This window comes from Electrophorus electricus, chromosome 2 (assembly GCF_041902795.1).
Source record: "Electrophorus electricus isolate QZ-2024a chromosome 2, ASM4190279v1, whole genome shotgun sequence".
NCBI lineage: Eukaryota > Metazoa > Chordata > Actinopteri > Gymnotiformes > Gymnotidae > Electrophorus > Electrophorus electricus.
In genome coordinates, this window is record NC_137498.1 from 2,756,270 (window position 1) to 2,900,448 (window position 144,179).

A 144,179-nucleotide genomic window follows, 5' to 3' on the forward strand; every position below is an offset into this window, starting at 1 on the left:
TAGTGTGTGTCTGGTACTTGATTCGGTTTTTTTCTGTTCTCAATCTCCTTATTCTGCATTTTATCATTAAAACCTACAAACACCTATATAACTATCCTTCCTGGCTGGGTTTCAGTGACAAAAGACCTTTCTGAACATGGGTACAGCTGAATGGTTGGAGGAAACTGAGAGTTATGTCACTCTGCAAGCCATATCAGATCAGGACAGACTCCCGAATTAGCCTTACTGCCGTTTAACTGAGCCTGGGACTGCCATGAAAACTTCTATGGCTTCCCTGCGTAAGTTATCTACTTTCATCACTGAGATATTGCCATGTTTACAGGTACAGCCCCACCTCCAGCTTCTGGGTATGCTGTGGCTGCACCTAGTTAACCCTAACCCTAGTTTTATGGCAACATAACACAAACTATTATCATTAGCTAGCTATATCTAAGGCTACAAATGTATTTATTTTAGCTGCTTGTCCTTACAATGTAGCACCTTCCACAGCTAAGCACACTTACATCACTAGTTGACACGAAGCAAAGGATTATTCTGCATATTTGTCTCTGCTAAATAATTTAAGTTTGTTGTTTTTTATATTTTCCATTAGCACTATTTAAATGTTTAAATAGTGCATTTCCAGTCATATATCCTGAACTAGCCCAGACATTAATCCATGGGTTTTACCCTAATTCATTGTTGCCTGGGGTACCAACAACGCCTGTTGCCATGGAGTCCCAGCCAGGCAGACACCCCAGCAGTAATTGGTTCTGTAAGGGTGAGGAGGTGTGGCAGGTGATGCAAGGTCATCTCCAGCAGGACATGTGCCATCACAAACATCGTCACTGTTGCAGCGATTACACGTCGCTTGTCTCTTGCTACCTGGTCTTTCCCTTTGGATTTGTTTCTCCGGATTCCATCATTAAAACCTAAAAACTTTCATGATCACCTCTCCCTGGCATTGGGGTTCCCATGGCAACACCTTATATTTTGTTATCTTCCTGGTTCTGTTTCCATGTGCTTCCTTGTTTTGGTGTTGGTTTTCTCTGCTCCTCTTGTTTAATTCTCCACCTGTTAGTGGTTCCACCTGTGTCTGGTTATTCCCTCATTAGTTTGTGTATTTAAGCCCTGTGTTTCGTTATCCATGTTGCCGGTTATTTTGTATGTTCGGTTTTCTTTGGGTGTGGTTTGCGTGTGCCATTGTTCTTGTTTGTTAATATTCGCCCTTCTCTCGTTTGTGTTTAAGTTTTCTAGTCTACCTCCCCAGGGTTTCGTATTGCCTTGTGTTTGTTTTATACCATTTTGGTTTTGTTTGTACTTGTTAATTAATAAGATCCCTCCTCGCATTTACATCCTGCTTCTCGCCTCGTTTCATCGTTACAGAAACACTACCCAAACACTACGTCACTGTCTCTTTCCTGCTTCAGTCTCCGTAACATAGTGCAGGCTCTTTTCTGTAAATCATTAGCAATCTAGTTATATTCATGGACCGATGCTACAGAAACAGTTATTCATAGATTCACTCTGTACTAAAACTTTAGATTAAATGCTGCTGATTGCAGACCACAGCGGCAGTGCCGAGTTTCCACAGGAGCACCAGACACATCAGCTCAGAGCAGCTCTAGACCAAGCCAGCAGAGGGTAGGATTTTATGGAAACCAGTATATCTAAACACCAAATGAAGTGCAGTTGCATACAAATTAATTTGTCTGGCTTTGTATATTAGCTAAGTGAAGAGAACAGTGTACCACTGTTACACAGCTGCTGTTATGGTGTAACTATACCATTAATTATCTCAGTAATATAGGCTACTGAGTAACCATCTGCAACAATACTCTCCTCACATAATGGCAAACAGTATTGATGTGCACAGAGAAAGTACTGAGAGAGTCCTTACACTATTAATGTGTTGTTACAATTGTTAGTATATTAAATTGTAGTTAATTATTTAATCTGTAACAGTGGTGGTGTAATGTTAAGTGTTACTGAAGACAAATCACGGTAGTCATGGTAGACCTGTGTGATGGATGGTGTGGAATAGATCTCCAGGGCTTGACAGCTTGTTTGCATTTCTCTGCTTTTTACAAAGCAGGGATGTGTAGACCAGGAAGGCATGCGTATTTGGAGACGTTCACGTCTTTTAGATGTGGCAGTTATAAAAAGGTTTGTGTGGAAAGGCTGACAGCATTACAATATTTTAGTCTCGTACTAAGAGGGCACCAATACACTCCCTGTCTCACACAAAAATAAAATCTCTTACACTCTCTTTCTTTCTCAAACATACACTTAAACATACACTTATATACAAACTAACACACACACACAGGCTCTCTCTCTCTGAATGTTATTGTCAGTATGAACTAGTGCTCATCTGTGAATGTAAATTTTAATATCACAGGTTTGTATATGATATATAAATATTTGACCACATCAAAATTTCACAAATGCCTGCAACAGTGATGGATTAAACTTTCAGAGCAGTTATTGTTAGCTTTTATATTCTTTTTGATATTCAAAAGAATAACTTTGCTCTATGCATGCATTGCAGTGACTGTGGGACAATATTGTATGCTGTGTTCACAGTCACTCACAGAAGAGTGTCTTTCAGCAGAGTAAAGTACACACAAACACACTGGCTATGATATGCTCCTACAGTAACACACTCTTGCCATAACACACACATACACAAGAACCTGCAGCAGATAGACAGACAAACACCCTCAGGACAGACACGCAAACACACACACACACACTCCTGATGTTCTTTGGCTGGCCTGCAACCCTCTCTGGAGACCACACCAAATGCCAAGCGGTGTGTTACCATGACAACAGAACAAAAGGCACCTGGAACCACAGCCTAACATCCACTATAAACTTGGCTTATTTACCATTTGACTGACACATAGACGTAATCACCTACCTGGATCAATATGTGGTCATGGCACCTTTACTGGGTCAAGTACATAAGGATTTATTTCAGTCCACTTCGCTTATCTAGATTTTTTTGTCCTTTCTTCCTTGCAGAATTACTCTGTTAAAGAGCAATTTTTAAATCTTGGCAGATTGAAGTGTAGGCTTTAACTTGGCCACCCTAATCCATTGGGGTTCTTGCTTTTGAACCACTCCTGTGTAACTTTGGCAGTACGCTTACCGTCATTGTCTTGTTAGAGGGTGAAGCTCTATTCTAGTCTGAGGTATTGTCACTCTTGGCCCTTCCCTGGCATTGCGGTACCCACAGCAGTGCCTTGTCTCCCGCTGTTCTTAATTTCTTCTTCTTATGTTTTGTATTTAATTCCTGGTTTTCCTGTACTACGTTGCTGGTCATTGTACATAGCCTCTGTTCATATAGCCTGTGTTCTGTACCTGTTCGTATTGCTCTCTGACTCTGGACTGTTCGACCAAACCTGATCATGGATTTGTCCTTAATAATTCTCGCTCCACTCAGGGATTGCCTCTGCCTACTCATCGTGTCACAGGTATCTTGCAGATTGGTACAGGTATCTTGCAGACTGGTACAGCTGTTCTTCAAGGAATGCCCTATATTCACCTCCATCTGTTTTGCCTTCAACTCTGACTGTGGGGGTGGTATTCTCAGGGTGATGAGCAGTGTTTGGATGGTACCATACTTCATTGTGGGGGTGATGTTCTAAGGGTGATCAGTGTTTGGATTGTATCATTCTTCACAGTGGGGTTGGTGTACCCAGGGTGATGGGCAGTGTATTGGATTGTATCATATATAGCATTTCACAACAAGGCCAAAAAGTTCAGTTTTGATCTTTTTTTTTCCAAACGTTTGCAGAGTATCAAACATGTCATTTGGGAAACTACAAAAGTGATTTCAAAAGGCTTTTTTCAAAGTAAGGCTTTTTCCTTGACACTCTAGACTAGCTTTGTGGAGTCTCCAGGTGATGGTTGTCCTGTGTATTGATTTTTACATCTCAGCGGGGGTTGTTCAAGTTGTATTCAGTCATAATTGTGAGTTACTTTGGATCAAAGCTTCAGCTAAATGCTAAAAATGTAAATGGTACTGACACTGTGGGAGGGGTTTACAGGAGGTGACCAATGAACATTCAGAATGAAGAGCTTTTTTGTGAGCAGTGCCTACCTAAAGAAATGTCACCATAACTGAATACAGTTTGAAGAAAACTGATTTCCTGATTTTAGTGTTTTGCCTTGTAATTTGCATCACTGTTGAACTTAATGAATGCTTTGATTTTGATGTTTGGTTTTCAGTTACTCTGCAGATTTAAGCCAATAAAATAACAGATATGTGAAAGACAAACTTGCTATATGTCCTTGAACACTTCTCTGTTATGCATAACAAAATCCTCACACCACAGTAGAAGTTGGCCAGAATTTCACCCCATTCTCTCAGAGAAGCCCCACCCATGCCTCATAGCCCCTCCCCCAACACCTCAGCTCCTCTTCCTCCCCATCAGCCCATCCCTCCTCTACACCGGCCCGTCCACCCTCCGCTGCATCCTCCTCCCTCATAGCCCCTCCTCCCCCCTCATAGCCCCTCCTCCCCCCTCATAGCCCCCACCTCTTTCGCAACCAACCCAATCTGGTGGCAGTGGTGAGGATGTACTTTTAGTCCTCTCTCCAAGAGCATCTAGCCATGATGACAACTGAATTAGGCGAAGCGCCGCTAATTAAAGTCTAATATATTTCTTTCTCTCTCTCTATCCTTCCATCCCTCTCTTTCTCAGGCTGATGACACAGTGCCTCCTGTCTTAGCATGTGTTCCACTGCTAATGAACATTTGCTCAGTATAATCAACTTCACACCAAACCTGTAATGCTTTTAATAAAGCAGTTAATTGGTCATTTCTTTTATGGCAGAAAATGTCTTAATTTGGTAGATTCAAAATTCATTTAGATTAAATGAGGGACAATGAAAGCATAAAGGAAAACTGCAGATGTGACCAGAACTGCACAAGGGCTATGTTCAGCATTCAGGTATTACATGTTCGGTATTCGGACATTACACATTCAGCATCCAGGCATTACACATTCAGCATTCGGGCATTACACATTCAGTGGTGTGGTGGTAGAGTTCAGGTCTCCCATCCTAGGTTTTTTGAGCAGAGACTGAGTCAAATTCAGGTACCATACTTCATTGTGGGGGTGATGTTCTAAGGGTGATAAGTGTTTGGATTGTACCATTCTTCACAGTGGGGATGTTGTTCCTGGGATGATGAGCAGTGATTAAATTATCTGTGGGGTTGGTGTACCCAGGGTGATGGGCAGTGTTTGGATTGTACCATATATAGCACTTTACAACAAGGCCAAAAAGTTCAGTTTTGATCTTTTAAGATCAAAGAACCTTTTTTCCAAACGTTTGCAGAGTGTCAAACAGAGTATCAAACAGTGGTGTGGTGGTAGAGTTCAGGTCTTCCATCCTAGGTTTTTTGAGCAGAGACTGAGTGGAATTCAGGTAAAACAGATTTAATAATGAAAAGCAGCAATCCAAAGGCATAGTCAAAACACAAGCAGAGGTAATATCCAGCAAACAGGTGATGAGCAAAGAAGAAGCAGGCAAAAGAGTAAATCCAGCAGGCATAAAAAGTATAAACCAGAATAGCAGACAAAGAATACCAATGCTAAGAATCATAAGGCAGGCAGACAAGACTTTGCAATGAAAGACTGGATGAACTGAGTTTATATATTTGAACACATGAGAGATAACTAGATACTGATGTGGTTAATAGTCAGGTGATCTGGATCGAACTAGGGGCTAATCGGTAGTGTAGTCTGTATTGGGCTGTATCTGAGTAGTAGACGTGACTCTTCTGAGTTACATGTCAAAGTTCTATTTTATTGCTCATACAACACACTCTCTGGGCAAAATAGGTAAGGGGTTAATTATGGTCTCTGAACGAATCACTTCATGGATCCGAGAAAGGGCCTCTGCCTTGGTATTCAGAGATCCAGGTCTGAAAGTGATCTGAAAATTAAATTGGTTAAAGAAGAGCGACCATCGGGCTTGATGAGGAGTGAGACGCTTGGCATGTTTAATGTATTCTAGGTTCTTGTGATCTGTCCAGACAACAAATGGGTGTTTAGCCCCCTCTCACTAATGTCTCCATTCTTCCAAGGCTATCTTAACAACTAGAGGTTCCCTGTTCATAGTTTCTTTCAGCAGGAGATGGTTTATTTGAATAGTAGGCAGTAGGATGAGGTCTTTAGGGGCTTATCAACAAGTTGTGATAGAATGGCTCCAACTTCTGTATTTGAGACGTCTACCTCAACCACGAAGGGTTCCTCTGGATCTGGGTGTTCAGTAACATTGGAGCCTCAGTGAAAGCTTTCTTTAAAGCCTGAAAAGCCTGCTCAGCACTTGGGTTCCATTGCAGCATTTTAGGATTTCCCTTTAACAGGGAGGTGAGGGGGCAACAATAGTACTGAAGTTTCATATAACACACCGGTAGAAGTTGGAAAAACCCAAGACCTGTTGAAGGTTTTTAGGAGTCTGGGTATCTGGCCAGTTCATGATTGCTTCCTTCTTATCTTCCATGGTAACCCTGCTATCACTGATGTATCCCAATAAAGAGGTCTTCTGGAGGTGGAAGGCAAATTTCTCTCTTTTAACATGCAGATTGTTTTTAACAATCTCTTTAAAAACTCTCTTACATGAACAACATGCTCAGGGAGTGTGGGGGAGTAAACCAAAATGTAATTTATATAAGCCACTACGAACCTTGCTATCATGTCCCTTAGTACATCATTTATGAAGGCCTGGAAAACAGAAGGGTCATTAGCAAGGCCAAAAAGCATAACCTGATACTTTTAGTGTCCAGAGTTAGTAACAAAGGCCATCTTCCATTCATCCCCTTCCTTTATTCAGACAAGGTTACAGCTGCTCCTCAAATCCAGGGAGCTCACTTTGAATACAGGGGACAGTATAATGGTGTTGACCTATGATCCAGTCAGTCAATGCTGGAAAGATACTGAGACAGTTTCCTTGGAGTATTTCCATCTCTATTACCAGTTTTTGTTTTTGAGGAAATGAGAAAGACCAACTGCTCACCGCCTTGGTGTGCTAGGTGTCCACGACGTGCCTCTTGTGTGTGCCCAGTCCGCTTCTATGGGGGCACATAGTCATATTACCCCCATTTCACCCATTATTCTATTTCGGTTTCTTCCTGTTGCTGTGTGTTCATGATCAAGAGATGATGTCTCACATGATGTCCCTCATCTTGATGCTACAGTATGTTCATTTAGAACTACAGTATTTATTTAATGTAGAACTACAATGCACAAGTTATCAGTGGAAATAATAGAGATAGCTACAGAGTAAATAAACAATATTTTTTATAAGTCTATGAATCTGTGAAGTAAACCAGGAAGATGCAGTCTTTAAGCCTTTGCCTGCCTCCAATAATGCCAGTCAGGAAGCTAACAGCAGTAAAGCTGTTGGGGCACCATTATGAGTTCTTTCCTGGCGTGAGGCTACACTGCAGTAGCACTGTATACCACACGGGTGAACCACACTGGGGTAAGAGACAGTGGGGAAAACCACACTAGGGTAAACCATACTGTTTTAAACCAAGCTGTGGTAAACCACATTGGGATAAACCATACTAGGGTAAGAACACTGGGGTAAACCCTACTGGGGTAACAGACATTAGGGGAATTCACATTGTGGTAAATCATACTGGGTAAACCATACTGGGGTAAGACACACTGGAGTAAACCATACCGGAGTAAATTATACTGGGGTAAAATATACTGGGGTTAGCCACACTGGGTTGTATTGTGAGAAGGGTGTTGAGAGAGCGTTACTATCAGAGAGTTACTTTTAGATTCAGTCTAACAGTGGGACATTTTGCAGAGCTCACAATGACTAAAGTGTCTGACATAGAAGTAAAGTGAATCGATTACTTATGTCAGTTGTTTGCTTAAGTTCTACAGTGCAACATTCCATAAATAAAATTTCAAAAACCTTGGGATTTTCTTTTGGTACTTTGACTTCTCCCTACAATTTCGTTTCAGTGCTTAGGAGAAAAGTGTAAGCAACACACTGCTGCTGTTTCAGTCTTCAGTTTCTGATTAAAATATAGTTGACAATCAGGTTCTATTTACTTTATTTGCCTTCTAAAAGTAAATCAGAAGTTTAAAACACAGAGAGGGCATGACCAGACTGCTGTTTGTGTCTCTGATTGGATGATGAGTGGTACAGACTGACTCGATTGTCTTCAAATTATATCCTAGCATGTCTTCCTCTAGTCTTCAGAGGGGAAAAGGAAGGACCAGGAGAACCAATGACAGAAATGTGTGAAAGCCGTCTGCATATTAAATGACCATATGTAGAACACTGTAACATACACAGGTGGAATATGCATCAAATACTATATGTGAAATGGTGGAACTCCTAAAAAAAGACAACTGATTTTGTTCTTTTGTTAAAGAAGTAATCCAAAGAAATCACTTGCATAATACACAAAATACTTTGTCTGTCACTGATATGGGTATTTGTGTTGCTATTTTCATGTTATGGGGTTTCAAGTGCATAATGTAGTTGTGCAGTACACCATGTTCTGAGAAATAAGTTTGTCGTGAGGTTGAACATGTATAATGTAACCTAACACACTAAATGATCAAGGGACACTTCCAGTCCTCCCATGGAACTGATAGGATTTGGGGGTTGTGACCCGTCATTGTACTACAGTCGTCATAGCGACACTAAGTCTGTTTGGAACCCTACTGCATTAGCTGGAGCACTTGGAGCTGTTGTGTCTGTGCTCCTGGACCTCTCCGCCCACTTCCTGGATCTCCTCACACGTGATCTTCTGCCACCTCATGTTTTACAGATTAATCACTGGCCACAAAAACTTAAAAGTAGGAGGCTTTGAAAAACTGAGATTCTTTATGAGATGCTTTAATGGGCAGTTTCACATGGCAATAAAGTTCAATATTGGAGAGATTAAAAGAGGAGAAAGATTTTTCAGCCTTGAATGATTTGAGGCTTAGATGAGAAATCTACACTATTCTAGTCAGGTACACATACATTGTAAATTGTGACTGACAACAAGGTCATATAGTTCTCATTAAAAAAGAAATGACTGATTGTACAGAAAATCATTTTCTATAAAAATGACCAAAATATGACCACCAATTAACAAGAGTATTTGATTTGACAGCCTCAGAGGGGAAATGCACAGTAGTATTTAGTGCTTTAGTTTTGGATGGCTGCTGGAGTCTGGATCAAGACTTTCATTTCCTGTAGATGTCCCATAACACTGTTATACTCTTCCTGCCACACGGCGTCTGAGAGAGACGATGGATCAATCTCCAGGAACGCATAGGCATCCTTGGATTGTATTTTGAATATTTCAGCAGCTTTACCACAGGAACAACCAAACATTGACCAAATCTGTAAAAGAGATACAAAAACCATTTGGACAACTGTTCTGACTTACATAATGAACAATAGATTCCACACTATACTTATCAAGCATTTCTCTAATGTGCAGTGTTTTTGAATTTTAAAAAATGTCATTGTATATTGTAATTTGACTTTACTGTAACTGTTTCAAATATCAGTTACCTCTGAAGGCTTTTGGATTGAATTCACAAATTCTTCTTTACGTTCAGGTTCATCAACAAGATCTTCATTAACAAATGTCTTTTTCTGCACGACACCCAACATACTGTGCACCTTTTGCCAGAAGTTTTTGATCTGAATCACAATGTTCTGGATTTTAGTCAGATATTGCTGGACCTCGTTCAGGTGGACAGGGCTGGGTATAGAGCCTGGTACACACAAATAGAAACAGACTGCTTATTTAAACCAACAATGAGTACAGGACAGGAAAATTGTGCAGTGTTTTGCTATGGAAGTGTTTTCAGAGCTCTGTACTTTTGTATTCTTAAAATAGATTGTTTACAGTCTCATTTACTAATGTACATGTGTGGAGATGAACTGGTCCAGTAACACTACACACAGAAACCATGAGTTTATTTAAAAAACTGTTAACAGACAGACAAGCATACATAAGCAAAAACAGTCATCCAGCAGACATCACCAATAATCACTCACCCTTGTCGATTTTTACTTTGGCCAGTTTCATCTGTAAGTCAATCTGCTGGACCTCAATGCTCCACTCTTGGTTCATCAGAGCTGTCTTTTGAGAGGTGAGCTGATTCAGCCGGTTTTCAAGAGCTTTGATTTTTGCAGCAGCAGCGGGGGATGTTGCGGCATCGTAAATGGACTTGACGATTGGCCCAATGAACGGCACAATCGCAGCGAAGATTCCGAGGCCTGAGCTTTTGCTTGTCACGTCCCTTACATAACTCTCAAGTTCCAGGTTTTTGGCATCTATCTTCCTTTTGGTGTCTTCAAGCTCGTTCCTAACTCCGGCAAGCTTTTCTTCAAGGGTCTTTATAGCTCCCTCCATTTCCTGAACTTCCTGGGAAAGCTGCTCAGACTTGGCCTCAGTGTTTGCCTTTTCAGTGATGATGTCACTGGTAGTTGTAGCCACGTCTCCGTTGTGTTGAACATAGCTAAATATTAAAAGTGTGAAAATAGTCAACATTCATTTACTTTGTGTGTCTGTAGGTTGAGAAGATTCCAGCTATTTGTTATCAGTCTATGTCATTGTGTCACTAAAGCTGCACTAGGTAACATTTGTTTGTTAAAATTGAAAGAAGTCACATTACTAAGCCAAGAGGAAAAACCTTCTGCTAAAATATAGTGTCTTTCTGCAAGCCACCCTATAAAGCATGAAATATTCAATCAGATTCAGAACTGTTGGGGCGGATTTGGCAAGAGTTTTCTGAACCACATCAGATGTTTTTATGAATTAACGAATCACACGCACAGGATCAAAAACAAGGTCCAGCTCGATTGGCTGGTTCCCTGACTAATGTTACAGGGGGCGTGGCTCACAGTTCTGATATACCTGTGCATGTGTACAGTGCTGAAAGTCAGTGAATTGAAGGATAGAGATACTGCCTCATATGGAGACATCAGAACGGCAACCCCAGTCATCCTCTGCAGCATTACCCGCATGTGACTCCTACACATTGTGTTGACTTTTCAGGGGTGGCAACAGCCTGCAGGGGTTCAGGAATGTTGGTCTATTTTTGATTGCTGAACAGGTACATTATGTTGGTGGTTTGCTAGCTAGCTAGCAAGCAAACAAGCAATTTATTATTGATTTGGAATTTAATGTTATCTTGTGTATTGTACAAGGTAAATGTTAAGCTGTTTTAGCTATGTAGCCAATGTTAGCTGGCAAATTCGTTAATATTATTATATAATCACTTTGCTGACAGTGTCTTTTTTGTTTCAGAGTTTGTCCTCTTATGTCTGAACAAGGAAAGCCTTTAATCTCTCAGACTATTTCCTGTGCTACCATCTCTCTCATTTCATGTATGCAACGATAACTTTAAATGAAACTTGGCTAACATTTCACCTGTGCTACCAGGCTGTCGCGTACCTGCTAGATGATTACAAGAGTAAGTTAGATAATGCACTTACATCCTGACAGAGCATTAAACAGACCAGTGTTGGTTTGTTTTTTTCAATAGCATGTATCAGCATTGGAAACAGTGATGAAACCAGGCTCTGACTGGTGCCCATACACTGGTGGAAGGAATAACATAAGATATGCAGAATGTAATTTAACATTTACCTCCCCCCTTATATGACCTTTGCTGCTGCTGTTCCTCCATGTGATGGACTTATTGGCTACAACCCAGTTACTGAGCTCATTAAGGATTCAGAGACATTTATGGTGATGTGATTACAAACATCTCACCTCCTGCTTTTCAAATTGGTTCTGTCATACTTGAGCAGGTCTGATTACTGAAGATCATCATGGTTTCTGTTCTGGAGCGTCAGTTACTGAGGCAGTAGAGTAGCAGCTTGTATTATATCTCTCTTGTAAAACATTTTAACTTGAGGTGGACTGTGAATCACTGAGGTGCATAGTTTATTAAAGTGGTGAAATAATTTGATTATACTGATTGGTTAAACCTTTTTCCTTAATGTACTCTGACAATGTGTGACCTTGTAGCTGTAGTAATTTTAACTCTTTGTCTAGATTGATCATATAAGAATAAATACACAGCAGATCACATCAATCTCCTAATAACATGAAGAATTTACATGGAACCATCAACCCCATCTGCCTCACCTAATGAGGTGGGGATTATCACTCCACCTGTTATGATAATCAGCCCCAAGAGGAAGGAGTTTATAGACTTTTGACCAAGGCAGAGGGTCTGTCTCATCTTACACCACTCTTTCTCCTGATTTGTAAAAGCAGACTTCCAGCTAACAGAGAACATGCTCTGATTACATGCTCTTCAAATATAGAAACAGATGCTATTATGTTACAAAACCTCTACTACTGAACATCTGTCAAATTTGTGATCTTCATTTATTTTGTTTTTCTTCCATTGATAACACTTTTAAAATAAACTGTCAGTTTAAGGATTTTTATTTCAATCTGTAATTACATTTTTTTTCCTAAATGAGAAGGCCATAATTTTATTTAATGTGTCATTATGGCAATGAGAAAGTCCTTTTGAAATAATTAAAATTTGTTCTATGGAGCAAAAGAGATTGTACAAAATAAATCGATTGTACAAAATGGACAGGTTGATTCCAGAGTTCTGACTCTATTTTGTTATTCTGAAAATGTAACGCTCTACTAATAAGAATGCTTTCAATTTGTAATATTTCTCTTCTAAGGCTAATGTTAATTACGGTGGCATGTAGTTTTGAATATCGCTTTATATTTATTTGCAAAAGAATTTATCAACACATTTTCTAATAAGAAAACCTAAAACTTTCAGTTTGATATGTTTTTGCTATGTCTGATATTTTAAGGTGAAGTGTTGCTGTAAGTTGACTAGAATATCCATTCTGTTCTTCAAATCTGTTATTATAACTTTGGATTCCAGTGTTTTACACAATACAGTCATTAATTGTTATTAATTCATTATAAATTATTTTCTTCCTTACAGACAGAAACGACCACCAGAGATCTCACCCTACACTTACACCATATCTTCAGCAGAAGAGCTTCAGAGGATCCAAAGAGAAGTTGTGTTTCCACAGCACGCTTCCTGAGGAGCCTCTCCAAGTTTGGAAACTTAGCCAGACACAGGTAAGAGATGTGGTACAGCAGGGATATCTGCTTAGAAGTTGGGAGGAGCTCCTCTGTGAATCCTGGACTCCATACGGAGTTGGTTGGCACAAGTTCTGTGAATCGGTTAAAACATATTTGAATGAACCATGTGGTCAACCACCCATGCTGGTATAATGTCTAAAACTTCTCATGTCCTAAAGAATTGGAAAAAGTACAATCAATCACTCTGAAAAAAATAATAAATTAAAACTTGCCTTTGCTGTTAGCCATTGTATGTAAGACCAGGTAAGACTTGTAAACTGTGTTATCCTATAATTCAGTAAAAGAGATTAGAATGACATCATCAAACAGAACAACTGGACTATGTTTTGGTTCGTGAACCTAAAATAAAAAATGTGCAAATACTAAGAAGGGAACCTTACCTGTAACTCTTTGTACGTCTTGCTGGTTGAGTGTGTTGAGGTCTCACTGGAGAACCTTTATACCACGCACACCCCGCCTCTTACACAGAAAGAAATTGCTGTCAAAGGTCTGAGGAAATCCAAGACAAGGTGATGAAAGATAAAGAAAAAGGAAGTTTCCCTATAAAACTCTACTTTCTCCAAACTTCTGTACATTTGCATTACATTTCTGTACTTGGAAAAGGCACATCTTTGTCTGAATAGTTAATTGGAATGTTGATAATGCTCATATTGAATGACTGATTGCATAATCAATGTTGTTGGGTAGGTGTCATTCCTATCTGAAGACATAAAGCCAAGGTAGAACTTTTTGCCTTAAATGAAAAGCATTTTTTTATTTTAATAATGTGTAATATTGTGTTATTTGCCTTTAGGTTAATATAGGAAATACACCAGAAATTTAATCCCCCCTCCCCATAAAGTCCTGTGCATTATTTAAACAAAACCTTTTGCAGGCTTGCCACAATGACCTACTTCAGATATCATATTGTTACAAAAGTGAGGAGGTCCAGTCTAACTAGAAAATAGAGGCGACACCTTCTGCACCTCGTTTGTCAACAGGTTCGCTGGAAGACATGCTGAGGGATGCATTTCTTACATTTTTTCTATCAAGTCCTATAGATAATTCAAATATGAAGTTGTGCTGGACTGCCACAAACCGCCTATTTCAGATTTGTCACGTTATATATTTATTTGTTTATTTGCTTCGTTCTTAATAAATTTAATCCATTTAGTATATATAATACAATCATCCACTTTGCACCATTGTAGATTCTATGACATTACTGACTTTCCACATTCAGCTGAAAATGGTCAATTGTGAAGTTTATAAATGTGTATCCCACAAACTCCTGAAGGACAAAGCCTTGTGTCTGAAGATGTTTACTATACAAAGACATATACAGGACACTCATTAACACAGGACACAGGTCTTTTTATCTCATGGATATGCGTGGGAGGAATATGATGCAATTTAATTTATGTTTAAGGAGTGTTTGCCATTGCAACTTTTTCACAATCACACAGTTAGATGGGAGTGATAAAATGGAACTGCGAATTTAATGCAATTTGTAAGAGGCGGTGTGTGCATGGTATAAAGGTTCTGCAGTGAGACCTCAACACACTGTACCAACAAGAAGTACAAAGATTTACAGGTAAGGTTCACTTCTTAGTATTTACACATTTTTTATTTTAGGTTCACGAACCAAAACGTAGTCCAGTTTTTCTGTTTGACGTCGTCATTCTAATCTCTTTTACTGAATTATAGGATAACACTGATTACAAGTCTTCCCTGGTCTTACAAAGAATGGCTAACAGCAAAGGGAAGTTTTGATTTATTATCTTTTCAGAGTGATTGATTGTACTTTGTCCAATTCTTTAGGACATGAGAAGGTTTAAACATTATATCAGCATAGGTGGTTGACCACATGTTTCATTCAAATATGTTTTAACCAATTAACAGAACTTGTGCCAACCAACTCCGTATGGAGTCCAGGATTCACAGAGGAGCTTCTACCAACTTCTAAGCAGATATCCCTGCTGTACCACATCTCCTACCTGTGTCTGGCTAAGTTTCCAAAAATGGAGAGGCTCCTCAAGAAGCGTGCTGTGGAAACCCAACTTCTCTTTGGATCCTCTGAAGCTCTTCTGCTGAAGGTATGGTGTCAGTGTAGGGTGAGATCTCTGGTCGTTTCTGTCTGTCAGGAAGAAAATAATTTATAATGAATTAATAACAATCAATGACCGTATTGTGTAAAACACTGGAATCCAAAGTTATAATGATAGATTGGATATTCTAGTGAATTTACAGCAACACTTCACCTTAAAATATCAGACATAGCAAAAAAAAAATCAAACTGATAGTTTAAAGTTTTCTAGAAAATGTGTTGATAAATTATTTTGCAAATTATAAAACTACATGCCACCATAATTAACATTAGCCTTATAAGAGAAATATAACCAATTGAAAGCATTCTTATTAGTAGAACGCTACATTTTCGGAATAACAAAATAGAGTCAGAACTCTGGAATCAACATGTCCTGGTACTGAATCAGTGTCCTCTAAAACACTAAAGAAAAATGTAATGAAATATCCAATAGATTTAAATAGCTGATTAACTAAATATATAAAATGAGCAAACCATATATTAAAAATACAAAATGATTTATTTTGTACAATCTCTTTTGTTCCATAGAACAAATGTGATCATTTCAAAAGGATTTTCTGATTGGCATAATGACACATTAAGTAAAATTATGGCCTTCTCATTTGGGGAAAAAAAAAATGTAATTCTAGATTAAAATCCAAATCCTTAAATTGACGAACAGTTTATTTTAAAAGTGTTATCAATGGAAGAAAAACAAAGTAAATGAAGAACAAAATTTTGACAGATGTAACATAATAGCATCTGGTTTTGTAACATAATAGCATCTGTTTCTATATTTGAAGAGCATGTAATCAGAGCATGTTCTCTGTTAGCTGGAAGTCTGCTTTTACAATTCAGGAGAAAGAGTGGTGTAAGATGAGACAGACCCTCTGCCTTGGTCAAAAGTCTATAAACTCCTTCCTCTTGGGGCTGATTATCATAACAGGTGGGGTGATAATCCCCACCTCATTAGGTGAGGCGGGTGGGGTTGATGGTTCCGTGTAAATTCTTCATGTTATTAGGAGATTGATGTGATCTGCTGTGTATTTATTCTTATATGATCAATCTAGACAAAGAGTTAAAATTACTACAGTTACAAGGTCACACAGTGTTAGAGTACATTAAGGAAAAAGGTTTAACCAATCAGTATGATCAAATTATTTCACCACTTTAATAAACTATGCACCTCAGTGCTTCACAGTCCATATCAAGTTAAAATGTTTTACAAGAGAGACATAATAAAAGCTGCTACTCTACTGCCTCAGTAACTGACGCTCCAGAACAGAAACTGTGATGATCTTCAGTAATCAGACCTGCTCAAGTACCACAGAACCAATTTGAAAGGCAGGAGGCGAGATGTTTGTAATCACATCACCATAAATGTCTCTGAATCCTTAATGAGCTCAGTAACTGGGTTGTAGCCAATATGTCCATCACATGGAGGAACAGCAGCAGCAAAGGTCATATAAGGTGGGAGGTAAATGCTAAATTACATTCTGCATATCTTATGTTATTCCTTCCACCACAGTGTATGGGCACCAGTCATACCCTGGTTTCATCACTGTTTCCAATGCTGATACATGCTATTGAAAAAAACAAACCAACACTGGCGGTAAGGTACCTGGAAAAAGCAAGAACCTGGATTGGTGAACTTATTGCAGATGTGGACAAGATGGTGCAAAGGTAACAACATGTATTTTTTGCAGCCTAGATCACCATGATGTATAGAAATGGTGTGAAGCAGTGCTGTTCTGTTAGTAGAGAAATGCATGTCAGATTAATAGTTTGAAAGTTAAATAATTATTAGCTTTTAGAGTTCTTCAATTTCAGTTTTATTCTGGTGTCTGTGACGCCTGTGCTGATGTGAAGATTGATATGTAGTACTTTAAAGCTGCACTATGTAGATTTTTAGAATTGGCGACCACTCTGGTGGAAGTATGCAACCGCATGAATCATGAACATTTTGTAAAGTGGGTTGTGCTGCCTTCCATTTCCCCAAGTGAATTTATCTAATGATTGCAAGAGTATTCATGTTAAAGGAGTGTTCACAGAGAATTTGATCAGATCTCTCTGGAATGCTCTGTCAGGATGTAAGTGCATTATCTAACTTACTCTTGTAATCATCCAGCAGGTACGCGACAGCCTGGTAGCACAGGTGAAATGTTAGCCAAGTTTCATTTAAAGTTATCGTTGCATACATGAAATGAGAGAGATGGTAGCACTGGAAATAATCTGAGAGTTTAAAGGCTTTCTTTGTTCAGACATAAGAGGACAAACTCTGAAACAAAAAAGACACTGTCAGCAAAGTGATTATATCATAACATTAGCGAATTTGCCAGCTAACATTGGCTACATAGCTAAAACAGCTTAACATTTACCTTGTACAATACACAAGATAACATTAAATTCCAAATCAATAATAAATTGCTTGTTTGCTTGCTAGCTAGCAAACCACCAACATAATGTACCTGTACAGCAATCAAAAATAAACGAACATTCCTGAACCCCTGCAGGCTGTTGCCACCCCTGAAAAGTCAACACAATGTGTAGGAGTCACATGCGGGTAATGCTGCAGAGGATGACTGGGGTTGCCGTTCTGATGTCTCCATATGAGGCAGTATCTCTATCCTTCAATTCACTGACTTTCAGCACTGTACACATGCACAGGTATATCAGAACTGTGAGCCACGCCCCCTGTAACATTACTCAGGGAAACGGCCAATCGAGCTGGACCTTGTTTTTGATCCTGTGCGTGTGATTCGTTAATTCATAAAGACATCTGATGTGGTTCAGAAAACTCTTGCCAAATCTGATCCAACAGTTCTGAATCTGAATGAATATTTCATGCTTTATAGGGTGACTTGCAGAAAGACACTATATTTTAGCAGAAGGTTTTTCCTCTTGGCTTAGTAATGTGACTTCTTTCAATTTTAACAAACAAATGTTACCTAGTGCAGCTTTAATGACACAGTGACATAGACTGATAACAAATAGCTGGAATCTTCTCAACCTACAGACACACAAAGTAAATGAATGTTGACTATTTTCACACTTTTAATATTTAGCTATGTTCAACACAACGGAGACGTGGCCACAACTACCAGTGACATCATCACTGAAAAGGCAAACACTGAGGCCAAGTCTGAGCAGCTTTCCAAGGAAGTTCAGGAAATGGAGGGAGCTATAAAGACCCTTGAAGAAAAGCTTGCCGGAGTTAGGAACGAGCTTGAAGACACCAAAAGGAAGATAGATGCCAAAAACCTGGAACTTGAGAGTTATGTAAGGGACGTGACAAGCAAAAGCTCAGGCCTCGGAATCTTCGCTGCGATTGTGCCGTTCATTGGGCCAATCGTCAAGTCCATTTACGATGCCGCAACATCCCCCGCTGCTGCTGCAAAAATCAAAGCTCTTGAAAACCAGCTGAATCAGCTCACCTCTCAAAAGACGGCTCTGATGAACCAACAGTGGAGCATTGAGGTCCAGCAGATTGACTTACAGATGAAACTGGCCAAAGTAAAAATCGACAAGGGTGAGTGATGATTGGGTGATGTCTGCTGGATGACTGTTTTTGGTTATGTATGCTTGTCTGTCTGTTAACAGTTTTTTGAATAAGCTCATGGGTTCTGTGTGTAGTGTTACTGGACCAGTTCATCTCCACACATGTACATTAGTAAATGAGACTGTAAACAATCTATTTTTAAGAATACAAAAGTACACAGAGCTCTGAAAACACTTCCATAGCAAAACACTGCACAATTTTCCTGTCCTGTACTCATTGTTGGTTTAAATAAGCAGTCTGTTTCTGTTTGTGTGTACCAGGCTCTATACCCAGCCCTGTCCACCTGAACGAGGTCCAGCGATATCTGACAACTTCTGTTCTTAAAGACTCAAGGTAATCTTTCACTGATATGGGTATTTTGTGTTATTTTCATGTTATGTGGCTTCATGTGACCTGTCGTACTACAGTCGTCATAGCAACACTAGGTCTGTTTACAACACTACTACATTAGTTGGAGCACTTGGAGCTGTTGCGTCTATATGCTCCTGGATCTCCTCCCACATGATCTACTGCCACCTCATGATTTACACAAGCGCTGGCCACAAAGAAGTAGGTGGCTCTGAAAAACAGATTCATTGAGCTGCTGTAATGGCCAGTTTCACATGTCAGTAAAGTTAATTATGGGAGATTAAAAGAGGAGAAAGATTTTTTTTTTCAGCCTTGAATGATTTGAGGCTTAGATGAGAAAGCTACGCTATTTTAATCAGGTACACATACATTGTAAATTGTGTATGACTGACTACAATGTCATATAGTTCTGATTAAAAAAGGAATGACTGATTGTACCTAAATACAGAAAATCAATATTATCTATAAAAATTACCAAAATATAACCACCAATTAACAGGATTTGATTTGACAGCCTCAGAGGGGAAATGCCAAGTAGCATTTAGTATATTAGTGTTGGATGGTTGCTGAAGTCTGGTCCAAAACTTTAATTTTCCTTAGCTGTTCCATAAAACTGTCAGACTCTTTCTGCCACACGGCGTCTGAGGGATGATGGATTGATCTCCCAGAACTTTTCACTGAATTTTGAATATTTTAGCGACTTTATAACAGAAACCACCAAAAGCTGACCAAATCTATAAAAAAGATATAAAAAACATTCAAACCACTGTTTAGACTTATAGAACGAATAAGAGTGGATTTAGAATGGATTCCACACAATTCCTGTCACATATTTGTTACGGAAAGATGGATGTGTGTGTGTGCTCCAGATCCACTGCCAGGATTTCCACCCTGATTGAGACTCCGCCCCTTTCCTTGCCGGCTTTCCCAGCCAACTGTGTTGGCTATTTAAAGGCCCCTCCCAGTAGAGAGAGAGAGAGAGAGAGAGAGAGAGAGAGAGAGAGAGAGAGAGAGAGAGATTGAATGAGTGAGTGAGTGAGTGAGTGAGTGAGTGAGTGAGTGAGAGTGAATGAATGAATGAATGAATGAGTGAGTGAGTGAGTGAGTGAGAGTGAATGAATGAATGAATGAGTGAGTGAGTGTTTCCTCATTTTTGGACTTCGTCTTTGGCTTCGCCCTTCCTGCTTCAGCAGTTGTGTATATATACATATATACATATATTTAGATTGTGTAAATATCGTTTGTTTGGTATTTTGGTGTTGGACACTGGTGGTAGGGAGTGACTGCTATTTTTGTTGGGCGTTTGTTTGGTTTCTGTTTTTGTGTTAGGGAGTTGTGTTGTTATGATTAGTTAGTGTGTAGTTTTATTTAATTAGTCTGGGTTTTGTTTGCTATTTTGGCTTGCATCACTCCTGAAGACAGTTGCACCAGTATGATTGTTTGTTTATGAATGATAAGCTCTGTAAAATACACTGAAAACCCCTTCCATTTGTGCTTCTGTTTGTTTTGCTGCTGCTCACTTTTTCACAACTTCCATTACATTAGCCATTTGTACTTCTTTTTCCTTGTTACGGCCTCACAGCCTCACAAAATGTTTTTGCATTTTATAAGGTCATTAAAGGTCAACTCTTTTTTCTGCTCCTTGGATTTGTTTGCTCATCACCTGTTTGCTGGAGTTGACAACGGTTCACCTGCCCCCATGGCAAAAGTTCCAAACCTAATATTGCCCTTAATGATAAATGGCTAGATAACAACAAGTTAAACATTGGTAGCAATAGCTTTTCTTTTTCCTCAAGTGAAGAAAAGCGGTTTTCCGCGTTATTTAAGGTATGTCACTCGCTTAATAGCCAAAGTTTGATATGAGTTTGAGTTCCCAGTGTTTCAATCAATAAATTACTATGCATAAGTATTTTTTATATGTTCTTCAAAACCAAGAATTCTAAGCCGTTTAGATGACCTAATTTGCTTTTAAGAAACAAAACGACAAACACTTAGGTGAACACTTTAGACAAACCCAATCAACTACATTTAACATTTATCTCTTTGTGTGCTTTTGCCTTTTTACTCTGAGCTCTTTTGTCTGTATCTCTCTCTGAGCAGTTGTTCATCTCATAGTTGTATGTTTTTTATCAAGCTGGTGTTTGCTATTACTTTTTAAAATTTTTATAGGATGGCTTTTTCATAGTTATTTGTCATACAGATTTTTTTCACACAATCATTTAAGTTTGCATAAGGTCTCACTTTCATTTTTGTTACTCCTTTTAATTGTTTTTATAACGTTAACAATCTATTCTCATTCACCAACACTCAGTCTGCACTTTCTATGATCCCGAGACCCAACCACTACAAAACTCTCTGAACAAAAGTCTGAAATTTTCAACTATGCAGACCTTTTAAAAGGCATCATCTTACCTTCAAAACGTGCGCTTCTGTCAATTTCAGCCATCACACACAGAACAATGCAGTTTTTAGGTCATTTGTCAGTTTGTGCTGATAACAGTGTGGGTCCACAGACAAAGTTCCCGTAGTACGGGCCACCGATAAATGTCGTTCCTAAATCCCCAGTCAGCTAGTTTTAAAATTAAACATTCAAATAGAAAATGATGATGCAGACTTCAGAATTAATAGAAGAGAACTGCTGGTCAATCCTTTATTGCAGGTTAACGTTAACAAGAATTACCGAGTCACCATCCGGAGTCATTCTGGTTGAAAAGATCAGTGGAGTCCTAGATGAGACAGGAGACCTCATCACAGAGACAGTGAAAGCCGTCTGGACAGTGCGTGGTGCTCTGTGTTCTCAGCTGTGCAGCGCTACAGAAGATTCAGAATATTCAAACAACGCGTGCATGTTTGAGGGACCTGCTAATCTAACCTAGTGTCTGGCTCATACTGGGACTTCTTCACAGCTGTATGCTTTCACTGCACATGGACATCAGCATTACACTAGTGGCTGTTAGAGACACAGTCTCTTTGTCTGAATATCCTTTACCTTTGTCTTTTAGTTTGGTCTTTGCTCTATCTGATGGAAGTACACCTACCTCTCTCTCATTCACACACATCTTTCACACACTCTCTTTGTGTGTTGTGTTCTGTGTCTGTGTGTGTCTGTCTGTGTGTGTGTGTGTCTCTCTCTCTCTCTCTCGCTCTCTCTCTCTCTCTCTCTCTCTCTCTCCCCCCCCCCCAGCTCTTCTCCACTCCTCCTTCTTTTTCCACTCTATATCCCTGTAGAGTTTAGAAAAGGACCTCACGTCTGTTTTTGAGTAAAGCCTGTTTCTCTGGTCTGGGGAATCCCTGCAGTTCTGCTGCTGCTCCACCAGAGAGCGAACTTGCAGCAGTCTCAGAGGTGCTCGCGCTGAGCGCTAACTTCACCTAGCTTCACATGCTCTCTCTCTCGTGCATATTATATAGACCTGTGGAACACTTTACCTTGTTTGTGAGTTACTTTGAGTAAGTATTACAACACATCAGTCAAATCATGTTTTTCACTTCCTGCACTTAACTATTAAATCAAATTTATTTATATAGCACTTTTTACAACAGATGTCACAAAGCAGCTTTACAAATGTCCAAGTCCAAACCCCCAGTCAGCAAACCAAGGGTGACAGTGACAATTAAAAACTCCCTAGAGCAGGAGGAAGAAACCTTGAGAGGAATCAAGATTCAAAGGGGGAGGAACCAAACACACTAAATCTATCCTCCTCTGACTGCTATCTGTTAATAAACTCTTAGAAAGCTTAGATCAGCCCTGGATGGCCTACCAAACATTAAAACACCAAAATAGGCTTCATAGTATTTCATACCCAAAAGTAACTTACATTGAAGTAGGTATAATGTAATAAGTGCAATAAGTGTCACTCATTTGTGGGGCGATCCAGATCCAGAACTTCCCATTCTCAGGAATGCAGGCTGCTCTCACGTCTCAGATCCAGAACTCTGCGTGGGTGTGTGAGTGGTGCAGGGGTGCTTCCTCTCCACTGGTCTGTGTCTGGACCTCTGCGTGGGTGTGTGAGTGGTGCAGGGGTGCTTCCTCTCCACTGGTCTGTGTCTGGACCTCTGCGTGGGTGTGTGAGTGGTGCAGGGGTGCTTCCTCTCCACTGGTCTGTGTCTGGACCTCTGTGTGGGTGTGTGAGTGGCACAGGGGTGCTTCCTCTCCACTGGTCTGTGTCTGGGCCTCTGTGTGGGTGTGTGAGTGAGGCAGGGGTGTGTGAGTGGTGCAGGGGTGCTTCCTCTCCACTGGTCTGGGTTGAGGTCTGTGTCTGGGCCTCTGTGTGGGTGTGTGAGTGGCACAGGGGTGCTTCCCTCTCCACTGGTCTGTGTCTGGGCCTCTGTGTGGGTGTGTGAGTGGCACAGGGGTGCTTCCCTCTCCACTGGTCTGTGTCTGGGCCTCTGCGTGGGTGTGTGAGTGGTGCAGGGGTGCTTGCTCTTCACTGGTCTGTGTGTGGACCTGCAGAACAGCTGGTGTGCTGCCTCACGTGGGTTTTGAAGTACAGACATCTCCACCTCCACTAAGACAAAAATGGATATGGACACACAATTTCTTTACATTACCCCTCTCTCTCTCTCTCTCTCTCTCTCTCTCTCTCTCTCTCTCTCTCTCTCTCTCTCTCTCTCTCTCTCTCTCAGTAGAACATAGTTAAAGACTATTGAAGCAGACCGAGATCTTTAATTTGTGGACACTCAAACCTACAATATGACATGTGCTGACTATTAAACAGCTTGTATTCAGTTTTAATCACTTGGGTGACATTTAGCCAAGGCTGTGCTAGCCATTACTAAAACCATTTTCCTCCCATAGTAGTTTGGTAAAAGTACAGACTTACTACTACTCTTACTACTACTATACACACACACACACACACACACACATACACACGTACACACACACGTTAAAATAAGTGTTGATGTGTTGCGTTTGGTACCTTCCTGGAGGTTCCATCTCAGGTGAGCAATCACCAGCAGAAAAAGAAGAGTCACAGGTAGAAAAACTCCACCACAGAGGAACCAGGCCGGTACGTGTTTCAGGAGCACAGCCAGCGATGACAAGGCTCATCCCACAGCTGAAATGCTCTCTCTCACTCTGTGTGTGTGTGTTGTGAACTTTGGGCTCCATGTGAGTAACCTGTGATGACCTGCATAGATTTAGTGTTTGGTTAACCTCACTCAGCCCTTTGCCCTACAAGACTGCACTAACATGGCAGTAACAGCTTGGCCAAATTGCAATAAAATTTGTTCTGTCAGTTCATTAGAGTACTCCCTGAATTAATCAGCCTTTAGTTTATATGTACCCACATTTATTTAGTGTATAGAGATTTAGTGGGACAGTCAGTTTATCCCGAATCTCGAATTCCACACATTATTTTAACACCCTATATATCAACAATTATATCTAAGGAAGGCAACTACAATAGTAAAACATATTGTACATATGAATGGACATTCGGTCTCTCAGAATATCCAGTGAAATCATATAATGTATTCCACCATTGCACATATGGTATTTGATGCATATTCCATCTGTGATTGCTACACTGTTCTACATTTGGTCATTTAATACATGGAGGGCTTTTACTCTTTTCTGTCATTGTGTCTCCTGGTTCTTCCTTTCATGCATCTGGCTTGTGTCTTAACTCCACCCTCTGAGGACTAGAGAGAGACATGCAAGGATATAATTTGAGGACAATCGTGTCAGTCTGTACCACTCATCAGCCCATCAGAGAAACAAACGGCAGTCTGATCATGTCCTCTTTGTGTTTTAAGTAAATAGAATCGGAAACTGAAGACTGAAACAGCAGCAGTGTGTTTGCTTACACCTTTCTCCTAAGCACTGAAAGGAAATTGTAGGGAGAAGTCAAAGTACAAAAAGAAATCCCAAGGTTGTTGGAATTTTGTTTATGAAATACTGACTGTAATACGGTTGTCAGCCTGTTTGGTGCAGCTGTTGGGTAGGGCAGCCTGACAAAGTGATCACACTGTGTGTGTTTTCATGGCTTTACATTGGTTACTACAATATCTCCTGGGTCAAAGGTCAAACATACTGCTGGGCATTGGAAAATATAGATGTTTCTTTTTGTTTCATTTTAGAGGGTTTTATTATTTTTAATTTAAACTTAAACAGTGTGTTGATCAAGTTAGTCAAAGAGTCCTTTAATTCAACTTGCCTCAAGTTTCTGTGTTCACATACTTAATTGTTAGATGATAAAACATGACAAGACACCTTTGTGATATAAGACGTATTCAGTGACAATGAGAACTGACCAAAAAACTATATATATAAGCGAAACTGTAAGAGTTATTTAGATTGAGTAAAAACAACAGTGGGTAATGGTAGCCCAGCGGTTATGGTACTTGACTTGTAATCAGAAGGTTGCTGGTTCAAGCTCCACCACTGTTGGGCTCCTGAGCAAGACTCTTAACCCTCAATTGCTCAAGTTGTATTTAGTCATAATTGTAAGTTGCTTTGGATAAAATAGTCAGATAAATGTAAACAGTCAAAGAATAAAATTTAGGACGTAACTAATAGAGTAATAAACTGATTCCAATGAAATAATTTTCACATTTAATATTATGCAGTGTTCAAGGTCAAAGAATTGGGGTTTTTTATGGTATTAACATGGATGTAAGAAAATGTGTTTGTTTCTCTGTTAGGAAGCCCATGAGTCAAACATTCGATCTCTTGAAGTTTAGAGAACATCCCTGCCCACTGTGGAAGATCTTTGTGATCTGTTGTTTTTAAACAAGCAAGCGGTTTACTTTGGGTTTATCACCTGCACCAGGTATCGCTCTGCTATTATATTTGTAGTGTGGTGTCCTTCATTTCGGAAATGTTTCTAATTCTATTTCACATAGGACTTATGTGAAATACAAACACAGAACAAAAAACTAATCTAAACACTATGAAAGGGCCACATTCCATCCCTTACTAGGTTACCTGTCCTGTCGTACTTTACATCTATTAGCACTTCTGTTTTCTGCATCTTATCCACCATCACAAGGCCTGCTTGTTTCGCCACTACTTCCTTACTTAGTCTGGATCAGGTTCAGCAGGAGTTTAGCCTTGTCCTATCTAGCTTTGACAGGTGACTTGCGTCATGAGTTACAGAGTGATGTATGGATTCTACAGAAGGCAGGAAGTCTGGTATAACTAGATAGTAGAATGAGCAAACTCTCACCTGCATCTAGATTGTATCAGGTTCACTGGAAAGACATGTTGTTTCATCAGAGGTGTGCTTTTCTTCCCCAGAAGAGAAATGCATACATCCCTGCTATTCACAGTTAAACTGCCACCTGGACATTAAGGCTAACTAGGCCTATAAGAGGTAGACTAGCCTGACTTCACTGCCCACTATGAATCAAGGAAATATAGTTGCAATGTAGAAATCATAATAGACACTTTGATTTTTAAATGAAGAACATAGTTTATGCACAAAAAGGTGTGACTTCAGCCAAAGGTGTGACTTTTCCCAGCATAGACATTTGGAGGAAGTAGAGTTTTGTTCAAAACATGTCTTTTGTTTTTTCTTGCCTCATCTTGACATTTTGACAGAACCTTGCCAGGAATTTCTTTCCGTGTCAATCCATCATCCCTAAGATGCCGTGTGGCAGAAAGAGTCTGACAGTTTTATGGAACAGCTAAGGAAAATTAAAGTTTTGGACCAGACTTCAGCAACCATCCAACACCAATACACTAAATGCTACTTTGCATTTCCCCTGTGAGGCTGTCAAATCAAATAAACTGTTTTGGTGGTGGACATGATCAGTCAAGACATTAAAGTTTAACTTGGACACATTCTATCAACACAACAAAATTTATGAGGGTTCAAATAAATGAATACTGCTCTCTGATAAATATTGTTCTACCCAACATCAGCCCATAGAGAGAGAGAGAGATGGCAAAGACCCATGATGCCATGCACCAACCCACAGACTGTAATTAAGTTTACATACCATGTTAAATGTATTGTTTTGGTTATGTGGATGTGTTTGGTTTGTTTAGCTTAGCCTGTCTCCACACATCACTGCCGTTTTAGCACTTTAGATTAGTTACCTCCCATGTGAAGTGCTATATTTTAGTCATTTTCCCTCATTATTCTATTTCTGTTTTGCCTGTTGCTGTGTGTTCATGATCAAGAGATGATGTCACACACTATGTCCTTCATCTTGATGCTACGGTATGTTTCTTTTGAACTACGGTATTTATTTAATGTAGAAATACAATGCACCACATGTCAATGAAAATAATAGAGATAGTTACAGAGTAAATAAACTTTTTTTTTTACATGCCTGTGCATCTGTGAAGTAAAGCATGAAGATGCTGTCTTTATTGTGGACTTGATTGTCCTTGATTTACAGCTCTGGAAGAAAATGATCAGTTTTTCTAGTTTTACAATTGATGGATATGTGTTTGACCAGGCTGAGCAGTTTTATTTTATTCTATAAACTACTGGCAACATTTCTTCCAAATTCCAGATAAAAATATTGTATTTTAGAGCGTGTTTTTATGAAAATGACTAAGAATCAAAATAACAAAACAGTTACAGAAATTTCAGACCACAAATAATGCAAAGAAAACAAGCTCATAATCATTTATAAACAACACAGTACTAATATTTCAACTTAGGATGAGTCAACAAATCAATATTTGGTGGAATAACCCTGATTTTTAATCACCGCTTTCATGTGTCTTGGCATGCTTTCCAGCAGTGTTTCACATTGCTGTTGGGTAACTTTATACCACTCATGGCACAGAAATTCAAGGAGCTCAGCTTTGTTTGATGGCTTGTGATCATCATTCTTCCTCTTGATCACATTCCAGAGGTTTTCATTAGGGTTCAGGTCTGGAGATTGGGCTGGCCATGATAGGATCTTGATTTGGTGGTCCCTCATCCACACTTTGATTGGCCTGGCTGTGTGACATGGAGCATTGTCTTGTTGAAAAAAACAACCATTAGAGTTGGGGAACATTGTCAGAGCAGAAGGAAGCAAGTTTTCTTCCTGCACAGTTTTGTAAGTGGCTTGATTCATGCGTCCTTCACAAAGACAAAGCTGCCCGATTCCAGCCTGGCTGAAACACCTCCAGATCATCACCAATCCTGCACCAAATTTCACAGTGGGTGTGAGATACTCTGGCTTGTAGGCCTCTCCAGGTCTCCGTCTAACCATTACACGACCAGGTGTTGGATAAAGCTTAAAATTGCACTCATCGGAGAAGATGACCATACTCCAGTCCTCTACGGTCCAGTCGTAATGGTCTTTTACTAACTTCAGTCAGGTTCTTCTTTGCTTCTCATTGATGAAGGGCTTTTTTCTAGCTTTGCACAACTTCAGCCCTGCCTCCAGAAACCTGTTTCGCACCGTCCTCGCTGTGCAATTCACCCCAGCTGTTGCATGCCATTTTTTGTAGGTCACTTGACATCATTAAGTGACATTTGAATGAGGTGGCGATCATCACAGTCGGTAGATAGTCGAGGCTGCAAGTGCGGGTTAGGAAAGTGTTCTATTCGGCGCGAACAGACACAGGAAAAGAGCAGCGGTGCAGCAGTTAGTGATTCGGGTGTTTTCTTTTTAACGTGACCCGATCCCGGGGCTGGTATGGAGTCGTGTTTGTTTAAGGTGCTGATGTATTTGTTTTATAGGCAACTTGGGAGCAGGTTGCGTCCTGAATGAAAGGAGGGCGGTGGGAAAAGTAAAAACGTTTTGAGCTGGTGAACGCAATTTTGGTAAACATGGAGTATGATGTAATGTGTTTGTTGATTTTGTGCTTACTTTGTCGTGATGTGGGATAATCTGTTGTGTATTTTGTGTGCAGGGGGCTGAGTCACGTTTTTGTTCCCGCTATGAGTTTTTCCTGATTCTGAGTTTTTCAGTAATGTAAGGTTTTATTGGGTGTGGTGTGGAAATATTTATCAGGAATTGTACTGATGAAGTGATTCATGTACGTGTGATGGTGACCACGTTAAAAGTCAGTGAATCCATTTGTGCTTAAACTCAGAACCAGATTTTCCACTCATTGTGTGTTTCAGTGTTATGTGTTTTTAAATTGTATTAAACTTGTCTGACCTGGTACTGGTGGTGTTGCTTTAAAAAAAAAAAAGGTGATACCTGTTGCACATACACAGATGGAATTTGCATAAAATACTGTGTAATGGTGGAACTCTCCCAAAAAGGCAACTTCTGTTCTTAAAGACTCAAGATAATCTTTCACTGATATGGGTATTTTGTGTTATTTTCATGTTATGTGGCTTCATGTGACCTGTCGTACTACAGTCGTCATAGCAACACCAGGTCTGTTTACAACACTACTACATTAGTTGGAGCACTTGGAGCTGTTGTGTCTGTATGCTCCTGGATCTCCTCCCACATGATCTACTGCCACCTCATGATTTACACATTAAGCACTGGCCACAAAGATTTGGAAGTAGGTGGCTTTGAAAAACAGATTCTTTGAGATGCTTTAATGGACAGTTTCACATGGCAGTAAAGTTCATTATGGGAGATTAAAAGAGGAGAAAGATTTTTTTTTTCAGCCTTGAATGATTTGAGGCTTAGATGAGAAAGCTACGCTATTCTAATCAGGTACACATACATTGTAAATTGTGTATGACTGACTACAAGGTCATATAGTTCTGAATAAAAAAGGAATGACTGATTGTACCTAAAAGCAGAAAATCAATATTATCTATAAAAATTACCAAAATATGACCACCACTTAACAGAGTATTTGATTTGACAGCCTCAAAGGGGAAATGCACAGTAGTATTTAATGCTTTAGTTTTGGATGGCTGCTGGAGTCTGGTTCAAGACTTTCATTTCCTGTAGCTGTCCCATCATACTGTTATACTCTTCCTGCCGCACGGCGTCTGAGAGAGACGATGGATCAATCTCCAGGAACGCATAGGCATCCTTGGACTGTATTTTGAATATTTTAGCAGCTTTAACACAGGAACCACCAAAATTTGACCAAATCTGTAAAAGAGATACAAAACCATTTGGACAACTGTTCTGACTTACATAATGAACAATAGATTCCACATTATTCTTATCAGGCATTACTCTAATGTTCAGTGTTTTTGAATTTTAAAAAAATGTCATTGTATATTGTAATTTGACTTTACTGTAACTGTTTCAAATATCAGTTACCTCTGAAGCCTTTTGGATTGAATTCACAAATTCTTCTTTAAGTTCAGGTTCATCAACAAGATCTTCATTAACAAATGTCTTTTTCTGCATGACACCCAAAATACTGTGCACCTTTTCCCAGAAGTTTTTCATCTGAATCAGAATGTTCTGGATTTTAGTCAGATATCGCTGGACCTCGTTCAGGTGGACAGGGCTGGGTATAGAGCCTGGTACACACAAACAGAAACACAGACTGCTTATTTAAACCAACAATGAGTACAGGACAGCAAAATTGTGCAGTGTTTTGCTATGGAAGTGTTTTCAGAGCTCTGTGTCCTTTTGTATTCTTAAAATAGATTCTTTACAGTCTCATTTACTAATGTACATGTGTGGAGATGAACTGGTCCAGTAACACTACACACAGAACCCATGAGCTTATTCAAAAAACTGTTAACAGACAGACAAGCATACATAACCAAAAACAGTCATCCAGCAGACATCACCAATCATCACTCACCATTGTCGATTTTTACTTTGGCCAGTTTCATCTGTAAGTCAATCTGTTGGACCTCAATGTTCCACTGTTGGTTCATCAGAGCCGTCTTTTGAGAGGTGAGCTGATTCAGCTGGTTTTCAAGAGCTTTGATTTTTGCAGCAGCAGCGGGGGATGTTGCGGCATGGTAAATGGACTTGACGATTGGCCCAATGAACGGCACAATCGCAGGGAAGATTCCGAGGCCTGAGCTTTTGCTTGTCACGTCCCTTACATAACTCTCAAGTTCCAGGTTTTTGGCATCTATCTTCCTTTTGGTGTCTTCAAGCTCGTTCCTAACTCTGGCAATCTTTTTTTCAAGGGTCTTTATAGCTCCCTCCACTTCCTGAACTTCCTTGGAAAGCTTCTCAGACTTGGCCTCAGTGTTTGCCTTTTCAGTGATGATGTCACTGGTAGTTGTGGCCACGTGTTTGTTGTGTTTAACATAGCTAAATATAAAAAATGTGAAAATAGTCAACATTCATTTATTTTGTGTGTCTGTAGGTTGAGTAGATTCCAGCTATTTGTTATCAGTCTATGTCACTGTGTCATTAAAGCTGCACTAGGTAACATTTGTTTGTTAAAATTGAAAGAATTCACATTACTAAGCCAAGAGGAAAAACCTTCTGCTAAAATATAGTGTCTTTCTGCGAGTCACACTATAAAGCATGAAATATTCATTCAGATTCAAAACTGTTGGATCAGATTTGGCAAGAGTTTTCTGAACTACATCAGATGTCTTTATGGATTAACGAATCACATGCACAGGATCAAAAACAAGGTCCAGCTCGATTGGCTGTTTCCCTGAGTAATGTTACAGGGGGCGTGGCTCACAGTTCTGAAAGTGCTGAAAGTCAGTGAATTGAAGGATAGAGATACTGCCTCATATGGAGGCATCAGAACGGCAACCCCAGTCATCCTCTGCAGCATTACCCGCATGTGACTCCTACACATTGTGTTGACTTTTCAGGGGTGGCAACAGCCTGCAGGGGTTCAGGAATGTTGGTCTATTTTTGATTGCTGAACAGGTACATTATGTTGGTGGTTTGCTAGCTAGCAAGCAAACAAGCAATTTGTTATTGATTTGGAATTTAATGTTATCTTGTGTATTGTACAAGGTAAATGTTAAGCTGTTTTAGCTATGTAGCCAATGTTAGCTGGCAAATTCGCTAATATTATGATATAATCACTTTGCTGAGAGTGTCTTTTTTGTTTCAGAGTTTGTCCTCTCATGTCTGAACAAGGAAAGCCTTTAATCTCTCAGATTATTTCCCTCCTTTCCCTCCTTTCATGTATGCAACTATAGCTTTAAATTAAACTTGGCTAACATTATGCCTGTGCTACCAGGCTGTAGCGTATCTGCTGGATGATTAGAAGAGTAAGTTAGATAATGCACCTACATCCTGAGAGAGCATTCCAGAGAGATCTGATCAAATTCTCTGTGAAAACTCCTTCAACATGAATGCACTCGCAATCATCAGATAAATTCACTTGGGGAAATGGAAGGCAGCACAACCCACTTTACAAAATGTTCATGATTCATGCGGTTGCATACTTCCACCAGAGTGGTCGCCAATTCTAAAAATCTACATAGTGTAGCTTTAAAGTACAACATATGAATCTTCACATCAGCACAGGCGTCACAGACACCCGAATAAAACTGAAATTGAAGAACTCTAAAAGCTAATAATTATTTAACTTTCAAACTATTAATCTGACATGCATTTCTCTACTAACAGAACAGCACTGCTTCACACCATTTCTATACATCATGGTGATCTAGGCTGCAAAAAATATATGTTGTTACCTTTGCACCATCTTGTCCACATCTGCAATAAGTTCACCAATCCAGGTTCTTGCTTTTTCCAGGTACTTTACCGCCAGTGTTGGTTTGTTTTTTTCAATAGCTTGTATCAGCATTGGAAACAGTGATGAAACCAGGCTATGACTGGTGCCCATACACTGTGGTGGAAGGAATAACATAAGATATGCAGAATGTAATTTAGCTTTTACCTCCCACCTTATATGACCTTTGCTGCTGCTGTTCCTCCATGTGATGGACATATTGGCTACAATCCAGTTACTGAGCTCATTAAGGATTCAGAGACATTTATGGTGATGTGATTACAAACATCTCGCCTCCTGCCTTTCAAATTGGTTCTGTGGTACTTGAGCAGGTCTGATTACAGGTCTGTACTCTGACACTGTGTGACCTTGTAGCTGTAGTACTTTTAACTCTTTGTCTAGATTGATCATATAAGAATAAGTACACAGCAGATCACATCAATCTCCAATTATTAATCTCCATCAATAATCAGCCCCAAGAGGAAGGAGTTTATAGAGTTTTGACCAAGGCAGAGGGTCTGTCTCATCTTACCCAACTCTTTCTCCTGATATGTAAAAGCAGATTTCCAGCTAACAGAGAACATGCTCTGATTACATGCTCTTCAAATATAGAAACAGATGCTATTATGTTACAAAACCTCTAGTACTGAACATCTGTCAAAATTGTGATCTTCATTTACTTTGTTTTTCTTCCATTGATAACACTTTTAAAATAAACTGTTTGTCAGTTTAAGGATTTGGATTTTAATCTGGAATTACATTTTTTTTCCCAAATGAGAAGGCCATAATTTTACTTAATGTGTCATTATGCCAATCAGAAAGTCCTTTTGAAATGATCAAATTTGTTCTATGGAACAAAAGAGATTGTACAAAATAAATCATTTTGTATTTTTAATATATGGTTTCTCATTTTATATATTTAGTTAATCAGCTATTTAAATCTACTGGATATTTCATTACATTTTTCTTTAGTGTTTTAGAGGACACTGATTCAGTACCTGGACAGGTTGATTCCAAAGATCTGACTCAATTTTGTTATCCCGAAAATGTAGCGTTCTACTAATAAGAATGCTTTCAGTTGGTTATATTTCTCTTATAAGGCTAATGTTAATTATGGTGGCATGTAGTTTTGAATATCGCTTTATATTAATTTGCAAAATAATTTATCAACACATTTTCTAGAAAACTTTAAACTATCAGTTTGATTTTTTTTTTTTGCTATGTCTGATATTTTAAGGTGAAGTGTTGCTGTAAATTCACTAGAATATCCAATCTGTCATTATACCTTTGGATTCCAGTGTTTTACACAATACGGTCATTGATTGTTATTAATTCATTATAAATTATTTTCTTCCTGACAGACAGAAACGACCAGAGATCTCACCCTACACTGACACCATACCTTCAGCAGAAGAGCTTCAGAGGATCCAAAGAGAAGTTGGGTTTCCCCAGCACGCTTCCTGAGGAGCCTCTCCAAGTTTGGAAACTTAGCCAGACACAGGTAGGAGATGTGGTACAGCAGGGATATCTGCTTAGAAGCTGGGAGAAGCTCCTCTGTGAATCCTGGACTCCATACGGAGTTGGTTGGCACAAGTTCTGTGATTCAGTTAAAATATATTTGAATGAAACATGTGGTCAAACAACCATGCTGGTATAATGTCTAAAACTTCTCATGTCCTAAAGAAAAAAAAAAAGTAGAATCAATCACTGAAAAAAATAATAACTTAAAGCTTGCCTTTGCTCTTAGCCATTGTATGTAAGACCAGGGAAGACTTGTAATCAGTGTTATCCTATAATTCAGTAAAAGATATTAGAATGACATCATCAAACCGAAAAACTTTTCTACGTTTTGGTTCATGAACCTAAAATAAAAAATGTGCAAATATTAAGAAGTGAAACTTACCTGTAAATCTTCGTACTTCTTGGTGGTACGGTGTGTTGAGGTCTCACTGGAGAACCTTTATACCATGCCCACGCCACCTTTTATACGGAAAGAAATTCCTGTCAAAGTTCTGAGCAAAAACTGTACTACGTTTTGGTTCCTGAATCTAAAGTAAAAAATGTACAAATACTAAGAAGTGAACCTTGTAATCAGGAAATAGACTTGGCAGACGCTAAAAGTCTCTGTTAAAGTCCTTATCAGATAATGTTCTGAAGAAAACCAAGACAAAGCAAAGGCAGCCTGCTTATTGAAGTTTGACTAGTCTCAGATGCACTTGTTACTGTCAAAGTAGCATCAAAAGAAACCATTTTGAAGAGTTTTGCTTGTGTAGTTAGTGTTGGGCTGTCGAGCTGATGCTGGGGTTTCTCATGAGCAGGTCGTCTGAAGCACAAAAACAATTTACGCTGTACATTTTCTCAGGATTCTTTAACAATTCCTCTGGTTTGGTCTTAAACTGGCTCTCTTTGTGCATAAATTCTGCTCTTCATTTAAAAATCAAAGTGTCTATTATGATTTCTACATTGCAACTATATTTCCTTGATTCATAGTGGGCAGTGAAGTCAGGCCAGTCTACCTTTTATAGGCCTAGTTAGCCTTAATGTCCAGGTGGCAGTTTAACTGTGAAGAGAATGTACCTGACTTCACTGACAGTTTAAGACCAAACCAGATGAAGAATGTTATAGCATCCTGATGTACAAACCTAGAAGCCATCTTGTGGGAGAAAATGGACAGCGTAAACTGTTCTTGTGCTTCAGATGACCTGCTCATGAGAAACCAATGCATCAGCTCGACAGCCCAACACTAACTGCACAAGCAAAAATGTTTTCCTTTGCTGTTACGTACCAATGAGACAATATTTCAAAATATGGATGGTGTAAGAGAGGTGTTGGCACAAGCGAGTTCCTGTTTTGTGGAGGGGGATTGCAAAGGCAGGATGTTGAGCAGTTCATGTGCATGTCAAATACTCCGCTGTGGCAAACCATTCTGCCCTGTGTGTGGGTGTTTTTAGCTCCCTTATACCCTGAGTTACAGTGGTCAAGATTGGGCAAAATGAAAGCAGGTCTTTAGGAGAGAGAAAGGAATATAACTGAGCTATTGCCTGTAACTGGAAAAAGCATGACTTCACAACAGTGCTAATTTGCTTATCAAATTTCACTGGACTATCAAAAATAAAGCTAAGATAAAAAGTTAAAGTTACAAAGGCAGTTGTCATCGCATGGTTGTAGTGGAAGATACAAATGTGTATCATGTGCATAAATGTGGTTTGAAGGTGAGATATGACTGTGCATTGTCCCCAAAGAATACAGACACACACAATTTTTTATGTTTTATGGATTTTGGAACTAGCCATACTTTATTGCAAGCATTTACTGTGGAAATGATGGGATTTTCTGCCTATTCAAGTGATTCCACACAGCACCGATGAACACGATATGAGTCACTGAATCCAGCAGCAGCAGAAGCTGAGACACTGGGAGAACCTTGGTGTGAAACTTTCTCAGTCTCTGTGTTTCACCACTGGGAGAACCTTCGTATGAACCTTCCACAGTCTCTGTGTTTCACCACTGGGAGAACCTTGGTATGAACCTTCCACAGTCTCTGTGTTTCATCACTGGGAGAACCTTGGTGTGACCCTTCCACAGTCTCTGTGTTTCACCACTGGGAGAACCTTGGTGTGAACCTTCCACAATCTCTGTGTTTCACCACTGGGCGAACCTTGGTATGAACCTTCCACAGTCTCTGTGTTTCACCATTGGGAGAATCTTGGTATGAACCTTCCTCAGTCTCTCAGTGAGACAGTTAACTAGATAGTAGATTGAGCAAGTTCTCACCTTCTGTATCTAGATTGTTATCAGGTTCACTGGAAAGACATGCTGTTTCAACAGAGGTGTGCTTTTCTTCTCCCAAAGAAAAATGTGCACAATGCTGATATTCACAGTTAAACTGCATTTCCAAATTCTGTGGGTTATTGCACTTCTAACCTGACCTGGCTCTGCATTCTCTAACTTGGATACTGGTCTGAGGAACAGAAACAAAGAATCAATTTTCCTCTTTCCAAGTCTGACCCCTTTGCAGGCAGCACCATGCGCTCTTACTGGTCACCTCTGGAGGATTCGATCCACCATTCAAGTTAGCCAACTCACAAAAACGGTTTATTGTCTTCGTTACCATCATGCATGTATTCCTTCTTTCTCTTCTCCGACAGGTTGGTTGCCTGGCTTTTATATGTTGGTTCTCCCACCGTTTCTCTGAGGTTGAATCCAATAACAACAACTGTGCAAACATTAAAATCTCTCTATCGCAATTATACATTTAAACAGTATTGTAACATTTCAGAAATTTTTCTAATTCTATTTCATATAGGCATTATTTAAAATGCAAACACAGAACAAAAAACTATTCTAAACACTATGAAAGGGCCACATTCCATCCCCTACTAGGTTACCTGTCCTGTAATACTTTACATCTATTAGCACTGCGGTTTTCTGCATCTTATCCACTCTCACAAGACCTGCTTGTTTCGCCACTACTTCCTTATTAGTCTGGATCGGGTTCAGCAGGAGTTTAGCCTTGTCCTATCTAGTTTTGACAGGTGAGTTGCGTCATGAGTTACAGAGTGATGTATGGATTCTACAGATGGGAGGATGTCAGTTATAACTAGGTAGTAGAATGAGCAACCTCTCACCTGCATCTAGATTGTATCAAGTTCACTGGAAAGACATGTTGTTTCATCAGAGGTGTGCTTTTCTTCCCCAGAAGAGAAATGCATACATCCCTGTTATTCACAGTTAACCTGCCACCTGGACATTAAGGTTAACTAGGCCTATAAAAGGTAGACTGGACTGACTTCACTGCCCACTATGAATCAAGGAAATATAGTTGCAATGTAGAAATCATAATAGACACTTTGATTTTTAAATGAAGAGCAGAATTTATGCACAAAGAGAGCCAATTTAAGACCAAACCAGATTAATTGTTAAAGAATCCTGAGAAAATGCACAACGTAAACTGTTCTTGTGCTTCAGATGACCTGCTCATGAGAAACCCCTGCATCAGCTCGACAGCCCAACACTAACTGCACAAGCAAAACTGTTCAAAATGGTTTCTTTTAAAAAAAGACCTGTGTCCTGTGTTAATGAGTGTGCTGTATATGACTTTGCATAGTAAACATCTTCAGACACAAGGCTTTGTCCTTCAGGAGTTTGTGGGATACACAGATATAAACTTCTCAATTCACCATTTTCAGCTGAATGTGGAAAGTCAGTAATGTCATAGAATCTACAATGGTGCAAAGTGGATGATTGTATTATATTTACTAAATGGATTAAAGTTATTAAGAACGAAGCAAATAAACAAATAAATATATAACGTGACAAATCTGAAATAGGCGGTTTGTGGCAGTCCAGCACAACTTCATATTTGAATTATCTATAGGACTTGATAGAAAAAATGTAAGAAATGCATCCCTCAGCATGTCTTCCAGTGAACCTGTTGACAAACGAGGTGCAGAAGGTGTCGCCTCTATTTTCTAGTTAGACTGGTCCTCCTCACTTTTGTAACAATATGATATCTGAAATAGGTCATTGTGGCAAGCCTGCAAAAGGTTTTGTTTAAATAATGCATAGGACTTTATGGGGAGGGGGGATTAAATTTCTGGTGTATTTCCTATATTAACCTAAAGGCAAATAACACAATATTACACATTATTAAAATAAAAAATGCTTTTCGTTTATGGCAAAAAGTTCTACCTTGGCTTTATCTAGAAATCATAATAGACACTTTGATTTTTAAATGAAGAGCAGAATTTATGCACAAAGAGAGCCAGTTTAAGACCAAACCAGATTAATTGTTAAAGAATCCTGAGAAAATGCACAACGTAAACTGTTCTTGTGCTTCAGATGACCTGCTCATGAGAAACCCCTGCATCAGCTCGACAGCCCAACACTAACTGCACAAGCAAAACTGTTCAAAATGGTTTCTTTTAAAAAAAGACCTGTGTCCTGTGTTAATGAGTGTGCTGTATATGACTTTGCATAGTAAACATCTTCAGACACAAGGCTTTGTCCTTCAGGAGTTTGTGGGATACACAGATATAAACTTCTCAATTCACCATTTTCAGCTGAATGTGGAAAGTCAGTAATGTCATAGAATCTACAATGGTGCAAAGTGGATGATTGTATTATATTTACTAAATGGATTAAAGTTATTAAGAACGAAGCAAATAAACAAATAAATATATAACGTGACAAATCTGAAATAGGCGGTTTGTGGCAGTCCAGCACAACTTCATATTTGAATTATCTATAGGACTTGATAGAAAAAATGTAAGAAATGCATCCCTCAGCATGTCTTCCAGCGAACCTGTTGACAAACGAGGTGCAGAAGGTGTCGCCTCTATTTTCTAGTTAGACTGGTCCTCCTCACTTTTGTAACAATATGATATCTGAAATAGGTCATTGTGGCAAGCCTGCAAAAGGTTTTGTTTAAATAATGCATAGGACTTTATGGGGAGGGCGGATTAAATTTCTGGTGTATTTCCTATATTAACCTAAAGGCAAATAACACAATATTACACATTATTAAAATAAAAAATGCTTTTCGTTTATGGCAAAAAGTTCTACCTTGGCTTTATCTAGAAATCATAATAGACACTTTGATTTTTAAATGAAGAGCAGAATTTATGCACAAAGAGAGCCAGTTTAAGACCAAACCAGATTAATTGTTAAAGAATCCTGAGAAAATGCACAACGTAAACTGTTCTTGTGCTTCAGATGACCTGCTCATGAGAAACCCCTGCATCAGCTCCACAGCCCAACACTAACTGCACAAGCAAAACTGTTCAAAATGGTTTCTTTTGATGCCACTGTGACAGTAACAAGTGCATCTGAGACTAATCAAACTTCAAAGACCAGGTGGCCTTTCTTCAGAACTTCTTTCAGAACTTCTGGTTTTCTTCAGATCTTTAACTGATAAGAACTTTAACAGAGACTTTTAGCATCTAAAAGGGCTCTTCTTGCCATCACATTATTACTTTCATGATATCATTTATGATATTCTGTTTTTGTACAAATTGCATTAAATTTGCAGTTCCATTTTATCACTCCCATCTTACTGTGTGATTGTGAAAAAGACACAATGGCAAACACTCCTTAAACGTAAATTAAATTGCATCATATTCCTCCCACGCATATCCATGAGATAAAAAGACCTGTTTCCTGTGTTAATGAGTGTCCTGAATGAGTGAATGAGTGTCCTGTAGATGTCTTTGTATAGTAAACATCTTCAGACACAAGGCTTTGTCCTTCAGGAGTTTGTGGGATACACAGATATAAACTTCACAATTGACCATTTTCAGCTGATTGTGGAAAGTCAGTAATGTCATAGAATCTACAATGGTGCAAAGTGGATGATTGTATTATATTTACTAAATGGATTAAATTTATTAAGAACGAAGCAAATAAACAAATAAATATATAACGTGACAAATCTGAAATAGGCGGTTTGTGGCAGTCCAGCACAACTTCATATTTGAATTATCTATAGGACTTGATAGAAAAAATGTAAGAAATGCATCCCTCAGCATGTCTTCCAGCGAACCTGTTGACAAACGAGGTGCAGAAGGTGTCGCCTCTATTTTCTAGTTAGACTGGTCCTCCTCACTTTTGTAACAATACGATATCTGAAATAGGTAATTGTGGCAAGCCTGCAAAAGGTTTTGTTTAAATAATGCACAGGACTTTATGGGGAGGGGGGATTAAATTTCTGGTGTATTTCCTATATTAACCTAAAGGCAAATAACACAATATTACACATTATTAAAATAAAAAATGCTTTTCATTTATGTCAAAAAGTTCTACCTAGGCTTTATCTAGAAATCATAATAGACACTTTGATTTTTTAATGAAGAGCAGAATTTATGCACAAAGAGAGCCAGTTTAAGAGCAAACCAGATTGATTGTTAAAGAATCCTGAGAAAATACACAACGTAAACTGTTCTTGTGCTTCAGATGACCTGCTCATGAGAAACCCCTGCATCATCTCGACAGCCCAACACTAACTGCACAAGCAAAACTGTTCAAAATGGTTTCTTTTGATGCCACTGTGACAGTAACAAGTGCATCTAAGACTAATCAAACTTCAAAGACCAGGTGGCCTTTCTTCAGAACTTCTTTCAGAACTTCTAGTTTTCTTCAGACCTTTAACTGATAAGAAATTTAACAGAGACTTTTAGCATCTAAAAGGGCTGTTCTTGCCATCACATTATTACTTTCATGATATCATTTATGATATTCTGTTTTTGTACAAATTGCATTAAATTTGCAGTTCAATTTTATCACTCCCATCTTACTGTGTGATTGTGAAAAAGACACAATGGCAAACACTCCTTAAACGTAAATTAAATTGCATCATATTCCTCCCACGCTTATCCATGAGATAAAAAGACCTGTTTCCTGTGTTAATGAGTGTCCTGAATGAGTGAATGAGTGTCCTGTAGATGTCTTTGTATAGTAAACATCTTCAGACACAAGGCTTTGTCCTTCAGGAGTTTGTGGGATACACAGATATAAACTTCACAATTGACCATTTTCAGCTGATTGTGGAAAGTCAGTAATGTCATAGAATCTACAATGGTGCAAAGTGGATGATTGTATTATATTTACTAAATGGATTAAATTTATTAAGAACGAAGCAAATAAACAAATAAATATATAACGTGACAAATCTGAAATAGGCGGTTTGTGGCAGTCCAGCACAACTTCATATTTGAATTATCTATAGGACTTGATAGAAAAAATGTAAGAAATGCATCCCTCAGCATGTCTTCCAGCGAACCTGTTGACAAACGAGGTGCAGAAGGTGTCGCCTCTATTTTCTAGTTAGACTGGTCCTCCTCACTTTTGTAACAATACGATATCTGAAATAGGTAATTGTGGCAAGCCTGCAAAAGGTTTTGTTTAAATAATGCACAGGACTTTATGGGGAGGGGGGATTAAATTTCTGGTGTATTTCCTATATTAACCTAAAGGCAAATAACACAATATTACACATTATTAAAATAAAAAATGCTTTTCATTTATGGCAAAAAGTTCTACCTAGGCTTTATCTAGAAATCATAATAGACACTTTGATTTTTTAATGAAGAGCAGAATTTATGCACAAAGAGAGCCAGTTTAAGAGCAAACCAGATTGATTGTTAAAGAATCCTGAGAAAATACACAACGTAAACTGTTCTTGTGCTTCAGATGACCTGCTCATGAGAAACCCCTGCATCATCTCGACAGCCCAACACTAACTGCACAAGCAAAACTGTTCAAAATGGTTTCTTTTGATGCCACTGTGACAGTAACAAGTGCATCTAAGACTAATCAAACTTCAAAGACCAGGTGGCCTTTCTTCAGAACTTCTTTCAGAACTTCTAGTTTTCTTCAGACCTTTAACTGATAAGAAATTTAACAGAGACTTTTAGCATCTAAAAGGGCTGTTCTTGCCATCACATTATTACTTTCATGATATCATTTATGATATTCTGTTTTTGTACAAATTGCATTAAATTTGCAGTTCAATTTTATCACTCCCATCTTACTGTGTGATTGTGAAAAAGACACAATGGCAAACACTCCTTAAACGTAAATTAAATTGCATCATATTCCTCCCACGCTTATCCATGAGATAAAAAGACCTGTTTCCTGTGTTAATGAGTGTCCTGAATGAGTGAATGAGTGTCCTGTAGATGTCTTTGTATAGTAAACATCTTCAGACACAAGGCTTTGTCCTTCAGGAGTTTGTGGGATACACAGATATAAACTTCACAATTGACCATTTTCAGCTGATTGTGGAAAGTCAGTAATGTCATAGAATCTACAATGGTGCAAAGTGGATGATTGTATTATATTTACTAAATGGATTAAATTTATTAAGAACGAAGCAAATAAACAAATAAATATATAACGTGACAAATCTGAAATAGGCGGTTTGTGGCAGTCCAGCACAACTTCATATTTGAATTATCTATAGGACTTGATAGAAAAAATGTAAGAAATGCATCCCTCAGCATGTCTTCCAGCGAACCTGTTGACAAACGAGGTGCAGAAGGTGTCGCCTCTATTTTCTAGTTAGACTGGTCCTCCTCACTTTTGTAACAATACGATATCTGAAATAGGTAATTGTGGCAAGCCTGCAAAAGGTTTTGTTTAAATAATGCACAGGACTTTATGGGGAGGGGGGATTAAATTTCTGGTGTATTTCCTATATTAACCTAAAGGCAAATAACACAATATTACACATTATTAAAATAAAAAATGCTTTTCATTTATGTCAAAAAGTTCTACCTAGGCTTTATCTAGAAATCATAATAGACACTTTGATTTTTTAATGAAGAGCAGAATTTATGCACAAAGAGAGCCAGTTTAAGAGCAAACCAGATTGATTGTTAAAGAATCCTGAGAAAATACACAACGTAAACTGTTCTTGTGCTTCAGATGACCTGCTCATGAGAAACCCCTGCATCAGCTCCACAGCCCAACACTAACTGCACAAGCAAAACTGTTCAAAATGGTTTCTTTTGATGCCACTGTGACAGTAACAAGTGCATCTGAGACTAATCAAACTTCAAAGACCAGGTGGACTTTCTTCAGAACTTCTTTCAGAACTTCTGGTTTTCTTCAGACCTTTAACTGATAAGAACTTTAACAGAGACTTTTAGCATCTAAAAGGGCTGTTCTTGCCATCACATTATTACTTTCATGATATCATTTATGATATTCTGTTTTTGTACAAATTGCATTAAATTTGCAGTTCCATTTTATCACTCCCATCTTACTGTGTGATTGTGAAAAAGACACAATGGCAAACACTCCTTAAACGTAAATTAAATTGCATCATATTCCTCCCACGCATATCCATGAGATAAAAAGACCTGTTTCCTGTGTTAATGAGTGTCCTGAATGAGTGAATGAGTGTCCTGTAGATGTCTTTGTATAGTAAACATCTTCAGACACAAGGCTTTGTCCTTCAGGAGTTTGTGGGATACACAGATATAAACTTCACAATTGACCATTTTCAGCTGATTGTGGAAAGTCAGTAATGTCATAGAATCTACAATGGTGCAAAGTGGATGATTGTATTATATTTACTAAATGGATTAAATTTATTAAGAACGAAGCAAATAAACAAATAAATATATAACGTGACAAATCTGAAATAGGCGGTTTGTGGCAGTCCAGCACAACTTCATATTTGAATTATCTATAGGACTTGATAGAAAAAATGTAAGAAATGCATCCCTCAGCATGTCTTCCAGCGAACCTGTTGACAAACGAGGTGCAGAAGGTGTCGCCTCTATTTTCTAGTTAGACTGGTCCTCCTCACTTTTGTAACAATACGATATCTGAAATAGGTAATTGTGGCAAGCCTGCAAAAGGTTTTGTTTAAATAATGCACAGGACTTTATGGGGAGGGGGGATTAAATTTCTGGTGTATTTCCTATATTAACCTAAAGGCAAATAACACAATATTACACATTATTAAAATAAAAAATGCTTTTCATTTATGTCAAAAAGTTCTACCTAGGCTTTATCTAGAAATCATAATAGACACTTTGATTTTTTAATGAAGAGCAGAATTTATGCACAAAGAGAGCCAGTTTAAGAGCAAACCAGATTGATTGTTAAAGAATCCTGAGAAAATACACAACGTAAACTGTTCTTGTGCTTCAGATGACCTGCTCATGAGAAACCCCTGCATCAGCTCCACAGCCCAACACTAACTGCACAAGCAAAACTGTTCAAAATGGTTTCTTTTGATGCCACTGTGACAGTAACAAGTGCATCTGAGACTAATCAAACTTCAAAGACCAGGTGGACTTTCTTCAGAACTTCTTTCAGAACTTCTGGTTTTCTTCAGACCTTTAACTGATAAGAACTTTAACAGAGACTTTTAGCATCTAAAAGGGCTGTTCTTGCCATCACATTATTACTTTCATGATATCATTTATGATATTCTGTTTTTGTACAAATTGCATTAAATTTGCAGTTCCATTTTATCACTCCCATCTTACTGTGTGATTGTGAAAAAGACACAATGGCAAACACTCCTTAAACGTAAATTAAATTGCATCATATTCCTCCCACGCATATCCATGAGATAAAAAGACCTGTTTCCTGTGTTAATGAGTGTCCTGAATGAGTGAATGAGTGTCCTGTAGATGTCTTTGTATAGTAAACATCTTCAGACACAAGGCTTTGTCCTTCAGGAGTTTGTGGGATACACAGATATAAACTTCACAATTGACCATTTTCAGCTGATTGTGGAAAGTCAGTAATGTCATAGAATCTACAATGGTGCAAAGTGGATGATTGTATTATATTTACTAAATGGATTAAATTTATTAAGAACGAAGCAAATAAACAAATAAATATATAACGTGACAAATCTGAAATAGGCGGTTTGTGGCAGTCCAGCACAACTTCATATTTGAATTATCTATAGGACTTGATAGAAAAAATGTAAGAAATGCATCCCTCAGCATGTCTTCCAGCAAACCTGTTGACAAACGAGGTGCAGAAGGTGTCGCCTCTATTTTCTAGTTAGACTGGTCCTCCTCACTTTTGTAACAATATGATATCTGAAATAGGTCATTGTGGCAAGCCTGCAAAAGGTTTTGTTTAAATAATACACAGGACTTTATGGGGAGGGGGGATTAAATTTCTGGTGTATTTCCTATATTAACCTAAAGGCAAATAACACAATATTACACATTATTAAAATAAAAAATGCTTTTCGTTTATGGCAAAAAGTTCAACCTAGGCTTTATCTAGAAATCATAATAGACACTTTGATTTTTAAATGAAGAGCAGAATTTATGCACAAAGAGAGCCAGTTTAAGACCAAACCAGATTAATTGTGAAAGAATCCTGAGAAAATGCACAACGTAAACTGTTCTTGTGCTTCAGATGACCTGCTCATGAGAAACCCCTGCATCAGCTCGACAGCCCAACACTAACTGCACAAGCAAAACTGTTCAAAATGGTTTCTTTTGATGCCACTGTGACAGTAACAAGTGCATCTGAGACTAATCAAACTTCAAAGACCAGGTGGCCTTTCTTCAGAACTTCTTTCAGAACTTCTGGTTTTCTTCAGACCTTTAACTGATAAGAACTTTAACAGAGACTTTTAGCATCTAAAAGGGCTGTTCTTGCCATCACATTATTACTTTCATGATATCATTTATGATATTCTGTTTTTGTACAAATTGCATTAAATTTGCAGTTCCATTTTATCACTCCCATCTTACTGTGTGATTGTGAAAAAGACACAATGGCAAACACTCCTTAAACGTAAATTAAATTGCATCATATTCCTCCCACGCATATCCATGAGATAAAAAGACCTGTTTCCTGTGTTAATGAGTGTCCTGAATGAGTGAATGAGTGTCCTGTAGATGTCTTTGTATAGTAAACATCTTCAGACACAAGGCTTTGTCCTTCAGGAGTTTGTGGGATACACAGATATAAACTTCACAATTGACCATTTTCAGCTGATTGTGGAAAGTCAGTAATGTCATAGAATCTACAATGGTGCAAAGTGGATGATTGTATTATATTTACTAAATGGATTAAATTTATTAAGAACGAAGCAAATAAACAAATAAATATATAACGTGACAAATCTGAAATAGGCGGTTTGTGGCAGTCCAGCACAACTTCATATTTGAATTATCTATAGGACTTGATAGAAAAAATGTAAGAAATGCATCCCTCAGCATGTCTTCCAGCGAACCTGTTGACAAACGAGGTGCAGAAGGTGTCACCTCTATTTTATAGTTAGACTGGTCCTCCTCACTTTTGTAACAATATGATATCTGAAATAGGTCATTGTGGCAAGCCTGCAAAAGGTTTTGTTTAAATAATACACAGGACTTTATGGGGAGGGGGGATTAAATTTCTGGTGTATTTCCTATATTAACCTAAAGGCAAATAACACAATATTACACATTATTAAAATAAAAAATGCTTTTCATTTATGGTAAAAAGTTCAACCTAGGCTTTATCTAGAAATCATAATAGACACTTTGATTTTTAAATGAAGAGCAGAATTTATGCACAAAGAGAGCCAGTTTAAGAGCAAACCAGATTGATTGTGAAAGAATCCTGAGAAAATGCACAACGTAAACTGTTCTTGTGCTTCAGATGACCTGCTCATGAGAAACCCCTGCATCATCTCGACAGCCCAACACTAACTGCACAAGCAAAACTGTTCAAAATGGTTTCTTTTGATGCCACTGTGACAGTAACAAGTGCATCTAAGACTAATCAAACTTCAAAGACCAGGTGGCCTTTCTTCAGAACTTCTTTCAGAACTTCCAGTTTTCTTCAGACCTTTAACTGATAAGAAATTTAACAGAGACTTTTAGCATCTAAAAGGGCTGTTCTTGCCATCACATTATTACTTTCATGATATCATTTATGATATTCTGTTTTTGTACAAATTGCATTAAATTTGCAGTTCAATTTTATCACTCCCATCTTACTGTGTGATTGTGAAAAAGACACAATGGCAAACACTCCTTAAACGTAAATTAAATTGCATCATATTCCTCCCACGCTTATCCATGAGATAAAAAGACCTGTTTCCTGTGTTAATGAGTGTCCTGAATGAGTGAATGAGTGTCCTGTAGATGTCTTTGTATAGTAAACATCTTCAGACACAAGGCTTTGTCCTTCAGGAGTTTGTGGGATACACAGATATAAACTTCACAATTGACCATTTTCAGCTGATTGTGGAAAGTCAGTAATGTCATAGAATCTACAATGGTGCAAAGTGGATGATTGTATTATATTTACTAAATGGATTAAATTTATTAAGAACGAAGCAAATAAACAAATAAATATATAACGTGACAAATCTGAAATAGGCGGTTTGTGGCAGTCCAGCACAACTTCATATTTGAATTATCTATAGGACTTGATAGAAAAAATGTAAGAAATGCATCCCTCAGCATGTCTTCCAGCAAACCTGTTGACAAACGAGGTGCAGAAGGTGTCGCCTCTATTTTCTAGTTAGACTGGTCCTCCTCACTTTTGTAACAATATGATATCTGAAATAGGTCATTGTGGCAAGCCTGCAAAAGGTTTTGTTTAAATAATACACAGGACTTTATGGGGAGGGGGGATTAAATTTCTGGTGTATTTCCTATATTAACCTAAAGGCAAATAACACAATATTACACATTATTAAAATAAAAAATGCTTTTCGTTTATGGCAAAAAGTTCAACCTAGGCTTTATCTAGAAATCATAATAGACACTTTGATTTTTAAATGAAGAGCAGAATTTATGCACAAAGAGAGCCAGTTTAAGACCAAACCAGATTGATTGTGAAAGAATCCTGAGAAAATGCACAACGTAAACTGTTCTTGTGCTTCAGATGACCTGCTCATGAGAAACCCCTGCATCATCTCGACAGCCCAACACTAACTGCACAAGCAAAACTGTTCAAAATGGTTTCTTTTGATGCCACTGTGACAGTAACAAGTGCATCTAAGACTAATCAAACTTCAAAGACCAGGTGGCCTTTCTTCAGAACTTCTTTCAGAACTTCCAGTTTTCTTCAGACCTTTAACTGATAAGAAATTTAACAGAGACTTTTAGCATCTAAAAGGGCTGTTCTTGCCATCACATTATTACTTTCATGATATCATTTATGATATTCTGTTTTTGTACAAATTGCATTAAATTTGCAGTTCAATTTTATCACTCCCATCTTACTGTGTGATTGTGAAAAAGACACAATGGCAAACACTCCTTAAACGTAAATTAAATTGCATCATATTCCTCCCACGCTTATCCATGAGATAAAAAGACCTGTTTCCTGTGTTAATGAGTGTCCTGAATGAGTGAATGAGTGTCCTGTAGATGTCTTTGTATAGTAAACATCTTCAGACACAAGGCTTTGTCCTTCAGGAGTTTGTGGGATACACAGATATAAACTTCACAATTGACCATTTTCAGCTGATTGTGGAAAGTCAGTAATGTCATAGAATCTACAATGGTGCAAAGTGGATGATTGTATTATATTTACTAAATGGATTAAATTTATTAAGAACGAAGCAAATAAACAAATAAATATATAACGTGACAAATCTGAAATAGGCGGTTTGTGGCAGTCCAGCACAACTTCATATTTGAATTATCTATAGGACTTGATAGAAAAAATGTAAGAAATGCATCCCTCAGCATGTCTTCCAGCAAACCTGTTGACAAACGAGGTGCAGAAGGTGTCGCCTCTATTTTCTAGTTAGACTGGTCCTCCTCACTTTTGTAACAATATGATATCTGAAATAGGTCATTGTGGCAAGCCTGCAAAAGGTTTTGTTTAAATAATACACAGGACTTTATGGGGAGGGGGGATTAAATTTCTGGTGTATTTCCTATATTAACCTAAAGGCAAATAACACAATATTACACATTATTAAAATAAAAAATGCTTTTCGTTTATGGCAAAAAGTTCAACCTAGGCTTTATCTAGAAATCATAATAGACACTTTGATTTTTAAATGAAGAGCAGAATTTATGCACAAAGAGAGCCAGTTTAAGACCAAACCAGATTAATTGTGAAAGAATCCTGAGAAAATGCACAACGTAAACTGTTCTTGTGCTTCAGATGACCTGCTCATGAGAAACCCCTGCATCAGCTCGACAGCCCAACACTAACTGCACAAGCAAAACTGTTCAAAATGGTTTCTTTTGATGCCACTGTGACAGTAACAAGTGCATCTGAGACTAATCAAACTTCAAAGACCAGGTGGCCTTTCTTCAGAACTTCTTTCAGAACTTCTGGTTTTCTTCAGACCTTTAACTGATAAGAACTTTAACAGAGACTTTTAGCATCTAAAAGGGCTGTTCTTGCCATCACATTATTACTTTCATGATATCATTTATGATATTCTGTTTTTGTACAAATTGCATTAAATTTGCAGTTCCATTTTATCACTCCCATCTTACTGTGTGATTGTGAAAAAGACACAATGGCAAACACTCCTTAAACGTAAATTAAATTGCATCATATTCCTCCCACGCATATCCATGAGATAAAAAGACCTGTTTCCTGTGTTAATGAGTGTCCTGAATGAGTGAATGAGTGTCCTGTAGATGTCTTTGTATAGTAAACATCTTCAGACACAAGGCTTTGTCCTTCAGGAGTTTGTGGGATACACAGATATAAACTTCACAATTGACCATTTTCAGCTGATTGTGGAAAGTCAGTAATGTCATAGAATCTACAATGGTGCAAAGTGGATGATTGTATTATATTTATTAAATGGATTAAAGTTATTAAGAACGAAGCAAATAAACAAATAAATATATAACGTGACAAATCTGAAATAGGCGGTTTGTGGCAGTCCAGCACAACTTCATATTTGAATTATCTATAGGACTTGATAGAAAAAATGTAAGAAATGCATCCCTCAGCATGTCTTCCAGCGAACCTGTTGACAAACGAGGTGCAGAAGGTGTCGCCTCTATTTTCTAGTTAGACTGGTCCTCCTCACTTTTGTAACAATATGATATCTGAACTAGGTCATCGTGGAAAGCCTGCAAAAGGTGTTGTTTAAATAATGCACAGGACTTTATGGGGAAGGGGGAATAAATTTCTGGTATATTTCCTATATTAATCTAAATGCAAATAACACAATATTACACATTATTAAAATAAAAAATGCTTTTCGTTTATGGCAAAAAGTTCTACCTTGGCTTTATCTAGAAATCATAATAGACACTTTGATTTTTAAATGAAGAGCAGAATTTATGCACAAAGAGAGCCAGTTTAAGACCAAACCAGATTAATTGTTAAAGAATCCTGAGAAAATGCACAACGTAAACTGTTCTTGTGCTTCAGATGACCTGCTCATGAGAAACCCCTGCATCATCTCGACAGCCCAACACTAACTGCACAAGCAAAACTGTTCAAAATGGTTTCTTTTGATGCCACTGTGACAGTAACAAGTGCATCTAAGACTAATCAAACTTCAAAGACCAGGTGGCCTTTCTTCAGAACTTCTTTCAGAACTTCTAGTTTTCTTCAGACCTTTAACTGATAAGAAATTTAACAGAGACTTTTAGCATCTAAAAGGGCTGTTCTTGCCATCACATTATTACTTTCATGATATCATTTATGATATTCTGTTTTTGTACAAATTGCATTAAATTTGCAGTTCAATTTTATCACTCCCATCTTACTGTGTGATTGTGAAAAAGACACAATGGCAAACACTCCTTAAACGTAAATTAAATTGCATCATATTCCTCCCACGCTTATCCATGAGATAAAAAGACCTGTTTCCTGTGTTAATGAGTGTCCTGAATGAGTGAATGAGTGTCCTGTAGATGTCTTTGTATAGTAAACATCTTCAGACACAAGGCTTTGTCCTTCAGGAGTTTGTGGGATACACAGATATAAACTTCACAATTGACCATTTTCAGCTGATTGTGGAAAGTCAGTAATGTCATAGAATCTACAATGGTGCAAAGTGGATGATTGTATTATATTTACTAAATGGATTAAATTTATTAAGAACGAAGCAAATAAACAAATAAATATATAACGTGACAAATCTGAAATAGGCGGTTTGTGGCAGTCCAGCACAACTTCATATTTGAATTATCTATAGGACTTGATAGAAAAAATGTAAGAAATGCATCCCTCAGCATGTCTTCCAGCAAACCTGTTGACAAACGAGGTGCAGAAGGTGTCGCCTCTATTTTCTAGTTAGACTGGTCCTCCTCACTTTTGTAACAATATGATATCTGAAATAGGTCATTGTGGCAAGCCTGCAAAAGGTTTTGTTTAAATAATACACAGGACTTTATGGGGAGGGGGGATTAAATTTCTGGTGTATTTCCTATATTAACCTAAAGGCAAATAACACAATATTACACATTATTAAAATAAAAAATGCTTTTCGTTTATGGCAAAAAGTTCAACCTAGGCTTTATCTAGAAATCATAATAGACACTTTGATTTTTAAATGAAGAGCAGAATTTATGCACAAAGAGAGCCAGTTTAAGACCAAACCAGATTAATTGTGAAAGAATCCTGAGAAAATGCACAACGTAAACTGTTCTTGTGCTTCAGATGACCTGCTCATGAGAAACCCCTGCATCAGCTCGACAGCCCAACACTAACTGCACAAGCAAAACTGTTCAAAATGGTTTCTTTTGATGCCACTGTGACAGTAACAAGTGCATCTGAGACTAATCAAACTTCAAAGACCAGGTGGCCTTTCTTCAGAACTTCTTTCAGAACTTCTGGTTTTCTTCAGACCTTTAACTGATAAGAACTTTAACAGAGACTTTTAGCATCTAAAAGGGCTGTTCTTGCCATCACATTATTACTTTCATGATATCATTTATGATATTCTGTTTTTGTACAAATTGCATTAAATTTGCAGTTCCATTTTATCACTCCCATCTTACTGTGTGATTGTGAAAAAGACACAATGGCAAACACTCCTTAAACGTAAATTAAATTGCATCATATTCCTCCCACGCATATCCATGAGATAAAAAGACCTGTTTCCTGTGTTAATGAGTGTCCTGAATGAGTGAATGAGTGTCCTGTAGATGTCTTTGTATAGTAAACATCTTCAGACACAAGGCTTTGTCCTTCAGGAGTTTGTGGGATACACAGATATAAACTTCACAATTGACCATTTTCAGCTGATTGTGGAAAGTCAGTAATGTCATAGAATCTACAATGGTGCAAAGTGGATGATTGTATTATATTTATTAAATGGATTAAAGTTATTAAGAACGAAGCAAATAAACAAATAAATATATAACGTGACAAATCTGAAATAGGCGGTTTGTGGCAGTCCAGCACAACTTCATATTTGAATTATCTATAGGACTTGATAGAAAAAATGTAAGAAATGCATCCCTCAGCATGTCTTCCAGTGAACCTGTTGACAAACGAGGTGCAGAAGGTGTCGCCTCTATTTTCTAGTTAGACTGGTCCTCCTCACTTTTGTAACAATATGATATCTGAACTAGGTCATTGTGGAAAGCCTGCAAAAGGTGTTGTTTAAATAATGCACAGGACTTTATGGGGAAGGGGGATTAAATTTCTGGTATATTTCCTATATTAATCTAAATGCAAATAACACAATATTACACATTATTAAAATAAAAAATGCTTTTCGTTTAGGGCAAAAAGTTCTACCTTGGCTTTATCTAGAAATCATAATAGACACTTTGATTTTTAAATGAAGAGCAGAATTTATGCACAAAGAGAGCCAGTTTAAGACCAAACCAGATTAATTGTTAAAGAATCCTGAGAAAATGCACAACGTAAACTGTTCTTGTGCTTCAGATGACCTGCTCATGAGAAACCCCTGCATCAGCTCCACAGCCCAACACTAACTGCACAAGCAAAACTGTTCAAAATGGTTTCTTTTGATGCCACTGTGACAGTAACAAGTGCATCTGAGACTAATCAAACTTCAAAGACCAGGTGGCCTTTCTTCAGAACTTCTTTCAGAACTTCTGGTTTTCTTCAGATCTTTAACTGATAAGAACTTTAACAGAGACTTTTAGCATCTAAAAGGGCTCTTCTTGCCATCACATTATTACTTTCATGATATCATTTATGATATTCTGTTTTTGTACAAATTGCATTAAATTTGCAGTTCCATTTTATCACTCCCATCTTACTGTGTGATTGTGAAAAAGACACAATGGCAAACACTCCTTAAACGTAAATTAAATTGCATCATATTCCTCCCACGCATATCCATGAGATAAAAAGACCTGTTTCCTGTGTTAATGAGTGTCCTGAATGAGTGAATGAGTGTCCTGTAGATGTCTTTGTATAGTAAACATCTTCAGACACAAGGCTTTGTCCTTCAGGAGTTTGTGGGATACACAGATATAAACTTCACAATTGACCATTTTCAGCTGATTGTGGAAAGTCAGTAATGTCATAGAATCTACAATGGCGCAAAGTGGATGATTGTATTATATTTACTAAATGGATTAAATTTATTGAGAACGAAGCAAATAAACAAATAAATATATAACGTGACAAATCTGAAATAGGCGGTTTGTGGCAGTCCAGCACAACTTCATATTTGAATTATCTATAGGACTTGATAGAAAAAATGTAAGAAATGCATCCCTCAGCATGTCTTCCAGCGAACCTGTTGACACACGAGGTGCAGAAGGTGTCGCTTCTATTTTCTAGTTAGACTGGTCCTCCTCACTTTTGTAACAATATGATATCTGAAATAGGTCATTGTGGCAAGCCTGCAAAAGGTTTTGTTTAAATAATGCACAGGACTTTATGGGGAGGAGGGATTAAATTTCTGGTGTATTTCCTATATTAACCTAAAGGCAAAGGAAACTTCCTTTTTCTTTATCTTTCATCACCTTGTCTTGGGTTTCCTCAGACCTTTGACAGCAATTTCTTTCTGTGTAAGAGGCGGGGTGTGCGTGGTATAAAGGTTCTCCAGTGAGACCTCAACACACTCAACCAGCAAGACGTACAAAGAGTTACAGGTAAGGTTCCCTTCTTAGTATTTGCACATTTTTTATTTTAGGTTCACGAACCAAAACATAGTCCAGTTGTTCTGTTTGATGATATCATTCTAATCTCTTTTACTGAATTATAGGATAACACTGTATACAAGTCTTACCTGGTCTTACATACAATGGCTAACAGCAAAGGCAAGTTTTAATTTATTATTTTTTTCAGAGTGATTGATTGTACTTTTTCCAATTCTTTAGGACATGAGAAGTTTTAGACATTATACCAGCATGGGTGGTTGACCACATGTTTCATTCAAATATGTTTTAACCGATTCACAGAACTTGTGCCAACCAACTCCGTATGGAGTCCAGGATTCACAGAGGAGCTTCTCCCAACTTCTAAGCAGATATCCCTGCTGTACCACATCTCCTACCTGTGTCTGGCTAAGTTTCCAAACTTGGAGAGGCTCCTCAGGAAGCGTGCTGTGGAAACCCAACTTCTCTTTGGATCCTCTGAAGCTCTTCTGCTGAAGGTATGGTGTCAGTGTAGGGTGAGATCTCTGGTCGTTTCTGTATGTCAGGAAGAAAATAATTTATAATGAATTAATAACAATCAATGACTGTATTGTGTAAAACACTGGAATCCAAAGTTATAATGACAGATTGGATATTCTAGTGAACTTACAGCAACACTTCACCTTAAAATATCAGACATAGCAAAAAAAAATATCAAACTGATAGTTTAAAGTTTTCTAGAAAATGTGTTGATAAATTATTTTGCAAATTAAAATAAAGCGATATTCAAAACTACATGCCACCATAATTAACATTAGCCTTAGAAAAGAAAATGGAGTCAGAACTTGGGAATCAAACTGTCCATTTTGTACAATTGATTTATTTTGTACAATCTCTTTTGCTCCATAGAACAAATTTGATTATTTCAAAAGGACTCTCTCATTGCCATAATGACACATTAAATAAAATTATGGTCTTCTCATTTGGGAAAAAAAAAATGTAATTACAGATTGAAATAAAAACTGACAGTTTATTTTAAAAGTGTTATCAATGGAAGAAAAACAAAGTAAATGAAGATCACAATTTTGACACATGTTCAGTAGTAGAGGTTTTGTAACATAATAGCATCTGTTTCTATATTTGAAGAGCATGTAATCAGAGCATGTTCTCTGTTAGCTGGAAGTCTGCTTTTACAATTCAGGAGAAAGAGTGGTGTAAGATGAGACAGACCCTCTGCCTTGGTCAAAAGTCTATAAACTCCTTCCTCTTGGGGCTGATAATCCCCACCTTATTAGGTGAGGCGGATGGGGTTGATGGTTCCGTGTAAATTCTTCATGTTATTAGGAGATTGATGTGATCTGCTGTGTACTTATTCTTATATGATCAATCTAGACAAAGAGTTAAAATTACTACAGCTACAAGGTCACACAGTGTCAGAGTACATTAAGGAAAAAGGTTTAACCAATCAGTATAATCAAATTATTTCACCACTTTAATAAACTATGCACCTCAGTGCTTCACAGTCCACCTCAAGTTAAAATGTTTTACAAGAGAGATATAATACAAGCTGCTACTCTACTGCCTCAGTAACTGATGCTCCAGAACAGAAACTGTGATGATCTTCAGTAATCAGACCTGCTCAAGTACCACAGAACCAATTTGGAATGCAGGAGGTGAGATGTGTGTAATCACATTACCATAAATGTCTCTGAATCCTTAATGAGCTCAGTAACTGGGTTGTAGCCAATATGTCCATCACATGGAGGAACAGCAGCAGCAAAGGTCATATAAGGTGGGAGGTAAATGTTAAATTACATTCTGCATATCTTATGTTATTCCTTCCACCACAGTGTATGGGCACCAGTCATACCCTGGTTTCATCACTGTTTCCAATGCTGATACATGCTATTGAAAAAAACAAACCAACACTGGCGGTAAAGTACCTGGATAAAGCAAGAACCTGGATTGGTGAACTTATTACAGATGTGGACAAGATGGTGCAAAGGTAACAACATGTATTTTTTGCAGCCTAGATCACCATGATGTATAGAAATGGTGTCAAGCAGTGCTGTTCTGTTAGTAGAGAAATGCATGTCAGATTAATAGTTTGAAAGTTAAATAATTATTAGCTTTTAGAGTTCTTCAATTTCAGTTTTATTCTGGTGTCTGTGACGCCTGTGCTGATGTGAAGATTGATATGTTGTACTTTAAAGCTACACTATGTAGATTTTTAGAATTGGCGACCACTCTGGTGGAAGTATGCAACCGCATGAATCATGAACATTTTGTAAAGTGGGTTGTGCTGCCTTCCATTTCCCCAAGTGAATTTATCTGATGATTGCGAGAGCATTCATGTTGAAGGAGTGTTCACAGAGAATTTGATCAGATCTCTCTGGAATGCTCTGTCAGGATGTAAGTGCATTATCTAACTTACTCTTGTAATCATCCAGCAGGTATGCGACAGCCTGGTAGCACAGGTGAAATGTTAGCCAAGTTTCATTTAAAGTTATCGTTGCATACATGAAATGAGAGAGATGGTAGCACTGGAAATAATTTGAGAGATTAAAGGCTTTCCTTGTTCAGACATAAGAGGATAAACTCTGAAACAAAAAAGACACTGTCAGCAAAGTGATTATATAATAATATTAGCGAATTTGCCAGCTAACATTGACTACATAGCTAAAACAGCTTAACATTTACCTTGTACAATACACAAGATAACATTAAATTCCAAATCAATAATAAATTGCTTGCTTGCTTGCTAGCTAGCAAACCACCAACATAATGTACCCGTACACCAATCAAAAATAAACAAACATTCCTGAACCCGTGCAGGCTGTTGCCACCCCTGAAAAGTCAACACAATGTGTAGGAGTCACATGCGGGTAATGCTGCAGAGGATGACTGGGGTTGCCGTTCTGATGTCTCCATGTGAGGCAGTATCTCTATCCTTCAATTCACTGACTTTCAGCCCTGTACACATGCACAGGTATATCAGAACTGTGAGCCACGCCCCCTGTAACATTAGTCAGGGAAACAGCCAATCGAGCCGGACCTTGTTTTTGATCCTGTGCGTGTGATTCGTTAATTCTTAAAAACATCTGATGTGGTTCAGAAAACACTTGCCAAATCTGCCCCAACAGTTCTGAATCTGAATGAATATTTCATGCTTTATAGGGTGACTTGCAGAAAGACACTATATTTTAGCAAAAGGTTTTTCCTCTTGGCTTAGTAATGTGACTTCTTTCAATTTTAACAAACAAATGTTACCTAGTGCAGCTTTAGTGACACAATGACATAGACTGATAACAAATAGCTGGAATCTTCTCAACCTACAGACACACAAAGTAAATGAATGTTGACTATTTTCACACTTTTAATATTTAGCTATGTTCAACACAACGGAGACGTGGCTACAACTACCAGTGACATCATCACTGAAAAGGCAAACACTGAGGCCAAGTCTGAGCAGCTTTCCAAGGAAGTTCAGGAAATGGAGGGAGCTATAAAGACCCTTGAAGAAAAGCTTGCCGGAGTTAGGAACGAGCTTGAAGACACCAAAAGGAAGATAGATGCCAAAAATCTGGAACTTGAGAGTTATGTAAGGGACATGACAAGCAAAAGCTCAGGCCTCGGGATCTTCGCTGCGATTGTGCCATTCATTGGGCCACTCGTCAAGTCCATTTACGATGCCGCAACATCCCCCGCTGCTGCTGCAAAAATCAAAGCTCTTGAAAACCAGCTGAATCAGCTCATCTCTCAAAAGACGGCTCTGATGAACCAACAGTGGAGCATTGAGGTCCAGCAGATTGACTTACAGATGAAACTGGCCAAAGTAAAAATCGCCAAGGGTGAGTGATGATTGGTGATGTCTGCTGGATGACTGTTTTTGTTTATGTATGCTTGTCTGTCTGTTAACAGTTTTTTGAATAGGCTCATGGGTTCTGTGTTTAGTGTTACTGGACCAGTTCATCTCCACACATGTACATTAGTAAATTAGACTGTAAACAATCTATTTTAAGAATACAAAAGTACACAGAGCTCTGAAAACACTTCCATAGCAAAACACTGCACAATTCTCCGGTCCTGTACTCATTGTTGGTTTAAATATGCAGTCTGTGTTTCTGTTTGTGTGTACCAGGCTCTATACCCAGCCCTGTCCACCTGAACGAGGTCCAGCGATATCTGACTAAAATCCAGAACATTCTGATTCAGATCAAAAACTTCTGGGAAAAGGTGCACAGTATGTTGGGTGTCATGCAGAAAACCACGTTTGTTAATGAAGATCTTGTTGATGAACCTGAACTTAAAGAAGAATTTGTGGATTCAATCCAAAAGGCTTCAGAGGTAACTGATATATGAAACATTTACAGTAAAGTAAAATTACAATATACAATGACATTTTTTTAAAATTCAAAAACACTGCACATTAGAGTAATGCTTGATAAGTATAGTGTGGAATCTATTGTTCATTATGTAAGTCAGAACAGTTGTCCAAATGATTTTTGTATCTCTTTTACAGATTTGGTCAATGTTTGGTTGTTCCTGTGGTAAAGCTGCTGAAATATTCAAAATACAATCCAAGGATGCCTATGCGTTCCTGGAGATTGATCCATCGTCTCTCTCTGACGCCGTGTGGCAGGAAGAGTATAACAGTGTTATGGGACAGCTACAGGAAATGAAAGTCTTGAACCAGACTCCAGCAGCCATCCAAAACTAAAGCATTAAATACTACTGTGCATTTCCCCTCTGAGGCTGTCAAATCAAATCCTGTTAATTGGTGGTCATATTTTGGTAATTTTTATAGAAAATGATTTTCTGTACAATCAGTCATTTCTTTTTTAATGAGAACTATATGACCTTGTTGTCAGTCACAATTTACAATGTATGTGTACCTGACTAGAATAGTGTAGATTTCTCATCTAAGCCTCAAATCATTCAAGGCTGAAAAATCTTTCTCCTCTTTTAATCTCTCCAATATTGAACTTTATTGCCATGTGAAACTGCCCATTAAAGCATCTCATAAAGAATCTCAGTTTTTCAAAGCCTCCTACTTTTAAGTTTTTGTGGCCAGTGATTAATCTGTAAAACATGAGGTGGCAGAAGATCACGTGTGAGGAGATCCAGGAAGTGGGCGGAGAGGTCCAGGAGCATAGACACAACAGCTCCAAGTGCTCCAGCTAATGCAGTAGGGTTCCAAACAGACTTAGTGTTGCTATGACGACTGTAGTACAATGACGGGTCACAACCCCCAAATCCTATCAGTTCCATGGGAGGACTGGAAGTGTCCCCTGATCATTTAGCGTGTTAGGTTACATTATACATGTTCAACCTCACGACAAACTTATTTCTCAGAACATGGTGTACTGCACAACTACATTATGCACTTGAAACCCCATAACATGAAAATAGCAACACAAATACCCATATCAGTGAAAGACGAAGTATTTTGTGTATTATGCAAGTGATTTCTTTGGATTACTTCTTTAACAAAAGAACAAAATCAGTTGTCTTTTTTTAGGAGTTCCACCATTTCACATATAGTATTTGATGCATATTCCACCTGTGTATGTTACAGTGTTCTACATATGGTCATTTAATATGCAGACGGCTTTCACACATTTCTGTCATTGGTTCTCCTGGTCCTTCCTTTTCCCCTCTGAAGACTAGAGGAAGACATGCTAGGATATAATTTGAAGACAATCGAGTCAGTCTGTACCACTCATCATCCAATCAGAGACACAAACAGCAGTCTGGTCATGCCCTCTCTGTGTTTTAAACTTCTGATTTACTTTTAGAAGGCAAATAAAGTAAATAGAACCTGATTGTCAACTATATTTTAATCAGAAACTGAAGACTGAAACAGCAGCATTGTGTTGCTTACACTTTTCTCCTAAGCACTGAAACGAAATTGTAGGGAGAAGTCAAAGTACAAAAAGAAATCCCAAGCTTATTGGAATTTTGTTTATGAAATGCTGACTGTAATACGGTTGTCAGCCTGTTTGGTGCAGCTGTTGGGTAGGGCAGCCTGACAAAGTGATCACACTGTGTGTGTTCTCATGGCTTTGCATTGGTTACTACAAGATCTCCTGGGTCAAAGGTCAAACATACTGCTGGGCATTGGAAAATATAGATGTTTCTTTTTGTTTCATTTTAGAGGGTTTTATTATTCTTAATTTAATCTTAAACAGTGTGTTGATCAAGTTAGTCAAAGAGTCCTTTGATTCAACTTGCCACAAGTTTCTGTGTTCACATACTTAACTGTTAGATGATAAAACATGACAAGACACCTTTGTGATATAAGACGTATTCAGTGGCAATGAGAACTGACCAAAAAACTATAAATATAAGCGAAACTGTAAGAGTTATTTAGATTGACTAACAACAACAGTGGGTAATGGTAGCTCAGCGGTTATGGTACTTGACTTGTAATCGGAAGGTTGCTGGTTTAAGCTCCACCACTGTTGGGCCCCTGAGCAAGACCCTCAATTGCTCAAGTTGTATTCTTATATAATTGTAAGTTGCTTTGGATAAAAGAGTCAGATAAATGTAAACAGTCAAAGAATAAAATTTATGACATAGCTAATAGAGTAATAAACTGATTCCAATGAAACAATTTTCACATTTAAGTATTATGCAGTGTTCTGCAATATTAAGGTCAAAGAATTGGGGGGTTTTATAGTATTAACATGGACGTAAGAAAATGTGTTAGTTTCTCTGTTAGGAAGCCCATGAGTCAAACATTCGATCTCTTGAAGTTTAGAGAACATCCCTGCCCACTGTGGAAGATCTTTGTGATCTGTTCTGTTTTTAAATAAGCAAGCTGTTTACTTTGGGTTTATCACCTGCACCAGGTATCGCTCTGCTATTATATTTGTAGTGTGGTGTCCTTCATTTCGGAAATGTTTCTAATTCTATTTCACATAAATACAAACACAGAACAAAAAAGGAATCTAAACACTATGAAAGGGCCACATTCCATCCCTTACTAGGTTACCTGTCTTGTCATACTTTACACTTTACATCTCCATGGAGATGGGCCTGTGGCTGTAATGACTTACATACCAAGGAGACAATATTTCAACATATGGATGGTGCAACAGACGCGTTTGGACAAGCAGGTTCCTGTTTTGCGAAGGAGTATTGCAAAGGCTGGATGTTGAGCAATTGACAACAGTGCTAAGTTGTTCCTCAAATTTAAATGGACTATCAAAAATAAAGTTAAGATTGATTAAAAAAGGATAAATAAAGTTACACTGGGACATTCTTGGTGTTAACCCTCCACAATCTGTTTCTTTTTTCAGTCACTGGTATTTTCTCACTCCTCATTTTCCTTCTTTAGATGTTTCCATCACTTGGCACCGTCACATCTATTAGCACTGCTGTTTTCTGCATCTTATCCACCATCACAAGGCCTGCTTGTTTCGCCACTACTTCCTTTTGTGTATTTCAATGGTGAACACACACACACACTAATATATATAGGAGTGGCTAATTGCCAACACAACAAACAAAACCCACACTACCAAAAGAAGCACCACAACTAACTACACTTTACAGGACAAAAATAAAATACAATCCTACACTAACTCCCTGACAATAAACAGACAATAACCCCGAACCCAAACAAACTGGCACCACTCCCTACAATCAGCAATTATACATATAAACATACACAAAAACCTTTCATCTATCACAGGGATCACAATAATAAGCAAAACACAGGGAATGCTCACATACAGATCTACACATACGCAAACACAAGCTAACTAGGGGTATCACAAGACAAGGTAAGCACAGCAAAGATTACAAACTCACAAATCATACAGCAGTGCACCAATTCAAGAATGAGCTTGGGCAAGCCACCGTCGTTTTCCAGCAGCAGGGTCCTTATATAAGCCACAGCAATCACAGCAATCACTCAACGATGGGCGGGACCAGCAACAAGGTGCACAGACAGCCACAAATCCCGAACTTGACCAGGAGCACACTGCACTCCAGGAGTGTAACCCCCCCCCCCCCCCCATTATGTGTGAGACCTGTAGGGGAAAAAAAAAACCAGACTCCAGCATACCTTAAATTCTCAACTAGTTGTCAGCAATCACATTCTCTAAACCTTTTTTATGAACTATCTTGAGAGGAAATCCCTGTATTATATTGACCATCGCATGAGTCGTGGTTAGAGTTACACATCTGGTTCAAAAACACCAAAGGATTAGGATCAGTATAAACAGTGATTAGATCTGAACTACCATCAAGATAAACTTCAAAGTGTTGCAGAGCAAAAAGCAGTACAGGGGTTTCTTTCTCAATGGTACTATAAGCTAAGTGATGTTTTACAAACTTCTTGAAAAATAACAAACAGGGTGGTCAATACCAGCTGAATCCTCCTGTAGGAGTCGACGTTAAGACAACATCTGAAAGGTTTTTACAGAAGCAACGGTAGTAGCCAGCCATCCCCAAAAGTCATCCCCGACGTAGGTCCCGTTTTGTCCTAGGAACCGGAACACTTTTGATGGCTTGTACCTTAGCATCCAAGGGACGCACCTGTCCATGACCCACCATTTTTCCAAGGTAGCTAATCACGGTTTTCCCAAATTCACACTTTAAGACTAACGAAGCACCTCGCAACCTAGAGAATACAGTCTCCAGTTTCCTCAAATGCTGTTGCCATGTATCTGAATATACAACAAGGTCATCGAGATAAGTTTCACAATTTAATACACCTTTCAAAATAATAGTCATAAGCCTTTGGAAAGTAGCATGGGCATTACGCAATCCAAAAGGTGTGTATTGCAGAAAGGTATCCGGTGTAGCAAAAGTGGAGATCTCTGATGCACGATCAGTAAGAGGGACCTGCCAATAACCTTTAAGTAAATCTAATTTGCTGACAAACTTTGCAGAACCCACTCTATCTACAAAATCTTCCATTCTGGGGAGAGGGAATTAATCCGGTACTGTAACGGTATTCACTTTCCGGTATTCCATGCAAAAAATGAAAGTACCGTCAAACTTTGTTACTAACAGACATGGTGAGCACCAGGAACTACTACTGGGCTTAGCAAGATTATTTGCCAACAAATATTAAGTCTCTTTATTCAGCAACAATCGTTTCTGAGAGCTCACACGATAGGGATGCTGTTTAATTGGCGAATGACCTTGTACATCAATATCATGCTCTAAAACCGATGTACGGGTAGGTACATCAACAAAAAGAGAAGGGTACCAGTCAATGAATGCGAAGAGATCAGACTGAGCCATTAAAGATAAATATGATAACTTAGTAGACAATTGTTTCAATGCTTCTGAATTTGGTAATCTGGCAGTAGGAATGTTGTTTCTACCCAAACTAAGACCACCTTGTTCTGGAATGTAATCTGACATTACAGTGGTTGAATTCGGAAAGGGCGAAGAATGAGCTACAGTAGCAGTGGCAGTAACCTTCAACTCAGCATTACGATCAGCATATGGCTTTAACATATTTATGTGACAAACACGAGATTTACGTCTTCGATCTCACAACATAATTTGTGGGTTTCTGTTGAACTACATATGGACCGGAAAAACGGGTCTGAAGGGTTGAACCAGGCACTGGTAAAAGCACTAACACTTTATCACCTATATCGAATGATCATTGCATACATCCCTGCTATTCACAGTTAACCTGCCACCTGGACATTAAGGTTAACTAGGCCTATAGAAGGTAGACTGGCCTGACTTCACTGCCCACTATGAATCAAGGAAATATAGTTGCAATGTAGAAATCATAATAGACACTTTGATTTTTAAATGAAGAGCAGAATTTATGCACCAAGAGAGCCAGTTTAAGACCAAACCAGATTAACTGTTAAAGAATCCTGAGAAAATGCACAGCGTAAACTGTTCTTGTGCTTCAGGCGACCTGCATCAGCTCGACAGCCCAACACTAACTGCACAAGCAAAACTCTTCAAAATGTTTTCTTTTGATGCCACTTTGACAGTAACAAGTGCATCTGAGACTAATCAAACTTCAAAGAGCAGGTTGCCTTTGCTTTGCCTTGGTTTTTTCTTCAGAACTTTATCTGATAAGGACTTTAACAGAGACTTTTAATTTCTGGTCATGTAAGATGTGAAGGACACACAGTATAAAAGTCTTCCAGTGAGGACTCAACACACTGCACCACCAAGAAGCACAAAACCTTACAGGTAACTTTCACGTCATAGTGTTTGCACATTTTTAAGTTTTACGTTCAACAATATATATGTATATGCATACACTGACTGGCAACTTTATTACAAACACCTACATTGTATGAACCAGTAGGTGTTTCTAATTTAGTGGCCAGTGAGAATTTATTTTTGGAACGTAAATATGTGAAGCAGAGTTTGTTTTATACTCCTAGAATTATACTGTTATTAATTTTGACCAATACAGGGTTGTCACGCATCAGTCACCAATTATCCAACCATCTACAAAAGGTCATCCACGTTCAATTCTCCCATCACAATCACCTGATTATTAGTCATTCCCTTTACACTTTAATATTTGTTTATTATTAGTCATTCCCTTTACACTTTAATATTTATTTATTATTAGTCATTCCACTTACACTTTCATATTTATTTATTAATAGTTATGCCCTTCACCTATTTCACATTTCCTGTTACATATTTCAGTCCCACAGTTGCCTCCCTCCAGTGCTTTGCATTCAAGTTTGGTGAGCATCTGCCAAGTCTGCTTCCTGATGAAAGGGCTGTTCTTGCCGTCACATTATTGCTTTCCTGATATCATTTATGAGGAACTTGATGTTCTTGACGATCTCCACTGAGGAGCCGTTGATGGCAAGCGGGGAGTGATCTTGCCTTGCTCTCCTGAAGTCAACAACCATTTCTTTTGTCTTGTCAACATTCAGATACAGGTTGTTGGCCTTACACCAGTTCACCAGTTCTCGCACCTCCTCTCTGTATGCTGACTCGTTGTCTTTGTTGATGAGACCCACCACGGTCGTGTCAGCGGCGAACTTGATGATGTGATTCGAACTGTGCATCGCTGCACAGTCATGAGTCAGCAGTGTGAACAGCAGAGGGCTGAGTACGCTGCCCTGGGGAGCACCAGTACTCAGTGTGGTGGTGTTGGAAGTGCTGCTCCCAATCCGGACTGACTGAGTGAGGTCTACCAGTCAAGAAATCCAGGATCCAGTTACAGAGGGAGGTGTTCAAGCCCAGTAAGCTCAACTTTCCAATCAGATGGTGTTGGAACACAATGGTGTTGAATGCTGAACTGAAGTCTATGAACAGCATTCTTACATAGGTGCCCTTTTTATCCAGATGTGTGAGTGCCAGATGAAGTGTGGTAGAGATGGCATCATCTGTAGAGCGGTTGGAGCGGTGCGCAAACTGCAGGGGGTCCAGAGAAGGGGGAAGCTGGGTCTTGATGTGTCTCATGACGAGTCTCTCGAAGCACTTCGTGATGATGGATGTGAGTGCAATGGGACGGTAGTCGTTGAGACACAACACCATGGGCTTCTTAGGCACGGGGACGATGGTGGTGATCTTGAAGCATGTTGGGACCACGGCGCAGCTCAGAGAGATATAGAAGATTTCTGTCAGGACATCTGCAAGCTGGTCAGCACATTCTCTGAGCACATGACCTGGGATGTTGTCTGGTCCAGCAGCTTTCCATGGGTTAACTCCACGCAGAGTACACCTCACATCAGCCGCCGTCAGGCACAGCACCTGGTCATTTTGCGGAGGGATGGGCTTTTCTGCTGCAACGTTGTTCTGCGCTTCAAACCGTGCATAGAAGTCATTCAGTGCATCTGGGAGGGTGGCATCACTGTCACAGGAAGGTGATGTTTTCCTGTAGTTAGTAATGGCCTGAATGCCCTCCCACATGCGCCGTGTGTCACCCGTGTCTTTGAAGTGTCCATGGATCCTCTGTGCGTGTGCACGCTTTGCTTCCCTGATCGCACATGACAGTTTGGCTCTCGCTTTTCTGAGAGCCTTTCTGTCACCTGTTCTGAAGGCTGAGTCACGGGTCCTCAGTAGCATGCGCACCTCAGCAGGCATCCATGGCTTCTGGTTGGGGCATGTGGTGATGGTCTTGGAGACAGTAACATCATCAATGCACTTGCATAACATATGATCAATGGAAGAAAAATGAAATAAATGAAGATCACAACTGACAGATGTTCAGTAGTAGAGGTTTTGTAACATAATAGCATCTGTTTCTATATTTGAAGAGCATGTAATCAGAGCATGTTCTCTGTTAGCTGGAAGTTTGCTTTTACATATCAGGAGAAAGAGTTGTGTAAGATGAGACAGACCCTCTGGCTTGGTCAAAAGTCTATAAACTCCTTCCTCTTGGGGCTGATTATCATAACAGGTGGAGTGATAATCCCCACCTCATTAGGTGAGGCAGATGGGGTTGATGGTTCCGTGTAAATTCTTCATGTTATTAGGAGATTGATGTGATCTGCTGTGTATTCTTATATGATCAATCTAGACAAAGAGTTAAAAGTACTACAGCTAAAAGGTCACACAGTGTCAGAGTACATTAAGGAAAAAGGTTTAACCAATCAGTATGATCAAATTATTTCACCACTTTAATAAACTATGCACCTCAGTGCTTCACAGTACACCAGTAAACAGTTAAACAGTTAAAATGTTTTACAAGAGAGTCATAATACAAGCTGCTACTCTACTGCCTCAGTAACTGACGCTCTAGAACAGAAACCGTGATGATCTTCAGTAATCAGACCTGCTCAAGTACCACAGAACCAATATGGAAGTCAGGAAGTGAGATGTTTGTAATTACATCACCATAAAAATCTCTGAATCCTTAATGAGCTCAGTAACTGTGTTGTAGCCAATATGTCCATCACATGGAGGAACAGCAGCAGCAAAGGTCATATAAGGTGGGAGGTAAATGTTAAATTACATTGTGCATATCTTATGTTATTCCTTCCACCACAGTGTATGGGCACCAGTCATACCCTGGTTTCATCACTGTTTCCAATGCTGATACATGCTATTGAAAAAAACAAACCAACACTGGCGGTAAAGTACCTGGAAAAAGCAAGAACCTGGATTGATGAACTTATTGCAGATGCGGACAAGATGGTGCAAAGGTAACAACATGTATTTTTTGCAGCTTAGATCACCATGATGTATAGAAATGGTGTGAAGCAGTGCTGTTCTGTTAGTAGAGAAATGCATGTCAGATTAATAGTTTGAAAGTTAAATAATTATTAGCTTTTAGAGTTTTTCAGTTTTATTCTGGTGTCTGTGACGCCTGTGCTGATGTGAAGATTGATATGTTGTACTTTAAAGTTGCACTATGTAGATTTTTAGAATTGGCGACCACTCTGGTGGAAGTATGCAACCGCATGAATCATGAACATTTTGTAAAGTGGGTTGTGCTGCCTTCCATTTCCCCAAGTGAATTTATCTGATGATTGCGAGTGCATTCATGTTGAAGGAGTGTTCACAGAGAAATTGATCAGATCTCTCTGGAATGCTCTCTCAGGATGTAAGTGCATTATCTAACTTACTCTTGTAATCATCCAACAGATATGCTACAGCCTGGTAGCACAGGCATAATGTTAGACAAGTTTAATTTAAAGCTATAGTTGCATACATGAAAGGAGAGAGATGGTAGCACTGGAGATAATCTGAGAGATTAAAGGCTTTCCTTGTTCAGACATAAGAGGACAAACTCTGAAACAAAAAAGACACTGTCAGCAAAGTGATTATATAATAATATTAGCGAATTTGCCAGCTAACATTGGCTACATAGCTAAAACAGCTTAACATTTACCTTGTACAATACACAAGATAACATTAAATTCCTAATCAATAACAAATTGCTTGTTTGCTTGATAGCTAGCAAACCACCAACATAATGTACCTGTTCAGCAATCAAAAATAAACCAACATTCCTGAACCCCTGCAGGCTGTTGCCACCCCTGAAAAGTCAACACAATGTGTAGGAGTCACATGCGGGTAATGCTGCAGAGGATGACTGGGGTTGCCGTTCTGATGTCTCCATATGAGGCAGTATCTCTATCCTTCAATTCACTGACTTTCAGCACTGTACACATGCACAGGTATATCAGAACTGTGAGCCACGCCCCTTATAATATTACTCAGTGAACCAGCCAATCGAGCTGGACCTTGTTTTTGGTCCTGTGCATGTGATGTTAATTCATAAAGACATCTGATGTGGTTCAGAAAACTCTTGCCAAATCTGATCCAACAGTTCTGAATCTGAATGAATATTTCATGCTTTATAGGGTGACTTGCAGAAAGACACTATATTTTAGCAAAAGGTTTTTCCTCTTGGCTTAGTAATGTGACTTCTTTCAATTTTAACAAACAAATGTTACCTAGTGCAGCTTTAATGACACAGTGACATAGATTGATAACAAATAGCTGGAATCTTCTCAAACTACAGACACACAAAGTAAATGAATGTTGACTATTTTCACACTTTTAATATTTAGCTATGTTCAGCACAACGGAGACGTGGCTACAACTACCAGTGACATCATCACTGAAAAGGCAAACACTGAGGCCACGTCTGAGAAGCTTTCCCAGGAAGTTCAGGAAATGGAGGGAGCTATAAAGACCCTTGAAGAAAAGCTTGTCGGAGTTAGGAACGAGCTTGAAGACACCAAAAGGAAGATAGATACCAAAAACCGGGAACTTGAGAGTTATGTAAGGGACGTGACAAGCAAAAGCTCAAGGCTCGGAATCTTCGCTGCGATTGTGCCGTTCATTGGGCCAATCGTCAAGTCCATTTACGATGCCACAACATCCCCCGCTGCTGCTGCAAAAATCAAAGCTCTTGAAAACCAGCTGAATCAGCTCACCTCTCAAAAGACGGCTCTGATGAACCAACAGTGGAGCATTGAGGTCCAGCAGATTGACTTACAGATGAAACTGGCCAAAGTAAAAATCGACAAGGGTGAGTGATGATTGGTGATGTCTACTGAATGACTGTTTTTGTTTATGTATGCTTGTCTGTCTTTTAACAGTTTTTTGAATAAGCTCATTGGTTCTGTGTGTAGTGTTACTGGACCAATTCATCTCCACATATGTACATTAGTAAATGAGACTGTAAACAATCTATTTTTAAGAATACAAAAGTACACAGAGCTCTGAAAACACTTCCATAGCAAAACACTGCACAATTTTGCTGTCCTGTACTCATTGTTGGTTTAAATAAGCAGTCTGTGTTTCTGTTTGTGTGTACCAGGCTCTATACCCAGCCCTGTCCACCTGAACGAGGTCCAGCGATATCTGACTAAAATCCAGAACATTCTGATTCAGATCAAAAACTTCTGGGAAAAGGTGCACAGTATGTTGGGTGTCATGCAGAAAAAGACGTTTGTTAATGAAGATCTTGTTGATGAACCTGAACTTAAAGAAGAATTTGTGGATTCAATCCAAAAGGCTTCAGAGGTAACTGATATATGAAACAGTTACAGTAAAGTAAAATTACAATATACAATGACATTTTTTAAAATTCAAAAACACTGCACATTAGAGTAATGCTTGATAAGTATAATTTGGAATCTATTGTTCATTATGTAAGTCAGAACAGTTGTCCAAATGCTTTTTGTATCTCTTTTACAGATTTGGTCAAATTTTGGTGGTTCCTGTGTTAAAGCTGCTAAAATATTCAAAATACAGTCCAAGGATGCCTATGCGTTCCTGGAGATTGATCCATCGTCTCTCTCAGACGCCGTGCGGCAGGAAGAGTATAACAGTGTGATGGGACAGCTACAGGAAATGAAAGTCTTGAACCAGACTCCAGCAGCCATCCAAAACTAAAGCATCCAAAACTACTGTGCATTTCCCCTTTGAGGCTGTCAAATCAAATACTCTGTTAAGTGGTGGTCATATTTTGGTAATTTTTATAGATAATATTGATTTTCTGCTTTTAGGTACAATCAGTCATTCCTTTTTTATTCAGAACTATATGACCTTGTAGTCAGTCATACACAATTTACAATGTATGTGTACCTGATTAGAATAGCGTAGCTTTCTCATCTAAGCCTCAAATCATTCAAGGCTGAAAAAAAAAATCTTTCTCCTCTTTTAATCTCCCATAATGAACTTTACTGCCATGTGAAACTGTCCATTAAAGCATCTCAAAGAATCTGTTTTTCAAAGCCACCTACTTCCAAATCTTTGTGGCCAGTGCTTAATGTGTAAATCATGAGGTGGCAGTAGATCATGTGGGAGGAGATCCAGGAGCATATAGATGCAAAAGCTCCAAGTGCTCCAACTAATGTAGTAGTGTTGTAAACAGACCTGGTGTTGCTATGACGACTGTAGTATGACAGGTCACAACCCCAAATCCTTTCGGTTCCGTGAGCGGACTGGAGGCATCTCCTTAACATTGAGGGTCTTGTTTATAATGTAACCTGTTCCACCTCGTGACAAACTTCTCAGAACACGGTGTCCTGCACAACTACATTATACATGAAGCCACATAACATGAAAATAACACAAAATACCCATATCAGTGAAAGATTACCTTGAGTCTTTAAGAACAGAAGTTGCCTTTTTGGGAGAGTTCCACCATTACACAGTATTTTATGCAAATTCCATCTGTGTATGTGCAACAGGTATCACCTTTTTTAAAAAAAAAAAAAAAAAGCAACACCACCAGTACCAGGTCAGACAAGTTTAATACAATTTAAAAAACATAGCACTAAAACACACAATGAGTGGAAAATCTGGTTCTGAGTTTAAGCACAAATGGCTTCACTGACTTTTAACGTGGTCACCATCACACGTACATGAATCACTTCATCAGTACAATTCCTGATAAATATTTCCACACCAGACCCAATAAAAACTTACATTACTGAAAAACTCAGAATCAGGAAATACTCATAGTGGGAACAAAAACGTGACTCAGCTCCCTGCACACAAAATACACAACAGATTATCCCACATCACGACAAAGTAAGCACAAAATCAACAAACATTAAAACACATTACATCATACTCCATGTTTACCAAAATTGTGTTCACCCGCTCCCAAGTTGCCTATACAACAAATACATCAGCACCTTAAACAAACATGACTCCATACCAGCCCCGGGATCGGGTCACGTTAAAAAGAAAACACCCGAATCACTAACTGCTGCACCGCTGCTCTTTTCCTGTGTCTGTTCGCGCCGAATAGAACACTTTCCTAACCCGCACTTGCAGCCTCGACTATCTACCGACTGTGATGATCGCCACCTCATTCAAATGTCACTTAATGATGTCAAGTGACCTACAAAAAATGGCATGCAACAGCTGGGGTGAATTGCACAGCGAGGACGGTGCGAAACAGGTTTCTGGAGGCAGGGCTGAAGTTGTGCAAAGCTAGAAAAAAGCCCTTCATCAATGAGAAGCAAAGAAGAACCAGACTGAAGTTAGTAAAAGACCATTACGACTGTACCGTAGAGGACTGGAGTAAGGTCATCTTCTCCGATGAGGGCAATTTTAAGCTTTATCCACCACCTGGTCGTGTAATGGTTAGACGGAGACCTGGAGAGGCCTACAAGCCAGAGTATCTCACACCCACTGTGAAATTTGGTGCAGGATTGGTGATGATCTGGAGGTGTTTCAGCCAGGCTGGAATCAGGCAGCTTTGTCTTTGTGAAGGACGCATGAATCAAGCAACTTACAAAACTGTGCAGGAAGAAAACTTGCTTCCTTCTGCTCTGACAATGTTCCCCAACTCTAATGGTTGTTTTTTTCAACAGGACAATGCTCCATGTCACACAGCCAGGCCAATCAAAGTGTGGATGAGGGACCACCAAATCAAGATCCTATCACGGCCAGCCCAATCTCCAGACCTGAACCCCAATGAAAACCTCTGGAATGTGATCAAGAGGAAGAAGGATGATCACAAGCCATCAAACAAAACCGAGCTCCTGGAATTTCTGTGCCAGGAGTAGCATAGTGTTACCCAACAGCAATGTGAAAGACTAGTGGAAAGCATGCCAAGACACATGAAAGCTGTGATTAAAAATCAGGGTTATTCCACCAAATAATGATTTGTTGACTCATCCTAAGTTGAAATATTAGTACTGTGTTGTTTATAAATGATTATGAGCTTGTTTTCTTTGCATTATTTGTGGTCTGAAATTTCTGTAACTGTTTTGTTATTTTGACCATTAGTCATTTTCATGTGTCCAAGTTAAACTTTAATGTCTTGATTGATCATGTTCACCACCAATTAACAGTTTATTTGATTTGACAGCCTCACAGGGGAAATGCAAAGTAGCATTTAGTGTATTAGTGTTGGATGGTTGCTGAAGTCTGGTCCAAAACTTTAATTTTCCTTAGCTGTTCCATAAAACTGTCAGACTCTTTCTGCCACACCACGTCTGAGGGATGATGGATTGATCTCCCAGAACAGGTAGGCATCTTTTCACTGTATTGTGAATATTTTAGCGACTTTATAACAGAAACCACCAAAAGCTGACAAAATCTATAAAAAAGATTTAAAAAACATTCAAACCACTGTGTAGACGTATATAACGAATAAGAGTGGATTTAGAATGGATTCTACATAATTCCTGTCACATATTTGTTACGGAAAGATGGATGTGTGTGTGTGCTCCAGATCCACTGCCAGGATTTCCACCCTGATTGAGACTCCGCCCCTTTCCTTGCCGGCTTTCCCAGCCAACTATGTTGGCTGTTCAAAGCCCCCTCCCAGGAGAGAGAGAGAGAGAGAGAGAGAGAGAGAGAGAGAATGAATGAATGAATGAATGAATGAGTGAGTGAGTAAGTGTTTCCCCATTTTTGGACTTCGTCTTTGGCTTCGCCCTTCCTGCTTCGGCAGTTGTGTATATATACATATATATAGATTGTGTAAATATCATTTGTTTGGTATTTTGGTGTTGGACACTGGTGGTAGGGAGTTACTGCTATTTTTGTTGGGCGTTTGTTTTGTCTCTGTTTTTGTGTTAGGGAGTTAGGGAGTTGTGTTGTTATGATTAGTTAGTGTGTAGTTTTATTTAATTAGTCTGGGTTTTGTTTGCTATTTTGGCTTGCATCACTCCTGAAGACAGTTGCACCAGTATGATTGTTTGTTTATGAATGATAATCTCTGTAAAATACACTGAAAACACCTTCCATTTGTGCTTCTGTTTGTTTTGCTGCTGCTCACTTTTTCACAACTTCCATTACATTAGCCATTTGTACTTCTTTTTCCTTATTACAGCCTCACAGCCTCACAAAATGTTTTTGCATTTTATAAGGTCATTAAAGGTCAACTCTTTTTTCTGCTCCTTGTTGGATTTGTTTGCTCATCACCTGTTTGCTGGAGTTGGCAACGGTTCACCTGCCCCCATGGCAAAAGTTCCAAACCTAATATTGCCCTTAATGATAAATGGCTAGATAACAACAAGTTAAACATTGGTAGCAATAGCTTTTCTTTTTCCTCAAGTGAAGAAAAGCGGTTTTCCGCGTTATTTAAGGTATGTCACTCGCTCAATAGCCAAAGTCTGATATGAGTTTGAGTTCCCAGTGTTTCAATCAATAAATTACTATGCATAAGTATTTTTCATATGTTCTTCAAAACCAAGAATTCTAAGCCGTTTAGATGACCTAATTCGCTTTTAACTTCACTTTAGACAAACAAAACGACAAACACTTAGGTGAACACTTTAGACAAACACAATCAACTACATTTAACATTTATCTCTTTGTGTGCTTTTGCCTTTTTACTCTGAGCTCTTTTGTATGTATCTCTCTCTGAGCAGTTGTTCATCTCATAGTTGTATGTTTTTTATCAAGCTGGTGTTTGCTATTACTTTTTAAAATTTTTATAGGATGGCTTTTTCATAGTTATTTGTCATACAGATTTTTTTCACACACAATCATTTAAGTTTGCATAAGGTCTCACTTTCATTTTTGTGCACTGTTACTCCTTTTAATTGTTTTTATAACGTTAACAATCTATTCTCATTCACCAACACTCAGTCCGCACTTTCTATGATCCCGAGACCCAACCACTACAAAACTCGCTGAACAAAAGTCTGAAATTTCCAACTATGCAGAACTTTTAAAAGGCATCATCTTACCTTCAAAACGTGCGCTTCTGTCAATTTCAGCCATCACACACAGAACAATGCAGTTTTTAGGTGATCTGTCAGTTTGTGCTGATAACAGTGTGGGTCCACAGACAAAGTTCCCGTAGTACGGGCCACCGATAAATGTCGTTCCTAAATCCCCAGTCAGCTAGTTTTAAAATTAATCATTCAAATAGAAAATGATGATGCAGACTTCAGAATTAATAGAAGAGAACTGCTGGTCAATCCTTTATTGCAGGTTAACGTTAACAAGAATTACAGAGTCACCATCCGGAGTCATTCTGGTTGAAAAGATCAGTGGAGTCCTACATGAGACAGGAGACCTCATCACAGAGACAGTGAAAGCCGTCTGGACAGTGCGTGGTGCTCTGTGTTCTCAGCTGTGCAGCGCTACAGAAGATTCAGAATATTCAAACAACGCGTGCATGTTTGAGGGACCTGCTAATCTAACCTAGTGTCTGGCTCATACTGGGACTTCTTCACAGCTGTATGCTTTCACTGCACATGGACATCAGCATTACACTAGTGGCTGTTAGAGACACAGTCTCTTTGTCTGAATATCCTTTACCTTTGTCTTTTAGTTTGGTCTTTGCTCTATCTGATGGAAGTACACCTACCTCTCTCTCATTCACACACATCTTTCACACACTCTCTTTGTGTGTTGTGTTCTGTGTCTGTGTGTGTCTGTCTGTGTGTGTGTCTGTCTGTCTGTCTGTCTCTCTCTCTCTCTCTCTCTCTCTCTCTCTCTCTCTCTCTCTCTCTCTCTCTCTCTCTCTCCCTCCCCCCCCAGCTCTTCTCCACTCCTCCTTCTTTTTCCACTGTATAACCCTGTAGAGTTTAGAAAAGGACCTCACGTCTGTTTTTGAGTAAAGCCTGTTTCTCTGGTCTGGGGAATCCCTGCAGTTCTGCTGCTGCTCCACCAGAGAGCGCACTTGCAGCAGTCTCAGAGGTGCTCGGCGCTGAGCGCTAACTTCACCTAGCTTCACATGCTCTCTCTCTCGTGCATATTATATAGACCTGTGGAACACTTTACCTTGTTTGTGAGTTACTTTGAGTAAGAATTACAACACATCAGTCAAATCATGTTTTTCATTTCCTGCACTTAACTATCAAATCAAATTTATTTATATAGCACTTTTTACAACAGATGTCACAAAGCAGCTTTACAAATGTCCAAGTCCAAACCCTCAGTCAGCAAACCAGGGGTGACAGTGACAATTAAAAACTCCCTAGAGCAGGAGGAAGAAACCTTGAGAGGCATCAAGATTCAAAGGGGGAGGAACCAAACACACTAAATCTATCCTCTTCTGACTGCTATCTGTTCATAAACTCTTAGAAAGCTTAGATCAGCCCTGGATGGCCTACCTAACATTAAAACACCAAAATAGGCATCATAGTATCTCACACCCAAAAGTATTTTACATTGAAGTAGGTATAATGTAATAAGTGCAATGCAGTCACTCATTTGTGGGGCGATCCAGATCCAGAACTTCCCATTCTCAGGAATGCAGGCTGCTCTCACGTCTCAGATCCAGAACTCTGCGTGGGTGTGTGAGTGGAGCAGGGGTGCTTCCTCTCCACTGGTCGTGGTCAAAGTCTGTGTCTGGACCTCTGCGTGGGCGTGTGAGTGAGGCAGGGGTGCTTCCTCTCCACTGGTCTGTGTCTGGGCTTCTGCCTGGGTGTGTGAGTGGGGCAGGGGTGCTTCTTCTCCACTGGTCTGTGTCTGGGCCTGCAGAACAGCTGGTGTGCTGCCTCACGTGGGTCTTGAAGTACAGACATCTCCACCTCCGCTAAGACAAAAATGGACATGGACACGCAATTTCTTTACATTACCTCTCTCTCTCTCTCTCTCTCTCTCTCTCTCTCTCTCTCTCTCTCTCTCTCTCTCTCTCTCTCTCTCTCTCTCTCTCTCTCTCTCTCAGTAGAACATAGTTAAAGACTGTTGAAGCAGACCGAGATCTTTAATTTGTGGACATTCAAACCTACAATATGACAAGTGGTGACTATTAAACAGCTTGTATTCAGTTTGAATCACTTGGGTGGAACCTAGCCAAGGCTGTGCTAGTCATTACTAAAGCCATTTTCCTCTGATAGTAGTTTGGTAAAAGTACAAACTTACTCCTACTATACACACACAATCACGTTAGAATAAGTGTTGATGTGTTGCGTTTGGTGCCTTCCTGGAGTTTCCATCTCAGGTGAGCAATCACCAGCAGAAAAAGAAGAGTCAAAAAAAAAAAGAAGGTTCAGCAGGAGTTTAGCCTTCTGTTATGACTCTCTCTAGGTGGTGAGGTCGCAACAGCACTGTGAAAATATTGGTAGCAGGATGGCATGTGGAATGATTAATCACTGGACTGAACTGGCAGACGAGGTGAAATTTTGTGTATTTCAATGGATGAGAGACCACCAAATCAAGATCCTATCATGGCCAGCCCAATCTCCAGACCTGAACCCCAATGAAAACCTCTGGAATGTGATCAAGAGGAAGAAGGATGATCACAAGCCATCAAACAAAACCGAGCTCCTGGAATTTCTGTGCCAGGAGTAGCATAAAGTTACCCAACAGCAATGTGAAAGACTAGTGGAAAGCATGCCAAGACACATGAAAGCTGTGATTAAAAATCAGGGTTATTCCACCAAATATTGATTTGTTGACTCATCCTAAGTTGAAATATTAGTACTGTGTTGTTTATAAATGATTATGAGCTTGTTTTCTTTGCATTATTTGTGGTCTGAAATTTCTGTAACTGTTTTGTTATTTTGACCATTAGTCAATTTCATGTGTCCAAGTTAAACTTTAATGTCTTGACTGATCATGTCCACCACCAATTAACAGTTTATTTGATTTGACAGCCTCACAGGGGAAATGCAAAGTAGCATTTAGTGTATTAGTGTTGGATGGTTGCTGAAGTCTGAAGGCCTCTTTTCACTGTATTGTGAATATTTTAGCGACTTTATAACAGAAACCACCAAAAGCTGACCAAATCTATAAAAAAGATATAAAAAACATTCAAACCACTGTTTAGACTTATATAACGAATAAGAGTGGATTTAGAATGGATTCCACATAATTCCTGTCACATATTTGTTACGGAAAGATGGATGTGTGTGTGTGCTCCAGATCCACTGCCAGGATTTCCACCCTGATTGAGACTCCGCCCCTTTCCTTGCCGGCTTTCCCAGCCAACTGTGTTGGCTATTTAAAGGCCCCTCCCAGGAGAGAGAGCGAGAGAGCGAGAGAGAGAGACACAGAGAGACAGAGAGAGAGAGAGGGAGAGAGAGAGAGAGAGAGTGAGTGAGTGAGTGAGATTGAATGAATGAGTGAGTGAGTGTTTCCTCATTTTTGGACTTCGTCTTTGGCTTCGCCCTTCCTACTTCCGCAGTTGTGTATATATACCTATATACATATATATAGATTGTGTAAATATGGTTTTTTGGTATTTTGGTTTTGGACACTGGTGGTAGGGAGTGACTGCTATTTTTGTTGGGCGTTTGTTTTGTCTCTGTTTTTGTGTTAGGGAGTTGTGTTGTTATGATTAGTTAGTGTGTAGTTTTATTTAATTAGTCTGGGTTTTGTTTGCTATTTTGGCTTGCATCACTCCTGAAGACAGTTGCACCAGTATGATTGTTTGTTTATGAATGATAAGCTCTGTAAAATACACTGAAAACCCCTTCCATTTGTGCTTCTGTTTGTTTTGCTGCTGCTCACTTTTTCACAACTTCCATTACATTAGCCATTTCTCCTTCTTTTTCCTTGTTACGGCCTCACAGCCTCACAAAATGTTTTTGCATTTTATAAGGTCATTAAAGGTCAACTCTTTTTTCTGCTCCTTGTTGGATTTGTTTGCTCATCACCTGTTTGCTGGAGTTGGCAGCGGTTCACCTGCCCCCATGGCAAAAGTTCCAAACCTAATATTGCCCTTAATGATAAATGGCTAGATAACAACAAGTTAAACATTGGTAGCAATAGCTTTTCTTTTTCCTCAAGTGAAGAAAAGTGGTTTTCCGCGTTATTTAAGGTATGTCACTCGCTCAATAGCCAAAGTCTGATATGAGTTTGATTTCCCAGTGTTTCAATCAATAAATTACTATGCATAAGTATTTTTCATATGTTCTTCAAAACCAAGAATTCTAAGCCGTTTAGATGACCTAATTCGCTTTTAACTTCACTTTAGACAAACAAAACGACAAACACTTAGGTGAACACTTTAGACAAACACAATCAACTACATTTAACATTTATCTCTTTGTGTGCTTTTGCCTTTTTACTCTGAGCTCTTTTGTATGTATCTCTCTCTGAGCAGTTGTTCATCTCATAGTTGTATGTTTTTTATCAAGCTGGTGTTTGCTATTACTTTTTAAAATTTTTATAGGATGGCTTTTTCATAGTTATTTGTCATACAGATTTTTTTCACACACAATCATTTAAGTTTGCATAAGGTCTCACTTTCATTTTTGTGCACTGTTACTCCTTTTAATTGTTTTTATAACGTTAACAATCTATTCTCATTCACCAACACTCAGTCCGCACTTTCTATGATCCCGAGACCCAACCACTACAAAACTCGCTGAACAAAAGTCTGAAATTTCCAACTATGCAGAACTTTTAAAAGGCATCATCTTACCTTCAAAACGTGCGCTTCTGTCAATTTCAGCCATCACACACAGAACAATGCAGTTTTTAGGTGATCTGTCAGTTTGTGCTGATAACAGTGTGGGTCCACAGACAAAGTTCCCGTAGTACGGGCCACCGATAAATGTCGTTCCTAAATCCCCAGTCAGCTAGTTTTAAAATTAATCATTCAAATAGAAAATGATGATGCAGACTTCAGAATTAATAGAAGAGAACTGCTGGTCAATCCTTTATTGCAGGTTAACGTTAACAAGAATTACAGAGTCACCATCCGGAGTCATTCTGGTTGAAAAGATCAGTGGAGTCCTACATGAGACAGGAGACCTCATCACAGAGACAGTGAAAGCCGTCTGGACAGTGCGTGGTGCTCTGTGTTCTCAGCTGTGCAGCGCTACAGAAGATTCAGAATATTCAAACAACGCGTGCATGTTTGAGGGACCTGCTAATCTAACCTAGTGTCTGGCTCATACTGGGACTTCTTCACAGCTGTATGCTTTCACTGCACATGGACATCAGCATTACACTAGTGGCTGTTAGAGACACAGTCTCTTTGTCTGAATATCCTTTACCTTTGTCTTTTAGTTTGGTCTTTGCTCTATCTGATGGAAGTACACCTACCTCTCTCTCATTCACACACATCTTTCACACACTCTCTTTGTGTGTTGTGTTCTGTGTCTGTGTGTGTCTGTCTGTGTGTGTGTCTGTCTGTCTGTCTGTCTCTCTCTCTCTCTCTCTCTCTCTCTCTCCCTCCCTCCCTCCCCCCCCCAGCTCTTCTCCACTCCTCCTTCTTTTTCCACTCTATAACCCTGTAGAGTTTAGAAAAGGACCTCACGTCTGTTTTTGAGTAAAGCCTGTTTCTCTGGTCTGGGGAATCCCTGCAGTTCTGCTGCTGCTCCACCAGAGAGCGCACTTGCAGCAGTCTCAGAGGTGCTCGGCGCTGAGCGCTAACTTCACCTAGCTTCACATGCTCTCTCTCTCGTGCATATTATATAGACCTGTGGAACATTTTACCTTGTTTGTGAGTTACTTTGAGTAAGAATTACAACACATCAGTCAAATCATGTTTTTCACTTCCTGCACTTAACTATCAAATCAAATTTATTTATATAGCACTTTTTACAACAGATGTCACAAAGCAGCTTTACAAATGTCCAAGTCCAAACCCCCAGTCAGCAAACCAAGGGTGACAGTGACAATTAAAAACTCCCTAGAGCAGGAGGAAGAAACCTTGAGAGGCATCAAGATTCAAAGGGGGAGGAACCAAACACACTAAATCTATCCTCTTCTGACTGCTATCTGTTCATAAACTCTTAGAAAGCTTAGATCAGCCTTGGATGGCCTACCAAACATTAAAACACCAAAATAGGCTTCATAGTATTTCATACCCAAAAGTAACTTACACTGAAGTAGGTATAATGTAATAAGTGCAATGCAGTCACTCATTTGTGGGGCGATCCAGATCCAGAACTTCCCATTCTCAGGAATGCAGGCTGCTCTCACGTCTCAGATCCAGAACTCTGCGTGGGCGTGTGAGTGGAGCAGGGGTGCTTCCTCTACACTGGTCTGTGTCTGGGCCTCTGCGTGGGTGTGTGAGTGAGGCAGGGGTGTGTGAGTGGTGCAGGGGTGCTTCCTCTCCACTGGTCTGTGTCTGGCCCTCTGCGTGGGTGTGTGAGTGGCACAGGGGTGCTTCCTCTCCACTGGTCTGTGTCTGGGCCTCTGCGTGGGTGTGTGAGTGGGGCAGGGGTGCTTCCTCTCCACTGGTCTGTGTCTGGGCCTCTGCGTGGGTGTGTGAGTGGGGCAGGGGTGCTTCCTCTCCACTGGTCTGTGTCTGGGCCTCTGCGTGGGTGTGAGAGTGGGGCAGGGGTGCTTCCTCTCCACTGGTCTGTGTCTGGGCCTGCAGAACAGCTGGTGTGCTGCCTCACGTGGGTCTTGAAGTACAGACATCTCCACCTCCACTAAGACAAAAATGGACATGGACACACAATTTCTATACATTACATCTCTCTCACTCTCTCTCTCTCTCTCTCTCTCTCTCTCTCTCTCTCTCTCTCTCTCTCTCTCTCTCAGTAGAACATAGTTAAAGACTGTTGAAGCAGACCTAGATCTTTAATTTGTGGACACTCAAACCTACAATATGACATGTGCTGACTATTAAACAGCTTGTATTCAGTTTTAATCACTTGGGTGACACTTAGCCAAGGCTGTGCTAGTCATTACTAAAGCCATTTTCCGCCCATAGTAGTTTGGTAAAAGTACAGACTTACTACTACTCTTACTACTACTACACACACACACACACACACACACACACACACACACACACACACACACACACACACACACACATACACACGTACACACACACGTTAAAATAAGTGTTGATGTGTTGCGTTTGGTACCTTCCTGGAGTTTCCATCTCAGGTGAGCAATCACCAGCAGAAAAAGAAGAGTCACAGGTAGAAAAACTCCACCACAGAGGAACCAGGCCGGTACGTGTTTCAGGAGCACAGCCAGCGATGACAAGGCTCATCCCACAGCTGAAATGCTCTCTCTCACTCTGTGTGTGTGTGTTGTGAACTTTGGGCTCCATGTGAGTAACCTGTGATGACCTGCATAGATTTAGTGTTTGGTTAACCTCACTCAGCCCTTTGCCCTACAAGACTGCACTAACATGGCAGTAATAGCTTGGCCAAATTGCAATAAAATTTGTTCTGTCAGTTCATTAGAGTACTCCCTGAATTAATCAGCCTTTAGTTTATATGTACCCACATTTATTTAGTGTATAGAGATTTAGTGGGACAGTCAGTTTATCCCGAATCTCGAATTCCACACATTATTTTAACACCCTATATATCAACAATTATATCTAAGGAAGGCAACTACAATAGTAAAACATATTGTATGTATGAATGGACATTCGGTCTCTCAGAATATCCAGTGAAATCATATAATGTATTCCACCATTGCACATATGGTATTTGATGCATATTCCATCTGTGATTGCTACACTGTTCTACATTTGGTCATTTAATACATGGAGGGCTTTTACTCATTTCTGTCATTGTGTCTCCTGGTTCTTCCTTTCCTGCATCTGGCTTGTGTCTTAACTCCACCCTCTGAGGACTAGAGAGAGACATGCAAGGATATAATTTGAGGACAATCGTGTCAGTCTGTACCACTCATCAGCCCATCAGAGAAACAAACGGCAGTCTGGTCGTGTCCTCTTTGTGTTTTAAGTAAATAGAATCGGAAAGTGAAGACTGAAACAGCAGCAGTGTGTTTGCTTACACCTTTCTCCTAAGCACTGAAAGGAAATTGTAGGGAGAAGTCAAAGTACAAAAAGAAATCCCAAGGTTGTTGGAATTTTGTTTATGAAATACTGACTGTAATACGGTTGTCAGCCTGTTTGGTGCAGCTGTTGGGTAGGGCAGCCTGACAAAGTGATCACACTGTGTGTGTTTTCATGGCTTTGCATTGGTTACTACAATATCTCCTGGGTCAAAGGTCAAACATACTTCTGGGCATTGGAAAATATAGATGTTTCTTTTTGTTTCATTTTAGAGGGTTTTATTATTTTTAATTTAAACTTAAACAGTGTGTTGATCAAGTTAGTCAAAGAGTCCTTTAATTCAACTTGCCTCAAGTTTCTGTGTTCACATACTTAATTGTTAGATGATAAAACATGACAAGACACCTTTGTGATATAAGACGTATTCAGTGACAATGAGAACTGACCAAAAAACTATATATATAAGCGAAACTGTAAGAGTTATTTAGATTGAGTAAAAACAACAGTGGGTAATGGTAGCCCAGCGGTTATGGTACTTGACTTGTAATCAGAAGGTTGCTGGTTCAAGCTCCACCACTGTTGGGCTCCTGAGCAAGACTCTTAACCCTCAATTGCTCAAGTTGTATTTAGTCATAATTGTAAGTTGCTTTGGATAAAATAGTCAGATAAATGTAAACAGTCAAAGAATAAAATTTAGGACGTAACTAATAGAGTAATAAACTGATTCCAATGAAATAATTTTCACATTTAATATTATGCAGTGTTCAAGGTCAAAGAATTGGGGTTTTTTATGGTATTAACATGGATGTAAGAAAATGTGTTTGTTTCTCTGTTAGGAAGCCCATGAGTCAAACATTCGATCTCTTGAAGTTTAGAGAACATCCCTGCCCACTGTGGAAGATCTTTGTGATCTGTTGTTTTTAAACAAGCAAGCGGTTTACTTTGGGTTTGCCATTTTCACCAGGTATCGCTCTGCTATTATATTTGTAGTGTGGTATCCTTCATTTCAGAAATGTTTCTAATTCTATTTCACATAGGACTTATGTGAAATACAAACACAGAACAAAAAACTAATCTAAACACTATGAAAGGGCCACATTCCATCCCTTACTAGGTTACCTGACCTGTCGTACTTTACATCTATTAGCACTTCTGTTTTCTGCATCTTATCCACCATCACAAGGCCTGCTTGTTTCGCCACTACTTCCTTACTTAGTCTGGATCAGGTTCAGCAGGAGTTTAGCCTTGTCCTATCTAGTTTTGACAGGTGACTTGCGTCATAAGTTACAGAGTGATGTATGGATTCTACAGAAGGCAGGAAGTCTGGTATAACTAGATAGTAGAATGAACAAACTCTCACCTGCATCTAGATTGTATCAGGTTCACTGGAAAGACATGTTGTTTCATCAGAGGTGTGCTTTTCTTCCCCAGAAGAGAAATGCATACATCTCTGCTATTCACAGTTAACCTGCCACCTGGACATTAAGGCTAATCAGGCCTATAGAAGGTAGACTAGCCTGACTTCACTGCCCACTATGAATCAAGGAAATATAGTTGTAATGCAGAAATCATAATAGACACTTTGATTTTTAAATGAAGAGCAGAATTTATGCACAAAGAGAGCCAGTTTAAGACCAAACCAGATTAATTGTTAAAGAATCCTGAGAAAATGCACATCGTAAACTGTTCTTGTGTTTCAGATGACCTGCTCATGAGAAACCCCTGCATCAGCTCGACAGCCCAACACTAACTGCACAAGCAAAACTGTTCAAAATGGTTTCTTTTAAAAAAAGACCTGTGTCCTGTGTTAATGAGTGTCCTGTATATGACTTTGTCTAGTAAACATCTTCAGACACAAGGCTTTGTCCTTCAGGAGTTTGTGGGATACACAGATATAAACTTCTCAATTGACCATTTTCAGCTGAATGTGGAAAGTCAGTAATGTCATAGAATCTACAATGGTGCAAAGTGGATGATTGTATTATATTTACTAAATGCATTAAATTTATTAAGAACAAAGCAAATAAACAAATTAATATATAACGTGACAAATCTGAAATAGGAGGTTTGTGGCAGTCCAGCACAACTTCATATTTGAATTATCTATAGGACTTGATAGAAAAAATGTAAGAAATGCATCCCTCAGCATGTCTTCCAGCGAACCTGTTGACAAATGAGGTGCAGAAGGTGTCGCCTCTATTTTCTAGTTAGACTGGTCCTCCTCACTTTTGTAACAATATGACCTCTGAAATAGGTCATTGTGGCAAGCCTGCAAAAGGTTTTGTTTAAATAATGCATAGGACTTTATGGGGAGGGCGGATTAAATTTCTGGTGTATTTCCTATATTAACCTAAAGGCAAATAACACAATATTACACATTATTAAAATAAAAAATGCTTTTCATTTAAGGCAAAAAGTTCTACCTTGGCTTTATGTCTTCAGATAGGAATGACACCTACCCAACAACATTGATTATGCAATTAGTCATTCATTATGAGCATTATCAACATTCCAGTTAACTATTCAGCCAAAGATGTGCCTTTTCCCAGTACAGAAATGTAATGTAAATGTACAGAAGTAGAGAAAGTAGAGTTTTATAGGGAAACTTCCTTTTTTTTATCTTTCATCACCTTGTCTTGGGTTTCCTCAGACCTTTGACAGCAATTTCTTTCTGTGTAAGAGGCGGTGTGTGCATGGTATAAAGATTCTGCAGTGAGACCTCAACACACTGTACCAGCAAGAAGTACAAAGATTTACAGGTAAGGTTCACTTCTTAGTATTTGCACATTTTTTATTTTAGGTTCATGAATCAAAATGTAGTCCAGTTGTTCTGTTTGACGTCGTCATTCTAATCTCTTTTACTGAATTATAGGATAACACTGATTACAAGTCTTCCCTGGTCTTACATACAATGGCTAACAGCAAAAGCAAGTTTTAATTTTTTTTTTTTTTCAGAGTGATTGATTGTACTTTTTCCAATTCTTTAGGACATGAGAAGTTTTAGACATTATACCAGCATGGGTGGTTGACCACATGTTTCATTCAAATATGTTTTAACCGATTCACAGAACTTGTGCCAACCAACTCCGTATGGAGTCCAGGATTCACAGAGGAGCTTCTCCCCACTTCTAAGCAGATATCCCTGCTGTACCACATCTCCTACCTGTGTCTGGCTAAGTTTCCAAACTTGAAGAGGCTCCTCAGGAAGCGTGCTGTGGAAACCCAACTTCTCTTTGGATCCTCTGAAGCTCTTCTGCTGAAGGTATGGTGTCAGTGTAGGGTGAGATCTCTGGTCGTTTATGTCTGTCAGGAAGAAAATAATTTATAATGAATTAATTACAATCAATGACCATATTGTCTAAAACACTGGAATCCAAAGTTATAATGACAGATTGGATATTCTAGTGAATTTACAGCAACACTTAACCTTAAAATATCAGACATAGCAAAAAAAAAAAAAATCAAACTGATAGTTTAAAGTTTTCTAGAAAATGTGTTGATAAATTATTTTGCAAATTAATATAAAGCGATATTCAAAACTACATGCCACCATAATTAACATTAGCCTTATAAGAGAAATATAACCAACTGAAAGCATTCTTATTAGTAGAACGCTACATTTTCGGGATAAAAAAATAGAGTCAGAACTCTGGAATCAACCTGTCCAGGTACTGAATCAGTGTCCTCTAAAACACTAGAAAAAATGTAATGAAATATCCAGTAGATTTAAATAGCTGATTAACTAAATATATAAAATGAGCAAACCATATATTAAAAATACAAAATGATTTATTTTGTACAATCTCTTTTGTTCCATAGAACAAATTTGATCATTTCAAAGGGACTTTCTGATTGGCATAATGACACATTAAGTAAAATTATGGCCTTCTCATTTGGGAAAAAAAAAAATGTAATTCCAGATTAAAATCCAAATCCTTAAACTGACAAACAGTTTATTTTAAAAGTGTTATCAATGGAAATAAAACAAAGTAAATGAAGATCAAAATTTTGACAGATGTAACATAATAGCATCTGGTTTTGTAACATAATAGCATCTGTTTCTATATTTGAAGAGCATGTAATCAGAGCATGTTCTCTGTTAGCTGGAAGTTTGCTTTTACAAATCAGGAGAAAGAGTGGTGTAAGATGAGACAGACCCTCTGCCTTGGTCAAAAGTCTATAAACTCCTTCCTCTTGGGGCTGATTATCATAACAGGTGGAGTGATAATCCCCACCTCATTAGGTGAGGCGGATGGGGTTGATGGTTCCGTGTAAATTCTTCATGTTATTAGGAGATTGATGTGATCTGCTGTGTATTCTTATATGATCAATCTAGACAAAGAGTTAAAAGTACTACAGCTACAAGGTCACACAGTGTCAGAGTACATTAAGGAAAAAGGTTTAACCAATCAGTATAATCAAATTATTTCACCACTTTAATAAACTATGCACCTCAGTGCTTCACAGTCCTCCTCAAGTTAAAATGTTTTACAAGAGAGATATAATACAAGTTGCTACTCTACTGCCTCAGTAACTGACGCTCCAGAACAGAAACCGTGATGATCTTCAGTAATCAGACCTGCTCAAGTACCACAGAACCAATTTGAAAGGCAGGAGGCGAGATGTTTGTAATCACATCACCATAAATGTCTCTGAATCCTTAATGAGCTCAGTAACTGGGTTGTAGCCAATATGTCCATCACATGGAGGAACAGCAGCAGCAAAGGTCATATAAGGGGGGAGGTAAATGTTAAATTACATTGTGCATATCTTATGTTATTCCTTCCACCACAGTGTATGGGCACCAGTCATACCCTGGTTTCATCACTGTTTCCAATGCTGATACATGCTATTGAAAAAAACAAACCAACACTGGCGGTAAGGTACCTGGAAAAAGCAAGAACCTGGATTGGTGAACTTATTACAGATGTGGACAAGATGGTGCAAAGGTAACAACATGTATTTTTTGCAGCCTAGATCACCATGATGTATAGAAATGGTGTGAAGCAGTGCTGTTCTGTTAGTAGAGAAATGCATGTCAGATTAATAGTTTGAAAGTTAAATAATTATTAGCTTTTAGAGTTCTTCAATTTCAGTTTTATTCTGGTGTCTGTGACACCTGTGCTGATGTGAAGATTTATATGTTGTACTTTAAAGCTGCACTATGTAGATTTTTAGAATTGGCGACCACTCTGGTGGAAGTATGCAACCGCATGAATCATGAACATTTTGTAAAGTGGGTTGTGCTGCCTTCCATTTCCCCAAGTGAATTTATCTGATGATTGCGAGTGCATTCATGTTGAAGGAGTTTTCATAGAGAATTTGATCAGATCTCTCTGGAATGCTCTGTCAGGATGTAAGTGCATTATCTAACTTACTCTTCTAATCATCCAGCAGGTACGCGACAGATTGGTAGCACAGGTGAAATGTTAGCCAAGTTTCATTTAAAGTTATCGTTGCATACATAAATTAGAGAGATGGTAGCACTGGAAATAATTTGAGAGATTAAAGGCTTTCCTTGTTCAGACATAAGAGGACAAACCCTGAAACAAAAAAAGACACTGTCAGCAAAGTGATTATATAATAATATTAACGAATTTACCAGATAACATTGGCTACATAGTTAAAACATCTTAACATTTACCCTGTACAATACACAAGATAACATTAAATTCCAAATCAATAATAAATTGCTTGTTTGCTTGCGAGCTAGCAAACCACCAACATAATGTACCTGTTCAGCAATCAAAAATAAATGAACATTCCTGAACCCCTGCAGGGTGTTGCCACCCCTGAAAAGTCAACAGAATGTGTAGGAGTCACATCCGGGTAATACTGCAGAGGATGACTGGGGTTGCCGTTCTGATGTCTCCATATGAGGCAGTATCTCTATCCTTCAATTCACTGACTTTCAGCACTGTACACATGCACAGGTATATCAGAACTGTGAGCCACGCCCCCTGTAACATTACTCAGGGAAGCAGCCAATCGAGCTGGACCTTGTTTTTGATCCTGTGCGTGTGATTCGTTAATTCATAAAGACATCTGATGTGGTTCAGAAAACTCTTGCCAAATCTGATCCAACAGTTTTGAATCTGAATGAATATTTCATGCTTTATAGTGTGACTCGCAGAAAGACACTAGATTTTAGCAGAAGGTTTTTCCTCTTGGCTTAGTAATGTGACTTCCTTCAATTTTAACAAACAAATGTTACCTAGTGCAGCTTTAATGACACAGTGACATAGACTGATAACAAATAGCTGGAATCTTCTCAACCTACAGACACACAAAGTAAATGAATGTTGACTATTTTCACATTTTTTTATATTTAGCTATGTTCAACACAACAGACACGTGGCCACAACTATCAGTGACATCATCACTGAAAAGGCAAACATTGAGGCCAAGTCTGAGAAGCTTTCCCAGGAAGTTCAGGAAATGGAGGGAGCTATAAAGACCCTTGAAAAAAAGATTGCCAGAGTTAGGAACGAGCTTGAAGACACCAAAAGGAAGATAGATGCCAAAAACCTGGAACTTGAGAGTTATGTAAGGGACGTGACAAGCAAAAGCTCAGGCCTCGGAATCTTCGTTGAGATTGTGCCGTACATTGTTCCAATCAAGTCCATTTACGATGTTGCAACATCCCCCGCTGCTGCTGCAAAAATCAAAGCTCTTGAAAACCAGCTGAATCAGCTCACCTCTCAAAAGACGGCTCTGATGAACCAACAGCGGAGCATTAAGGTCCAACAGATGAAACTGGCCAAAGTAAAAATCAACAAGGGTGAGTAATGATTGGGTGATGTCTGCTGGATGACTGTTTTTGGTTATGTCTGTGAACAGTTTTTTGAATAAGCTCATGGGTTCTGTGTGTAGTGTTACTGGACCAGTTCATCTCCACACATGTACATTAGTAAATGAGACTGTAAACAATCTATTTTTAAGAATACAAAAGTACACAGAGCTCTGAAAACACTTCGATAGCAAAACACTGCACAATTTTCCTGTCCTGTACTCATTGTTGGTTTAAATAAGCAGTCTGTTTCTGTTTGTGTGTATCAGGCTCTATACCCAGCCCTGTCCACCTGAACGAGGTCCAGCGATATCTGACTAAAATCCAGAACATTCTGATTCAGATGAAAAACTTCTGGGAAAAGGTGCACATTATGTTGGGTGTCATGCAGAAAAACACGTTTGTTAACGAAGATCTTGTTGATGAACCTGAACTTAAAGAAGAATTTGTGAATTCAATCCAAAAGGCTTCAGAGGTAACTGATATTTGAAACAGTTACAGTAAAGTCAAATAACAATATTCAATGACATTTTTTAAAAATTCAAAAACACTGAACATTAGAGTAATGCCTGATAAGAATAATGTGGAGTCTATTGTTCATTATGTAAGTCAGAACAGTTGTCCAAATGGTTTTGTATCTCTTTTACAGATTTGGTCAAATTTTGGTGGTTCCTGTGGTAAAGCTGCTGAAATATTCAAAATACAGCTACAGGAAATGAAAGTCTTGAACCAGACTCCAGCAGCCATCCAAAACTAAAGCATTAAATACTACTTTGCATTTCCCCTCTGAGGCTGTCAAATCAAATCCTGTTAATTGGTGGTCATATTTTGGTAATTTTTATAGATAATATTGATTTTCTGTATTTAGGTACAATCAGTCATTCCTTTTTTAATCAGAACTATATGACCTTGTAGTCAGTCATACACAATTTACAATGTATGTGTACCTGATTAGAATAGCGTAGCTTTCTCATCTAAGCCTCAAATCATTCAAGACTGAAAAAAAAACTTTCTCCTCTTTTAATCTCCCATAATGAACTTTACTGCCATGTGAAACTGTCCATTAAAGCATCTCAAAGAATCTGTTTTTCAAAGCCACCTACTTCCAAATCTTTGTGGCCAGTGCTTAATGTGTAAATCATGAGGTGGCAGTAGATCATGTGGGAGGAGATCCAGGAGCACACAGACACAACAGCTCCAAGTGCTCCAACTAATGTAGTAGTGTTGTAAACAGACCTGGAGTTGCTATGACGACTGTAGTACGACAGGTCACATGAAGCCACATAACATGAAAATAACACAAAATACCCATATCAGTGAAAGATTATCTTGAGTCTTTAAGAACAGAAGTTGCCTTTTTGGGAACGTTCCACCATTACACAGTATTTTATGCAAATTCCATCTGTGTATGTGCAACAGGTATCACCTTTTTTAAAAAAAAAAACAGCAACACCACCAGTACCAGGTCAGACAAGTTTAATAAAATTTAAAAAACAAAACACTAAAACACACAATGAGTGGAAAATCTGGTTCTGAGTTTAAGCACAAATGGCTTCAATGACTTTTAACGTGGTCACCATCACACGTACATGAATCACTTCATCAGTACAATTCCTGATAAATATTTCCACACCACACCCAATAAAACCTTACATTACTGAAAAACTCAGAATCAGGAAATACTCATAGCGGGAACAAAAATGTGACTCAGCCCCCTGCACACAAAATACACAACAGATTATCCCACATCACGACAAAGTAAGCACAAAATCAACAAACACATTACATCATACTCCATGTTTACCAAAATTGCGTTCACCCACTCAAAACGTTTTTACTTTTACCGTTTTACCTTTCATTCAGGACGCAACCTGCTCCCAAGTTGCCTATAAAACAAATACATCAGCACCTTAAACAAACACGACTCCATACCAGCCCCGGGATCGGGTCACGTTAAAAAGAAAACACCCGAATCACTAACTGCTGCACCGCTGCTGTTTTCCTGTGTCTGTTCGCGCCGAATAGAACACTTTCCTAACCCGCACTTGCAGCCTCGACTATCTACCGACTGTGATGATCGCCACCTCATTCAAATGTCACTTAATGATGTCAAGTGACCTACAAAAAATGGCATGCAACAGCTGGGGTGAATTGCACAGCGAGGACGGTGCGAAACAGGTTTCTGGAGGCAGGGCTGAAGTTGTGCAAAGCTAGAAAAAAGCCCTTCATCAATGAGAAGCAAAGAAGAACCAGACTGAAGTTAGTAAAAGACCATTACGACTGGACCGTAGAGGACTGGAGTAAGGTCATCTTCTCCGATGAGTGCAATTTTAAGCTTTATCCAACACCTGGTCGTGTAATGGTTAGACGGAAACCTGGAGAGGCCTACAAGCCAGAGTATCTCACACCCACTGTGAAATTTGGTGCAGGATTGGTGATGATCTGGAGGTGTTTCAGCCAGGCTGGAATCGGGCAGCTTTGTCTTTGTGAAGGATGCATGAATCAAGCCACTTACAAAACTGTGCAGGAAGAAAACTTGCTTCCTTCTGCTCTGACAATGTTCCCCAACTCTAATGGTTGTTTTTTTCAACAGGGCAATGCTCTATGTCACACAGCCAGGCCAATCAAAGTGTGGATGAGGGACCACCAAATCAAGATCCTATCATGGCCAGCCCAATCTCCAGACCTGAACCCTAATGAAAGCCTCTGGAATGTGATCAAGAGGAAGAATGATGATCACAAGCCATCAAACAAAGCTGAGCTCCTTGAATTTCTGTGCCATGAGTGGTATAAAGTTACCCAAAAGCAATGTGAAAGACTGAAGGAAAGCATGCCAAGACACATGAAAGCTGTGATTAAAAATCAGGGTTATTCCACCAAATATTGATTTGTTGACTCATCCTAAGTTGAAATATTAGTACTGTGTTGTTTATAAATGATTATGAGCTTGTTTTCTTTGCATTATTTGTGGTCTGAAATTTCTGTAACTGTTTTGTTATTTTGACCATTAGTCATTTTCATAAAAACATGCTCTAAAATAAAATATTTTTATCTGGAATTTGGAAGAAATGTTGCCAATAGTTTATAGAATAAAATAAAACTGCTCAGCCTGGTCAAACACATATCCATCAATTGTAAAACTAGAAAAACTGATCATTTTCTTCCAGAGCTGTAAATCAAGGACAATCAAGTCCACAATAAAGACAGCATCTTCATGCTTTACTTCACAGATGCACAGGCATGTAAAAAAAAAAGTTTATTTACTCTGTAACTATCTCTATTATTTTCATTGACAAGTGGTGCATTGTATTTCTACATTAAATAAATACCATAGTTCAAAAGAAACATACCGTAGCATCAAGATGAAGGACATAGTGCGTGACATCATCTCTTGATCATGAACACACAGCAACAGGCAAAACAGAAATAGAATAATGAGGGAAAATGACTAAAATATAGCACTTCACATGGGAGGTAACTAATCTAAAGTGCTAAAACGGCAGTGATGTGTGGAGACAGGCTAAGCTAAACAAACCAAACACATCCACATAACCAAAACAATATATTTAACATGGTATGTAAACTTAATTACAGTATGTGGGTTGGTGCATGGCATCATGGGTCTTTACCATCTCTCTCTCTCTCTCTCTCTGGGCTGATGGTGGGTAGAACAATATTTATCAGAGAGCAGTATTCATTTCTTTGAACCCTCGTAAATTTTGTTATGATGATAGAATGTGTCCAAGTTAAACTTTAATGTCTTGATTGATCATGTCCACCACCAATTAACAGTTTTGACAGCCTCACAGGGGAAATGCAAAGTAGCATTTAGTGTATTAGTGTTGGATGGTTGCTGAAGTCTGGTCCAAAACTTTAATTTTCCTTAGCTGTTCCATAAAACTGTCAGACTCTTTCTGCCACACGGCATCTTAGGGATGATGGATTGACACGGAAAGAAATTCCTGGCAAGGTTCTGTCAAAATGTCAAGATGAGGCAAGAAAAAACAAAAGACATGTTTTGAACAAAACTCTACTTCCTCCAAATGTCTATGCTGGGAAAAGTCACACCTTTGGCTGAATGGTTAACTGGAATGTACATAATGCTCTTGTTGAATAGTCATTGCATAATCAGTGTTGTTGCGTATGGGGTGATTCCTGTCTGAAGACATAAAGTCAAGGTAGAACTTTTTTCCTTAAATGAAAAGCATTTTTTTATTTAAAAAAAAAGAAATGTTTAATATTGTGTTATTTGCCTTTGGGTTAATATAAGAAATACACCAGAAATGTTATCCTTAATAAATTTGATCCATTTCCTAAATATAATACAATCATCCACTTTGCACCATTGTAGATTTTATGACATTATTGACTTTCCACATTCAACTGAAAATTGTGAAGTTCATATCTGTATATCCCACAAAATCCTGAAGTGCAATGCCTTGTGTCTGGAGATGTTCCCTAGACACGGACATTTGAAACAGGACACTCATTCTCTGGGAGGAAGTGAGGGCATTGCTAAAGGAATTAGACAAAAGCAACTCCCTGTTCTTTTATTTTTGTAAAGAAGACACTTTTCCTTTCAATTTAAAAAAAGGAATAATAAATGAACATAGGATGTAATTTAATTGACTTTTAAGGAGTGTTTTCCATTGTGACCTTTTCAAAATCAAACAGTAATATGCATGTAATAAAATGAAACTTGGAATTTAATGCAATTTGTACAAAAACATCGTAAATGATATCAGGAAAGTAATAATGTGACGGCAAGAACAGCCCTTTCATCAGGAAGTAGACTTGACAGATGCTGTTTCAGTCTTCAGTTTCCGATTCTATTTACTTAAAACACAAAGAGGACACGACCAGACTGCCGTTTGTTTCTCTGATGGGCTGATGAGTGGTACAGACTGACACGATTGTCCTCAAATTATATCCTTGCATGTCTCTCTCTAGTCCTCAGAGGGTGGAGTTAAGACACAAGCCAGATGCAGGAAAGGAAGAACCAGGAGACACAATGACAGAAATGAGTAAAAGCCCTCCATGTATTAAATGACCAAATGTAGAACAGTGTAGCAATCACAGATGGAATATGCATCAAATACCATATGTGCAATGGTGGAATACATTATATGATTTCACTGGATATTCTGAGAGACCGAATGTCCATTCATACATACAATATGTTTTACTATTGTAGTTGCCTTCCTTAGATATAATTGTTGATATATAGGGTGTTAAAATAATGTGTGGAATTCGAGATTCGGGATAAACTGACTGTCCCACTAAATCTCTATACACTAAATAAATGTGGGTACATATAAACTAAAGGCTGATTGTTGTTGTTATCTAGCCATTTATCATTAAGGGCAATATTAGGTTTGGAACTTTTGCCATGGGGGCAGGTGAACCGTTGCCAACTCCAGCAAACAGGTGATGAGCAAACAAATCCAACAAGGAGCAGAAAAAAGAGTTGACCTTTAATGACCTTATAAAATGCAAAAACATTTTGTGAGGCTGTGAGGCCGTAACAAGGAAAACGAAGTACAAATGGCTAATGTAATGAAAGTTGTGAAAAAGTGAGCAGCAGCAAAACAAACAGAAGCACAAATGGAAGGGGTTTTCAGTGTAATTTACAGAGCTTATCATTCATAAACAAACAATCATACTGGTGCAACTGTCTTCAGGAGTGATGCAAGCCAAAATAGCAAACAAAACCCACACTAATTAAATAAAACTACACACTAACTAATCATAACAACACAACTCCCTAACTCCCTAACACAAAAACAGAGACAAAACAAACGCCCAACAAAAATAGCAGTCACTCCCTACCACCAGTGTCCAACACCAAAATACCAAACAAACGATATTTACACAATCTAAATATATGTATATATGTATATATACACAACTACCGAAGCAGGAAGGGCGAAGCCAAAGACGAAGTCCAAAAATGGGGAAACACTCACTCACTCACTCTCTCATTCATTCATTCATTCATTCATTCATTCATTCTCTCTCTCTCTCTCTCTCACTCACAGACATCTTTCACACACTCTCTTTGTGTGTTGTGTTCTGTGTCTGTGTGTCTGTCTGTCTGTCTGTCTGTCTCTCTCTCTCTCTCTCTCTCTCTCTCTCTCCTGGCAGGGGCTTTTAAATAGCCAACACAGTAAGGAAAGGGGCGGAGTCTCAATCAGGGTTGAAATCCTGGCAGTGGATCTTGAGCGCAAACACACATCCATCTTTCCGTAACAAATATGTGACAGGAATTATGTGGAATCCATTCTAAATCCACTCTTATTCGTTATATAAGTCTAAACAGTGGTTTGAATGTTTTTTTAAATCTTTTTTATAGATTTGGTCAGGTTTTGGTGGTTTCTGTTATAAAGTCGCTAAAATATTCAAAATACAGTGAAAAGATGCCTACCTGTTCTGGGAGATCAATCCATCATCCCTCAGATGCTATGTGGCAGAAAGAGTCTGACAGTTTTATGGAACAGCTAAGGAAAATTAAAGTTTTGGACCAGACTTCAGCAACCATCCAACACTAATACACTAAATGCTACTTTGCATTTCCCCTGTGAGGCTGTCAAATCAAATAAACTGTTTTGGTGGTGGACATGATCAGTCAAGACATTAAAGTTTAACTTGGACACATTCTATCAAAACAACAAAATTTACGAGGGTTCAAAGAAATGAATACTGCTCTCTGATAAATATTGTTCTACCCACCATCAGCCCAGAGAGAGAGAGAGAGATGGCAAAGACCCATGATGCCATGCACCAACCCACAGACTGTAATTAAGTTTACATACCATGTTAAATGTATTGTTTTGGTTATGTGGATGTGTTTGGTTTGTTTAGCTTAGCCTGTCTCCACACATCACTGCCGTTTTAGCACTTTAGATTAGTTACCTCCCATGTGAAGTGCTATATTTTAGTCATTTTCCCTCATTATTCTATTTCTGTTTTGCCTGTTGCTGTGTGCTCATGATCAAGAGATGATGTCACACACTATGTCCTTCATCTTTATGCTACGGTATGTTTCTTTTGAACTACGGTATTTATTTAATGTAGAAATACAATGCACCACTTGTCAATGAAAATAATAGAGATAGTTACAGAGTAAATAAACTTTTTTTTTTACTTGCCTGTGCATGAAGATGCTGTCTTTATTGTGGACTTGATTGTCCTTGATTTACAGCTCTGGAAGAAAATGATCAGTTTTTCTAGTTTTACAATTGATGGATATGTGTTTGACCAGGCTGAGCAGTTTTATTTTATTCTATAAACTACTGGTAACATTTCTTCCAAATTCCAGATAAAAATATTGTATTTTAGAGTGTGTTTTTATGAAAATGACTAATGGTCAAAATAACAAAACAGTTACAGAAATTTCAGACCACAAATAATGCAAAGAAAACAAGCTCATAATCATTTATAAACAACACAGTACTAATATTTCAACTTAGGATGAGTCAACAAATCAATATTTGGTGGAATAACCCTGATTTTTAATCACAGCTTTCATGTGTCTTGGCATGCTTTCCAGCAGTGTTTCACATTGCTGTTGGGTAACTTTATACCACTCATGGCACAGAAATTCAAGGAGCTCAGCTTTGTTTGATGGCTTGTGATCATCATTCTTCCTCTTGATCACATTCCAGAGGTTCTCACTGGGGTTCAGGTCTGGAGATTGGGCTGGCCATGATAGGATCTTGATTTGGTGGTCCCTCATCCACACTTTGATTGGCCTGGCTGTGTGACATGGAGCATTGTCCTGTTGCAAAAAACAACCATTAGAGTTGGGGAACATTGTCAGAGCAGAAGGAAGCAAGTTTTCTTCCTGCACAGTTTTGTAAGTGGCTTGATTCATGCGTCCTTCACAAAGACAAAGCTGCCCGATTCCAGCCTGGCTGAAACACCTCCAGATCATCACCAATCCTGCACCAAATTTCACAGTGGGTGTGAGATACTCTGGCTTGTAGGCCTCTCCAGGTCTCCGTCTAACCATTACACGACCAGGTGTTGGATAAAGCTTAAAATTGCACTCATCGGAGAAGATGACCTTACTCCAGTCCTCTACGGTCCAGTCGTAATGGTCTTTTACTAACTTCAGTCAGGTTCTTCTTTGCTTCTCATTGATGAAGGGCTTTTTTCTAGCTTTGCACAACTTCAGCCCTGCCTCCAGAAGCCTGTTTCGCACCGTCCTCGCTGTGCAATTCACCCCAGCTGTTGCATGCCACTTTTTGTAGGTCACTTGACATCATTAAGTGACATTTGAATGAGGTGGCGATCATCACAGTCGGTAGATAGTCGAGGCTGCAAGTGCGGGTTAGGAAAGTGTTCTATTCGGCGCGAACAGACACAGGAAAAGAGCAGCGGTGCAGCAGTTAGTGATTCGGGTGTTTTCTTTTTAACGTGACCCGATCTCGGGCTGGTATGGAGTCGTGTTTGTTTAAGGTGCTGATGTATTTGTTTTATAGGCAACTTGGGAGCAGGTTGCGTCCTGAATGAAAGGAGGGAGGTGGGAAAAGTAAAAACGTTTTGAGCTGGTGAACGCAATTTTGGTAAACATGGAGTATGATGTAATGTGTTTGTTGATTTTGTGCTTACTTTGTCGTGATGTGGGATAATCTGTTGTGTATTTTGTGTGCAGGGGGCTGAGTCACGTTTTTGTTCCCGCTATGAGTTTTTCCTGATTCTGAGTTTTTCAGTAATGTAAGGTTTTATTGGGTGTGGTGTGGAAATATTTATCAGGAATTGTACTGATGAAGTGATTCATGTACGTGTGATGGTGACCACGTTAAAAGTCAGTGAAGCCATTTGTGCTTAAACTCAGAACCAGATTTTCCACTCATTGTGTGTTTCAGTGTTATGTGTTTTTAAATTGTATTAAACTTGTCTGACCTGGTACTGGTGGTGTTGCTTTAAAAAAAAAAAAGGTGATACCTGTTGCACATACACAGATGGAATTTGCATAAAATACTGTGTAATGGTGGAACTCTCCCAAAAAGGCAACTTCTGTTCTTAAAGACTCAAGATAATCTTTCACTGATATGGGTATTTTGTGTTATTTTCATGTTATGTGGCTTCATGTGACCTGTCGTACTACAGTCGTCATAGCAACACCAGGTCTGTTTACAACACTACTACATTAGTTGGAGCACTTGGAGCTGTTGTGTCTGTATGCTCCTGGATCTCCTCCCACATGATCTACTGCCACCTCATGATTTACACATTAAGCACTGGCCACAAAGATTTGGAAGTAGGTGGCTTTGAAAAACAGATTCTTTGAGATGCTTTAATGGACAGTTTCACATGGCAGTAAAGTTCATTATGGGAGATTAAAAGAGGAGAAAGATTTTTTTTTTCAGCCTTGAATGATTTGAGGCTTAGATGAGAAAGCAACGCTATTCTAATCAGGTACACATACATTGTAAATTGTGTATGACTGACTACAAGGTCATATAGTTCTGAATAAAAAATGAATGACTGATTGTACTTAAAAGCAGAAAATCAATATTATCTATAAAAATTACCAAAATATGACCACCAATTAACAGAGTATTTGATTTGACAGCCTCAAAGGGGAAATGCACAGTAGTATTTAATGCTTTAGTTTTGGATGGCTGCTGGAGTCTGGTTCAAGACTTTCATTTCCTGTAGCTGTCCCATCACACTGTTATACTCTTCCTGCCACACGGCGTCTGAGAGAGACGATGGATCAATCTCCAGGAACGCATAGGCATCCTTGGACTGTATTTTGAATATTTTAGCAGCTTTATCACAGGAACCACCAAAATTTGACCAAATCTGTAAAAGAGATACAAAACCATTTAGACAACTGTTCTGACTTACATAATGAACAATAGATTCCACATTATTCTTATCAGGCATTACTCTAATGTTCAGTGTTTTTGAATTTTAAAAAAATGTCATTGTATATTGTAATTTGACTTTACTGTAACTGTTTCAAATATCAGTTACCTCTGAAGCCTTTTGGATTGAATTCACAAATTCTTCTTTAAGTTCAGGTTCATCAACAAGATCTTCATTAACAAATGTCTTTTTCTGCATGACACCCAGCATACTGTGCACCTTTTCCCAGAAGTTTTTCATCTGAATCAGAATGTTCTGGATTTTAGTCAGATATCGCTGGACCTCGTTCAGGTGGACAGGGCTGGGTATAGAGCCTGGTACACACAAACAGAAACACAGACTGCTTATTTAAACCAACAATGAGTACAGGACAGCAAAATTGTGCAGTGTTTTGCTATGGAAGTGTTTTCAGAGCTCTGTGTCCTTTTGTATTCTTAAAATAGATTCTTTACAGTCTCATTTACTAATGTACATGTGTGGAGATGAACTGGTCCAGTAACACTACACACAGAACCCATGAGCTTATTCAAAAAACTGTTAACAGACACACAAGCATACATAACCAAAAACAGTCATCCAGCAGACATCACCAATCATCACTCACCATTGTCGATTTTTACTTTGGCCAGTTTCATCTGTAAGTCAATCTGTTGGACCTCAATGTTCCACTGTTGGTTCATCAGAGCCGTCTTTTGAGAGGTGAGCTGATTCAGCTGGTTTTCAAGAGCTTTGATTTTTGCAGCAGCAGCGGGGGATGTTGCGGCATGGTAAATGGACTTGACGATTGGCCCAATGAACGGCACAATCGCAGCGAAGATTCCGAGGCCTGAGCTTTTGCTTGTCACGTCCCTTACATAACTCTCAAGTTCCAGGTTTTTGGCATCTATCTTCCTTTTGGTGTCTTCAAGCTCGTTCCTAACTCTGGCAATCTTTTTTTCAAGGGTCTTTATAGCTCCCTCCATTTCCTGAACTTCCTTGGAAAGCTTCTCAGACTTGGCCTCAGTGTTTGCCTTTTCATTGATGTCACTGGTAGTTGTGGCCACGTGTTTGTTGTGTTTAACATAGCTAAATATAAAAAATGTGAAAATAGTCAACATTCATTTATTTTGTGTGTCTGTAGGTTGAGAAGATTCCAGCTATTTGTTATCAGTCTATGTCACTGTGTCATTAAAGCTGCACTAGGTAACATTTGTTTGTTAAAATTGAAAGAATTCACATTACTAAGCCAAGAGGAAAAACATTCTGCTAAAATATAGTGTCTTTCTGCGAGTCACACTATAAAGCATGAAATATTCATTGAGATTCAAAACTGTTGGATCAGATTTGGCAAGAGTTTTCTGAACCACATCAGATGTCTTTATGAATTAACGAATCACATGCACAGGATCAAAAACAAGGTCCAGCTCGATTGGCTGTTTCCCTGAGTAATGTTACAGGGGGCGTGGCTCACAGTTCTGAAAGTGCTGAAAGTCAGTGAATTGAAGGATAGAGATACTGCCTCATATGGAGGCATCAGAACGGCAACCCCAGTCATCCTCTGCAGCATTACCCGCATGTGACTCCTACACATTGTGTTGACTTTTCAGGGGTGGCAACAGCCTGCAGGGGTTCAGGAATGTTGGTCTATTTTTGATTGCTGAACAGGTATATTATGTTGGTGGTTTGCTAGCTAGCAAGCAAACAAGCAATTTGTTATTGATTTGGAATTTAATGTTATCTTGTGTATTGTACAAGGTAAATGTTAAGCTGTTTTATCTATGTAGCCAATGTTAGCTGGCAAATTCGCTAATATTATGATATAATCACTTTGCTGAGAGTGTCTTTTTTGTTTCAGAGTTTGTCCTCTCATGTCTGAACAAGGAAAGCCTTTAATCTCTCAGATTATTTCCAGTGCTACCGTCTCCCTCCTTTCATGTATGCAACTATATCTTTAAATTAAACTTGGCTAACATTATGCCTGTGCTACCAGGCTGTAGCGTATCTGTTGGATGATTAGAAGAGTAAGTTAGATAATGCACTTACATCCTGAGAGAGCATTCCAGAGAGATCTGATCAAATTCTCTGTGAAAACTCCTTCAACATGAATGCACTCGCAATCATCAGATAAATTCACTTGGGGAAATGGAAGGCAGCACAACCCACTTTACAATATGTTCATGATTCATGCGGTTGCATACTTCCACCAGAGTGGTCGCCAATTCTAAAAATCTACATAGTGCAGCTTTAAAGTACAACATATGAATCTTCACATCAGCACAGGCGTCACAGACACCAGAATAAAACTGAAATTGAAGAACTCTAAAAGCTAATAATTATTTAACTTTCAAACTATTAATCTGACATGCATTTCTCTACTAACAGAACAGCACTGCTTCACACCATTTCTATACATCATGGTGATCTAGGCTGCAAAAAATACATGTTGTTACCTTTGCACCATCTTGTCCACATCTGCAATAAGTTCACCAATCCAGGTTCTTGCTTTTTCCAGGTACCTTACCGCCAGTGTTGGTTTGTTTTTTTCAATAGCTTGTATCAGCATTGGAAACAGTGATGAAACCAGGCTCTGACTGGTGCCCATACACTGTGGTGGAAGGAATAACATAAGATATGCAGAATGTAATTTAGCATTTACCTCCCACCTTATATGACCTTTGCTGCTGCTGTTCCTCCATGTGATGGACATATTGGCTACAATCCAGTTACTGAGCTCATTAAGGATTCAGAGACATTTATGGTGATGTGATTACAAACATCTCGCCTCCTGCCTTTCAAATTGGTTCTGTGGTACTTGAGCAGGTCTGATTACAGGTCTGTACTCTGACACTGTGTGACCTTGTAGCTGTAGTACTTTTAACTCTTTGTCTAGATTGATCATATAAGAATAAGTACACAGCAGATCACATCAATCTCCAATTATTAATCTCCATCAATAATCAGCCCCAAGAGGAAGGAGTTTATAGAGTTTTGACCAAGGCAGAGGGTCTGTCTCATCTTACCCAACTCTTTCTCCTGATATGTAAAAGCAGATTTCCAGCTAACAGAGAACATGCTCTGATTACATGCTCTTCAAATATAGAAACAGATGCTATTATGTTACAAAACCTCTAGTACTGAACATCTGTCAAAATTGTGATCTTCATTTACTTTGTTTTTCTTCCATTGATAACACTTTTAAAATAAACTGTTTGTCAGTTTAAGGATTTGGATTTTAATCTGGAATTACATTTTTTTTCCCAAATGAGAAGGCCATAATTTTACTTAATGTGTCATTATGCCAATCAGAAAGTCCTTTTGAAATGATCAAATTTGTTCTATGGAACAAAAGAGATTGTACAAAATAAATCATTTTGTATTTTTAATATATGGTTTCTCATTTTATATATTTAGTTAATCAGCTATTTAAATCTACTGGATATTTCATTATATTTTTCTTTAGTGTTTTGGAGGACACTGATTCAGTACCTGGACAGGTTGATTCCAAAGATCTGACTCTATTTTGTTATCCCGAAAATGTAGCGTTCTACTAATAAGAATGCTTTCAGTTGGTTATATTTCTCTTATAAGTCTAATGTTAATTATGTTGGCATGTAGTTTTGAATATCACTTTATATTAATTTGCAAAATAATTTATCAACACATTTTCTAGAAAACTTTAAACTATCAGTTTGATATTTTTTTTTTGCTATGTCTGATATTTTAAGGTGAAGTGTTGCTGTAAATTCACTAGAATATCCAATCTGTCATTATACCTTTGGATTCCAGTGTTTTACACAATACGGTCATTGATTGTTATTCATTCATTATAAATTATTTTCTTCCTGACAGACAGAAACGACCAGAGATCTCACCCTACACTGACACCATACCTTCAGCAGAAGAGCTTCAGAGGATCCAAAGAGAAGTTGTGTTTCCACAGCACGCTTCCTGAGGAGCCTCTCCATGTTTGGAAACTTAGCCAGACACAGGTAGGAGATGTGGTACAGCAGGGATATCTGCATAGAAGTTGGTAGAAGCTCCTCTGTGAATCCTGGACTCCATACGGAGTTGGTTGGCACAAGTTCTGTGAATCGGTTAAAACATATTTGAATGAAACATGTGGTCAACCACCCATGCTGGTATAATGTCTAAACCTTCTCATGTCCTAAAGAATTGAAAAAAGTACAATCAATCACTCTGAAAAAAATAATAAATTAAAACTTGCCTTTGCTGTTAGCCATTGTATGTAAGACCAGGGAAGACTTGTAATCAGTGGTGTCCTATAATTCAGTAAAAGAGATTAGAATGACGCCGTCAAACAGAACAACTGGACTACGTTTTGGTTCATGAACCTAAAATAAAAAATGTGCAAATACTAAGAAGGGAACCTTACCTGTAAATCTTTGTACTTCTTGCTGGTACAGTGTGTTGAGGTCTCACTGGAGAACCTTTATACCATGCACACCCCACCTCTTACACAGAAAGAAATTGCTGTCAAAGGTCTGAGGAAACCCAAGACAAGGTGATGAAAGATAAAGAAAAAGGAAGTTTCCCTATAAAACTCTACTTTCTCTACTTCTGTACATTTACATTACATTTCTGTACTGGGAAAAGGCACATCTTTGGCTGAATAGTTTACTGGTATGTTTGTAATGCTCATAATGAATGACTAATTGCATAATCAATGTTGTTGGGTAGGTGTCATTCCTATCTGAAGACATAAAGCCAAGGTAGAACTTTTTGCCTTAAATGAAAAGCAATTTTTATTTTAATAATGTGTAATATTGTGTTATTTGCCTTTAGGTTAATATAGGAAATACACCAGAAATTTAATCCCCCCTCCCCATAAAGTCCTGTGCATTATTTAAACAAAACCTTTTGCAGGCTTGCCACAATGACCTATTTCAGATATCATATTGTTACAAAAGTGAGGAGGACCAGTCTAACTAGAAAATAGAGGCGACACCTTCTGCACCTCGTTTGTCAACAGGTTCGCTGGAAGACATGCTGAGGGATGCATTTCTTACATTTTTTCTATCAAGTCCTATAGATAATTCAAATATGAAGTTGTGCTGGACTGCCACAAACCGCCTATTTCAGATTTGTCACGTTATATATTTATTTGTTTATTTGCTTCATTCTTAATAAATTTAATCCATTTAGTAAATATAATACAATCATCCACTTTGCACCATTGTAGATTCTATGACATTACTGACTGAAATTACTGACATTCAGCTGAAAATGGTGAATTGTGAAGTTTATATCTTTGTATCCCACAAACTCCTGAAGGACAAAGCCTTGTGTCTGAAGATGTTTACTATACAAAGACCTATACAGGACACTCATTAACATAGGACTCAGGTCTTTTTTTTAAAAAGAAACCATTTTAAACAGTTTTGCTTGTGCAGTTAATGTTGGGCTGTCGAGCTGATGCAGGGGTTTCTCATGAGCAGGTCATCTGAAGCACAAGAACAGTTTACGATGTGCATTTTCTCAGGATTCTTTAACAAATAATCTGGTTTGGTCTTAAACTGGCTCTCTTTGTGCATAAATTCTGCTCTTCATTTAAAAATCAAAGTGTCTATTATGATTTCTACATTGCAACTATATTTTTGTGATTCATAGTGGGCAGTGAAGTCAGGCTAGTCTACCTTCGATAGGCCTAGTTAGCCTTAATATCCAGGTGGCAGGTTAACTGTGAATAGCAGGGATGTATGCATTTCTCTTCTGGGGAAGAAAAGCACACCTCTGATGAAACAACATGTCTTTCCAGTGAACCTGATACAATCTAGATGCAGGTGAGAGTTTGCTCATTCTACTATCTAGTTATACCAGACATCCTCCCATCTGTAGAATCCATACATCACTCTGTAACTCATGACGCAACTCACCTGTCAAAACTAGATAGGACAAGGCTAAACTCCTGCTGAACCTGATCCAGACTAAGTAAGGAAGTAGTGGCGAAACAAGCAGGCCTTGTGATGGTGGATAAGATGCAGAAAACAGAAGTGCTAATAGATGTAAAGTACGACAGGTCAGGTAACCTAGTAAGGGATGGAATGTGGCCCTTTCATAGTGTTTAGATTAGTTTTTTGTTCTGTGTTTGTATTTCACATAAGTCCTATGTGAAATAGAATTAGAAACATTTCCGAAATGAAGGATATCACACTACAAATATAATAGCACAGCGATACCTGGTGAAAATGGCAAACCCAAAGTAAACAGCTTGCTTGTTTAAAAACAACAGATCACAAAGATTTTCCACAGTGGGCAGGGATGTTCTCTAAACTTCAAGAAATCGAATGCTTGACTCATGGGTTTCCTAACAGAGAAACAAACAGATTTTCTTACATCCATGTTAATACCATAAAAAACCCCAATTCTTTGACCTTGATATTTCAGAACACTGCATAATACTTAAATGTGAAAATTATTTCATTGGAATCAGTTTATTACTCTATTAGCTATGTCATAAATTTTATTCTTTGACTGTTTACATTTATCTGACTCTTTTATCTAAAGCAACTTACAATTAAATAAGAAAACAACTTGAGCAATTGAGGGACTTGCTCAGGGGCCCAACAGTGGTGGAGCTTGAACAAGCAACCTTCTGATTACAAGTCAAGTACCATAACCGCTGGGCTACCATTACCAACTGTTACTGTTACTCAATCTAAATAACTCTTACAGTTTCGCTTATATTTATAGTTTTTTGGTCAGTTCTCATTGCCACTGAATACGTCTTATATCACAAAGGTGTCTTGTCATGTTTTATCATCTAACAGTTAAGTATGTGAACACAGAAACTTGAGGCAAGTTGAATTAAAGGACTCTTTGACTAACTTGATCAACACACTGTTTAAGTTTAAATTAAAAATAATAAAACCCTCTAAAATGAAACAAAAAGAAACATCTATATTTTCCAATGCCCAGCAGTATGTTTGACATTTGACCCAGGAGATCTTGTAGTAACCAATGCAAAGCCATGAAAACACACACAGTGTGATCACTTTGTCAGGCTGCCCTACCCAACAGCTGCACCAAACAGGCTGACAACCGTATTACAGTCAGCATTTCATGAACAAAATTCCAACAACCTTGGGATTTCTTTTTGTACTTTGACTTCTCCCTACAATTTCCTTTCAGTGCTTAGGAGAAAAGTGCAAGCAAACACACTGCTGCTGTTTCAGTCTTCAGTTTCCGATTCTATTTACTTAAAACACAAAGAGGACACGACCAGACTGCCGTTTGTTTCTCTGATGGGCTGATGAGTGGTACAGACTGACACGATTGTCCTCAAATTATATCCTAGCATGTCTCTCTCTAGTCCTCAGAGGGTGGAGTTAAGACACAAGCCAGATGCAGGAAAGGAAGAACCAGGAGACACAATGACAGAAAAGAGTAAAAGCCCTCCATGTATTAAATGACCAAATGTAGAACAGTGTAGCAATCACAGATGGAATATGCATCAAATACCATATGTGCAATGGTGGAATACATTATATGATTTCACTGGATATTCTGAGAGACCGAATGTCCATTCATACATACAATATGTTTTACTATTTTAGTTGCCTTCCTTAGATATAACTGTTGATATATAGGGTATTAAAATAATGTGTGGAATTCGAGATTCGGGATAAACTGACTGTCCCACTAAATCTCTATACACTAAATAAATGTGGGTACATATAAACTAAAGGCTGATTAATTCAGGGAGTACTCTAATGAACTGACAGAACAAATTTTATTGCAATTTGGCCAAGCTGTTACTGCCATGTTAGTGCAGTCTTGTAGGGCAAAGGGCTGAGTGAGGTTAACCAAACACTAAATCTATGCAGGTCATCACAGGTTACTCACATGGAGCCCAAAGTTCACAACACACACACAGAGTGAGAGAGAGCATTTCAGCTGTGGGATGAGCCATGTCATCGCTGGCTGTGCTCCTGAAACACGTACCGGCCTGGTTCCTCTGTGGTGGAGTTTTTCTACCGGTGACTCTTCTTTTTCTGCTGGTGATTGCTCACCTGAGATGGAAACTCCAGGAAGGTACCAAACGCAACACATCAACACTTATTTTAACGTGTGTGTGTACGTGTGTATGTGTGTGTGTGTGTGTGTGTGTGTGTGTGTGTGTGTGTGTGTGTATAGTAGTAGTAAGAGTAGTAGTAAGTCTGTACTTTTACCAAACTACTATGGGAGGAAAATGGCTTTAGTAATGACTAGCACAGCCTTGGCTAGGTGTCACCCAAGTGATTAAAACTGAATACAAGCTGTTTAATAGTCAGCACATGTCATATTGTAGGTTTGAGTGTCCACAAATTAAAGATCTCGGTCTGCTTCAACAGTCTTTAACTATGTTCTAGTGAGAGAGAGAGAGAGAGAGAGAGAGAGAGAGAGAGAGAGAGAGAGAGAGAGAGAGAGAGAGAGAGAGAGAGAGGGAGGTAATGTAAAGAAATTGTGTGTCCATATCCATTTTTGTCTTAGTGGAGGCGGAGATGTCTGTACTTCAAGACCCACGTGAGGCAGCACACCAGCTGTTCTGCAGGTCCAGACACAGACCAGTGGAGAGGAAGCACCCCTGCCCCACTCACACACCCACGCAGAGGCCCAGACACAGACCAGTGGAGAGGGAAGCACCCCTGCACCACTCACACACCCACGCAGAGGCCCAGACACAGACCAGTGGAGAGGAAGCACCCCTGTGCCACTCACACACCCACGCAGAGGCCCAGACACAGACCAGTGAAGAGGAAGCACCCTTGCACCACTCACACACCCACGCAGAGGTCCAGACACAGACCAGTGGAGAGGAAGCACCCCTGCACCACTCACACACCCACGCAGAGGCCCAGACACAGACCAGTGGAGAGGAAGCACCCCTGCACCACTCACACACCCACGCAGAGTTCTGGATCTGAGACGTGAGAGCAGCCTGCATTCCTCAGAATGGGAAGTTCTGGATCTGGATCGCCCCACAAATGAGTGACTGCATTGCACTTATTACATTATACCTACTTCAATGTAAGTTACTTTTGGGTGTGAGATACTATGAAGCCTATTTTGTTGTTTTAATGTTTGGTAGGCCATCCAAGGCTGATCTAAGCTTTCTAAGAGTTTATGAACAGATAGCAGTAAGAAGAGGATAGATTTAGTGTGTTTGGTCTCTCCCCCTTTGAATCTTGATTCCTCTCAAGGTTTCTTCCTCCTGCTCTAGGGAGTTTTTAATTGTCACTGTCACCCTTGGTTTGTTGACTGAGGGTTTGGACTTGGACATTTGTAAAGCTGCTTTGTGACATCTGTTGTAAAAAGTGCTATATAAATCAATTTGATTTGATAGTTAAGTGCAGGAAGTGAAAAACATGATTTGACTGATGTGTTGTAATTCTTACTCAAAGTAACTCACAAACAAGGTAAAGTCTTCCACAGGTCTATATAACATGCACGAGAGAGAGAGGGAGAGCATGTGAAGCTAGATGAAGTTAGCGCTCAGCGCTAGCACCTCTGAGACTGCTGCAAGTTCGCTCTCTGGTGGAGCAGCAGCAGAACTGCAGGGATTCCCCAGACCAGAGAAACAGGCTTTACTCAAAAATAGAGGTGAGGTCCTTTTCTAAACTCTACAGGGATATAGAGTGGAAAAAGAAGGAGGAGTGGAGAAGAGCTGGGGGGGGGGAGGGAGGGAGAGAGAGAGAGAGAGAGAGAGAGAGAGAGACAGACACACACACACAGACAGACACACACAGACACAGAACACAACACACAAAGAGAGTGTGTGAAAGATGTGTGTGAGTGAGTGAGAGGTAGGTGTACTTCCATCAGATAGAGCAAATACCAAACTAAAAGACAAAGGTAAAGGATATTCAGGCAAAGAGACTGTGTCTCTAACAGCCACTAGTGTAACGCTGATGTCCATGTGCAGTGAAAGCATACAGCTGTGAAGAAGCCCCAGTATGAGCCAGACACTAGATTAGATTAGCAGGTCCCTCAAACATGGTGACTCTGTAATTATTGTTAACGTTAACCTGCAATAAAGGATTGACCAGCAGTTCTCTTCTATTAATTCTGAAGTCTGCATCATCATTTTCTATTTGAATGTTTAATTTTAAAACTAGCTGACTGGGGATTTAGGAACGACATTTATCGGTGGCCCGTACTATGGGAACTTTGTCTGTGGACCCACACTGTTATCAGCACAAACTGACAGATCACCTAAAAACTGCATTGTTCTGTGTGTGATGGCTGAATTTGACAGAAGCGTGTTTTGAAGGTAAGATGATGTCTTTTAAAAGTTCTGCCTTAGTTGGAAATTTCAGACTTTTGTTCAGAGAGTTTTGTAGTGGTTGGGTATCGGGATCATAGAAAGTGCAGACTGAGTGTTGGTGAATGAGAATAGATTGTGAACGTTATAAAAACAATTAAAAGGAGTAGAAGTGCACAAAAATGAAAGTGACACCTTATGCAAACTTAAATGATTGTGTGAAAAAAATCTGTATGACAAATAACTGAAAAAGCCATCCTATAAAAATTTTAAAAAGTAATAGCAAACACCAGCTTGATAAAAAACATACAACTATGAGATGAACAACTGCTCAGAGAGAGATACAGACAAAAGAGCTCAGAGTAAAAAGGCAAAAGCACACAAAGAGATAAATGTTAAATGTAGTTGATTGTGTTTGTCTAAAGTGTTCACCTAAGTGTCTGTCGTTTTGTTTCTCTAAAGTGAAGTTAAAAGCAAATTAGGTCATCTAAACGGCTTAGAATTCGTGGTTTTGAAGAACATATGAAAAATACTTATGCATAGTAATTTATTGATTGAAACACTGGGAAATCAAACTCATATCAAACTTTGGCTATTGAGCGAGTGACATACCTTAAATAACGCGGAAAACCGCTTTTCTTCACTTGAGGAAAAAGAAAAGCTACTGCTACCAATGTTTAACTTGTTGTTATCTAGCTATTTATCATTAAGGGCAATATTAGGTTTGGAACTTTTGCCACGGGGGCAGGTGAACCGCTGCCAACTCCAGCAAACAGGTGATGAGCAAACAAATCCAACAAGGAGCAGAAAAAAGAGTTGACCTTTAATGACCTTATAAAATGCAAAACCACTTTGTGAGGCTGTGAGGCCGTAACAAGGAAAAAGAAGTACAAATGGCTAATGTAATGGAAGTTGTGAAAAAGTGAGCAGCAGCAAAACAAACAGAAGCACAAATGGAAGGTGTTTTCAGTGTATTTTACAGAGCTTATCATTCATAAACAAACAATCATACTGGTGCAACTGTCTTCAGGAGTGATGCAAGCCAAAATAGCAAACAAAACTCACACTAATTAAATAAAACTACTCACTAACTAATCATAACAATACAACTCCCTAACTCCCTAACACAAAAACAGAGACAAAACAAACGCCCAACAAAAATAGCAGTCACTCCCTACCACCAGTGTCCAACACCAAAATACCAAACAAACGATATTTACACAATCTAAATATATGTATATATGTATATATACACAACTGGCAAATCAGGAAGGGCGAAGCCAAAGACGAAGTCCAAAAATGAGGAAACATTCACTCACTCACTCACTCATTCATTCATTCATTCATTCATTCATTCAATCTCTCTCTCTCTCTCTCTCTCTCTCTGTCTCTCTCTCTCTCTCCTGGGAGTGGCCTTTAAATAGCCAACACAGTAAGGAAAGGGGCGGAGTCTCAATCAGGGTGGAAATCCTGGCAGTGGATCTGGAGCGCAAACACACATCCATCTTTCCGTAACAAATATGTGACAGGAATGGACAGGAATCCATTCTCAATCCACTCTTATTTGTTATATAAGTCTAAACAGTGGTTTGAATGTTTTTTATATTTTCTTTAAAGATTTGGTCAGCTTTTGGTGGTGTCTGTTATAAAGTCGCTAAAATATTCAAAATACAGTGAAAAGATGCCTACCTGTTCTGGGAGATCAATCCATCATCCCTCAGATGCCGTGTGGCAGAAAGAGTCTGACAGTTTTATGGAACAGCTAAGGAAAATTAAAGTTTTGGACCAGACTTCAGCAACCATCCAACACTAATACACTAAATGCTACTTTGCATTTCCCCTGTGAGGCTGTCAAATCAAATAAACTATGTTGGTGGTGGACATGATCAGTCAAGACATTAAAGTTTAACTTGGACACATTCTATCAACACAACAAAATTTTTGAGGGTTCAAATAAATGAATACTGCTCTCTGATAAATATTGTTCTACCCAACATCAGCCCATAGAGAGAGAGAGAGATGGCAAAGACCCATGATGCCATGCACCAACCCACAGACTGTAATTAAGTTTACATACCATGTTAAATGTATTGTTTTGGTTATGTGGATGTGTTTGGTTTGTTTAGCTTAGCCTGTCTCCACACATCACTGCCGTTTTAGCACTTTAGATTAGTTACCTCCCATGTGAAGTGCTATATTTTAGTCATTTTCCCTCATTATTCTATTTCTGTTTTGCCTGTTGCTGTGTGTTCATGATCAAGAGATGATGTCACACACTATGTCCTTCATCTTGATGCTACGGTATGTTTCTTTTGAACTACGGTATTTATTTAATGTAGAAATACAATGCACCACATGTCAATGAAAATAATAGAGATAGTTACAGAGTAAATAAACTTTTTTTTTTACATGCCTGTGCATCTGTGAAGTAAAGCATGAAGATGCTGTCTTTATTGTGGACTTGATTGTCCTTGATTTACAGCTCTGGAAGAAAATGATCAGTTTTTCTAGTTTTACAATTGATGGATATGTGTTTGACCAGGCTGAGCAGTTTTATTTTATTCTATAAACTACTGGCAACATTTCTTCCAAATTCCAGATAAAAATATTGTATTTTAGAGCGTGTTTTTATGAAAATGACTAATGGTCAAAATAACAAAACAGTTACAGAAATTTCAGACCACAAATAATGCAAAGAAAACAAGCTCATAATCATTTATAAACAACACAGTACTAATATTTCAACTTAGGATGAGTCAACAAATCAATATTTGGTGGAATAACCCTGATTTTTAATCACCGCTTTCATGTGTCTTGGCATGCTTTCCAGCAGTGTTTCACATTGCTGTTGGGTAACTTTATACCACTCATGGCACAGAAATTCAAGGAGCTCAGGTTTGCTTGATGGCTTGTGATCATCATTCTTTCTCTTGATCACATTCCAGAGGTTTTCATTAGGGTTCAGGTCTGGAGATTGGGCTGGCCATGATAGGATCTTGATTTGGTGGTCCCTCATCCACACTTTGATTGGCCTGGCTGTGTGACATGGAGCATTGTCCTGTTGAAAAAAACAACCATTAGAGTTGGGGAACATTGTCAGAGCAGAAGGAAGCAAGTTTTCTTCCTGCACAGTTTTGTAAGTGGCTTGATTCATGCGTCCTTCACAAAGACAAAGCTGCCCGATTCCAGCCTGGCTGAAACACCTCCAGATCATCACCAATCCTGCACCAAATTTCACAGTGGGTGTGAGATACTCTGGCTTGTAGGCCTCTCCAGGTCTCCGTCTAACCATTACATGACCAGGTCTTGGATAAAGCTTAAAATTGCACTCATCGGAGAAGATGACCTTACTCCAGTCCTCTACGGTCCAGTCATAATGGTCTTTTACTAACTTCAGTCTGGTTCTTCTTTGCTTCTCATTGATGAAGGGCTTTTTTCTAGCTTTGCACAACTTCAGCCCTGCCTCCAGAAACCTGTTTCTCACCGTCCTCGCTGTGCAATTCACCCCAGCTGTTGCATGCCATTTTTTGTAGGTCACTTGACATGATTAAGTGACATTTGAATGAGGTGGCGATCATCACAGTCGGTAGATAGTCGAGGCTGCAAGTGCGGGTTAGGAAAGTGTTCTATTCGGTGCGAACAGACACAGGAAAAGAGCAGCGGTGCAGCAGTTAGTGATTCGGGTGTTTTCTTTTTAACGTGACCCGATCCCGGGGCTGGTATGGAGTCGTGTTTGTTTAAGGTGCTGATGCATTTGTTTTATAGGCAACTTGGGAGCAGGTTGCGTCCTGAATGAAAGGTAAAACGGTAAAAGTAAAAACGTTTTGAGCGGGTGAACGCAATTTTGGTAAACATGGAGTATGATGTAATGTGTTTGTTGATTTTGTGCTTACTTTGTCGTGATGTGGGATAATCTGTTGTGTATTTTGTGTGCAGGGGGCTGAGTCACATTTTTGTTCCCGCTATGAGTATTTCCTGATTCTGAGTTTTTCAGTAATGTAAGGTTTTATTGGGTGTGGTGTGTAAATATTTATCAGGAATTGTACTGATGAAGTGATTCATGTACGTGTGATGGTGACCACGTTAAAAGTCATTGAAGCCATTTGTGCTTAAACTCAGAACCAGATTTTCCACTCATTGTGTGTTTTAGTGTTATGTTTTTTAAATTGTATTAAACTTGTCTGACCTGGTACTGGTGGAGTTGCTTTTTTTTAAAAAAAGGTGATACCTGTTGCACATACACAGATGGAATTTGCATAAAATACTGTTTAATGGTGGAACTCTCCCAAAAAGGCAACTTCTGTTCTTAAAGACTCAAGGTAATCTTTCACTGATATGGGTATTTTGTGTTATTTTCATGTTATGTGGCTTCATGTGACCTGTCGTACTACAGTCGTCATAGCAACACCAGGTCTGTTTACAACACTACTACATTAGTTGGAGCACTTGGAGCTGTTGTGTCTGTGTGCTCCTGGATCTCCTCCCACATGATCTACTGCCACCTCATGATTTACACATTAAGCACTGGCCACAAAGATTTGGAAGTAGGTGGCTTTGAAAAACAGATTCTTTGAGATGCTTTAATGGACAGTTTCACATGGCAGTAAAGTTCATTATGGGAGATTAAAAGAGGAGAAAGATTTTTTTTTTCAGCCTTGAATGATTTGAGGCTTAGATGAGAAAGCTACGCTATTCTAATCAGGTACACATACATTGTAAATTGTGTATGACTGACTACAAGGTCATATAGTTCTGAATAAAAAAGGAATGACTGATTGTACCTAAAAGCAGAAAATCAATATTATCTATAAAAATTACCAAAATATGACCACCACTTAACAGAGTATTTGATTTGACAGCCTCAAAGGGGAAATGCACAGTAGTTTTGGATGCTTTAGTTTTGGATGGCTGCTGGAGTCTGGTTCAAGACTTTCATTTCCTGTAGCTGTCCCATCACACTGTTATACTCTTCCTGCCGCACGGCGTCTGAGAGAGACGATGGATCAATCTCCAGGAACGCATAGGCATCCTTGGACTGTATTTTGAATATTTTAGCAGCTTTAACACAGGAACCACCAAAATTTGACCAAATCTGTAAAAGAGATACAAAACCATTTGGACAACTGTTCTGACTTACATAATGAACAATAGATTCCACATTATTCTTATCAGGCATTACTCTAATGTTCAGTGTTTTTGAATTTTAAAAAAATGTCATTGTATATTGTAATTTGACTTTACTGTAACTGTTTCAAATATCAGTTACCTCTGAAGCCTTTTGGATTGAATTCACAAATTCTTCTTTAAGTTCAGGTTCATCAACAAGATCTTCGTTAACAAACGTGTTTTTCTGCATGACACCCAACATACTGTGCACCTTTTCCCAGAAGTTTTTCATCTGAATCAGAATGTTCTGGAATTTAGTCAGATATCGCTGGACCTCGTTCAGGTGGACAGGGCTGGGTATAGAGCCTGGTACACACAAACAGAAACAGACTGCTTATTTAAACCAAGAATGAGTACAGGACAGCAAAATTGTGCAGTGTTTTGCTATGGAAGTGTTTTCAGAGCTCTGTGTCCTTTTGTATTCTTAAAATAGATTCTTTACAGTCTCATTTACTAATGTACATGTGTGGAGATGAACTGGTCCAGTAACACTACACACAGAACCCATGAGCTTATTCAAAAAACTGTTAACAGACACACAAGCATACATAACCAAAAACAGTCATCCAGCAGACATCACCAATCATCACTCACCATTGTCGATTTTTACTTTGGCCAGTTTCATCTGTAAGTCAATCTGTTGGACCTCAATGCTCCACCGTTGGTTCATCAGAGCCGTCTTTTGAGAGGTGAGCTGATTCAGCTGGTTTTCAAGAGCTTTCGTTTTTGCAGCAGCAGCGGGGGATGTTGCGGCATGGTAAATGGACTAGACGATTGGCCTAATGAACGGCACAATCGCAGCGAAGATTCCGAGGCCTGAGCTTTTGCTTGTCACATCCCTTACATAACTCTCAAGTTCCAGGTTTTTGGCATCTATCTTCGTTTTGGTTTCTTCAAGCTCGTTCCTAACTCTGGCAAGCTTTTCTTCAAGGGTCTTTATAGCTCCCTCCATTTCCTGAACTTCCTTGGAAAGCTTCTCAGACTTGGCCTCAGTGTTTGCCTTTTCATTGATGATGTCACTGGTAGTTGTGGCCACGTGTTTGTTGTGTTTAACATAGCTAAATATAAAAAATGTGAAAATAGTCAACATTCATTTACTTTGTGTGTCTGTAGGTTGAGAAGATTCCAGCAATTTGTTATCAGTCTATGTCACTGTGTCATTAAAGCTGCACTAGGTAACATTTGTTTGTTAAAATTGAAAGAATTCACATTACTAAGCCAAGAGGAAAAACCTTCTGCTAAAATATAGTGTCTTTCTGCGAGTCACACTATAAAGCATGAAATATTCATTGAGATTCAAAACTGTTGGATCAGATTTGGCAAGAGTTTTCTGAACTACATCAGATGTCTTTATGGATTAACGAATCACATGCACAGGATCAAAAACAAGGTCCAGCTCGATTGGCTGTTTCCCTGAGTAATGTTACAGGGGGCGTGGCTCACAGTTCTGATATACCTGTGCATGTGTACAGTGCTGAAAGTCAGTGAATTGAAGGATAGAGATACTGCCTCATATGGAGACATCAGAACGGCAACCCCAGTCATCCTCTGCAGCATTACCCGCATGTGACTCCTACACATTGTGTTGACTTTTCAGGGGTGGCAACAGCCTGCAGGGGTTCAGGAATGTTTGTTTATTTTTGATTGCTGTACAGGTACATTATGTTGGTGGTTTGCTAGCTAGCAAGCAAACAAGCAATTTGTTATTGATTTGGAATTTAATGTTATCTTGTGTATTGTACAAGGTAAATGTTAAGCTGTTTTATCTATGTAGCCAATGTTAGCTGGCAAATTCGCTAATATTATGATATAATCACTTTGCTGAGAGTGTCTTTTTTGTTTCAGAGTTTGTCCTCTCATGTCTGAACAAGGAAAGCCTTTAATCTCTCAGATTATTTCCAGTGCTACCGTCTCCCTCCTTTCATGTATGCAACTATAGCTTTAAATTAAACTTGGCTAACATTATGCCTGTGCTACCAGGCTGTAGCCTATCTGTTGGATGATTAGAAGAGTAAGTTAGATAATGCACTTACATCCTGAGAGAGCATTCCAGAGAGATCTGATCAAATTCTCTGTGAAAACTCCTTCAACATGAATGCACTCGCAATCATCAGATAAATTCACTTGGGGAAATGGAAGGCAGCACAACCCACTTTACAATATGTTCATGATTCATGCGGTTGCATACTTCCACCAGAGTGGTCGCCAATTCTAAAAATCTACATAGTGCAGCTTTAAAGTACAACATATGAATCTTCACATCAGCACAGGCGTCACAGACACCAGAATAAAACTGAAATTGAAGAACTCTAAAAGCTAATAATTATTTAACTTTCAAACTATTAATCTGACATGCATTTCTCTACTAACAGAACAGCACTGCTTCACACCATTTCTATACATCATGGTGATCTAGGCTGCAAAAAATACATGTTGTTACCTTTGCACCATCTTGTCCACATCTGCAATAAGTTCACCAATCCAGGTTCTTGCTTTTTCCAGGTACTTTACCGCCAGTGTTGGTTTGTTTTTTTCAATAGCTTGTATCAGCATTGGAAACAGTGATGAAACCAGGCTATGACTGGTGCCCATACACTGTGGTGGAAGGAATAACATAAGATATGCAGAATGTAATTTAGCATTTACCTCCCACCTTATATGACCTTTGCTGCTGCTGTTCCTCCATGTGATGGACATATTGGCTACAATCCAGTTACTGAGCTCATTAAGGATTCAGAGACATTTATGGTGATGTGATTACAAACATCTCGCCTCCTGCCTTTCAAATTGGTTCTGTGGTACTTGAGCAGGTCTGATTACAGGTCTGTACTCTGACACTGTGTGACCTTGTAGCTGTAGTACTTTTAACTCTTTGTCTAGATTGATCATATAAGAATAAGTACACAGCAGATCACATCAATCTCCAATTATTAATCTCCATCAATAATCAGCCCCAAGAGGAAGGAGTTTATAGAGTTTTGACCAAGGCAGTGGGTCTGTCTCATCTTACCCAACTCTTTCTCCTGATATGTAAAAGCAGATTTCCAGCTAACAGAGAACATGCTCTGATTACATGCTCTTCAAATATAGAAACAGATGCTATTATGTTACAAAACCTCTAGTACTGAACATCTGTCAAAATTGTGATCTTCATTTACTTTGTTTTTCTTCCATTGATAACACTTTTAAAATAAACTGTTTGTCAGTTTAAGGATTTGGATTTTAATCTGGAATTACATTTTTTTTCCCAAATGAGAAGGCCATAATTTTACTTAATGTGTCATTATGCCAATCAGAAAGTCCTTTTGAAATGATCAAATTTGTTCTATGGAACAAAAGAGATTGTACAAATAAATCATTTTGTATTTTTAATATATGGTTTCTCATTTTATATATTTAGTTAATCAGCTATTTAAATCTACTGGATATTTCATTACATTTTTCTTTAGTGTTTTAGAGGACACTGATTCAGTACCTGGACAGGTTGATTCCAAAGATCTGACTGAATTTTGTTATCCCGAAAATGTAGCGTTCTACTAATAAGAATGTTTCAGTTGGTTATATTTCTCTTATAAGTCTAATGTTAATTATGGTGGCATGTAGTTTTGAATATCGCTTTATATTAATTTGCAAAATAATTTATCAACACATTTTCTAGAAAACTTTAAACTATCAGTTTGATATTTTTTTTTTGCTATGTCTGATATTTTAAGGTGAAGTGTTGCTGTAAATTCACTAGAATATCCAATCTGTCATTATACCTTTGGATTCCAGTGTTTTACACAATACGGTCATTGATTGTTATTAATTCATTATAAATTATTTTCTTCCTGACAGACAGAAACGACCAGAGATCTCACCCTACACTGACACCATACCTTCAGCAGAAGAGCTTCAGAGGATCCAAAGAGAAGTTGGGTTTCCCCAGCACGCTTCCTAAGGAGCCTCTCCAAGTTTGGAAACTTAGCCAGACACAGGCAGGAGATGTGGTACAGCAGGGATATCTGCTTAGAAGCTGGGAGAAGCTCCTCTGTGAATCCTGGACTCCATATGGAGTTGGTTGGCACAAGTAGTGCCAAGTAGTAGAATGAGCAACCTCTCACCTGCATCTAGATTGTATCAAGTTCACTGGAAAGACATGTTGTTTCATCAGAGGTGTGCTTTTCTTCCCCAGAAGAGAAATGCATACATCCCTGCTATTCACAGTTAACCTGCCACCTGGACATTAAGGTTAACTAGGCCTATAAAAGGTAGACTGGACTGACTTCACTGCCCACTATGAATCAAGGAAATATAGTTGCAATGTAGAAATCATAATAGACACATTGATTTTTAAATGAAGAGCAGAATTTATGCACAAAGAGAGCCAATTTAAGACCAAACCAGAGGAATTGTTAAAGAATCCTGAGAAAATGCACAACGTAAACTGTTCTTGTGCTTCAGATGACCTGCTCATGAGAAACCCCTGCATCCGCTCGACAGCCCAACACTAACTGCACAAGCAAAACTGTTCAAAATGGTTTCTTTTAAAAAAAGACCTGTGTCCTGTGTTAATGAGTGTCCTGTATATGACTTTGTATAGTAAACATCTTCAGACACAAGGCTTTGTCCTTCAGGAGTTTGTGGGATACACAGATATAAACTTCTCAATTCACCATTTTCAGCTGAATGTGGAAAGTCAGTAATGTCATAGAATCTACAATGGTGCAAAGTGGATGATTGTATTATATTTACTAAATGGATTAAAGTTATTAAGAACGAAGCAAATAAACAAATAAATATATAACGTGACAAATCTGAAATAGGCGGTTTGTGGCAGTCCAGCACAACTTCATATTTGAATTATCTATAGGACTTGATAGAAAAAATGTAAGAAATGCATCCCTCAGCATGTCTTCCAGCGAACCTGTTGACAAACGAGGTGCAGAAGGTGTCGCCTCTATTTTCTAGTTAGACTGGTCCTCCTCACTTTTGTAACAATATGATATCTGAAATAGGTCATTGTGGCAAGCCTGCAAAAGGTTTTGTTTAAATAATGCACAGGACTTTATGGGGAGGAGGGATTAAATTTCTGGTGTATTTCCTATATTAACCTAAAGGCAAAGGAAACTTCCTTTTTCTTTATCTTTCATCACCTTGTCTTGGGTTTCCTCAGACCTTTGACAGCAATTTCTTTCTGTGTAAGAGGCGGGGTGTGCATGGTATAAAGGTTCTCCAGTGAGACCTCAACACACTCAACCAGCAAGACGTACAAAGAGTTACAGGTAAGGTTCCCTTCTTAGTATTTGCACATTTTTTATTTTAGGTTCACGAACCAAAACATAGTCCAGTTGTTCTGTTTGATGATATCATTCTAATCTCTTTTACTGAATTATAGGATAACACTGTATACAAGTCTTACCTGGTCTTACATACAATGGCTAACAGCAAAGGCAAGTTTTAATTTATTATTTTTTTCAGAGTGATTGATTGTACTTTTTCCAATTCTTTAGGACATGAGAAGTTTTAGACATTATACCAGCATGGGTGGTTGACCACATGTTTCATTCAAATATGTTTTAACCGATTCACAGAACTTGTGCCAACCAACTCCGTATGGAGTCCAGGATTCACAGAGGAGCTTCTCCCAACTTCTAAGCAGATATCCCTGCTGTACCACATCTCCTACCTGTGTCTGGCTAAGTTTCCAAACTTGGAGAGGCTCCTCAGGAAGTGTGCTGTGGAAACACAACTTCTCTTTGGATCCTCTGAAGCTCTTCTGCTGAAGGTATGGTATCAGTGTAGGGTGAGATCTCTGGTCGTTTCTGTATGTCAGGAAGAAAATAATTTATAATGAATTAATAACAATCAATGACTGTATTGTGTAAAACACTGGAATCCAAAGTTATAATGACAGATTGGATATTCTAGTGAACTTACAGCAACACTTCACCTTAAAATATCAGACATTGCAAAAAAAAATATCAAACTGATAGTTTAAAGTTTTCTAGAAAATGTGTTGATAAATTATTTTGCAAATTAATATAAAGCGATATTCAAAACTACATGCCACCATAATTAACATTAGCCTTAGAAGAGAAATATTACAAATTGAAACCATTCTTATTAGTAGGACGCTACATTTTCAGAATAACAAAATAAAGTCAGAACTCTGGAATCAACCTGTCCAGGAACTGAATCAGTGACCTCTAAAACACTAAAGAAAATGTAATGAAATATCCAATAGATTTAAATAGCTGATTAACTAAATATATAAAATGAACAAACCAAATATTAAAAATACAAAACGATTTATTTTGTACAATTTCTTTTGCTCCATAGAACAAATGTGATTATTTCAAAAGGACTTTCTCACTGGCATAATGACACATTAAATAAAATTATAGCCTTCCCGTTTGGAAAAAAAAAATTAATTCCAGATTGAAATCCAAATCCTTAAAATAACACAAACAGTTTATTTTAAAAGTTCAAGTTCAAAGTTCAAATTCAAAGAGGTTTTATTGTCATTTCAGCTATATACAAATACACAACAAAAATGAGACAGTGTTCCTCCAGGACCATAGTGCAACATGAAACAACAGTGCAACAGACAACATGCTACACAAGTGCAAACACTCCAATATAGTGCAAAAATGTCATTAAATAAACATTAAATAAACAATAATAAATACAGAACAGGACAAATACAAAATGAGTAGACAGTGCAATTATTTAGTGCAGTACACAGTACTGGGCATATGTAAAGCGAGTTGTGCATAGGAATCAGTGACATGCTACCCTGAACATAGCAGTCACCAGTAGCAGCCAGAACAGTTCAGAGTACAGTGCTGGTTTAGTACAGTACTCTAGCAGCAAGTAGGATAATGTGCAAGACTGCAACAGGAGTGCATAGTTTATTTGTGTGAGGTTTGACTTCAGCACTAGTCCGATGCAAAACAATGTGTGAGTGTGTGTATAGATATGTATGTATGTATGTGTGTGTGTGAGTGCGTATGTGTGTGTGTGTGTGTGTGTGTGTATGTGTGTGTGACTGTGTATAAGCATGTATAAAAGTGCCGATTTTGGAATCTGAATTGGAATTGTAGTTAGCCAGTGTTCAGGAGTCTAATGGCTTCTGGGAAGAAGCTGTTGCACAGTCTGGAGGTGCGGGACTGGATGCTGCGGTACCTTCTTCCAGATGGCAAAAGGGTGAACAGTTCATGTGAGGGGTGTGTGGGGTCTTTCACAATGTTGGTGGCTTTCCGGATGCAGCGTGTTATGTAGATGTTCGTGATGGAGGGAAGAGAGACCCCAATGATCTTCTCAGCTGTTCTCACTATTCTCTGGAGGGTCTTGCGGTCAAAGGCGGTGCAGTTCCCAAACCAGGTAATGATGCAGCTGCTCAGAATGCTTTCTACAGTATCTCTGTAGAAGGTAGTGAGGATGGGTGATGGGAGATGGGCTTCCCTCAGCTTCCGAAGGAAGTAAAGAGGTTGCTGGGCTCTCTTGGTGGTGGAACTGGTGTTCAGGGTTCAGGTGAGGTTCTCCGCTAAGTGAACACCAAGGAACTTGATGTTCTTGATGATCTCCACTGAGGAGCCGTTGATGGTAAGCGGGGAGTGATCTTGCCTTGCTCTCCTGAAGTCAACAACCATTTCTTTTATCTTGTCAACATTCAGATACAGGTTGTTGGCCTTACACCAGTTCACCAGTTCTCGCAACTCCTCTCTGTATGCTGACTCGTTGTCTTTGTTGATGAGACCCACCACGGTCGTGTCAGCGGCGAACTTGATGATGTGATTCGAACTGTGCATCGCTGCACAGTCATGAGTCAGCAGTGTGAACAGCAGAGGGCTGAGTACGCTGCCCTGGGGAGCACCAGTACTCAGTGTGGTGGTGTTGGAAGTGCTGCTCCCAATCCGGACTGACTGAGTGAGGTCTACCAGTCAAGAAATCCAGGATCCAGTTACAGAGGGAGGTGTTCAAGCCCAGTAAGCTCAACTTTCCAATCAGATGCTGAGGAACAATGGTGTTGAATGCTGAACTGAAGTCTATGAACAGCATTCTTACATAGGTGCCCTTTTTATCCAGGTGTGTGAGTGCCAGATGAAGTGTGGTAGAGATGGCATCATCTGTAGAGCGGTTGGAGCGGTGCGCGAACTGCAGGGGGTCCAGAGAAGGGGGAAGCTGGGTCTTGATGTGTCTCATGACAAGTCTCTCGAAGCACTTCGTGATGATGGATGTGAGTGCAATGGGACGGTAGTCGTTGAGACACAACACCACGGGCTTCTTAGGCACGGGGACGATGGTGGTGATCTTGAAGCATGTTGGGACCATGGCGCAGCTCAGAGAGATATAGAAGATGTCTGTCAGGACATCTGCAAGCTGGTCAGCACATTCTTTGAGCACACGACCTGGGATGTTGTCTGGTCCAGCAGCTTTCCATGGGTTAACTCCAAGCAGAGTACACCTCACATCAGCCGCCGTCAGGCACAGCACCTGGTCGTTTTGCGGAGGGATGGGCTTTTCTGCTGCAACGTTGTTCTGCGCTTCAAACCGTGCATAAGAGTCATTCAGTGCATCTGGGAGGGTGGCATCACTGTCACAGGAAGGTGATGTTTTCCTGTAGTTAGTAATGGCCTGAATGCCCTCCCACATGCGCCGTGTGTCACCCGTGTCTTTGAAGTGTCCATGGATCCTCTGTGCGTGTGCACGCTTTGCTTCCCTGATCGCACATGACAGTTTGGCTCTCGCTTTTCTGTCACCTGTTCTGAAGGCTGAGTCACGGGTGCTCAGTAGCATGCGCACCTCAGCAGGCATCCATGGCTTCTGGTTGGGGCATGTGGTGATGGTCTTGGAGACAGTAACATCATCAATTCACTTGCATAACATATGATCAATGGAAGAAAAATGAAATAAATGAAGATCACAACTGACAGATGTTCAGTAGTAGAGGTTTTGTAACATAATAGCATCTGTTTCTATATTTGAAGAGCATGTAATCAGAGCATGTTCTCTGTTAGCTGGAAGTTTGCTTTTACATATCAGGAGAAAGAGTTGTGTAAGATGAGACAGACCCTCTGGCTTGGTCAAAAGTCTATAAACTCCTTCTTCTTGGGGCTGATTATCATAACAGGTGGAGTGATAATCCCCACCTCATTAGGTGAGGCAGATGGGGTTGATGGTTCCGTGTAAATTCTTCATGTTATTAGGAGATTGATGTGATCTGCTGTGTATTCTTATATGATCAATCTAGACAAAGAGTTAAAAGTACTACAGCTAAAAGGTCACACAGTGTCAGAGTACATTAAGGAAAAAGGTTTAACCAATCAGTATGATCAAATTATTTCACCACTTTAATAAACTATGCACCTCAGTGCTTCACAGTACACCAGTAAACAGTTAAACAGTTAAAATGTTTTACAAGAGAGTCATAATACAAGCTGCTACTCTACTGCCTCAGTAACTGACGCTCTAGAACAGAAACCGTGATGATCTTCAGTAATCAGACCTGCTCAAGTACCACAGAACCAATATGGAAGTCAGGAAGTGAGATGTTTGTAATTACATCACCATAAAAATCTCTGAATCCTTAATGAGCTCAGTAACTGTGTTGTAGCCAATATGTCCATCACATGGAGGAACAGCAGCAGCAAAGGTCATATAAGGTGGGAGGTAAATGTTAAATTACATTCTGCATATCTTATGTTGTTCCTTCCACCACAGAGTATGGGCACCAGTCAGACCCTGGTTTCATCACTGTTTCCAATGCTGATACATGCTATTGAAAAAAACAAACCAACACTGGCGGTAAGGTACCTGGAAAAAGCAAGAACCTGGATTGATGAACTTATTGCAGATGCGGACAAGATGGTGCAAAGGTAACAACATGTATTTTTTGCAGCCTAGATCACCATGATGTATAGAAATGGTGTGAAGCAGTGCTGTTCTGTTAGTAGAGAAATGCATGTCAGATTAATAGTTTGAAAGTTAAATAATTATTAGCTTTTAGAGTTCTTCAATTTCAGTTTTATTCTGGTGTCTGTGACGCCTGTGCTGATGTGAAGATTGATATGTTGTACTTTAAAGCTGCACTATGTAGATTTTTAGAATTGGCGACCACTCTGGTGGAAGTATGCAACCGCATGAATCATGAACATATTGTAAAGTGGGTTGTGCTGCCTTCCATTTCCCCAAGTGAATTTATCTGATGATTGCGAGTGCATTCATGTTGAAGGAGTGTTCACAGAGAATTTGATCAGATCTCTCTGGAATGCTCTCTCAGGATGTAAGTGCATTATCTAACTTACTCTTGTAATCATCCAACAGATATGCTACAGCCTGGTAGCACAGGCATAATGTTAGACAAGTTTAATTTAAAGCTATAGTTGCATACATGAAAGGAGAGAGATGGTAGCACTGGAGATAATCTGAGAGATTAAAGGCTTTCCTTGTTCAGACATAAGAGGACAAACTCTGAAACAAAAAAGACACTGTCAGCAAAGTGATTATATAATAATATTAGCGAATTTGCCAGCTAACATTGGCTACATAGCTAAAACAGCTTAACATTTACCTTGTACAATACACAAGATAACATTAAATTCCTAATCAATAACAAATTGCTTGTTTGCTTGATAGCTAGCAAACCACCAACATAATGTACCTGTTCGGCAATCAAAAATAAACCAACATTCCTGAACCCCTGCAGGCTGTTGCCACCCCTGAAAAGTCAACACAATGTGTAGGAGTCACATGCGGGTAATGCTGCAGAGGATGACTGGGGTTGCCGTTCTGATGCCTCCATATGAGGCAGTATCTCTATCCTTCAATTCACTGACTTTCAGCACTGTACACATGCACAGGTATATCAGAACTGTGAGCCACGCCCCTTGTAATATTACTCAGTGAACCAGCCAATCGAGCTGGACCTTGTTTTTTATCCTTTGCATGTGATGTTAATTCATAAAGACATCTGATGTGGTTCAGAAAACTCTTGCCAAATCTGATCCAACAGTTCTGAATCTGAATGAATATTTCATGCTTTATAGGGTGACTTGCAGAAAGACACTATATTTTAGCAAAAGGTTTTTCCTCTTGGCTTAGTAATGTGACTTCTTTCAATTTTAACAAACAAATGTTACCTAGTGCAGCTTTAATGACACAGTGACATAGATTGATAACAAATAGCTGGAATCTTCTCAAACTACAGACACACAAAGTAAATGAATGTTGACTATTTTCACACTTTTAATATTTAGCTATGTTCAGCACAACGGAGACGTGGCTACAACTACCAGTGACATCATCACTGAAAAGGCAAACACTGAGGCCAAGTCTGAGCAGCTTTCCAAGGAAGTTCAGGAAATGGAGGGAGCTATAAAGACCCTTGAAGAAAAGCTTGCCGGAGTTAGGAACGAGCTTGAAGACACCAAAAGGAAGATAGATACCAAAAACCGGGAACTTGAGAGTTATGTAAGGGACGTGACAAGCAAAAGCTCAAGGCTCGGAATCTTCGCTGCGATTGTGCCGTTCATTGGGCCAATCGTCAAGTCCATTTACGATGCCACAACATCCCCCGCTGCTGCTGCAAAAATCAAAGCTCTTGAAAACCAGCTGAATCAGCTCACCTCTCAAAAGACGGCTCTGATGAACCAACAGTGGAGCATTGAGGTCCAGCAGATTGACTTACAGATGAAACTGGCCAAAGTAAAAATCGACAAGGGTGAGTGATGATTGGTGATGTCTACTGAATGACTGTTTTTGTTTATGTATGCTTGTCTGTCTTTTAACAGTTTTTTGAATAAGCTCATTGGTTCTGTGTGTAGTGTTACTGGACCAATTCATCTCCACATATGTACATTAGTAAATGAGACTGTAAACAATCTATTTTTAAGAATACAAAAGTACACAGAGCTCTGAAAACACTTCCATAGCAAAACACTGCACACTTTTGCTGTCCTGTACTCATTGTTGGTTTAAATAAGCAGTCTGTGTTTCTGTTTGTGTGTACCAGGCTCTATACCCAGCCCTGTCCACCTGAACGAGGTCCAGCGATATCTGACTAAAATCCAGAACATTCTGATTCAGATCAAAAACTTCTGGGAAAAGGTGCACAGTATGTTGGGTGTCATGCAGAAAAAGACGTTTGTTAATGAAGATCTTGTTGATGAACCTGAACTTAAAGAAGAATTTGTGGATTCAATCCAAAAGGCTTCAGAGGTAACTGATATATGAAACAGTTACAGTAAAGTAAAATTACAATATACAATGACATTTTTTAAAATTCAAAAACACTGCACATTAGAGTAATGCTTGATAAGTATAATTTGGAATCTATTGTTCATTATGTAAGTCAGAACAGTTGTCCAAATGCTTTTTGTATCTCTTTTACAGATTTGGTCAAATTTTGGTGGTTCCTGTGGTAAAGCTGCTGAAATATTCAAAATACAGTCCAAGGATGCCTATGCGTTCCTGGAGATTGATCCATCGTCTCTCTCAGAAGCCGTGTGGCAGGAAGAGTATAACAGTGTGATGGGACAGCTACAGGAAATGAAAGTCTTGAACCAGACTCCAGCAGCCATCCAAAACTAAAGCATTAAATACTACTGTGCATTTCCCCTCTGAGGCTGTCAAATCAAATTCTCTGTTAATTGGTGGTCATATTTTGGTAATTTTTATAGATAATATTGATTTTCTGTATTTAGGTACAATCAGTCATTCCTTTTTTAATCAGAACTATATGAAACTGTAGTCAGTCATACACAATTTACAATGTATGTGTACCTGATTAGAATAGCGTATCTTTCTCATCTAAGCCTCAAATCATTCAAGGCTGAAAAAAAAATCTTTCTCCTCTTTTAATTTCCCATAATGAACTTTACTGCCATGTGAAACTGGCCATTACAGCAACTGATTGAATCTGTTATTCAGAGCCACCTACTTCCAAATCTTTGTGGCCAGCGCTTGTGTAAATCATGAGGTGGCAGTAGATCATGTGGGAGGAGATCCAGGAGCATATAGATGCAAAAGCTCCAAGTGCTCCAACTAATGTAGTAGTGTTGTAAACAGACCTGGTGTTGCTATGACAACTGTAGTACGACAGGTCACATGAAGCCACATAACATGAAAATAACAGAAAATACCCATATCAGTGAAAGATTACCTTGAGTCTTTAAGAACAGAAGTTGCCTTTTTGGGAACGTTCCACCATTACACAGTATTTTATGCAAATTCCATCTGTGTATGTGCAACAGGTATCACCTTTTTTTTAAAAAAAAAAAAAAGCAACACCACCAGTACCAGGTCAGACAAGTTTAATACAATTTAAAAAACATAGCACTAAAACACACAATGAGTGGAAAATCTGGTTCTGAGTTTAAGCACAAATGGCTTCAATGACTTTTAACGTGGTCACCATCACACGTACATGAATCACTTCATCAGTACAATTCCTGATAAATATTTCCACACCAGACCCAATAAAAACTTACATTACTGAAAAACTCAGAATCAGGAAATACTCATAGTGGGAACAAAAACGTGACTCAGCTCCCTGCACACAAAATACACAACAGATTATCCCACATCACGACAAAGTAAGCACAAAATCAACAAACATTAAAACACATTACATCATACTCCATGTTTACCAAAATTGTGTTCACCCGCTCCCAAGTTGCCTATAAAACAAATACATCAGCACCTTAAACAAACATGACTCCATACCAGCCCCGGGATCGGGTCACGTTAAAAAGAAAACACCCGAATCACTAACTGCTGCACCGCTGCTCTTTTCCTGTGTCTGTTCGCGCCGAATAGAACACTTTCCTAACCCGCACTTGCAGCCTCGACTATCTACCGACTGTGATGATCGCCACCTCATTCAAATGTCACTTAATGATGTCAAGTGACCTACAAAAAATGGCATGCAACAGCTGGGGTGAATTGCACAGCGAGGACGGTGCGAAACAGGTTTCTGGAGGCAGGGCTGAAGTTGTGCAAAGCTAGAAAAAAGCCCTTCATCAATGAGAAGCAAAGAAGAACCAGACTGAAGTTAGTAAAAGACCATTATGACTGGACCGTAGAGGACTGGAGTAAGGTCATCTTCTCCGATGAGGGCAATTTTAAGCTTTATCCACCACCTGGTCGTGTAATGGTTAGACGGAGACCTGGAGAGGCCTACAAGCCAGAGTATCTCACACCCACTGTGAAATTTGGTGCAGGATTGGTGATGATCAGGAGGTGTTTCAGCCAGGCTGGAATCGGGCAGCTTTGTCTTTGTGAAGGACGCATGAATCAAGCAACTTACAAAACTGTGCAGGAAGAAAACTTGCTTCCTTCTGCTCTGACAATGTTCCCCAACTCTAATGGTTGTTTTTTTCAACAGGACAATGCTCCATGTCACACAGCCAGGCCAATCAAAGTGTGGATGAGGGACCACCAAATCAAGATCCTATCACGGCCAGCCCAATCTCCAGACCTGAACCCCAATGAAAACCTCTGGAATGTGATCAAGAGGAAGAAGGATGATCACAAGCCATCAAACAAAACCGAGCTCCTGGAATTTCTGTGCCAGGAGTAGCATAGTGTTACCCAACAGCAATGTGAAAGACTAGTGGAAAGCATGCCAAGACACATGAAAGCTGTGATTAAAAATCAGGGTTATTCCACCAAATAATGATTTGTTGACTCATCCTAAGTTGAAATATTAGTACTGTGTTGTTTATAAATGATTATGAGCTTGTTTTCTTTGCATTATTTGTGGTCTGAAATTTCTGTAACTGTTTTGTTATTTTGACCATTAGTCATTTTCATGTGTCCAAGTTAAACTTTAATGTCTTGATTGATCATGTTCACCACCAATTAACAGTTTATTTGATTTGACAGCCTCACAGGGGAAATGCAAAGTAGCATTTAGTATATTAGTGTTGGATGGTTGCTGAAGTCTGGTCCAAAACTTTAATTTTTCTTAGCTGTTCCATAAAACTGTCAGACTCTTTCTGCCACACCACGTCTGAGGGATGATGGATTGATCTCCCAGAACAGGTAGGCATCTTTTCACTGTATTGTGAATATTTTAGCGACTTTATAACAGAAACCACCAAAAGCTGACCAAATCTATAAAAAAGATATAAAAAACATTCAAACCACTGTTTAGACGTATATAACGAATAAGAGTGGATTTAGAATGGATTCTACATAATTCCTGTCACATATTTGTTACGGAAAGATGGATGTGTGTGTGTGTGCTCCAGATCCACTGCCAGGATTTCCACCCTGATTGAGACTCCGCCCCTTTCCTTGCCGGCTTTCCCAGCCAACTATGTTGGCTGTTCAAAGCCCCCTCCCAGGAGAGAGAGAGAGAGAGAGAGAGAGAGAGAGAGAATGAATGAATGAATGAATGAATGAGTGAGTGAGTAAGTGTTTCCCCATTTTTGGACTTCGTCTTTGGCTTCGCCCTTCCTGCTTCGGTAGTTGTGTATATATACATATATATAGATTGTGTAAATATCATTTGTTTGGTATTTTGGTGTTGGACACTGGTGGTAGGGAGTTACTGCTATTTTTGTTGGGCGTTTGTTTTTTCTCTGTTTTTGTGTTAGGGAGTTAGGGAGTTGTGTTGTTATGATTAGTTAGTGTGTAGTTTTATTTAATTAGTCTGGGTTTTGTTTGCTATTTTGGCTTGCATCACTCCTGAAGACAGTTGCACCAGTATGATTGTTTGTTTATGAATGATAAGCTCTGTAAAATACACTGAAAACCCCTTCCATTTGTGCTTCTGTTTGTTTTGCTGCTGCTCACTTTTTCACAACTTCCATTACATTAGCCATTTCTCCTTCTTTTTCCTTGTTACGGCCTCACAGCCTCACAAAATGTTTTTGCATTTTATAAGGTCATTAAAGGTCAACTCTTTTTTCTGCTCCTTGTTGGATTTGTTTGCTCATCACCTGTTTGCTGGAGTTGGCAGCGGTTCACCTGCCCCCATGGCAAAAGTTCCAAACCTAATATTGCCCTTAATGATAAATGGCTAGATAACAACAAGTTAAACATTGGTAGCAATAGCTTTTCTTTTTCCTCAAGTGAAGAAAAGCGGTTTTCCGCGTTATTTAAGGTATGTCACTCGCTCAATAGCCAAAGTCTGATATGAGTTTGAGTTCCCAGTGTTTCAATCAATAAATTACTATGCATAAGTATTTTTCATATGTTCTTCAAAACCAAGAATTCTAAGCCGTTTAGATGACCTAATTCGCTTTTAACTTCACTTTAGAGAAACAAAACGACAAACACTTAGGTGAACACTTTAGACAAACCCAATCAACTACATTTAACATTTATCTCTTTGTGTGCTTTTGCCTTTTTACTCTGAGCTCTTTTGTATGTATCTCTCTCTGAGCAGTTGTTCATCTCATAGTTGTATGTTTTTTATCAAGCTGGTGTTTGCTATTACTTTTTAAAATTTTTATAGGATGGCTTTTTCATAGTTATTTGTCATACAGATTTTTTTCACACACAATCATTTAAGTTTGCATAAGGTCTCACTTTCATTTTTGTGCACTGTTACTCCTTTTAATTGTTTTTATAACGTTAACAATCTATTCTCATTCACCAACACTCAGTCCGCACTTTCTATGATCCCGAGACCCAACCACTACAAAACTCGCTGAACAAAAGTCTGAAATTTCCAACTATGCAGAACTTTTAAAAGGCATCATCTTACCTTCAAAACGTGCGCTTCTGTCAATTTCAGCCATCACACACAGAACAATGCAGTTTTTAGGTGATCTGTCAGTTTGTGCTGATAACAGTGTGGGTCCACAGACAAAGTTCCCGTAGTACGGGCCACCGATAAATGTCGTTCCTAAATCCCCAGTCAGCTAGTTTTAAAATTAATCATTCAAATAGAAAATGATGATGCAGACTTCAGAATTAATAGAAGAGAACTGCTGGTCAATCCTTTATTGCAGGTTAACGTTAACAAGAATTACAGAGTCACCATCCGGAGTCATTCTGGTTGAAAAGATCAGTGGAGTCCTACATGAGACAGGAGACCTCATCACAGAGACAGTGAAAGCCGTCTGGACAGTGCGTGGTGCTCTGTGTTCTCAGCTGTGCAGCGCTACAGAAGATTCAGAATATTCAAACAACGCGTGCATGTTTGAGGGACCTGCTAATCTAACCTAGTGTCTGGCTCATACTGGGACTTCTTCACAGCTGTATGCTTTCACTGCACATGGACATCAGCATTACACTAGTGGCTGTTAGAGACACAGTCTCTTTGTCTGAATATCCTTTACCTTTGTCTTTTAGTTTGGTCTTTGCTCTATCTGATGGAAGTACACCTACCTCTCTCTCATTCACACACATCTTTCACACACTCTCTTTGTGTGTTGTGTTCTGTGTCTGTGTGTGTGTCTGTCTCTGTGTGTGTCTGTCTGTCTCTCTCTCTCTCTCTCTCTCTCCCTCCCTCCCCCCCAGCTCTTCTCCACTGCTCCACTCCTCCTTCTTTTTCCACTGTATAACCCTGTAGAGTTTAGAAAAGGACCTCACGTCTGTTTTTGAGTAAAGCCTGTTTCTCTGGTCTGGGGAATCCCTGCAGTTCTGCTGCTGCTCCACCAGAGAGCGCACTTGCAGCAGTCTCAGAGGTGCTCGGCGCTGAGCGCTAACTTCACCTAGCTTCACATGCTCTCTCTCTCGTGCATATTATATAGACCTGTGGAACACTTTACCTTGTTTGTGAGTTACTTTGAGTAAGAATTACAACACATCAGTCAAATCATGTTTTTCACTTCCTGCACTTAACTATCAAATCAAATTTATTTATATAGCACTTTTTACAACAGATGTCACAAAGCAGCTTTACAAATGTCCAAGTCCAAACCCCCAGTCAGCAAACCAAGGGTGACAGTGACAATTAAAAACTCCCTAGAGCAGGAGGAAGAAACCTTGAGAGGCAACAAGATTCAAAGGGGGAGGAAACAAACACACTAAATCTATCCTCTTCTGACTGCTATCTGTTCATAAACTCTTAGAAAGCTTAGATCAGCCTTGGATGGCCTACCAAACATTAAAACACCAAAATAGGCTTCATAGTATTTCATACCCAAAAGTAACTTACACTGAAGTAGGTATAATGTAATAAGTGCAATGCAGTCACTCATTTGTGGGGCGATCCAGATCCAGAACTTCCCATTCTCAGGAATGCAGGCTGCTCTCACGTCTCAGATCCAGAACTCTGCGTGGGCGTGTGAGTGGAGCAGGGGTGCTTCCTCTACACTGGTCTGTGTCTGGACCTCTGCGTGGGTGTGTGAGTGAGGCAGGGGTGTGTGAGTGGTGCAGGGGTGCTTCCTCTCCACTGGTCTGTGTCTGGGCCTCTGCGTGGGCGTGTGAGTGGTGCAGGGGTGCTTCCTCTACACTGGTCTGTGTCTGGGCCTCTGCGTGGGTGTGTGAGTGAGGCAGGGGTGTGTGAGTGGTGCAGGGGTGCTTCCTCTCCACTGGTCTGTGTCTGGGCCTCTGCGTGGGTGTGTGAGTGGCACAGGGGTGCTTCCTCTCCACTGGTCTGTGTCTGGGCCTCTGCGTGGGTGTGTGAGTGGTGCAGGGGTGCTTCCTCTCCACTGGTCTGTGTCTGGGCCTCTGCGTGGGTGTGTGAGTGGGGCAGGGGTGCTTCCTCTCCACTGGTCTGTGTCTGGGCCTGCAGAACAGCTGGTGTGCTGCCTCACGTGGGTCTTGAAGTACAGACATCTCCACCTCCACTAAGACAAAAATGGACATGGACACACAATTTCTATACATTACATCTCTCTCTCTCTCTCTCTCTCTCTCTCTCTCTCTCTCAGTAGAACATAGTTAAAGACTGTTGAAGCAGACCGAGATCTTTAATTTGTGGACATTCAAACCTACAATATGACAAGTGGTGACTATTAAACAGCTTGTATTCAGTTTGAATCACTTGGGTGGAACCTAGCCAAGGCTGTGCTAGTCATTACTAAAGCCATTTTCCTCTGATAGTAGTTTGGTAAATGTACAACCTTACTCCTACTATACACACACAATCACGTTAGAATAAGTGTTGATGTGTTGCGTTTGGTGCCTTCCTGGAGTTTCCATCTCAGGTGAGCAATCACCAGCAGAAAAAGAAGAGTCACAGGTACAAAAACTCCACCACAGAGGATCCAGGCCGGTACTTGTTTCAGGAGCACAGCCAGCGATGACATGGCTCATCCCACAGCTGAAATGCTCTCACTCACTTTGTGTGTGTGTGTGTTGTGAACTTTCGGCTCCATGTGAGTAACCTGTGATGACCTGCATAGATTTAGTGTTTGGTTAACCTCACTCAGCCCTTTGCCCTACAAGACTGCACTAACATGGCAGTAACAGCTTGGCCAAATTGCAATAAAATGTGTTCTGTCAGTTCATTAGAGTACTCCCTGAATTAATCAGCCTTTAGTTTATATGTACCCACATTTATTTAGTGTATAGAGATTTAGTGGGACAGTCAGTTTATCCCGAATCTCGAATTCCACACATTATTTTAATACCCTATATATCAACAATTATATCTAAGGAAGGCAACTACAATAGTAAAACATATTGTATGTATGAATGGACATTCGGTCTCTCAGAATATCCAGTGAAATCATATAATGTATTCTACCATTGCACATATGGTATTTGATGCATATTCCATCTGTGATTGCTACACTGTTCTACATTTGGTCATTTAATACATGGAGGGCTTTTACTCTTTTCTGTCATTGTGTCTCCTGGTTCTTCCTTTCCTGCATCTGGCTTGTGTCTTAACTCCACCCTCTGAGGACTAGAGAGAGACATGCAAGGATATAATTTGAGGACAATCGTGTCAGTCTGTACCACTCATCAGCCCATCAGAGAAACAAACGGCAGTCTGGTCGTGTCCTCTTTGTGTTTTAAGTAAATAGAATCTGATTGTCAACTATATTTTAATCAGAAACTGAAGACTGAAACAGCAGCATTGTGTTGCTTACACTTTTCTCCTAAGCACTGAAAGGAAATTGTAGGGAGAAGTCAAAGTACAAAAAGAAATCTCAAGGTTGTTGGAATTTTGTGTATGAAATGCTGACTGTAATACGGTTGTCAGCCTGTTTGGTGCAGCTGTTGGGTAGGGCAGCCTGACAAAGTGATCACACTGTGTGTGTTTTCATGGCTTTGCATTGGTTACTACAAGATCTCCTGGGTCAAAGGTCAAACATACTGCTGGGCATTGGAAAATATAGATGTTTCTTTTTGTTTCATTTTAGAGGGTTTTATTATTTTTAATTTAAACTTAAACAGTGTGTTGATCAAGTTAGTCAAAGAGTCCTTTAGTTCAACTTGCCACAAGTTTCTGTGTTCACATAATTAATTGTTAGATGATAAAACATGACAAGACACCTTTGTGATAAAAGACGTATTCAGTGGCAATGAGAACTGACCAAAAAACTATAAATATAAGCGAAACTGTAAGAGTTATTTAGATTGAGTAACAACAACAGTGGGTAATGGTAGCTCAGCGGTTATGGTACTTGACTTGTAATCGGAAGGTTGCTGGTTCAAGCTCCACCACTGTTGGGCCCCTGAGCAAGACCCTCAATTGTTAAGTTGTATTCTTATATAATTGTAAGTTGCTTTGGATAAAAGAGTCAGATAAATGTAAACAGTCAAAGAATAAAATTTATGACATAGCTAATAGAGTAATAAACTGATTCCAATGAAATAATTTTCACATTTAAGTATTATGCAGTGTTCTGCAATATCAAGGTCAAAGAATTGGGGGGTTTTATAGTATTAACATGGATGTAAGAAAATGTGTTAGTTTCTCTGTTAGGAAGCCCATGAATCAAACATTCAATCTCTGGAAGTTTAGAGAACATCCCTGCCCACTGTGGAAGATCTTTGTGATCTGTTCTGTTTTTAAATAAGCAAGCTGTTTACTTTGGGTTTATCACCTGCACCAGGTATCGCTCTGCTATTATATTTGTAGTGTGGTGTCCTTCATTTTGGAAATGTTTCTAATTCTATTTCACATAAATACAAACACAGAACAAAAAAGGAATCTAAACACTATGAAAGGGCCACATTCCATCCCTTACTAGGTTACCTGTCTTGTCATACTTTACACTTTACATCTCCATGGAGATGGGCCTGTGGCTGTAATGACTTACATACCAAGGAGACAATATTTCAACATATGGATGGTGCAACAGACGCGTTTGGACAAGCAGGTTCCTGTATTGCAAAGGAGTATTGCAAAGGCTGGATGTTGAGCAATTGACAACAGTGCTAAGTTGTTCCTCAAATTTAAATGGACTATCAAAAATAAAGTTAAGATTGATTAAAAAAGGATAAATAAAGTTACACTGGGACATTCTTGGTGTTAACCCTCCACAATCTGTTTCTTTTTTCAGTCACTGGTATTTTCTCACTCCTCATTTTCCTTCTTTAGATGTTTCCATCACTTGGCACCGTCACATCTATTAGCACTTCTGTTTTCTGCATCTTATCCACTATCACAAGGCCTGCTTGTTTCGCCACTACTTCCTTTTGTGTATTTCAATGGTGAACACACACACACACTAATATATATAGGAGTGGCTAATTGCCAACACAACAAACAAAACCCACACTACCAAAAGAAGCACCACAACTAACTACACTTTACAGGACAAAAATAAAATACAATCCTACACTAACTCCCTGACAATAAACAGACAATAACCCCGAACCCAAACAAACTGGCACCACTCCCTACAATCAGCAATTATACATATAAACATACACAAAAACCTTTCATCTATCACAGGGATCACAATACACAGGGAATGCTCACATACAGATCTACACATACGCAAACACAAGCTAACTAGGGGTATCACAAGACAAGGTAAGCACAGCAAAGATTACAAACTCACAAATCATACAGCAGTGCACCAATTCAAGAATGAGCTTGGGCAAGCCACCGTCGTTTTCCAGCAGCAGGGTCCTTATATAAGCCACAGCAATCACAGCAATCACTCAACGATGGGCGGGACCAGCAACAAGGTGCACAGACAGCCACAAATCCCGAACTTGACCAGGAGCACACTGCAGCACTCCAGGAGTGTAACCCCCCCCCCATTATGTGTGAGACCTGTAGGGGAAAAAAAAAACAGACTCCAGCATACCTTAAATTCTCAACTAGTTGTCAGCAATCACATTCTCTAAACCTTTTTTATGAACTATCTTGAGAGGAAATCCCTGTATTATATTGACCATCGCATGAGTCGTGGTTAGAGTTACACATCTGGTTCAAAAACACCAAAGGATTAGGATCAGTATAAACAGTGATTAGATCTGAACTACCATCAAGATAAACTTCAAAGTGTTGCAGAGCAAAAAGCAGTACAGGGGTTTCTTTCTCAATGGTACTATAAGCTAAGTGATGTTTTACAAACTTCTTGAAAAATAACAAACAGGGTGGTCAATACCAGCTGAATCCTCCTGTAGGAGTCGACGTTAAGACAACATCTGAAAGGTTTTTACAGAAGCAACGGTAGTAGCCAGCCATCCCCAAAAGTCATCCCCGACGTAGGTCCCGTTTTGTCCTAGGAACCGGAACACTTTTGATGGCTTGTACCTTAGCATCCAAGGGACGCACCTGTCCATGACCCACCATTTTTCCAAGGTAGCTAATCACGGTTTTCCCAAATTCACACTTTAAGACTAACGAAGCACCTCGCAACCTAGAGAATACAGTCTCCAGTTTCCTCAAATGCTGTTGCCATGTATCTGAATATACAACAAGGTCATCGAGATAAATTTCACAATTTAATACACCTTTCAAAATAATAGTCATAAGCCTTTGGAAGGTAGCATGGGCATTACGCAATCCAAAAGGCGTGTATTGCAGAAAGGTATCCGGTGTAGCAAAAGTGGAGATCTCTGATGCACGATCAGTAAGAGGGACCTGCCAATAACCTTTAAGTAAATCTAATTTGCTGACAAACTTTGCAGAACCCACTCTATCTACACAATCTTCCATTCTGGGGAGAGGGAATTAATCCGGTACTGTAACGGTATTCACTTTCCGGTATTCCATGCAAAAAATGAAAGTACCATCAGACTTTGTTACTAACAGACATGGTGAGCACCAGGAACTACTACTGGGCTTAGCAAGATTATTTGCCAACAAATATTAAGTCTCTTTATTCAGCAACAATCGTTTCTGAGAGCTCACACGATAGGGATGCTTTTTAATTGGCGAATGACCTTGTACATCAATATCATGCTCTAAAACCGATGTACGGGTAGGTACATCAACAAAAAGAGAAGGGTACCAGTCAATGAATGCGAAGAGATCAGACTGAGCCATTAAAGATAAATATGATAACTTAGTAGACAATTGTTTCAATGCTTCTGAATTTGGTAATCTGGCAGTAGGAATGCTGTTTCTACCCAAACTAAGACCACCTTGTTCTGGAATGTAATCTGACATTACAGTGGTTGAATTCGGAAAGGGCGAAGAATGAGCTACAGTAGCAGTGGCAGTAACCTTCAACTCAGCATTACGATCAGCATATGGCTTTAACATATTTATGTGACAAACACGAGATTTACGTCTTCGATCTCACAACATAATTTGTGGGTTTCTGTTGAACTACATATGGACCAGAAAAACGGGTCTGAAGGGTTGAACCAGGCACTGATAAAAGCACTAACACTTTATCACCTATATTGAATGATCATTGCATACATCCCTGCTATTCACAGTTAACCTGCCACCTGGACATTAAGGCTAACTAGGCCTATAGAAGGTAGACTGGCCAGACTTCACTGCCCACTGTGAATCAAGGAAATATAGTTGCAATGTAGAAATCATAATAGACACTTTGATTTTTAAATGAAGAGCAGAATTTATGCACCAAGAGAGCCAGTTTAAGACCAAACCAGATTAACTGTTAAAGAATCCTGAGAAAATGCACAGCGTAAACTGTTCTTGTGCTTCAGACGACCTGCATCAGCTCGACAGCCCAACACTAACTGCACAAGCAAAACTCTTCAAAATGTTTTCTTTTGATGCCACTTTGACAGTACAAGTGCATCTGAGACTAATCAAACTTCAAAGAGCCGGTTGCCTTTGCTTTGCCTTGGTTTTTTCTTCAGAACTTTATCTGATAAGGACTTTAACAGAGATTTTTAATTTCTGGTCATGTAAGATGTGAAGGACACACAGTATAAAAGTCTTCCAGTGAGGACTCAACACACTGCACCACCAAGAAGCACAAAACCTTACAGGTACCTTTCACTTCATAGTGTTTGCACATTTTTAAGTTTTACGTTCAACAATATATATGTATATGCATACACTGACTGGCAACTTTATTACAAACACCTACATTGTATTAACCAGTAGGTGTTTCTAATTAAGTGGCCAGTAAGAATTTAGTCACCAATTATCCAACCATCCACGAAAGGTCATCCACGTTCAATTCTCCCATCACAATCACCTGATTATTAGTCATTCCCTTTACACTTTAATATTTGTTTATTATTAGTCATTCCCTTTACACTTTAATATTTGTTTATTATTAGTCATTCCACTTACACTTTCATATTTATTTATTAATAGTTATGCCCTTCACCTATTTCACATTTCCTGTTACATATTTCAGTCCCACAGTTGCCTCCCTCCAGTGCTTTGCATTCGAGTTTGGTGAGCATCTGTCAAGTCTACTTCCTGATGAAAGGGCTGTTCTTGCCGTCACATTATTACCTTCCTGATATCATTTACGATGTTTTTGTACAAATTGCATTAAATTCCAAGTTCCTTTTCATTACATGCATATTACTGTTTGATTTTGAAAAGGTCACAATGGAAAACACTCCTTAAAAGTCAATTAAATTACATCCTATGTTCATTTATTATTCCTTTTTTTAAATTGAAAGGAAGTGTCTTCTTTACAAAAATAAAAGAACAGGGAGTTGCTTTTGTGTAATTCCTTTAGCAATGCCCTCACTTCCTCCCAGAGAATGAGTGTCCTGTTTTAAATGTCCGTGTCTAGGGAACATCTCCAGACACAAGGCTTTGTACTTCAGGATTTTGTGGGATATACAGATATGAACTTCACAATTTTCAGTTGAATGTGGAAAGTCAATAATGTCATAAAATCTACAATGGTGCAAAGTGGATGATTGTATTATATTTAGGAAATGGATCAAATTTATTAAGGATAAAATTTCTGCTGTATTTCTTATATTAACCCAAAGGCAAATAACACAATATTACACATTGCTTTTTTAAAATAAAAAATGCTTTTCATTTAAGGAAAAAAGTTCTACCTTGACTTTATGTCTTCAGACAGGAATCACCCCATACGCAACAACACTGATTATGCAATGACTGTTCAACATGAGCATTATGAACATTCCAGTTAACCATTCAGCCAAAGGTGTGACTTTTCCCAGCATAGACATTTGGAGGAAGTAGAATTTTGTTCAAAACATGTCTTTTGTTTTTTCTTGCCTCATCTTGACATTTTGACAGAACTTTGCCAGGAATTTCTTTCCGTTTCAATCCATCATCCCTCAGATGCCGTGTGGCAGAAAGAGTCTGACAGTTTTATGGAACAGCTAAGGAAAATTAAAGTTTTGGACCAGACTTCAGCAACCATCCAACACTAATACACTAAATGCTACTTTGCATTTCCCCTGTGAGGCTGTCAAATCAAATAAACTGTTAATTGGTGGTGGACATGATCAGTCAAGACAATAAAGTTTAACTTGGACACATTCTATCATCACAACAAAATTTATGAGGGTTCAAAGAAATGAATACTGCTCTCTGATAAATATTGTTCTACCCACCATCAGCCCAGAGAGAGAGAGAGAGATAGCAAAGACCCATGATGCCATGCACAAACCCACAGACTGTAATTAAGTTTACATACCATATTAAATGTATTGTTTTGGTTATGTGGATGTGTTTGGTTTGTTTAGCTTAGCCTGTCTCCACACATCACTGCCGTTTTAGCACTTTAGATTAGTTACCTCCCATGTGAAGTGCTATATTTTAGTCATTTTCCCTCATTATTCTATTTCTGTTTTGCCTGTTGCTGTGTGTTCATGATCAAGAGATGATGTCACACACTATGTCCTTCATCTTGATGCTACGGTATGTTTCTTTTGAACTACGGTATTTATTTAATGTAGAAATACAATGCACCACTTGTCAATGAAAATAATAGACATAGTTACAGAGTAAATAAACTTTTTTTTTTACATGCCAGTGCATCTGTGAAGTAAAGCATGAAGATGCTGTCTTTATTGTGGACTTGATTGTCCTTGATTTACAGCTCTGGTAGAAAATGATCAGTTTTTCTAGTTTTACAATTGATGGATATGTGTTTGACCAGGCTGAGCAGTTTTATTTTATTCTATAAACTACTGGCAACATTTCTTCCAAATTCCAGATAAAAATATTGTATTTTAGAGCATGTTTTTATGAAAATGACTAATGGTCAAAATAACAAAACAGTTACAGAAATTTCAAACCACAAATAATGCAAAGAAAACAAGCTCATAATCATTCATAAACAACACAGTACTAATATTTCAACTTAGGATGAGTCAACAAATCAATATTTGGTGGAATAACCCTGATTTTTAATCACCGCTTTCATGTGTCTTGGCGTGCTTTCCAGCAGTCTTTCACATTGCTGTTGGGTAACTTTATACCACTCATGGCACAGAAATTCAAGGAGCTCAGCTTTGTTTGATGGCTTGTGATCATCATTCTTCCTCTTGATCACATTCCAGAGGTTTTCATTGGGGTTCAGGTCTGGAGATTGGGATGGCCATGATAGGATCTTGATTTGGTGGTCCCTCATCCACACTTTGATTGGCCTGGCTGTGTGACATGGAGCATTGTCCTGTTGAAAAAAACAACCATTAGAGTTGGGGAACATTGTCAGAGCAGAAGGAAGCAAGTTTTCTTCCTGCACAGTTTTGTAAGTTGCTTGATTCATGCGTCCTTCACAAAGACAAAGCTGCCCGATTCCAGCCTGGCTGAAACACCTCCAGATCATCACCAATCCTGCACCAAATTTCACAGTGGGTGTGAGATACTCTGGCTTGTAGGCCTCTCCAGGTCTCCGTCTAACCATTACATGACCAGGTGTTGGATAAAGCTTAAAATTGCACTCATCGGAGAAGATGACCTTACTCCAGTCCTCTACGGTCCAGTCGTAATGGTCTTTTACTAACTTCAGTCTGGTTCTTCTTTGCTTCTCATTGATGAAGGGCTTTTTTCTAGCTTTGCACAACTTCAGCCCTGCCTCCCGAAACCTGTTTTGCACCGTCCTCGCTGTGCAATTCACCCCAGCTGTTGCATGCCACTTTTTGTAGGTCACTTGACATCATTAAGTGACATTTGAATGAGGTGGCGATCATCACAGTCGGTAGATAGTCGAGGCTGCAAGTGCGGGTTAGGAAAGTGTTCTATTCGGCGCGAACAGACACAGGAAAACAGCAGCGGTGCAGCAGTTAGTGATTCGGGTGTTTTCTTTTTAACGTGACCCGATCCCGGGCTGGTATGGAGTCGTGTTTGTTTAAGGTGCTGATGTATTTGTTTTATAGGCAACTTGGGAGCAGGTTGCGTCCTGAATGAAAGGAGGGCGGTGGGAAAAGTAAAAACGTTTTGAGCGGGTGAAAGCAATTTTGGTAAACATGGAGTATGATGTAACGTGTTTGTTGATTTTGTGCTTACTTTGTCGTGATGTGGGATAATCTGTTGTGTATTTTGTGTGCAGGGGGCTGAGTCACGTTTTTGTTCCCGCTATGAGTATTTCCTGATTCTGAGTTTTTCAGTAATGTAAGGTTTTATTGGGTGTGGTGTGGAAATATTTATCAGGAATTGTACTGATGAAGTGATTCATGTACGTGTGATGGTGACCACGTTAAAATCAGTGAAGCCATTTGTGCTTAAACTCAGAACCAGATTTTCCACTCATTGTGTGTTTTAGTGTTATGGTTTTTAAATTGTATTAAACTTGTCTGACCTGGTACTGGTGGTGTTGCTTTAAAAAAAAAAAGGTGATACCTGTTGCACATACACAGATGGAATTTGCATAAAATACTGTGTAATGGTGGAACGTTCCCAAAAAGGCAACTTCTGTTCTTAAAGACTCAAGGTAATCTTTCACTGATATGGGTATTTTCTGTTATTTTCATGTTATGTGGCTTCATGTGACCTGTCGTACTACAGTTGTCATAGCAACACCAGGTCTGTTTACAACACTACTACATTAGTTGGAGCACTTGGAGCTGTTGTGTCTGTGTGCTCCTGGATCTCCTCCCACATGATCTACTGCCACCTCATGATTTACACATTAAGCACTGGCCACAAAGATTTGGAAGTAGGTGGCTTTGAAAAACAGATTCTTTGAGATGCTTTAATGGACAATTTCACATGGCAGTAAAGTTCATTATGGGAGATTAAAAGAGGAGAAAGATTTTTTTTTTTCAGCCTTGAATGATTTGAGGCTTAGATGAGAAAGCTACGCTATTTTAATCAGGTACACATACATTGTAAATTGTGTATGACTGACTACAAGGTCATATAGTTCTGATTAAAAAAGGAATGACTGATTGTACCTAAATACAGAAAATCAATATTATCTATAAAAATTACCAAAATATGACCACCAATTAACAGAGTATTTGATTTGAAGGCCTCAGAGGGGAAATGCACAGTAGTATTTAATGCTTTAGTTTTGGATGGCTGCTGGAGTCTGGTTCAAGACTTTCATTTCCTGTAGCTGTCCCATAACACTGTTATACTCTTCCTGCCACACGGCGTCTGAGAGAGACGATGGATCAATCTCCAGGAACGCATAGGCATCCTTGGACTGTATTTTGAATATTTCAGCAGCTTTACCACAGGAACCACCAAAATTTGACCAAATCTGTAAAAGAGATACAAAAACCATTTGGACAACTGTTCTGACTTACATAATGAACAATAGATTCCACACTATACTTATCAAGCATTACTCTAATGTGCAGTGTTTTTGAATTTAAAAAAAATGTCATTGTATATTGTAATTTTACTTTACTGTAAATGTTTCATATATCAGTTACCTCTGAAGCCTTTTGGATTGAATCCACAAATTCTTTTTTAAGTTCAGGTTCATCAACAAGATCTTCATTAACAAACGTGGTTTTCTGCATGACACCCAACATACTGTGCACCTTTTCCCAGAAGTTTTTGATCTGAATCAGAATGTTCTGGATTTTAGTCAGATATCGCTGGACCTCGTTCAGGTGGACAGGGCTGGGTATAGAGCCTGGTACACACAAACAGAAACACAGACTGCATATTTAAACCAACAATGAGTACAGGACAGGAAAATTGTGCAGTGTTTTGCTATGGAAGTGTTTTCAGAGCTCTGTGTACTTTTATATTCTTAAAAATAGATTGTTTACAGTCTCATTTACTAATGTACATGTGTGGAGATGAACTGGTCCAGTAACACTAAACACAGAACCCATGGGCTTATTCAAAAAACTGTTAACAGACAGACAAGTATACATAACCAAAAATCCAGCAGACATCACCCAATCATGACTCACCTTTGTCAATTTTTACTTTGGCCAGTTTCATCTGTAAGTCAATCTGCTGGACCTCAATGCTCCACTGTTGGTTCATCAGAGCCGTCTTTTGAGAGGTGAGCTGATTCAGCTGGTTTTCAAGAGCTTTCGTTTTTGCAGCAGCAGCGGGGGATGTTGCGGCATCGTAAATGGACTTGACGATTGGCCCAATGAACGGCACAATCGCAGCGAAGATTCCGAGGCCTGAGCTTTTGCTTGTCACGTCCCTTACATAACTCTCAAGTTCCAGGTTTTTGGCATCTATCTTCCTTTTGGTGTATTCAAGCTCTTTCTTAACTCCGGCAAGCTTTTCTTCAAGTGTCTTTATAGCTCCCTCCATTTCCTGAACTTCCTTGGAAAGCTTCTCAGACTTGGCCTCAGTGTTTGCCTTTTCAGTGATGATG

At 39.1% G+C, this 144,179-nt stretch overlaps 9 protein-coding genes and 3 long non-coding RNA genes across 13 annotated transcripts in view; 6 read left to right on the forward strand and 6 right to left on the reverse strand.

Annotated features, from left to right (window-relative positions):
• Positions 1–11,805: 11,805 nt before the first annotated feature.
• Positions 11,806–22,471, forward strand: LOC118241840 (uncharacterized). The gene is made up of 6 exons (XM_035529152.2): positions 11,806–11,824; positions 15,008–15,201; positions 16,720–16,874; positions 18,257–18,720; positions 19,011–19,083; positions 22,396–22,471. The coding sequence occupies exons 1-6, from the start codon at positions 11,806–11,808 to the stop codon at positions 22,469–22,471; spliced, it is 981 nt and encodes a 326-aa protein (XP_035385045.2).
• A 7,099-nt stretch (positions 22,472–29,570) lies between these two features.
• On the reverse strand, positions 29,571–34,264 carry LOC118241841 (uncharacterized). Its single transcript, XM_081694489.1, has 6 exons — positions 34,258–34,264; positions 33,993–34,186; positions 32,553–32,707; positions 30,731–31,194; positions 30,235–30,440; positions 29,571–30,060 (listed from the first exon to the last, which is right to left on the reverse strand). Exons 1-6 carry the CDS (start codon positions 34,262–34,264, stop codon positions 29,863–29,865), a joined length of 1,224 nt encoding a protein of 407 aa, XP_081550615.1. The 3' UTR covers positions 29,571–29,862.
• A 19,743-nt stretch (positions 34,265–54,007) lies between these two features.
• LOC118241871 (uncharacterized) lies at positions 54,008–59,099 on the forward strand. Its single transcript, XM_035529237.2, has 7 exons — positions 54,008–54,084; positions 54,198–54,252; positions 54,394–54,587; positions 55,920–56,074; positions 57,457–57,920; positions 58,211–58,416; positions 58,592–59,099. Exons 2-7 carry the CDS (start codon positions 54,237–54,239, stop codon positions 58,787–58,789), a joined length of 1,233 nt encoding a protein of 410 aa, XP_035385130.1. The 5' UTR covers positions 54,008–54,084; positions 54,198–54,236; the 3' UTR covers positions 58,790–59,099.
• Positions 59,100–74,359: 15,260 nt separating this feature from the next.
• On the reverse strand, positions 74,360–78,872 carry LOC145659950 (uncharacterized). The gene is made up of 2 exons (XR_014126140.1): positions 78,785–78,872; positions 74,360–75,949 (listed from the first exon to the last, which is right to left on the reverse strand). It is a non-coding gene; the product is annotated as an uncharacterized LOC145659950 (long non-coding RNA).
• A 121-nt stretch (positions 78,873–78,993) lies between these two features.
• LOC145659951 (uncharacterized) lies at positions 78,994–81,898 on the reverse strand. The gene is made up of 2 exons (XR_014126141.1): positions 81,192–81,898; positions 78,994–80,747 (listed from the first exon to the last, which is right to left on the reverse strand). It is a non-coding gene; the product is annotated as an uncharacterized LOC145659951 (long non-coding RNA).
• A 2,608-nt stretch (positions 81,899–84,506) lies between these two features.
• LOC118241843 (uncharacterized) lies at positions 84,507–89,944 on the forward strand. Of its 2 annotated transcripts, XM_081723768.1 has the most exons (5): positions 84,507–85,343; positions 86,876–87,030; positions 88,414–88,862; positions 89,141–89,346; positions 89,521–89,944. In XM_081723768.1, the coding sequence occupies exons 2-5, from the start codon at positions 86,879–86,881 to the stop codon at positions 89,626–89,628; spliced, it is 915 nt and encodes a 304-aa protein (XP_081579894.1). In that variant the 5' UTR covers positions 84,507–85,343; positions 86,876–86,878; the 3' UTR covers positions 89,629–89,944. The 2 variants fall into 2 exon arrangements, with proteins under 2 accessions (XP_081579894.1, XP_081579891.1); XM_081723765.1 differs by having other exon boundaries at positions 84,507–87,030.
• An 8,242-nt stretch (positions 89,945–98,186) lies between these two features.
• LOC118241844 (uncharacterized) lies at positions 98,187–102,970 on the reverse strand. The gene is made up of 6 exons (XM_035529156.2): positions 102,955–102,970; positions 102,620–102,813; positions 101,180–101,334; positions 99,355–99,815; positions 98,859–99,064; positions 98,187–98,684 (listed from the first exon to the last, which is right to left on the reverse strand). Exons 1-6 carry the CDS (start codon positions 102,968–102,970, stop codon positions 98,487–98,489), a joined length of 1,230 nt encoding a protein of 409 aa, XP_035385049.1. The 3' UTR covers positions 98,187–98,486.
• A 3,687-nt stretch (positions 102,971–106,657) lies between these two features.
• Positions 106,658–108,792, forward strand: LOC145659953 (uncharacterized). The gene is made up of 2 exons (XM_081723774.1): positions 106,658–106,781; positions 107,220–108,792. Exons 1-2 carry the CDS (start codon positions 106,658–106,660, stop codon positions 107,651–107,653), a joined length of 558 nt encoding a protein of 185 aa, XP_081579900.1. The 3' UTR covers positions 107,654–108,792.
• A 5,092-nt stretch (positions 108,793–113,884) lies between these two features.
• On the reverse strand, positions 113,885–118,265 carry LOC118241848 (uncharacterized). Its single transcript, XM_081694502.1, has 6 exons — positions 118,035–118,265; positions 116,597–116,751; positions 114,950–115,214; positions 114,751–114,835; positions 114,257–114,462; positions 113,885–114,082 (listed from the first exon to the last, which is right to left on the reverse strand). The coding sequence occupies exons 1-6, from the start codon at positions 118,263–118,265 to the stop codon at positions 113,885–113,887; spliced, it is 1,140 nt and encodes a 379-aa protein (XP_081550628.1).
• Positions 118,266–119,368: 1,103 nt separating this feature from the next.
• Positions 119,369–119,917, forward strand: LOC118241846 (uncharacterized). The gene is made up of 3 exons (XR_014126146.1): positions 119,369–119,420; positions 119,534–119,588; positions 119,730–119,917. It is a non-coding gene; the product is annotated as an uncharacterized LOC118241846 (long non-coding RNA).
• A 4,088-nt stretch (positions 119,918–124,005) lies between these two features.
• On the forward strand, positions 124,006–126,729 carry LOC118241872 (uncharacterized). The gene is made up of 4 exons (XM_035529238.2): positions 124,006–124,016; positions 125,397–125,860; positions 126,152–126,357; positions 126,532–126,729. The coding sequence occupies exons 1-4, from the start codon at positions 124,006–124,008 to the stop codon at positions 126,727–126,729; spliced, it is 879 nt and encodes a 292-aa protein (XP_035385131.2).
• A 15,947-nt stretch (positions 126,730–142,676) lies between these two features.
• LOC118241847 (uncharacterized) overlaps positions 142,677–144,179 on the reverse strand; it is a 4,640-nt gene continuing 3,137 nt past the window's right edge. The window contains exons 4-6 of the mRNA XM_081694518.1: positions 143,758–144,179; positions 143,266–143,471; positions 142,677–143,090 (exon numbers count right to left, since the gene is read on the reverse strand). The exon at positions 143,758–144,179 is cut by the window's right edge and continues 42 nt beyond it. Coding sequence (XP_081550644.1) covers positions 142,893–143,090; positions 143,266–143,471; positions 143,758–144,179 — 826 coding nt within the window. The 3' untranslated portion in view covers positions 142,677–142,892. The remainder of the gene's footprint in view (positions 143,091–143,265; positions 143,472–143,757) is intronic.

Bases quoted from the DNA above. Each gene is read 5' to 3' on its own strand.
- LOC118241840 (XM_035529152.2), top strand. The intron at 16,875-18,256 runs GTAACAACATGT...TTTAATATTTAG, and splicing joins GTGGACAAGATGGTGCAAAG to CTATGTTCAACACAACGGAG. The intron at 19,084-22,395 runs GTAATCTTTCAC...GAATCCCTGCAG, and splicing joins TCTGTTCTTAAAGACTCAAG to TTCTGCTGCTGCTCCACCAG.
- LOC118241841 (XM_081694489.1), bottom strand. The intron at 31,195-32,552 runs GTAACAACATAT...TTTTATATTTAG, and splicing joins GTGGACAAGATGGTGCAAAG to CTATGTTAAACACAACAAAC. The intron at 30,441-30,730 runs GTGAGTGATGAT...TGTGTGTACCAG, and splicing joins CAAAGTAAAAATCGACAATG to GCTCTATACCCAGCCCTGTC.
- LOC118241871 (XM_035529237.2), top strand. The intron at 56,075-57,456 runs GTAACAACATGT...TTTAATATTTAG, and splicing joins GTGGACAAGATGGTGCAAAG to CTATGTTCAACACAACGGAG. The intron at 58,417-58,591 runs GTAACTGATATA...TCTCTTTTACAG, and splicing joins CAATCCAAAAGGCTTCAGAG to ATTTGGTCAATGTTTGGTTG.
- LOC118241843 (XM_081723765.1), top strand. From the start codon at position 86,774: ATGTCCATCACATGGAGGAACAGCAGCAGCAAAGGTCATATAAGGGGG. The intron at 87,031-88,413 runs GTAACAACATGT...TTTTATATTTAG, and splicing joins GTGGACAAGATGGTGCAAAG to CTATGTTCAACACAACAGAC. The intron at 89,347-89,520 runs GTAACTGATATT...TCTCTTTTACAG, and splicing joins CAATCCAAAAGGCTTCAGAG to ATTTGGTCAAATTTTGGTGG.
- LOC118241844 (XM_035529156.2), bottom strand. The intron at 101,335-102,619 runs GTATGGTGTCAG...CTTCCACCACAG, and splicing joins CTGAAGCTCTTCTGCTGAAG to TGTATGGGCACCAGTCAGAG. The intron at 99,065-99,354 runs GTGAGTGATGAT...TGTGTGTACCAG, and splicing joins CAAAGTAAAAATCGACAATG to GCTCTATACCCAGCCCTGTC.
- LOC145659953 (XM_081723774.1), top strand. From the start codon at position 106,658: ATGTCATCGCTGGCTGTGCTCCTGAAACACGTACCGGCCTGGTTCCTC. The intron at 106,782-107,219 runs GTACCAAACGCA...TTTTTGTCTTAG, and splicing joins GAGATGGAAACTCCAGGAAG to TGGAGGCGGAGATGTCTGTA.
- LOC118241848 (XM_081694502.1), bottom strand. From the start codon at position 118,265: ATGCAGGTGAGAGGTTGCTCATTCTACTACTTGGCACTACTTGTGCCA. The intron at 116,752-118,034 runs GTATGGTGTCAG...CTTCCACCACAG, and splicing joins CTGAAGCTCTTCTGCTGAAG to TGTATGGGCACCAGTCATAG. The intron at 114,463-114,750 runs GTGAGTGATGAT...TGTGTGTACCAG, and splicing joins CAAAGTAAAAATCGACAATG to GCTCTATACCCAGCCCTGTC.
- LOC118241872 (XM_035529238.2), top strand. The intron at 125,861-126,151 runs GTGAGTGATGAT...TGTGTGTACCAG, and splicing joins CAAAGTAAAAATCGACAAGG to GCTCTATACCCAGCCCTGTC. The intron at 126,358-126,531 runs GTAACTGATATA...TCTCTTTTACAG, and splicing joins CAATCCAAAAGGCTTCAGAG to ATTTGGTCAAATTTTGGTGG.